Below are 139008 nucleotides of genomic sequence, written 5' to 3'. Positions count from 1 at the left end.
TGTGCCAGTCCTGGGGCTCGAACTTAGGGCCTGGGCGCTGTCCCTGAGCTTCTTTTGCTCAAGGCGAGCGCTCTGCCACTGAGCCACCTTCCCAGCCCCATTTCCAGCTTTTTGTGGTTCCCTGGAGATGAGAGCCTCGTGGATTTTCCCACCTGGGCTGGCTTTGAGCCGAGATCACAGATTTCAGCCTCCTGAGCCGCTGGGGTGACAGGCGTGAGCCGCCGCGTCCGGCCCTCTGGTTTCTTTCTGGTTTTTCTTGCTGTGGTGCTGGGGCCGGAGCCTGGAGTCGGGTACATGACGGGGTTCTGTGTGCCCAGGCCTGGTTTGCAGGGAGGGAGGGGTGCACTGGGGCTGGGGACGCCAGGCCTGGGGGTCTTTAGGCCACGCAGCCTCCAGACTGAGGGATGAGAACCCAGGGCCTGAAACAATGGGCATCCGCTGCCGCCGGCCGCCGTCTGCCACACGGGCAAGCCGCTTCCTATGTCCTGGTAACGGGCAGGACCGCGGCCGGGGCCCCGAGGCCACTATCCCCAGGGGCAGGAAGCCGCCAAGCCCGGACAAGTGCTTCCTCACCGAATCCACCCCACCTGAGGAAGAAGGTGGATGAGGAAGTAGAGGCCAGAGAGGGCAAGCCACCTGCCAGAGCTCACACAGCAGTAGGCCATAGAGCAGATAGGAATCTGGCAGGAAGGCTCGGTACCATCTTGCCTGAGGCTCCTTGGGAATGATTCCAGACTATCGGTGTGGTCCTGAAACGCTGAGGATTGCCACATCCTCTGCCTGGCTGAATCTTTCTGGAATTTACTTGCTGAAAAGCGCAGCCCCGGCCTCTCCCTCTGCGTGGCCTCCGTGTGCGAAGCGGCCATTTCCAGCCCTGCACCGGGCCTGGCCCGGCCACCTTGCTCATGGGTACCTGGCACCTGCTCACCCCTGACCCCAGGACTGCACCAGCTGCACCCAGAAGAAACGCAAGCCAGGTCCGGCTCACCCCAAAGCTCCTCCAGGGGGACTCCCCAGGCCTCCCCTGGGCTCAGGAGCCGGCGATAGAGGCTCGCGATCTCCACGGCCCTGGTAAACCTGCCGAACTCGGCTGCGGCCACCAGCAGTCAACCAGATCCAGCTCCTCAAAAAGACGTGTGGGCCGGCACTACTCAGGAGGCTGAGACCTTAGGATCGAGGTTCAAAGCCAGCCTGGGTAGGGAAGTCTGAGACTCTTAACTCCAATGAACCACCAGAAAACCGGAAGTGGCGCTGTGGCTCAAGAGGTAGAGTGCTCGCCTTGAGTACAAAAGCACAAAGAAAAGGAAGGGAAAGGAAAGAGAGGGGAGGGGAGGGGAGGGAGGGGGAGAGAGAGAGGGGAGGGGAGGGGAGGGGAGGGGAGGGGAGGGGAGGGGAGGGGAGGGGAGGGGAGGACCTCAAGCTCCATCCGGGAAGTTGTGGAGTGGTTTGGTTTGGAGATGAAATCTTCATGGCTGATCGGCAGGGTGTGAAGGCATCATGGTGGCCCAGGGCTGGCCAGGGGCAAAGGAGGCCAGGGAAGGCTGGGGGGGGGGGGGAGGCCAGGGGGATGTGGGGGGGAGGCAGGGGGAGAGGCCGGGGGGAAGTTGGGGGGAGGCCAGGGAGGCCAGAGGGGAGGCTAGAGGGGGAGGCTGGGGAGGTGCGGGTGGGGGGCATGGGGAGGCCAGAGGGGAGTTGGGGGGGGAGGCCGGGGAAGAGGTGGGTGGAGGCTGGGGAGGAGGCGGGGGCGGGAGAGGCTGGGGGGGCAATGGGGAGGCCAGAGGGGAGGCGGGGAAGGCTGGGGAGGAGGTGGGGGGCTGGGGAGGCTGGGGAGGAGGTGGGGGCGGGGGCTGGGGAGGCGGGGATGGGGGGGAGGCTGGGGGGAGGCGGGGGACAGAGCCGGGAGCAGCGCAGCTCTTCCCAGGCTCCTTCCTCTGGCTGTAGGATAAAGCCATCCTGCATCCCGGGCGCTGCTTGCCTGTCATCAGCGCAGGCGGGGGTGGGGGGTGGGGGGTGGGGGGGAGCAGGAGGAGGGGAAGAGGGGGGAGACAGCGTGTCTCCCCCAAACCCCCACACGGTGAGCATCCCTGTGCCCCCCAGTGCCCCAGGCGGGGGCAGGGCTGGCACTGTGGGGTACACACACACACACACACATGCAGGCAAAGGGAAGTCTGGCAGGTAGTGGTCTGCCAGGGCTGCACGGAACCCCCCTACCAGGCTGGGCCCCCCTTTCCCACCACTCCGCTCACAGCCCTCACCTCACGCTGCCCAGGCCCAGGGCTGGGGAAACAGAGCAGCACATGCAGGAGGCCAGCAGCAGGGACAACAGACTCAGAAGGACCCAAGGTGCGTGGCGCGGTGTGATGCTGGCGGCACCCACCTCTCTGAGACACGTTGCTTTCCAAAGGGTGTGCGTGTGAGCATGCGAGCATGCGTACCGGCCCTGGGGCTTGAACTCAGGGCCCGGGCGCTGTCCCTGAGCTTTGTGTTCAAGGCTGGTGCTCTCTCACTTGAGCCACAACTCCACTTCTGGTTTTTGTTTTTCTTTTTGGTGGTTAACTAGAGAGTTTAATAATTAGAGTCTCATGGATTCTACTGCCCAGGCTGGCTTTGAACCCCAATCCTTGGGTCTCAGCCTCCTGAGTAGCTAGGACTCCAGGCATGAGCCACCGAGCCCGGCTTTCTTGAGCCCCAGCCCTGCCTTTTGTTAAGTCTGGGGCCAAGGTCCCGTGTCCCACCCAGGCTGGGCAGCTTGGGGGGGGGGCGGGATTACAGGCTCCTCAAGCTTCATAGTCTCATTTTTCCTTTTTTTGTTTTTAATGAACAAAAAACAGATTCCCATAACATGTCTAACATTGAGCGTCAGAAGCCCCGGAGAGCGAGGCCTGCCGCTCCCAGCCAAGCCGCCCACACCCCGCCCAGGGAACCCCTGAGAGCTGCCCGGGCCACTAATAGGCCCCAGATGTGCCCAGAGGTGGCCGGGCTGCGAGACAGCCCGCCTGGATGCTCACACGGACCCTTTACAGCCCTTGATTTCCTGGAGTCATTTTAGAGCAAATCGGGGGGCGGGGGGGGGATCTAATGTCCAGGCCAGACCCTGTGTCCCGCCGGCCGGGCCCCCACTGGGCCTCAGCGCCCAGCTGCCCAACACAGGGGCCAGCTCTTGGGGAGGAAGCCAATGGCCAAAGTGGACAGGGATGGAGGGGTCGCAGCTCTCCAGGGTCAAGGCCACCCAGGTGACAGCCCGTGTGGTGGCAATCAATGTAAGCTGATGCCCAGCCAGGGTGAGGGTTTGGGGGGATGCAGGAGCGGTTTGGACAAGGAGAACTGGCGCCACACCCCGACCCACAGCTGTGTCTCAGCACAGCAGCACCCGGGGACATAGGCGCAGCACCGGCCTGGTGAGGAACCGGCAACTCAGAACAGGCAAACGGAACAAGACGAGGACGTGGGGGCCCATCCCGGGTCAGAGCCCTCCCCAAATGCTGCTGCCATGCCGGGTCAGTCACCATGGATGACTGAGCCCAGGGTGGGTGGGAATGCACCCGTGAGGCCCCGAGTTCAATCCCAGGGTGCAGAAACCTGTGATCCCAGCACTCAGGAGGAGGATGTCAGAAGACCGAGAGTTTGAGGCCAGCCTGAGCCATGTAGTGACCCTGTCTCAAAAACTTGTCTGGTGGGGGCTGGGAAGGCGGCTCAGTGGTAGAGCGCTTGCCTTGCATGCATGAGGCGAGGCCCTGGGTTCCATTCCTTAGCACCATGTAAGCAGAAAAAGCCAGAAGTGCTGCTATGGCTCAAGTGGTAGAGCGCTAGCCTTGAGCTAAAGAGCTGAGGGACAGTGCTCAGGGTCTCCCCCCCCCAAAAAAAAAAAAGAAATTAAGAAATTGTCAGGTGGAATGAGGGAAGGGGTGACATTGTCCAAAAAGAAATGCACTCTTTTTGTTGTTGTTGTTGGTTGTGGGGCTTGAACTCTGGGCCTGGGCACTGTCTCTGAGCTCTTCAGCTCAAGGCCAGTGTTCTACCAATTTAGTCACTTCTAGTTTTCTGGTGGTCAGTTGGAGATAAGAGTCTCATTGACTTTCCTGCCCGGACTGGCTTTGAACCATGATCCTCAGATCTCAGCCTCCTGAGTAGCTAGGATGACAGGTGTAGCCACCAGCACCCAGCAGAGATGCACTCTGCCTGACTTATGCAACTATAACCCCCTTGTATATCACCTTTATAATAACAAGAACAAATTAAACTTAAAAACCTTATCAGGTACCAGGGGCTCACACCCATCATCCTAGCCTTACCTATTCAGGAAGCTGAGATCTAAGAATCACAGCCTCTTACCTCCAATGAACCATCAAAAAACCAGAAGTAGAGCTGTGGCTCAAGTAGTAGAGCTCAGCCTTGAGTAAAAAAAAGCTCAGGGAGGGGCTGGGAAGGTGGCTCAGTGGTAGAGTGCTTGCCTTACGTGCATGAGGCCCTGGGTTTGATTCCTCAACACCACATAAGCAGAAAAGCTGGGAGTGGTAGAGCGCTTGCCTTGAGCTGAAGAGCTGAGGGACAGCGCCCAGGCCCAGAGTTTACCCATGACCGACAAAAAAAGCTCAGGAAGCACTTAGGCCTGAGTTCAAGCCCCAGTAGCAGCACACATGTGCGTGCGCACACACACACACACACACACACCTCACTTTCCCCCCTGCCCCCATCACGCATTTCCCCCCCCCCATTCCTCCCCAGGGACCCACTTTCATTGGCTGTCTGGCTGAGCTGTGTCTGTGCTGCGGGCCGGGCAGTGGCATCCACTGGTCTCCCAGCCAGGAGCTCCACGGCTGGGGCACAAACCCAGACACAGCCGTGGGCCAGGGCACTGTCACCTGTCCCCACACACTTCCTCCTCCCTGACCCTAAACCCTGCCCCCTCCCCCAGATGAATAGCCTCAGCAAGAAAGGCCTGGGGCCGGCCTCCAAGCGGGGACAAATGGATCGCGGTTCAAAGCCAGCCCGGGCAAGAAAGACCATGAGACTCCTATCTCCAATAAACCACCAGAAAACCGGAAGTGGCGCTGTAGCTCAAGTGGTAGAGCGCTCGCCTTGAGCTGAAGAGCTGAGGGACAGCGCCCAGGCCCAGAGTTCAAGCCCCACGACCGACAAAAAAAAAAAAAAAAAAAAAAAATGCCACCTCCCAGCCCAGATGTCAGAGCAGAGCCGGGTCCTCCTGGGCCCCGCCCGGCCCCTGCCTTGCTCCTCGCAGCCTCCCCCAGCTCTCTTGGTCCCCGTCCAGGCCGTGGTGGAACGGCAGTCCTCCCAGGGCTCAGGAAGCCCGGGGGCTGCTCTCCAACCTCCCAGCCTCCACCAGCATGGTGGGGGAGAGACGCTGACTTAATCCCTCCCCCAGCACAGGGGCGGGGGGGGGGGCAGTTGTCCCCCAGGGCTGAGACCTGGGCCAATATGCCCAGTGCCACAGTGTGACACCGAGTGAGTGAACGAGCAAATGACACCTCATCTCGGTCTGGGCAGGAAGCAGGCTTTTCCCCATTCCAGAGGCAGAAGCTGGGGAGGGGTGGGGGGGGCTGCTTGCTCCGGTACTGGGAGCGTGAGCCAGCCCTACCTGAAGTCCAGCGTGACTGGGCTCAGGTAGCTCAGGCTGGGGTGACCTCAGGCCAGCCTCCCAGAGGCCGGTCCCGCGGGGCCTGTATGAGGTCATTCACTCCATAGCCTCAGCACCCACTGGGGGACCTTCTGACCCACAGGGGCCCACAGGGCCTGGGACACAGTCGGCCCTCAGCCCCCCCAACTTCCTTCTGGGACGCCAACCACAATTTGGTGATTGTCAGAGAACATTTTTCTCCCCCCTTTGGAGAGGAAAGCTGCAAGCCATTAAGGGCTGCTCCGGCCTGCGGGTCACCATTTCCTGTTTAGAAGAAAGACTCATCTCTCCCTTGGAGCCTGGAGCCCTCCCCCCTCCCCCGACCCTCCCACCCCCGCCGCCGCCGGTCCCGCCCCCATCCCGGCCTGACTGGGCTGAGCTGGGGCGCAGCCTGCCCGGGACGCCCCGCAGGAAACTGGCACCTTTGGCACCTTTTGTCCTCAGCAAGGACACTCATTTTCTGCTGGCCCCAGGAGGCCCCCCGAGGTGACATCAGCAGCAGCAGCGGCCAGCCGTGATTGCCCTAAGCCGGGCAGGCGGCCGGCCCCCCATCCGAGCAGGAAGTCCGGTGACCCCTACCCTCTGGCCCGGCTTCTCACCCTCCTGGCTCCAGCCGGCCAATTTCCTGGCATCAAAGGCCATTTGGTACCCAGCAGCCAGACGAGGTGTGGGCCTGCCTGACAGAGGCCCAGGGGGCAGGAAGGACGGCCGGAAGCCCGCCCAGGGGCGCACAGCCACGGCCAGCTGTGGCCCTGTGGCCTGTTTGGATCCAGTGTCTCCTTCCAGGCCGCGGCGGCCAGGGGCTGCCACTCCCCGCCAGGCAGGACCCAGCTCCACGGCCTCTGCCCTTCCATTAGTGCCCGCCCCGTAACCACCCCGCGGGGCCAGGGAACGCTGCTAACATATAAATTAACCACTTTATTGAACATCAATAAACTGTATATATAACTATACAAAATGTTTCCTCAATACAAAAAATGCTGCTTGTAATATAAATACCAGTGTACCTTTAAAAATGTAAACATCTTCCTCCCACACCTGTGGGTCCCAGAGCGGGTCTGGGGCCTTGGGGCCAGGCTGTGGCCCCTGGACAGGACAGGCTGAGGGCTGTCACTCAGTTCCTGAGAGTAAACCAGGTGTCACCGTGACACACAGGGGCCACCCCCAGGCTAGGCGGCCTCCTGCCCACTCCTGTCCCACGATCGCTGCATAGTTGCACCCAGGAAGGTGGCTTGAGGGTTCCTGGGGGGAGGGAAGGGGAGAGTGGGGTCCCCTGAGTGGAGTGGGAGTGTCCTGGTCCAGTCTGATGGCTTCTGTAGCTGGAAAGCGGCTGCAGCTGACAGCTCAGGATGTGCAAACCCAGCGGGCCTGGGCCTGCGTGAGTGGCTCCACAGTGGCGGGTGGGTGGGCAGCCACCCTCCAAGGCCAGGGCAGAGGTTGGAGCCAGAGTCCTGTGGGCCACACAGCAGCTCCAGAGCCTCGGGAGCCTCTGGCCCAGGCAGGGAGAGTCAGCGGGGGCCCGCGGTGCAGCCGGACGCCTGGTGCTTGTGGAGCAGGGACATGCGGGAGAAGGCGCGGCCGCAGGCAGGGCACTGGTACTTCTTCACGTCCGAGTGCGTCTGCAGGTGCGCGCGCAGGTTGGAGCGGTCGGCGAAGGCCCGGCTGCAGTGTGAGCAGGAGAAGGGCTTCTCGCCTGGGGAGAGGGCAGAGCGCAGGGGTGGGGGGTGAGGCGCCGGGAGAGTCCCACGGCCCAGGGAAGCGGCCGTGTCCGGGGCCTCTCTTCTCGCCTTGGGGAGTCAGGACCGTGACTAAGCGCAGGCCATGCATCCTCACACCCCGCAGGTGCAGAGGGGCCCCACAAACAGACTACTGACTCACTCCACAGGCACGCGATCCTCCTGCACGCCTCGCAGTAGGGAGGGGGAAACTGAGGCACAGAAGCCCAGTGGCATCTCCAGGACCCCCCAGCAGGTCCCAGGCCTTGAGCAAGGCAAGGCCCTTGTGGCCATTACTTTATTGTCTTTGGGGCCCAAGTTAGAGGGGCAGACTTCCAGGGTCCCCCCTCCCCACCTCAGCACTGGCTGGGCTGCGCCTCAGACAAACCCGTCCGGCAGGAGCCCCAGGCACAGGCCTGAGCCTCAGCTTGGGACCCCAAAGTCTGTGGCCCTGGACAAGGTGTGTGAAGTCTCCCAGGTGCGAACCATGCAGAAAGTGTTCCGTAAGCACTCACAAGACATCCCCATGAGCCAGCACAAAACCAGAACTGGAAGTGTGGCTCACGTGGTGGCGCTCCAGCCAGCTACTGAGCACTAAGAACACAGGCCGCAGCGTTGAGCTCAAGCCTCAGCACAGGCACCACACAGAACAGCCCAAAAGACTGCCAAGGACCCTGGAGCCAGCCCCTGCCCCAGCCAGGAGTAATCAAAACTCATCAGAGAAACATCTACTGAGCTCCTACGGGGCCAAGCACCGCTCTAACATTCAACATCCTTCCAGGCCAGTGCTGGAATGCAGGACCAGCTGGCAAAGAATCGCCAAGGCCTAGCGGGTGTGGCCAGGCGGGACCGTCCCAGGGGACCGCAGGGTGGGAGGCCGCCACCTTAGGGTGGGAGCCCTGGTGGGGGGGGGGGGCCGCTGCAGGCCTCCCACCCAGTCATTAGTTGACAGTCAACTAAAGGCTTGTGGAGCACATGGCACCCTGTCGCGACCCCCCCATTCCCTCCGCCCCTCAGCCGCCTTTCTGGTGCTCCTGGCAAGTGTGAAATCGGCACCAGGCCGGCGGGGACAAAGGGGGGCACCGTACATGCGATACCCCCGGATTAAAAGGGCCTGTCACACCATGGGCAGCAGCTGCGGCGGGAACAGGTGCGGGCACCACTGCCCGGTGCACCTGCTCCTCTCCCCCCACTGTGCCTAACCATTAAGCACACAATGGGGTCCAGGAGGATGGGCGCATGTCAATGGGGGCTGAGGGAGCCGTGCCTTTGCATTCAAATAATGTCTGTGTGGGAGGGCAGGACTGGGGCCCCCAGAGCACCCCAAGGGCTTGACTCCCTCTCCAAATGGAGTCCCCTTTGTTGGACCTTTACAGGTTGCGCTATGTGTGCATTCAGTAGAAGAACGCACGGGGGGGGGGGCTTCGTCCACGGGGTGCCAGGCCCGAAGACTGCTCAGGTCAGCCACCTGAGCCAACTGTGGCCCTCGGGCGCCTGACTCAGGACGGAGCTGTGACCCTGGGCCTTCTTCCTCCACAGGCTCTCTCTAAACGCCCCCCCCCCAACATTCTCCACCATTCAGGTTCTGAAGGGGCAGCTGCCAGGCCTCAGCACAAAGTTCCGCATTGTTTTTGAACCACTCCATGTGGCATGGGCCTGGGCCGGGTGGGAAGGGATCCTGGCAACAGGGGCTGTGCGGGGATTCCCCACCTTCAGCTCTGCCATCCCTCAGGCCTGAACAGGCCCACCCAGGGCTACCGGCACTTTCTGGAAGCCCTGTGCCTGGGTTCTGGGCATGCACTCTTCCTGGGTGCCTGCTCTATACCCCCCCCAGCCCCAGGGTGTTGGCCAGGCAGGAGCGGGGCACAGGTGGGGAAGGTGGGCGCATCCTGTGCGGCAGGAAACAACAAGGTGTCACGGGCTCCTTCTCGGATCTGCAGGGCAGGGTGGAAAGGCACCGACCCTACACCCTGCTCTCTGACACCCTGCCCCTGCCCTCCGCCAGGCCTACTTCTGACCAAACCCCCCTCCTTGGGCTGGAAGGGAGCTGGAGCCCCAGGCACGGCCAGGGGGGGGGGCGGGGGGGGAGAGGGGGGAGGCACAGGGACACTCACCGGTGTGGGTGCGGACGTGGCCCTGCAGCAACCAGGGCCTGGAAAAGGCCTTCCCACAGGTCCCGCACACGCAGGGCAGCGTGTGGCTGCGAATGTGCATCTTGAGGGCGCCCAGGCTGAGGTATTCCTTGTTGCAGTATTTGCAGTTGAAGGCCTTCCGGGCCTGGGGGTCCCTGGCCCCGGAGAGCCGGGGGTGGAGGGCCAGCTGCTTGGGCAGTTGGCCTAAGGCAGGGAAGGCGGCGTAGGCCTCGGCCTCCAGGGAAGAGGCGGAGGTGGAGGAGAAGGTGGACGCGGCCGGCGAGGGCGGGCTGGGCGGCTGCGAGCTCTTCCCGCTGTCCTCATCCGACAGGGAGGTCAGCTCCCGGGCCTTGGGGCTCTCTTGGGGCTCTGGGGTGCCCCAGTCCAGGGGCCGGGCCTGGGGTACCAGCAAGGAGTCCCAGATAAGCGTGGGCAGGGAGGCCGTGGGGTTGAGCACCTCGGGCGGCGGGATGGCGGCCAGCAGGTGAGCCTGGTCGTAGGGCTGCTGGAAGGTGAGCTCTGCGGGGAGAGAAGACAGGGCAGGGTCAGCTCGCAGTCCACCTCCGCCCCCCCGGGCCCGGGGCGAGGGGCGCAGGGGCGAGGGGCGCAGGGCGGCACCCCCGGGCCCGGGCCCCCCGCCCGCCCCACCGGCCCGGCCTCCACCCCGCCCCCACCCGGACTCCGGACTTCCCGGCCTCCCCTCGGCCGGGCCGGGCCGGGCCGGACCACCGCCGCCGCCGCCGCCGCCGCGACGCCGGCCTCCCCCCTCCCGTCGACCCCCGTCCACCTGCCCGCGCCCGCGGGCCCGGCCCGGCCTCCCCGGGACGCCCCGCCGCGACCGGCCCCCCCCCGGGCGCCCCCGCGCGCCCCCCGCGTCCGCTCACCCGGGGCCGAGTCCTGCAGCTCGCTGTAGTTGGGCTTCCGGCGGGGGTCGGAAGGCTTCCTGACCAGGAAGGAGCGCGGCATCGTGGCCGAGGGCGCCGGGGGTCCGCAGAGCTGCTCTCGCTGGGCCGGCTGCGGCGCGGTGCGCGCGGACGCGCGGCCAACCCCCTTAAGTACTCCACTGCGGGCGGGCGGGGCGGGCGGGGCGCGGCCACGCCCCTTTGTCAATAGCGCGCCAATCAAAGGCGCGCCTCGCGGGAGGCCACGCCCCAAGCAGGTGCGCCTGGGCGGGTGGGGCTCGCGCCGCGTGGCGCTGGGAGCCGGCTCGGGGTTCCTCGGCCGCCGGCTGCGCGGGCGGCGCCGGTCTCCCCGCGGCGGGCGGGCGGGCAGGCCGGCCGGCCGGGACGCGGGCGCAGCGGGTCTCCGCGGGGAGGGACCGCCGTGGCCGGCTGGACGGCCCCCTCCGGCCCGGGCCCGCGTCCCGGCGCCCCTGGCGCCCCCTGGCGGCGGCGCGGACGCCCACACCTGCGGAAATGGCTGGGCGGCGGCGCGGGCGCGGAGCGGCGTCCCGGGGCGGGGCGCGGGGGTCCACGCGGCTCCGGGGCCCGGCCCGTGCGTCTGGCTCACCGGGCACCGGGCTGACCGCCGCGGCGGGAGCCCACACGCCTGCGCTCTCCTCTCCCAGCCGGGCCTTGCCCACCCCAGGACCCCGGCACCTGCCGGCCGCCAGCCTCTCCCCGCTCGGCCTCGCCGGTGCTGAGACGCGGTGCAGGCCGCCTCGCGCGCCCCCTCCCCAAGGTCGCCGCCGCGGGGCCCGGTCCTCTCCCCGCAGGGCGCACCCCGCCCGCCGGCGCGGGGTCCCAGGCCAGCCTGGCCCGCTTGCCAAGATCCTCGTCTCCTGAACGAACGAACGGACGAATGAATGGATGAATCTCCAAAGGTCAAAGACAAAGGTTAAGGAACGGAGGCGGGAGCACGGGGGAGGCGGCAAGCTCGACGTGAGTGCTGGGCCGGGCCCGGCCGGGCCGGGGCTGCACCCCAGCGCGCCTCCTAAGGAGGGGACAGCTTTAAACTGGAGCCCTTTTCTTTTTCTTTTTTGGTTGGGCCTTGAACTCGGGGCCTGGGCGCCGTCCCTCAGCTCTTCCATTTGAGCCACAGCACCACTTCTGGTTTTCTGAGTGGTTTATTGGAGATAAGAGTCTCACCGACTCTCCTGCCTGGGCTGACTTTGAACTGTGATCCTCAGATCTCAGCCTCTGAGTAGCTAGGATTAGGCGTGAGCCACCAGCGCCAGGCTTCAATCCCTTTTCATATGAAGGATATTTTTTTTCTGTTTGAAAAAAATTATCTGTTATTACAAAGGTGATGTGGTATAACAGGGGTCACCGTTACGTAAGTCGGATATGAATGATATATTTCGAGCACGTGCGTTGATAGTTAACCTACAGAAGGTTCTGGGCCAATCTCCAGCACCACACACCAAAAGAAAAGGCTTTCTTTTGGAAATGAAGTCACTTTCTCAAGCAGGACCTCAGCCACCAAAGTCAAACCAAAGTCACCTGGTTCACTGATGCCGGACCCAACCCCACCCACAGCACTGCTGTTGTTTTGTGAAGCCCAGGTAGGCCTGGAACTCGATCCTCTCGCTTCAGGGCTGGATTACAGGTGGTGCCACCAGACTCAGCTGTCAGTACCTACTGTCTGGTCAAAGCAGGTAGTAGGAACTAAATCCATTGCTTGTTGGGGGGCTGCCAGCTGGAGTTTGCAAACCTCTCTGACCTCAGTTTCCCTAGGTAAGGAACAGGTGGCTTCTGTCTCCTGGAGAAGTAAGGACAAGGAAAGGAACACCTACTGTGGGGGCCTTACTAGCCAGCTTCCTTCAAAGGCTTGCAAGCACCTGCGAGGGGGAGGGGAGGGGAGGGGGAGGGGAGGCTGCCTTCCTCCCAGCCCCCTGCTTAGATCTGATTAACTTATCCGGCTGGGAGGCCTGGGTGGCAGCCGGGCCTTCCCAAGGTACCGCCATGGAAGGCATCGTCGGTCCTCTAGCCGGGAAACTCACAGGAAATCTCACTCCTTAGCAAGGCTGGCCTCAAACTCAAAAGTGCCTCTGAGGCTGCGGGTGGTGGCCCTGTGGAGGCTGCGGTGTCACGCCCTCCCACCACGCGGCCTCCTGGCCCTGAGCCTTCCTAGCCCGAGGCCTCCTGCCCTGGGTGCACAGGCCCCAGGCGTGGTCCTCCGGCGCCCTCTTCTGGCCGCCGCTTCCCCCTCGATGTCTGGGGTCTGGGTGAAACTGGCACAGGGGCTTCTGGCCTTCTGAGCTCATCTGACATGTCCAAAACCTCATGCATGCCTGCATTTTCTGTGGGTGCCTGTCCCTCGCTACAAGCAAAAAAGGTGACAAACAGACAAAGAAAGTACCCGTCCCAGGCCTCCAGCGCCTTTCCCTAAAGCCGATACTTCCCTCAGTGTCTTGTACCGCCCTGCAGATGGCCTTTAGTATCCACAGATACAGCTGGGAAGGCTGGTGAGTGTGTCCCTCTAATACCACGCAGAGACCACCACACTCACCAACACAGCTAAGAGTTACAGTGATTTGAGAATCATTTCCCTCATGTACACCAAGTTCCCTTAATAGTCTGGGCCATTATGGTTTGTTTGTCAGCCATGGGGCTTGAACTCAGGGCCTAGGCGTTGTCCCTGAGCTCTTTTGCCCAAGGCAAGAGCTCTACCCATTGTGCCACTTCTGGTTTTCTGGTGCTTAATTGGAGATAAGCGTCTCACAGGCTGGGCTGGCGTTAAAGGGTCATCTCAGATCTCAGCCTCCCGAGTAGCTAGGATTATTGAGCCACCTTCCCCTGCTTAGCCTGCTTTGTTTTTGAGGCAGAGTCTGTGCATTCCAGCTGGCCTCAAACTCCCTCTGGAGGTGTGAGCCACCACACTTAGATCATTTTGCACCCAGCTGGTTCTGTTTTTGTTTTTAAGACCTTGCTATTAACAGGCCACATGCTGAGTTGCACCTGCAAGTCTCCAATATTTTGCAGGACCGAAGACTTTGTTTGAAGATTTGTTGTTGCTAGCATACATTAGGTGTACAGGACCGTTTCATTGTGACATTTCCATGCTGCATACAATGTAACCCAATCAAACAGCCCTTTGCCCACTCTCCCTGCCCTGAAAAGGCGGTCTCAGGGCTCACTGTTGTTTTCATAAAGCCTGTGACCTATTCCCCCTCACACACCTTCCTCTGAAGACTCTTTTTTGCCTGTCCCGGGCCTTGAAATCAGGGCCTGGTCATTGAAGACTTTTTTTTTGCCAGTCATGGGGCCTGAACTCTGGGCCTAGGCACTGTCCCTGAGCTCTTCAGCCACTTGAGCCACAGCGCCACTTCCGGCTTTTTCTGCTTTATGTGTGCTGAGGAATCAAACCCAGAGCCTCATGCATGCAAGGCAAGCGCTCTACCACTGAGCCACCTTCCCAGCCCCTTAATTGAATTTTGTCATAATCCTATCATCTACCCAGCAAGGGGGCCTGAGGATGGCCACTGAGGTTCGATTATCATAAGTTTCAAGGCAATGTCAATAAATAGCCTACACACAGTCATTGTTTTTATTTTTGTCTTTAGCAATACTGGGGTAGAACCCAGACCTGGTGCTCACTAGGCTAGTGCTCTACCACAGAACCACTCCTCTGGTCTCATCAAACCATCTTTGCATCCCAGGTCAGAAGATATGTTATACAGAAAATAATGAGCCAGTGGCTCACGCCTGTAATCCTAGCTACTCAGGAGACTGAGATCTGAGGATCATAATTCAAAGCCAGCCATGGCAGTAAAGTCCATGAGATTTTTTTTTTTTTTGGTCCAGTCGTGGGGCCTGAAATCTGGGCCTGGGCGCTATCCCTCAGCTCTTCAGCTCAAGGCTAACGCTCTACCACTTGAGCCACAGTGCCACATCTGGCTTTTTTATTTTTGCTTATGTGGTGCTGAGGAATTGAACCCAGGGCCTCATGCATGCAAGACAAGCGCTCTGCCACTGAGCCACCTTCCCAGGCCTCCCCTCCCCCCCCTTCCCATGAGAGTCTTATCTCCAATAAACCACCAGAAAATTAGAAGTAGCGCTGTGGCTCAAGTGGTAGAGCACTAGCCTTGAGCTGAAGAACTGAGGGACAACGCCCAGGCCCAGAGTTCAAGCCCCACGACCACCACCAACAACAACAAAAATGTTGATAGGCTTGTCTAAATGTCCTCAGAAAAGGTTAAATTATAGCCTCACCAGCAAGGAGTTGAGGGCTCCTTCTCCAGAGTTGGCTAATAGAGGCTATTGTCTAACTTTTTATCTTTGCCTGACTGATAAGAGAAATCCACATCTCCTGCTTGGCAATCTAGGTTCTCGAGTTCAGGTTTTTGTTGCCTTCCCCCCCCCCCCCCCCAACTCATCTTGAGCAATTTTTTCCATACCCCAGAGCCATTTCCATTTCTCCATGTTCCAAACTAGTTTTCTAGTCCTTTGGGCTCAGGTTGAGCAACTTTGGATTTCTAAGCACCGGCTTTCTCAGGTTAACAGGTTGATTAGATCATGACTCAGGCATCACCTGAGCCCACCCTGGCTCAGAGTTTATCTTGACTTCGAGGAAAGGAGATTTTGTTCAGGGAGGTTCCATGGAGAATGGAGGCCCTACCTCTGCTTTCCTCCTTAATCTAGAAAACCTGTCCCAACGTCTCACCCTTGCCTGAAAACAGGCAGTGATGTAGCCTTGTGCCCCAGATGTAAGCTGTTTGCTGGCCAGCTTCAGAATCAGGGTCCAAGTGAGCTGGGTGGGGCCCAGAGCAGGTAGCCCGGAGCGAAGATGAGCCGGCCTTCCTCCTTCCCTGAGCACCGCCCGGCCACCACGTCCCCGGTGTAACCACCCTCGGCTCTGGAGCTCCCTCGGGGCCTGTCAATGCAGGGCCTGGCCATCCTGCCTAGCCAGGGAGAAAGCTCTGCATACAACAGACTGGAGCCACCTGGGTTCCAAAGGCTGCCAGATGAGGCTGGGAGTGGCCCTGAAGAGACTGGGGACTGGTCGCGCAGGCCATGCGGCAGCGGGATGGGCTCTTGCTCCATGCCCTTCTCACATGGCAATTTCCTTTCCTTCTTTAGCATCTGCAAGTGTTTCTCCTGCCTCCCACTCTCCAAGAAAAGCCACCGTTTTCCCTGGCACACAGGGGCCCTGTGGGATCTGGGCCCTTTAGCCCAGCAGAGGCCCCTGGCAGCCATCATGGACTGCACTACAAATGGCCCAGCCACCTGGCTCTGGCCTCCTAACTTTCCCCTCTCCAGGTCCCTCTCTTCCCTGTCCGGCCTGGGTCTCTCTTTTTTGGGTCTGTGATCACTTTTTTTTTTTCTCGGTCACGGGGCTTGAACTCTGGGCCTGGGCGCTGTCCCTCAGCTCTTCAGCTCAAGGTGAGTGCTCTGCCTCTTGAGCCACAGAGCCACTTCCGGTTTTCTAGTGGTTCATTGGAGGTAAGAGTCTCATGGACTTTCCTGCCCGGGCTGGCTTTGAACCTCAATCCTCAGATCTCAGCCTCCTGAGTAGCTAGGATGACAGGCCTGAGCCACTGGCACCTGGCTTTTTTTTTTTTTTTTTTTTTTAAATGTTGGTACTAGGGCTTGAACTCGGGGTCTGGGCACTGTCCTTCTGAGCTTATTCTGCTCAAGACTATTACTTGAGCCACAGCTCCATTGCTGGCTTTTTGGTGGTTACTTGGAGGTAGGACTCATGGCCAGGCTCCCTTCAGACCCTGAGCCTCACTCCGACCTCAGCCGCCTAAGGAGTAGGTTGACAGGTGTGAGCCGCCGGCGCCCAGCAGGATTCTAGTATAACAGGAAAAAAGCAGGGAGAAATGGACAAGGGAGGAAACATTTCCTGCTCGCAATACAAGAAACGAGGTAAAAACTAAAAGAAGGAAAAGAAAGCTGGAAGTGCCGGAGAACTGGGTCAGCTGGGTGGAGGACTCAGTCCCCAAGCAGAAGAGGAAGTTGTCTGAGACCTGGGCTGGCTGTGCAGAACTGGGCGGGGCGGTGGGCGGGGCTCTACCTGCGGGGCGGGCCCGCCGAGCGTCGCCACGCCCAGGGGGCGTGGCCTGGAGTTGTAGGCCGGGAGGGGCCCTCGGCCCGCGGCCTCTCCGTTCACCTCGCTGGGGCGGTGGGTGGGCCAAGGGGCCAGCGAGCCGCCCGTTCGCTGGGCGCGGCCCGCTTCCCACCTCCAAATACTCGCTGGTCTCCGAGCCGGTTCGCTTCAGTCCGTGGATTGTCATTGTGAGGTGATGGAGGCTGACAAGGCCCGAGCCGTGGGAGTGCGGCCTCCCTGCCGCGTCTTCCGCCCCTCCTCTCCCCCTCCGCCCCTTCCGTCCCCCCTCCGTCCATCCCGCCCCTGCCGCGTCTTCCATCCCCCCTCCATCCATCCCTCCCCCTCCGCCCCTTCCGTCCCCCCTCCGTCCATCCCGCCCCTGCAGCGTCTTCCGTCCCCCCTCCTCTCTCCGGCCCCCGCCGCATCTTCTGTCCCCCCTCCTCTCCCGCCCCCGCCGCATCTTCTGTCCCCCCTCCTCTCTCTCCCGCCCCTGCAGCGTCTTCCGTCCCCCCTCCGTCCATCCCTCCCCTGCAGCGTCTTCCGTCCCCCCTCCGTCCATCCCTCCCCTGCAGCGTCTTCCGTCCCCCCTCCTCTCCCGCCCCCGCCGCATCTTCTGTCCCCCCTCCTCTCTCCCGCCCCTGCAGCGTCTTCCGTCCCCCCTCCTCTCTCCCGCCCCTGCAGCGTCTTCCATCCCCCTCCTCTCTCCCACCCCTGCAGCGTCTTCTGTCCCCCCACTTCTCTTTCTCCCTCCTTGCAGCATCTTCCATCCCCCCTCCGTCCATCCCTCCCCTGCAGCGTCTTCTGTCCCCCCTCCTCTCTCCCTCCCCTGCAGTGTCTTCTGTCCCCCCTCTGTCCATCCCGCCCCTGCAGCGTCTTCCATCCCCCCTCCTCTCTCTCCCTCCTTGCAGCGTCTTCTGTCCCCCCTCCATCCATCCCGCCCCTGCAGCATCTTCTGTCCCCCCTCCTCTCCCTCCCTGCAGCGTCTTCCATCCCCCCTCCGTCCATCCCTCCCCTGCAGCGTCTTCCATCCCCCCTCCGTCGATCCCTCCCCTGCAGCGTCTTCCATCCCCCCTCCGTCCATCCCTCCCCTGCAGTGTCTTCCATCCCTCGCTCTCTGCTCTCTCCGTCCTTCCCAGCTCCACCACGAGTTGTTCAGTTCACTTTCCCCCACGTGCAGTGCACTCCACTGCTGCACTTTTTCACACTTCCCCCTCGTGCCCTGTGCCTTCTCCACCTCCTCCCAAAGATACACATGAGTGCACCACACATAAGGTAGAATCATCAAAAAAGAAAAGAGTTTCGGGACTGGGAAGGTGGCTCAGTGGTAGAGCGCTTGCCTTGCATGCCTGACACCCTGGGTTCCATTCCTCAGCACCACATAAGCAGAAAAAGCCAGAAGTGGCACTGTGGCTCAAGTGGTAGAGCGCTAGCCTTGAGCTGAAGAGCTGAGGGACAGCGCCCAGGCCCAGAGTTCAGGCCCCACAACTGACCGAAAAAAAAAGATTTTTTCTTTTCCTGTCTTGGGGTTTACTTCGATGCATATTGTATCATGTAAACACGAAGAGGTGTGTAGATGCCACGCCTGTGTGATTCTGAGTATCCTCTTTTGGTCTCACTGTGTGCACATCTAGAATCCTGTGTAATTGCTGACATCGATTTAAATGGGGGGGGGGGGGAGAGCCAATCCTTTTTCTTCTTTTCCTTTTCTCTTTTGAGTGGCAGGTGACCTGTGGCCCAGGGAGGCTGTGGCTGTCTCGGAATGTCTGGAATTGCTTCTCGGTGCCATGAGCCCTGGAGGCTGTGAGCAACACGGCCAGCGCTCAACTGTAAGGTTCGTCCAAAACGGCGCATCGGCGTTGCGCACGGGACGGACCTGCAGCCGGGGACAGGCACAGACGCGTCCCTGCATCCTCACCACGGTTACCACGCCGCGCAGCACCGGCCCTCACACGCAGCAACCCTGCGAGGGGTGTTTCTTGTCAACACAGGGGTCCTAGTGGCCTCTTTGGGCGTCTTGAAGTCTAGACCCACGTTCTTGGAGTATGAGGGGGGAGTCCTGTCCTCCTGGCCTCTGCCTCCCAACAGAACTGACTCCCCACCCCCACCCCCATATATAATTTTAAATTTATTTTTATTTTTGGTTACAGCTCTTCAGCTCAAGGCGAGTGCTCTACCACTTGTGCCACAGTGCCATTTTCCATTTTCTGAGTGGTTTATTGGAATCATGGACTTCCTGCCCAGGCTGGCTTTGAACTGTGATCCTCAGATCTCAGTCTCCTGAGTGCTAGGATTACAGGTATAAGCCACCGATGCCTGGCTTGTGAGTCTTTTTTTTTTTTTTGGGGGGGGGGGTCCAGTCGTGGGGCCTGAACTCTGGGCCTGGGCGCTGTCCCTCAGCTCTTCAGCTCAAGGCTAGCATTCTACCATTGAGCCACAGCGCCACTTGCGGCGTTTTTCTTTTTGCTTGTGTGGTGCTGAGGAATCGAACCCAGGGCCTCAGGCATGCAAGGCAAGCGCTCTACCACTGAGCCACCTTCCCAGCACTGGCTTGTGAGTCTTAAATGCAGGGCCTGGGCACAATCCCTGACCTGTTTCCACTCAAGGCTCAAGGCTAGCTCTACCACTGAGCCACAGCTCCACTTGTTTTTTTGGTAGTTAATTTGAGATAAGAGTCTCGAGGACTTTCCTGCCTGGGCTGGCTTTGTACCACAATCTTCAGATCTCAGCTTTCTCAGTAGCTAGGATTACAGGTGTGAGCCACCAGTGCCTAGCTCCTTTTCATACTTTGAAAGATGGTCAGCTACTTTGAGCCACAACTCCACTTCAGGTTTTGTGTGTGTGTGATTAATTGGTAGAGTCCCACGCTTTCCTTCCTTGACTGGTTTTGAACCATGATTCTCAGATCTCAGTCACCTGAGTAGTTGGTATTACAGGTGTGAGCCACTAGTGCCTGGCTATTTTCCTATTTAACATATTTACTTTAATAGAATTTTGGGGGTGTAGAATAGGGTTTGAAACCAGGGTCTCACACTTGCTAATCAAATGCTCTCATTTGAGCCACGTCATCAGTCCTAATTTTATTTCTTCTTCTGAGACTATGTAGTCAGGCTGGCCTTGAACTCAGGAGCCAATGGGTCAAATCTGGTTCTTAGCCAGTCACTGGTGGCTCATGTCTGTAATCCTAAACTACTCAGAAGACTGAAATCTGAAGATCACAGTTCAAAGCCAGCCTTGGCAGGAAAGTCCCTAACCTTTTCTTTTCTTTCTGTCAGTCCTGGAGCTTGAATCCAGGGCCTGGGCACTGTCCCTGAGCTTCTTTTGCTCAAGGCTAGCACTCTACCACTTGAGCCACAGTACTACTTCTGGCTTTTTCTGTGTATGTGGTACTGAATAATTGAACCCTGCTGGGGGCAGGTGCCCGGGGGCAGGGAGAGGGTTTGAGGAAGCAAAGGTGACAGGGCCGCGAGCCCCAAGCCTCTGAGTTTCAGCCAGTGTTCTTTGAGACTGAGGTCTGGCTAAGCAGCTCCGCTAGCCTGAAGCTTGAGATCCACTGGCCTCCTGAGGGCTAGGCTCTAGGTATATACCTCCACACCCGGCTTGCCGACAGAAGGGGCTTGAACTCTGGGCTGAGGGCTGTCCCTGAGCAACATTTTGCCTCGGGGTAGCCCTCTACCAAAAGAGCTCCAGCTGCACTTCCGCCTTTTCGGTGATTAACTGCAGATAAGAGTCTCTGGAACTTTGCTTCTGGGGCTAGTTCAAGCCGAGTCCACCAGAGTTAATTTGGCTTGTACCCAGCTGAGAGATTTTTTTTTTTTAGTCGGTTGTGGGGCTTGAACTCAGGGCCTGGGTGCTGTCCCTGAGCCTCTTTGTGCTCAGGGCTAGCACTCTACCACGTGAGCCACAGTGACACTTCCAGTTTTTGAGTGGTTTATTGGAGATAAGAGTCTCAACAGGGACTTTTCTGCTGGGTCTAACTTCAAACCACAATCCTCAGACGTCAGCCTCCTGAGTAACTAGGATTAATCCTCAGACGTCAGCCTCCTGAGTAACTAGGATTACAGGTGTGAGCCATCAGTGACCAGATAGGATATTTTTTTTAAGTCTATTCTTTTTAAAATTCATTTTATTTTTTGTTTATGTGGTACCTTGGAATCAAACCCAGGGCCTCATGCATGCTAGGCAAGCACTCTACCACTAAGCCACATTCTTCCTAACCCTGACAGCATTTTGTGTGTCTGTCAGTTGTAGGGCTTGAACTCTGGGCCTGGGCGCTGTCCCTGAGCTCTTCAGCTCAAGGTGAGTGCTCTATCACTTGAGCCACAGCACCACTTCTGGTTTCTGGCTAAATGGAGGTAAGAGTCTCGCAGACTTTCCTGCCCAGGCTGGCTTCAAACCATGATCCTCAGATCTCAGCCTCCTGAATAGCTAGGATTACAGGTGTGAGCCACCAGTGCCCGCTTGGTAGAGCACTAGCCTTGAGTAAAAAGAGTCCTGAGACAGTGCCCAGGCCCTGAGTTTAAGCCCTAAAACTGACCAAAAAATTCAAATGGGAGACCAGAGGCATGGCTCAAATAGTAGAGAACCAAACAGCTGTGAGAAAGCCAAATGATTCATGGAAATGGGATTTAGACAACTCTAAGCTATCCTATTTTAGAGCTGCTTTTTTTTTTTTTTTTTTTGCCAGTCCTGGGCCTTGAACTCAGTCCCTGAGCCTCTCTGTGCTCAAGGCTAGCGCTTTACCACTTGAGCCACTTCCTTTCTGCTTATGTGGTACTCAGGACTCTAAGCCAGGCTTCATGCATGCTGAACAGGCACTCTACCACTAAGCCACATTCCCAGCCTGTTCTTCCTATTCTTGATTTTATTTTTTTTGTCAGTCATGGGGCCCTGGGCCTGGGCGCTGTCCCTCAGCTCTTCAGCTCAAGGCTAGTGCTCTACCACTGAGCCACGGCGCCACTTCCTTCCTATTCTTATTGAATGCAAGAACACGTTTAGCATGGGTAAGGAGCCGCAGCAGAGTGAGAGCCTGAGGTAGAGTCTTGCCTACTGAGGTCCATGTCATTTGATGCTGCTGTCATCCATTCCCAAGGGGGAAGCAGAGCACGCAGGCCACACCTGCGGTCACCGCGGTCCAGCTTCCTCTCACTTATCTTGGAGATAGGGTGCCAGATAAAAGAGGTCAATTAAATGTGAATTTCGCAGGAGCAGCACTAGGACTTTAGCATAAAGTTGCATAGAACATTACTTTACCTGAAATTCGGATTTCACTGGCCCCTACCCAGAAACTGGATCTGACCTGCTATCACACAATCTCCAGCCAGTCAGCCACCTGCTACCTACAGGCAGTATCCAGAACCTTCCAGAAAGCTCTTCCTTCCTATGACGACCCTTGTAGGAAGGACATCCCACCTACAGCCAGGCTTGTGAGTTCCTGAAAGTGGACAGTCAAGCTCACGCCTCCATTCCCATGACCAGGAACCCCCCCCCCCCCCCGTGCAGTTCCGCCCCCTCCCCGCCCCTCCCTCCCCCATCTCGATGGTGTGGCCCCGCTCGCTCTATCTGTGGGGTTTGCTTTCCTTCACCTTTCTCTGATGCAGCCGTCAGGCACTGGCGGAGATGTGTTTATAAAAACGTTCACCCCTGCGCTGTGGAAACTCACTGGAAACAAAAGTTGCTCTGTCCTTACCGGAAGCACCACGCAGAGCCTGAGAGCATGTTAACTGGCCAAGAGGCTGGTGGGTGCCGAGGAGTTTTCTGGTGCAAGGAGTAGACTGGAAGAGCAGCTTGAAATGTTAGGTTTCAACCAAAAACACGGTTTAATGGTTTGTGGTGATGGTCTGTCTCTGAGGCTGGGGGCTGGGCTTCACTTTCATTTCTGTTTTTTTGCCAGTTCTGGGACTTGAACTCAGGGCCTGGGCACTGTCCCTGAGCTGCTTTTGCTCAAGGCTAGCACTCTACCACTTGAGCCACAGCGCCACTTCTGGCTTTTTCTGTGTCTGTGGTACTGAGGAATTGAACCCAGGCTTCATGCATGCCAGGCGAGCGCTCCACCGCTGAGCCACCTTCCCAGGCCCAGGCTTTCCTTTCTTCTTAGTCCTCTCCTCGTAGGTTATTTTTCCTTTGGGGAGTGGGGGCTGCAGGCACTGGGGGTTGAACTCAAGCCTGTCTCCTTCCTGCTTGGCTTTTTGACTCAAGTCTCTGTACCACATGAACTTCTGGCTTTTCACTCATTAATTGGAGATAGGAGGCCGATGGACTTTCCTGCCCCAACTGGCTTTGAACCAGGATCCTCGCATCTGAGAATTCTGAGCAGCGAGGCTGACAGAGGAGAGAGCTAGGTGGGTGATGGGAACAGCTCCCGCTAAAACAGCCACTTTGCCCAATAAGGAATGTGTAGGTTTGGCCACAATGAAGGCAAGTCATTTTGCCACTGCAGATAACATGCTCTGTGGCTTGTTCTTAGTTACAGGTCACTGCCAGTTATGGAGAGATTTAAAACAAATGACCCAAGCTGTTTGGGTGTCAAGCCCTGGAGTCACTCTCTGCACTGGCTTCAGTGTTCCCGGGGAAACCTGTGCCAACTGGCGGGCTAACACCCCAGTGCACACGGCACTGAGGCTAGGCGGGGACCCCGTCTGCTGGGCACCCCCTCCGCCGGGCCTCCCGCCTGGCTCTGGGAACCCCCCACGGCCGCCTCGGCGAGAGGCCTCCAGTGAGCTGCGGGCTTCAGCCTGAGCCCGGCTCTTCCCTTCCTGACCTAGAATGCTTCCGCCTGGCGAGGGCCGCACTTAATGTGTACAAGAGGCACAAACTGCAACATTTGGACTTGTAACCAGAGTCCAGGACTCCAGTGACAGACACTGGAATACAAAGAGGGAGGGGCCGGGCGCTGCTGGCTCACGCCTGTCATCCCAGCTACTCAGGAGGCTGAGATCTGAGGATCAAGGTTCAAAGCCAGCCCTGGCAGGAAAGTCCCTGAGATTTTTTTTGTTTTTTTTGGGTCCAGTTGTGGGGCCTGAACTCTGGGCCTGGGCACTGTCCCTCAGCTCTTCAGCTCAAGGCTAGCGCTCTACCACTTGAGCCACAGCACCACTTCTGGCTTTTTTCTTTTTGCTTATGTGGTGCTGAGGAATCGAACCCAGGGCCTCAGGCATGCAAGGCAAGTGCTCTACCACTGAGCCACCTTCCCAGCCCAGTCCCTGAGATTCTTATCTCCAGTAAACCACCAGAAAACCGGACGTGGCACTGTGGCTAAAGTGGCAGAGGCTGGCCTTGAGCTGAAGAGCTGCGGGACAGCGCCCAGGCCCCGAGTTCAAGCCCCCAGGGAGGGTGTGGTGGAGACTGGAGGGGCCAGGCTCAGTCCTGGCCCATTTGGCCCCGGCCAGGTGGTGGAGACAGCTGGGCAGCACTGTCCTCTGGCACCATCCTTGAGAGGTGGACCCAGCCATCTGCCTGGCTCCAAGGTGGGGGAGGGGGAGGAGGAGCTGGGGGGGGAGGGGCTGAAGCACACCAGCACTGGGGGTGGGGGAAGGGGGGCTGGGCCTGTTTTCCAGGAGGCCTAGCTGGCCAAGCGGCCAATGCTGTGGCCAGAAGCCGGGCTGTGGGACAGACGGGAACTCCCACTCAGTAACTACCTCTGGAGCCGGCCACCGGACCCCAACTTGAGCAAATGGTATTTAATGAAAACACGCATTATAGCCTCCCAGTTGGATAAATTATGAAATTTATTTATACTTCACCTTTTAAAGGCCAGAACAAATTTCGCTTTCTGGAAAATCACCTTATTAGAAATACATGAAGTGCACTTATACAAGGAGGAAGTTTCTGGACCACTGGGGAGGCAGCTGTGCTCTTCTGGGCCCTCGGATGGAGGCCCCGCCAGAGATTACAGTGACACCATCTTTCTGGTACTAAGTGTAGGAGCAGCAGGCTCTCCCCTAGTGAGAGGGAGAGCAGCCCCCCTCCCCGCCCCCCGCCCACGGCCCTGGCCCCAGCCAGCTCCTACTCCCAACCCCAGCCACGGGCCACACCTTCCATATTCAGCCTAGAGATGTGAGACATGCAAGAAGGAACCCAACCCGCTGCCCCCTGTCCGGTGCAGGATCTTCGCCTGCCTGCAGATGGACACCAGCACTTGCTAAGCTGGTGCAAGCGTCTGGAGTGCAATGAAGCACGCTCGGGGGAAAGCTGCTCTTCTTCCCTGTGCTGCCCGGCGGTGCGGGCAGCGGTCCCCCATCAGAGGGCCCCCTGCAGGCTTGGGGACAAGAATGTGAGTGCCCTTCCCTCACCTGACCTGGCACCTGACCACCTCCCCACTTAGAGACGGCGCACTCCAACCTGCCTGACCTGCCACCCGGCCCTCACATACATGCTTCTGCTAGCCTAACCTAAAAAGGCGCCATGCAGACATTTAAGATGGAACCTGCACATTCTAAGGGTGTGCAAAAAGCACAGGAAAGCTGGGCACTGGTGGCTCACACCTGTAATCCTAGCTATTCTGGAGACTGAGGTCTGAGGATCACAGTTTGAAGCCAGCCCAGGCAGGAAAGTCCATGAGACTTATCTCCAATAAACTACTCAGAAAAATCCCGCAGTGGAGCTGTGGCTCAAATGGTAGAGCACCAGCCTTGAGCAAAAAGAAACTCAGGACCAGCGTCCAAGCCCAGAGTTCAAGCCCCAGGACCAGCAAAAAAAAGCAGCAGTACAGGCCAATTAATCAAAGCTTCCAGCATCAGACTGCAAGAAACCCAGAAATGTCCATCCCCAGAGGGCTGTTCACAAGCTTTCTGGGGGCTCCCAAAGACCCCCCTGGGAAGTTCCAGCCCGTCTGCCGTGCTGCGCCACGGCCAGGTTCACACACCCAGGGATGATACAGGGGACACTTGTTTTGTTGTGCTATTCACGGCCAAGAGAAGGTCCTGGCTGGCTCGGAGGACCTAAGAGATGAACATCGGGTGAACACACGGGAAACAAGAACATATGGAGGTAAAAGCTGGATTATTCTACAGAACAGGAGGCACAAGTTCCAGGAAGCAGCTGAGGACCAGTAAGATGAGGCCATGTGACAAAGGGGCTCACTGTGGGAAGACGGCCTGGCAAGAGCCCCCGAGGACAGGGGCTCCAACCTGGGGACCCCCTTCCCGCCAGCAACGCCCTGTCCCTCGGCCCGGCTTGTCCCAGGTGTGTCATAGGGAAGGGGTAGGATTCAGAGGTCTACACTCAGCACGCAGTGGAAGCTCTACACCACGAGACAGATGGCAAGGACCTGCTACTGATCCACGAGGGAGCGCTGCAAGACCTGGTTTATCATGTCCTCTTCATCCACATCATAATCCTGGGGAAAACAGACATGGGGCCTCTGAGAAGAGTCTCACTGAGTAGGACCTTGGGGCCACCAGGCCCGACCACACCTGCAGTACAGCAGAGAACTGGCAAATCACTTCATTCTTAGCAAGATGACGGAGGCAGGGACGGCAAGCGCTGGTGCACACCAAGCACCAAACATGCCTCCCTTAGCTCGTGGGAGCCAGACACACCCAGTTCTGTGCTGCTCCCAAGTGCTGGCCTCGGTGTCCAGTAGGGAACAGGGCCACACTGTACAGCAGACGCTGTACCAAAGCCAATCTTCAACCACACCGAATTACAGATGCATGACAGTCAGCACGCCTGTCTGCAGCATGGACGGAAAGTGCAGTTATCCCGCATCTGCGCTTCAGACAGCATCAGACTCACGACGAATATGCTTTATGACAATGTGGGAAAGAACTTTCTTCCCACATTCTGAAACACCGCCGTCAAGAACAAACATTTAAGCCAGACACCGGCAGCTAACGCCTGTCATCTTAACTACTCCGAGATCTAAGGATCACAGTTCAAAGCCAGCTCAAGCAGGAAAGTTTGTGAGACTCTTATCTCCATTAACCACCAAAAGGCGAGCAGTGGAGCTGTGTCTCAAGTTGCAGAGTGAGCAAAAAACAGTGCTCAGGCCAAGTTCAAGCCTCAGGACCAACAGAAAAAACAACAAAACAAAACAAATACTGGGAGTGAAAGCCAAAGTGGGGGCTTCATAAATACCTCATTTTCCTAAGGGTAGAAGGAAGAGGGACGATGAGGGAGCTCAAGTCCTGGGACCAGCATGAGCAGCCACGCAGGCGCACACACGCACACGCACACATACACGCGCACACGCACACGCACACACACACACACACACACACACACACACACACACACACACACACACACACACACACACACACACACACACACACACGGAGACCAAGGAGCACGCCTCACCGTGTCTGCCTAGATGACTACACATCCCACCCGACGCCTCAGCACGTCGCTCACAGCACTGCCGCGCCCCTCCCATAGCCACAACCGGACTGGCGTGTCACCACGCTGGGGAGGGCCAGACTTACCACAAACGTGTCGTAAGAAAACTGGTGCCGGCGCTGGATGTGCTGAATGAAGTTGGCGCTGCGGTAGCTGGGGTCCCCCCAGGGCATGGAGGCACAGATGGGACAGACCTGTCCGTGAGGAAGAGGCATCTGAGACAACGCACTGACCTCGGCCTCCAGGGCCAGCGCCTGGCCCCTACCTCCCAGGACACACTTCCTGACACCGCAGCCCAGGGTCTGGTCACTCATGGGGGTGAGCATTCCAAACCACTGCACAGCCGGACGACAGTGGCTCATGCCTATAATCCTAGCTTCTCAGGAGGCCAGGATCCAAGCATGGCGGTTCCTAGCAGCCTGGCAGGAAAAGTGCATGAAACTCTTCTCTCGAATCCATCACAGAGAAAGCCCCAAGTGGCTCTGTGGCTCCAGTCATAGAGCGCTTAGCTTTGAGCAAAAGGGCCCAGGCCCAAAGATCAAACCCCAGGGCTAGCAAAAAACAAAAACAAAAACAACGGCATTGTGAGGCTCCAGCTCTAGGTAATGGGTGGAGTAAGAAGGCGTGACCCCGCCCTTGCTGAAGCCCTGCTGTAGTCAGAGGCCAGCCCTGCGGAAGGCCAAAAACACAGTCTTCTAACCTAGCACAAAGATGGGCTAAAGGCACCCCGAAACCAAGGAACAGATGAGCGAGGCCAGGGAAGTGAAAGCAGCCTGCTTGCCATGTGTCCTGATGCACAAGTGCGCACATGGAGCGAGCAGGCTGCCCGTTCTCTGGGCTGCCCCCTGGGCCTGCTTTCCTCTGCACCCCTGCACGGCAGCCCCGTGACCCTGTGCCCTGAGCACAGGCAGCAAGGGCACTTTCTCTCATGCCAGGCAGCGCAACCCCCCAATTCTCCTCCCACCCCCCGCCCCCCAGGTCTGGTGCAGACTTCTCTGAGGCCGTGGCAGAGATCTAGGCAGCTAGCTGACAGGACAGGCATCATGGCTGGGCACTGGCCCCTCCCACTTCCTGAACCCAGGCTCTGCTCCCAACTCCTGACTTCAGGCAGCACTTGGAGCCTAAGTTCAGATTGCTCATCTGTGCTAGAACAGTGGACGCTGGCCCGGGACACAAATGCTCAGTGTTCCTCGACTCATCAACTGCCTCCCCGAACCCAGGGCAAGTCACTTGATTCCAGTTTTCAAGTCCACAGAATCTTTGCCTTCCTAAACTCAGGGGGGCCCAACATCCAGGCCTGCCAGGGCACCCCTCCCAATTGCAGGAGGAGGAAGGAGTCTGAACAAGACCCCTTCCAATGATCTCCCATCTTCTTTTTTGGATTGGTCAAAGGGCTTGAACCCAGGGCCCGGGCACTGTTGCTGAGCTCTTTTGCTCAAGGCTAGTACGCTACCACTTTGAGCCACAGTGCTACTTCTAGGTTCTGTGGTTAACTAGAGATAAGAGTCTCATTGACTCTTCTGTCTAGGCCAGCTTTGAACCATGATCCTCAGACTTCAGCTTCCAGAGTGGCTAGGCTGGCTGGCATGAGCCTCCAGCTTCTGACAGCCTACTTCTTATACAAGGACCTAGCTACACACAAAAAAAGCAAGTAAATTTTACCCAGGAAAAATAGCAGGGGCTGGGAAGGTGGCTCAGCACCACGTAAGAAAAAAGAAAAAAGCCGGAAGTGGTGCTGTGGCTCAAGTGGTAGAGTGCTAGCCTTAAGCTGAAGAGCTGAGGGACAGCGCCCAGGCCCAGAGTTCAAGCCCCATGACCAACAATAAGAAAAGAAAGGAAAATCTAAAGCAGAAAGATTGAGTCCAAGAGTTAGAAACCAGCTTGGGAAATATAGCAAAGGCTGTTTCAAAAAAAAAAAGGAAAATGCTTACAAAGTCCTAGATATAATGGAAAACAAGGACCCCAAGACTAGCATCCCATTTCAGCAGATACAGAAGGGAAAATAGCCAAAACCAGAGCTGGAAGGCAGAGCTATGGAACGCTCTCCCCCATCTGCTATCTCTCCCTTCTTCCCTCCAACTCATTTTTTCTTTTTTTTGGTCGGTCCTAGGGCTTGAACTCTGGGCCTGGGCGCTGTCCCTCAGCTCTTCAGCTCAAGGCTAGCACTCTACCACTTGAGCCACAGCGCCACTTCCGGCTTGCATGCAAGGCAAGCGCTCTACCACTGAGCCACCTTCCCAGACCTGTACTTGAGCTTTTTTGCTCAAGGCTGGTGCTCTATCACTTGAACCACAGCTCCACTTCTGGCTTTTTGCTGGTTAACTGGAGGTAAGTCTCATGAAATGTCTTGCCTGGGCTGGCTTCGATCTACAATCCTCAGATCTCAGTCTCCTGAGTAGCTAGGATGACAGGCGCGAGCCACCAATACCCCAAAGTAAAATGTTATTTTCTAGCTGAAGAACCATCAGAGTTCATTGTACTAATTATGCCAACTTTTTTTTTTTTGTAAGTTTGAGGTTTTTCCCTTTCTATTAAAAAAAAAAAAAGTCCCCTTACCACAGGTTTGGTGTCCGTGCTATGGGACAACCTGCAGTGCTCCACCAGCCCTTCCTGGTCAAAGTTCTTCTCGGGGCAGTAAGGACAGGGAAAGGTGTATCGGTTTGGGATGCTCCTGAAAGATGAAAAATGCAACCTCATGTCTGAACTGAACATGAGTGCCCGCTGCCCCCAATACTTGCATTCTTGATTATACTTCCCTCCATTTCCCAAATCCACACACTTGCCGAACATCACCCACTGAGGGAGGCCCCGTCACTCACCTGGGCTGAAGGGATGCATCCTTAGTGGTGGCCTTCACACCTTCCATGATGTAATTCTGGTATTTGGAACAGGTAGCCACATGGGCCCGGATTTTAGACAGGAAGAACTTGATGAGAATCAGAGCCCACAGTTAGTGAGGACCTTATACCAGGCATAGTCCCAAAGCAGGTTGATAAAAACTAGACCTCACCCCCCAGTGTACAGTCTCAGCACCCTCCTATGCTAGCGGACAGAAGCCCTGTCAAGTGTAGGTTTTCCACTCCTGTCCAGGCTCAGATTTCACCAAATCACAATTTCCATTCTGAAGTAATTCTACGGCAAGTTTGCTTTGCTTACAAACATGCTTTCTGCTTACAGTTGGGCTCCAAACCCAGGTATGTGTTAAATATTTTCTACCCTGCACTAAACTCGATCCTCTTCTAGCAGCCAAGAGCCATATTCCACGCTTCTTACAGCACAGAAAAGTGCGCACTGAAGCATAAGAGATAAAGGCTAGTAACCTTGAAAGTATCAATCAGATTGTGATCAATGATCTTAAAAAAAAATTGAAGCTGTGTAATAGTAAGATGAAAAATAAGAAAATAAAACAGAAAACTTCAGGAGTGTTTCTGGGTTTGAGGCCTCATACATGCAAACCATGCGCTCTGCCACTACCCTGTGTATGTGTGCACGGGTGCAGTACTGGGAGCACTGAGGAAGGAACTCAGGGCCATGTGCTCACCTGAGCGGCTCTACCACTCAGCTTCACCTCCAGATGTTTTGTTCTTTTCACCTCTGAGATGAGGTCTTGCTATTATGCCTCAAACTTAAAAAAAAAATTCTTTTAATAATTTTATTATTGCTTATGTGGTGCTGAGGAACTGAACCCAGAGCCTCATGCATGCTAGGCAAGCTCTCTACCACTGAGCCACCTTGCCACCCTCAAACTTCTATACTGGGCAATCCGGTGATAGGTTCATACTACCACATCTGGCCTTTTTTTTTTTTTTTTTTTTTTTGAGGGGAGGGGATGTTCACCTTTGTACACCTTTGCTTACTTGGCTGGCACTCTACCAAAGGAGCCACACCTCCAGCCTTGCTTTTTGCTGGCATTTTGTAGATGGAATTCAGAAGGTTTTCTGCCCAGGCTGGCTATGAAATCTCCATTCTCTGAACTCAGCATCCCGAATAGCTAGGATTACAGATGTGAGTGATGGGTTTCTGGCAACCTTGCATGTTACTAAAGAAAAACTTTAAGAGCCGGGCGCTGGTGGCTCACGCCTGTAATCCTAGCTACTCAGGAGGCTGAGATCTGAGGATCGCGGTTCAAAGCCAGCCCAGGCAGGAAAGACTGTGAGACTCCTATCTCCAATAAACCACCAGAAAACCGGAAGTGGCGCTGTAGCTCAAGTGGTAGAGCGCTCGCCTTGAGCTGAAGAGCTGAGGGATAGCGCCCAGGCCCAGAGTTCAAGCCCCACGACCGACCAAAAAAAAAAAAAGAAAAACTTTAAGGAATGAAGAAACCTATGGAGAAGAAGTTTTTGAAGCAGATACCTGTAATCCTAGCTACTTAGGAGACTGAGACTTAATGATCAAAGTCTGAAGCCAGCTGGGACAGGAAAGTCCGTGAGACTTTTGTGTACAGTTAACCACCAGAAAACTGGAAGTAGAGCTGTGGGTTAAAGTGGTAGAGCACTAGCCTTGAGCAAAAAAAAAAAAAAAAAAAAAAAAAAAAAAAAAAAAAGCTCGGGGACCTCACTCAGGTCCTGAGTTCAAGCCCCAGGACCAGCACAAGAAAATAAGTAAAAATAAAATGGAGAAAGTCAAAAGCATGAAGGAAGGGTAAGTTCTTAGGACATTTTTATTTTAGAATCTTGAGTTTCTAAATTAAAGGAAACCATAAAAAAAAAATCTCCACTCTGGTTCACCAGCTCAAACACTTTCTGACTTCAAGCTGCCAACCAAGGAGTCCCAATTAGAGAGATGGAGCCAGAGACACACAGCCTGGAATAGTGGCCCATAAGCCACACAGTCACCCCACAGAAAGGAATGCTAAGCCACACCCACAGTTAGGCCACTCACTGTAGTGCTGGCTCATGGTAGAGATCTTAGTTATGTGAAGGCCTTGAGCTACATCCCCAGCCCAAGAAAAAAACTGCCACATAAGCTGTCCAACGAATAATTATAAATAATTCACAGTTTCAAAAGTAAAAGCTAGCCGGGCACCTGTGGCTCACACCTGTAATCCTAGCTACTCAGGAGGCTGAGATATGAGGATCACGGTTCAAAGCCAGCCCGGGCAAGGAAAGTCCGTGAGACTCTTATCTCCAATAAACCACTAGAAAACCCGAAGTGGCACTGTGGCTCAAGCAGTTGAGCGCTCGCCTTGAGCTGAAGAACTGAGGGACAGCACCCAAGCCGAGAGCTCAAGCCCCACGACCGACAAAAGGAAAAAAAAAAAGTAAAAGCTGACGAAAAGTATATGATCCCATTGTGTAAAAACAAAACCAATCTACTCGGTGTGTAAATCTTTATATCTACATTTGTCAATAAAAAATTCTCATAATGGGGGCTGGGAAGGTGGCTCAGTGGTAGAGTGCTTGCCTTGCATGCTTGAGGCCCTGGGTTCGATTCCTCAGCATCACATAAGCAGAAGAAAAAAAAAGCCGGAAGTGCCACTTTGGCTCAAGTGGTAGAGTGCTAGCCTTGAGCTGAAGAGCTGAGGGACAGTGCCCAAGCCCAGAGCTCAAGTGCCACAACCAAAAAAAAAAAAAAAAAAAAATGTCATAAGGCTAGGAATATGGCCGGGCGCTGGTAACTTACACCTGTAATCCTAGCTACTCAGGAGGCTGATATCTGAGAATTGAGGTTCAATGCCAACCTGGTCAGGAAAGTCCATGACTCTTAGCTACAATTAACCGCCAGAAAACCAGCCGGAAGTAGTGGGACAGTGCCCACGCCCAGAGTTCCAGCCCCATAACCAACAACAACAAAAAAAAAAAGGCTAGGAATGTGGCTTAGTGGTAGAGTGCTTGCCTGGCAGGCATGAAACTCTGGGTTCGATTCCTCAGTACCATATAAACAGAAAAAGCCGGAAGTGATGCTGTGACTGAAGTGATACAGTGCTAGCCTTGAGCAAAAGAAGCTTGGGGACAGTGCTCAGGCCCTGAGTCCAAGCCCCAGGACTGGAAAAAATAAATTGTCATGAGCCAGGCTCATGGTGGCTCACACCTGTAATCCTAACTACTCAGGAGGCTAAGATCTGAGGATCACGGTTCAAAGCCAGCCCAGGAAGGAAAGGCCTTGGGACTCTTTATCTCCAACTAATTATTCAAAAACTGGAAGTAGAGCTGTGGCTCAAAAGTGGTACAGTGCTAGCTAACCTTGAGCAAAAAGAGCTCTGGGACAGCACCTATGTTCTGAGTTCAGAACCACAACCACACCCCCTTCTCCCCCCCGCCCCCAAACAGTCATGACTTTAAAACCAATGTCATCACTGGAAAATAAGACAATCAGATCTCTCTCTTTCCACAGCAGTTAAAGTGAGCTTGGACACAGTCTTAGTGTCACATGACTGCACACTGACCTTTGCTTCCCACTTCCTTTGGTAAACAGCTGAGTAAGCTGAACCATTAGTTTATCTCTAGTGCTACAGAAAAAGGGTCTCTCCTTCAAATTCACTATAGTAGTTAACTTTTTTGACTAATTTCACTGTATGTTTTTTTAAATATCATGAAATGTCACAGTCTAATTAAAATTGTGCATGTTTGGAAAATGAGTCTTATGGGCAAAAAACTGGGACAATTGATTTCTATGGCTTTCCAAACTAAATCAACTGATGGAAAAAGAAAATGCAGTAAGGTTACAACTCAAACAGCACAGCCATCACCGTCAGGAGGGCGTGCTGTCACCTAGGCACAGTCTGGAGAAGGGACATGGGCAGAGCTCAGGGTACCCCATCTCAGCACGGAAAGACATCGACTCTTCCATGTTCTCCCACATACATTCTTACGGCAGCCATGGCAAGAAGTCTCTGTGCTCTCGATCTGCCGCTCGAGCTCCACAGCTCGGACGCCAGGTGCCAGAGCGCTGCGACACACACCACAGAGAGGTTTCTTCGGCTTCAGACATTCCTGCAGGCATGCAGAGCAAAAGCTAGAACAAGACATACAGAGAACCTCTGTCATGCATTGTGGAGACAAAAAGACAAATGTGGCTCAACTCTTAACAGACACCAATGAAAAATGGACTAAAACCAACTTGTTCCCTGTGCCCAACTCAACACCAAGTCCTTCTAGGACAGACACGCTGCAGTGGGGTCTACCAACACAAACCAAGTGCCATGCTGGCCAGAGGTGTGGCCGAGGTTTAAAAATCTCAACACCTACACCAGAAGAGAAGACTAAGGGTTCTCTCCTGTGGAACAAAGGCGTAGTTCCTACCACCAGGGCTGCTGCAGGGACGTGCGGTGAGCACACATGGAACACACAGTCAATGGGAAATGGTATCAGAGAGGTGAGAGCAAAGCAGCATGGGAACACAAGGGCAGTGGCAGCTAACGGCAGCTGGTTGTAACCCAGGCTGGGGCTGGCAGCCCTCCAGAGGCGGCCCCCATGACCAGCCTTCAGAGGCTGCAGTTGGTGGAACAAGAAAACAATCCCAGGCCCGAAGGCTTAAGACACACAGGCACTTGAGGAAATGATTTTTCCTCAAAAGCCAACTATCCACGCTTCAGAAAAATAACTGGTGCTTTGTGAAGAGAGCTTTTAGTGTGTTTTAAGGCGAGGAAAGATGAGAGGAGACCAAGTGCAAACCCAGCCGGATGACTAAAGCAGGGCTGTGAAGGCCTGACCGCAACACCAAGAAGGATCCAGGAAATGATTCAGGCACGGAGGCAGCGTGACCTGTGACTTACTGAATTTGTTAAAGAAGTCAAAGATGACAGACCTTCCGCCCTGAAGCCAGGCAGGTGGTGACACTGAGATCGGGTAGGAGGAATGGACAGCAAAGCATGAAGCTGCACTGGGCAAGCTGCCCAAGCTAATAGACTTTTACAGCAGCTTTAGCAAATCTGCCAGGAGGGCTAAGATGAGGGAGTGGGAGGCTTCAAGCTCAATTCTTGCTACCAGCAAAGGGAAAAAACAGGTCATCTGCAACTTGATGTTTTACTTTCTCATTTCTCATTTTCTTTCCTCTCAACAACCTTCCTCTATCATTAAGCTATACATCCATGCTGCTAGGCAAAACTTCAGGCCAGGCTGGGTGGGTGGGTGGGGTGTAAAAGGATCTGTTCATTCACCCCTGCGGACAGGGTGGAGGCGAGACCCAAGCCTCTGCTAAGTTCTAAGTGGAGGAAGGTGCTCCCGTTCATTTCATTGATTACACACAGGAAGGGAGTAAGTCAAGGCAGAGCTGCCGGGGGCCCTGGACAGCAGCACGTCACAGAGACCTGACTGTGAAGGCAGATGTGGATATGGATGCAGAGTGCCAGACAGCTGACACCACATGCCAAGCTGTGTGTGGAGGGCAGAGAGCAAGGGCTGTGGGGCTGTGATGTGTGACTACTTGGAGAAAAGACAAAAGCATAAGCAATGGGCAGGTAGGAAAGGCAGACAAGGGCACCCAAGAGGGTACTGAAAAGCCAACCCCAGCTACTGAGGGCAGCCCAGTGTACCCTAGGCATAGCATGGCACAGCTCACCAAATGGTCACAAGCCCCTTTATGACCAAACGATACCCACACAAGCCTGTTTCTAGACTGTGTGTCTTGGGCCAGCTTTCAGTTTCTACTTCCTATTAACACCCTTTCCAGTTCAGCCTTCTCGATGCCCTACCCTTTCTGCCACAGGGCTATTTCGAAATTCCCTTTTCTTGGGCACCTCGCCACCTTCCCTACTCCAGACTGAGGAGGATGGAGGCGTTTGGGGCTGCTACACGCTGCCACAGACGCAGGGCCACCAAACTCCCGACTCCAGTGGGGAGAGCGGGGAGAGCAGAAAGCACGGGGGTAGATCTCAGGGAGGGCTTCCGGTGTGGTCACCTGTCTTCAAGCAGCGCTGGGCTGCGGGAGGTGAGAGCGGTAACCGGTGCTGGGAGCGGGCGGGCTCGAATCTCATCCTGCCCTTTGCCTCCCGCCCCGGGACGGGTTCAGCCGGCTCAAAGAAATCTGGAAGAGTGCTTTTTGATTGGGTCAAGAGTTTCCTAACCGTGAATGCCCACCCGCCCCGGGGCGCACTGCATCTGCCCCGGGGCAGAGCCACCAGCCCCGGACCCCAGCGGCCGCGCAGTGGGCACCGGGGTGGGGCCGGGGCAGGACGCGAAGGGGTGCGCCCCGCGAGGAACGGGCCAGGGGAAGGGGTGGTGGCGGAAGCGCACGGAGGCTGGAGGGGCCGTGGGCAGCGGAACTGGCAAGAGGCCGCCTCCCGCTGGACAGCGCCCGGTGGGCGGCGGGCGGGGAGCCCGGCCGCGCCTCCGGCCCGCGGGCAGCAGGCCCGGGGAGCCCCAGCCCGGGGGTCTCCGCCCCGGGTGGCCCCGCCGCCCGTTTCCCGTTAGAACGGCCGGCAGAGCCGCGGCCCGGACGCCGCCGTGCGCTCGGGGACGGCCTCCCTGCCCCGGGGGGTCCCCGGCCCGCCGTTCCCGCAACTCCAGGGCGCGGTGCAGCCCCGGCGGGGCGCCCCGGGGGGCCGCGAGACCCCCGCTGGGCCGCCGGGGACCCCGCCGCCGCCGCCCTCGCACCCGCCCGTCGGGGGCCCCGCTCCCCGCCCGGCCGCGCTCGCCGCTCACACGTGTCCGCAGGGCACCTGCACCGGCTTGTCGTACACCTCCAGGCACACGGGACACGTGAAGCGGCCCAGGGGGTCCGCCTCCGCCGCCGGCCGCGCCAACGGCGTAACGCCCTCCCGACACTGCTGTTGCGCCGCCATCTTGCCGCCGCTGAGCGCCCCGCGACGCGGAGGAGCCGAGGGGGCGGGCCGGGGGCGGGGCCTGCGCATGCGCGCGAGGGCTGGGGCGGGCGCGGGGCTATGTGATAGGACGGGCGGGGCCGTGGGCGGGGCCAAGCCGGGGGTGGGGCTTTCCCGGCCCAGCCGCAGGATGTTGGGTGACCCCAGCTGGTAAGACCTAAAAAAAGAACCCAGTACCTGGTGCATGCGTACGTGCACAGTACAGGGTGCACACCCCACGCTCCTCACCCACAAAAAGCGTGACTAAATGAACGTGTACCGTTTACATCGTTAAGTTTGGGGGTAATTTGTTACCCAGGAACAGACTAATAGGACTTTCTTATTGGGTATTAAGTGTTCTGCAGTCCTTTGTTCTGGTTTTTACTTTTCCTATTTTTGGTTCTGGGGTGTGAACTCAAGGCCTTCCCATCTGCTCACCTCCTCACACAGCTGGGTGAGCCTGCCACTAGCCCAGCGTTTTTCTGCTATTTTGGAGCTGGAGTCTTGAAGACTCGTTCTGTCCTTCTGAACTGTGTGGGCGCCGCCCTGACCTACCTTTTCTGTTTCCAAGATTTTATTCTGTAGAGCTGTGATGTCCAATACTTGTAGCTGTGTAAGTCCAGTTTATTAATTTTTTTGGCAGACCCAAGTCCTTGTATACATTAACAAGTGCTCTACCACTGAGCTACACTCCTTACGCCTAAGCTGAAATAGATTTAAGCTGGCAAATTAAAAGTTCAATTATTCGAGCACTGGTGGCTCAAGCCTGTGATCCTAGCTACTCAGGAGGCTGAGATCTGAGGCTTGTGTTTTGAAGACAGCCCAAGCAGGAAAATCTATGAGACTCTGATCTCCACAAAAGTACCAAGAATTGGGGCTGGGAAGGTGGCTCAGTGGTAGAGCGCTTGCCTTGCATGCATGAGGTCCTGGGTTCGATTCCCCAGCACCACATAAGCAAAAAGAAAAAAAGCCAGAAGTGGCGCTGTGGCTCAAGTGGTAGAGTGCTAGCCTTGAGCTGAAAGCTGAGGGACAGCACCCAGGCCCAGAGTTCGGGCCCCACGACCGGACCCAAAAACAGTGGACATACAATGATCGAGTCTATATGTCTATTTACATATAGCATTCCGCTGGCCATCACTTAAGATACGATCATTGTATGTCCACTCCTGGAACACAGGGTGTTCATTGTGCCTGTTTGTTTACTACTGTATCTTCAGCTTCTAAAACAGAAGTAAATTCTTACTCTTAAATATTTGCTAACTCAATACAGAGCTATTGTAGAATGATTTGCAAAACCTCTCATTTGTTGATGTTGGGTTTTTTTGGTCAGCCATGGGGCTTGAACTCAGGGCCTAGGCACACTGTACCTGAGCTTCTTTTGCTCAAGGCTAGTACTACACCACTTGAGCCACAGCGCCACTTCTGGCTTTTTCTGTGTATGTGGTGCTGAGGAATTGAACCCAGGGCTTCATGCATTGCTAGGCAAGCACTCTACCACTAAGCCACCTTCTCAATCCAACTTCTGTTTTGAGTAGTTAATGGGAGATGAGTCCCACAGGGACTTCTCTGCCTGGGCTGGCTTTGAACCACAATCCACAGCCTCTTGTGTAGCTAGGATTACAGGTGTGAGACACGGGGGCCTGGCTGTTTTCTTTTTGTGCCGGTTCAGGGGCTTGATTGAAATCAGGGCCTGGGCACTGTGCCTGAGCCTTTGTATTTAAGGCTTAAGGTCCACTACTTGAGCCACTTCTGGCTTTTTGGTGGTTTGTTGGAGATAAAGAATCTCAGACTGTATTGCCAAGGCTTGGCTTCAAGCTACTATCCTCGGATCTCCTGAGTAGCTAGGATTACAGGCGTGAGCCACTGGCGCCTGGGCTGCAAAACCTATTTTAATGAAAGTTTCATTTGGATACTGAGTAAATGGATACTGACTGATATGGTGTGTGCCTTTTGAAAGGCAGGCCGATCAAACTCAGATTTGCACTGCACTATTGTCTCCCAGCATGTGAGACTTTCAAGGCTCAAACTGCTCAAACTGAGAAGGTCCCCAGACAAACCAGGATGGACTGACCACCTGTGGGATGGATTCCCATTAGGAAGGGACACAGGGACCTGGGTTCTAACCTGAAAGGCAACTTGTTCTGCATCCTCTTATGTCCCTCAGCTCTCCACCAACTTCTCATATCACCTTTTGGTTTTGTCTTGGTTTCGTTTACATATTGAGATAGGCTCTCCCTGTGTGGCCTCAAATTCATGATCCTCCAGCCTCGGTCTCCTGAGTTGTGGTCTTACAGGTGTACACTACCACACCTCGACTCATGCATCACATAAGTAAAATTAAATGGTACATTAGGGATAGTTGAGATTAAGTAGAAATGAACTCAATCTCCAGATCATGAAACCCTCAAACTTCAGGGGTTTTTCAACCTCAGGACGCATGTAAAGACTTATATGAGTTAGGCAGAATTCACCTCATTATGAATGACTACATCGTAAACCTTAGGAGCAGATCAGTTCATCTTGATTTCAGCAGACTCTCCAAGCAGGGACAAAACCGTGGGAGTCAGGTAGAAGAGACTTCCACTTACACCACTAGGCGGCACACGAGTACCTTAGGCTCCCCTGGCCCGCAGAGTGAGCGTGGCTTCCTTCCCTTATTTCCAGTTCTCCCAGAAGTGTCCACTGCTCAGCTGATGGCTTACTGTGCTCAGCCAGCAAATAAAATCAAACATCATCTCAGCTTGTTACAACTTTGAAGACACTGGCTAGGTGTCTCCACGATGCACTGGCAACACAACCAAGAAGACTGGGCATGGTGGTACATGCCTGTAATCACAACACTCAGGAGACACAGGCAGGAGGATCATGAGTTAGAGGCCAGCCTGGCTACATAGAGAGGCCCTGTCTGTCTCGCACTAAAATGCTTTCTAGGCTGTGTCTCGGCACATGTAAAGCCCTGGGCTTGAGCCCAGCACTGAAAAAACAAATGAATAAAAGGAATCATGGCCAGCTTGTGTTGAATGCTCACTTTCTACTGGGTGCCATGTTGCACATCACTGAGTGCAGCACTGCACTCATTTTACTGGTAAGGAGAAAGAGGCTAAACAGACAGGCAGTTCACCCTACTTCACATTCAAGACAGCGTGTCTGGGAACTGAACTCTGGCCCTTTGGCTAGGAGTCTCCAGCTCCCTCCCACTTAGAGAACATGTTGCTAAGAGACATCTTGGGTGTGGCTTTCCTAAATCCAAGGTGGCTGGGCTCCAGTGGCTGAGCCTGTCATCCTAGCTACTCAGGAGGCTGAGATCTGAGGATTGTGATTCAAAGCCAGCCTGGGCAGGAAAGTCTGTGAGACTCACCTCCAATTAACTACCAGAAACCAGAAGTGGTGCTGTGGCTCAAAGTGGTAAAGCTCTTGCTTTGAAATGAAGAGCTCAGGGACAGCAAGCACCCAGGCACAGAGTTCAAGCCCCACACTGACAAAAAAATAAATAAAATGAAAATTCTAGTCTTTCCCAACTCCCTAGCTGAGACTATGCCTTGCCCATCTCTCTACTACTATTTCCAGTGCCATGTGGAACAATCCAGTCCAACCCTATGAGCTGAATCTCAGCTACAAGAGTTACCTTTAGCCTCAAAGTGGTTTGAAGATTTTGAAGCCATTAGCAGTTGAGTTTACATTTAGGGACAGAAAGCTTTGTTGTTGATTGTGGGGCTTGAACTCCGGGCCTGGGCGCTTTCCCTGAGCGCTTTTGCTCAAGGCTAATGCTCTACCACTTAAGCCACAACGCCACTTCCAGTTTTCTGGTGGTTAACTGGAGATAAGAATCTCACATATTTTCCTGCTCGGGCTGGCTTTGAACCGCAATCCTCAGATCTCAGCCTCCTGAGTAGCTAGGATTACGGGCGTGAGCCACCACTGAACAGTCAGAAAGCTTTTCTTATGAACGTGCAATGAAGTCTTCTTGGGATTCCAGGGCTCCCCCGACCCATCCCTCCCTGTGGAAAGCCACAAGGAGGCTTTAGCCTCCAGCAAGTTCAAGTTGCAGTAAGGAGCCATTGGCTCATGCCTATAATCCTAGCTATTCAGGAGGCTGAGATCTGAGGATTACAATGGATCAGAGCAAGCCTATTTGGGGAGAGTTCAAAAGATTGGTGGGGAAAGTCCAAAAGACTGATTGCCAATTAACCACTAATAAGCAGGAAGCAGAACTAAAGCTCAAATAGTAGGCTGTAGAGTGTCAGCCTGGAGCACAAAAGCTAGGGAACAGTGCCCAGGCCCTGAGTTCAAGCCTCAGTACTAGCATACACACACACACACAAAGTTATGCTCACAGATTAGAGGGAACAAGCATCCTGGAAGAAATTGCTATCCCTCCACTTCACTCAAGAAGAAATCAAGAGAAATGTACCTAAAGATGGGGGAGGGGGGAGTGGCTCAGTGGTAGAGTGCTTGCCTTGCATGCACAAGGCCCTGAGTTTAATTCTTCAGCTCCACATAAGCAGAAAAAGCCGGAAGTGGCACTGTGGCTCAAGTGGTAGAGTGCTAAGCTGAGGGACAGTGCCCAGGCCCAGAGTTCAGGCCCCACGACCAACAAAAAAATAAAACAAAAAAGATGACAGTGGGAATGTAAAAAAGCTGACTGCTCAGCCAGGTGCTCACTGGGCCAGCTCATGGGAGCTATATTCAGCGGCTACTGGTGTCCCATCTCACAGAAGGGGAAACTGAAGTATGGAGAAGATTCAATACTTTTTCATTGTAGTGTTTATTAGATGTTTAATGTGAGACTGCATTCCTGCTGATGTCCTAGTACCACACAGTACCAGGCTCCAGCTTGTATTTAGTACCTAGTACCCACGGTATATGCTTGCAGGCAGTTGAGTTTCCAATTTCTGGTTCTTGCCTTCAATTGCTTCCTTCCTCCCTCTGGAAGAAGAGTGGGGCCTGCTCAGGCTCAAATCACTCAAAGCTGGGGTCATAGGCCACCTCCTCCAGGATCCTCAGCCTGCTCAGTAAGAGATTAAGTCCCTGCTGTAAGCTCCACCCTCTCTATTCTAAATTTTTTTGTGCTGTTCTGGGGGTTGAACTCAGGATGTAGGCACTGTCCCTGAGCTTTTGTGCTTAAGGCTAGCACTCTACCACTTGAGCTCCACGTCTAGCTATTTTAGGTAATATTTTGGAGTCAGACTCTGAACCATGGCTTTGAACCATGATCCTCAGATCTCAGCCCCCTGAGCAGCTAGGATTATAGGCGTGAGTCCCCAGTGCCTGGTGAATGTCTTTACAAGGAGACTGGACATCCTTGAGAGCCAAGGCTGCATCTGTCTTGCTCCCAGTTCTGGCTTTGTGGTGTGGGGTTTGAACTGAGGGCCACAGCTTGACAGGCCAGTGCTCTTGAGGCCCAGGAGTTCGGCCTCCTGCTCCCCAGCACACTGCAGGCATTGGGGAAAATCTGTTGAGTAAAACTGCAGAGAGCACCGCTGCATGCTGAGAGTGTGCCTGGAACAGTGACACAGTTGTGTGAAACAGACACGGTTCTGTTTGGTGGAGGGAGACAGCCGTTTCTGGAAAAATCACACAAAGACATATTTTTGGAATAATTACACTGTAGTCCTGTCCTCAGTTGACTTTAGATATTTACATGTATCCCTGGAAACTAGATAGCATTGGTTGATATTTCTTTCTTTTTTTTCCATGGGTGCTGTCTATGAGCTCTTTTGCTCAAGGCTAGACTCTACCACTTGGAGCCACAGCTCTACTTCCTTTTTTGGTGGTTAATTGGAGATAAGAGTCTCATGGGCTTCCCTGTCTGGGCTGGCTTCAAACCTTGATCCTCAGATCTCATCCTCCTGAATAGCTATGATTACAGATGTGCACCTTTAGCTCCCAGCTCAAATCTCTCTCTCTCTCTCTGTCATGGGGCTTGAATACTGGGCCTGGGCACTGTGCTCTTTAGCTCAAAGCAAGTACTCTACCACTGGAGCCATAGCACCAGCACCTTTTCCAGTTTTCTGGAGGTTAATTGGAGATAAGAGACCTACGGATTTTCCTGCCTGGGCTAGCTTTGATCTGCGATTCTCAGATCTCAGTCTCCTGAGTAGCTAAGATTTACAGGTGTGAGCCATCAGTGCCCAGCTCTCTCTTTTTTAATGTTGATGTTATGAATGCAGAGCCCTGGACTCTTGCTTGTTTTTGTTTGTTTTTTGGTCAGTTGTGGGCTTGAACTCTGGGCTTGGGCACCATCCCTCAGCTCTTCAGCTCAAGGTGAGGGCTCTACCACTTGAGCTACAGTGCCACTTTCGGTTTTCTGGTGGTTTATTGGAGGTAAGAGTTTCACGGACTTTCCTGCCCGGGCTGGCTTTGAACCGCGATCCTCAGATCTCAGCTTCCTGAGTAGCTAGGATTACAGGCGTGAGCCACCAGCGTCTGGCTTCTTTTCTTTTTTTTTTTTTAACCACTCATAACCAGCATCTAACATGTACGCAGTCCATCATTTCACTGGTTAACTCGAGTCTTGCAGACTTCTTCAACCTTCCAATTTCCAGGTCTTAGTCTCATGAGTAGCTTGGATTATAGACATGAGCCACCAATGCCTGGCTTGTTTTTCTGCTGCTTAGTGCCCAGGAGATCTTGCATAGTTTTGTAGAACAAGTGATATGTATCCATTAGCCTGGGCATGGACACACCATCTCCGACTGTGTTTAATCAAGCTCTCATTAAGAGTGTTTCTTCTGGGCTGGGAAGGTGGCTCAGTGGTAGAGTGCTTGCCTTGCATGCATGAGGCCCTGGGTTTGATTCCTCAGCACCACATAAGCAGAAAAAGCTGGAAGTAGTGCTGTGGCTCAAGTAGTAGAGCGCTAGCCTTGAGCTGAAGAGCTGAGGGACAGCGCTCAGACCCAGAGTTCAGGCCCCACAACCAACAACAACAACAAAAGAATGCTTCTAAGCCAGGCACCGGTGGCTCACACCTGTAATCCTAGCGACTCAGGAGGCTGAGATCTGAGGATTATGGCTCAAAACCAACCTGGGAAGGAAAGTCTGTGAGATTCTGATCTCCAACTAACTACCAAAAAACAGAACAAAACAAAACAAAAAAAAGTTGAGCTGTGGCTCAAGTGGTAGAGTACTAGCTAACTTTGAACAACAGAAGCTTAGGAACAGTGCCCAGGCCCTTAATTCAAGCCCAAGGACTGGTACAGGAAAAACGAATGCTCCTAGTCTTTGTTTTTGCCTTACAAAGTGGAACAGGTGGCTGTCTTTTTGCACGTGTTTGTTTCTCTGGCAGCTGCCAGGAAATCCAATGGCTAAGTCATGGGGTAGCTTTTCTTGTTCACTTTTTGTTTAACACACTTCTCTACTGGACTCATGTGCTACTTTCATGATTTAAAAAAAAATCCTAAAAAACAGAAAGAGGTAGGTAGGTTGTCCTGTTGGCTCCTGAGGAGAGGCGCCTGATCAGTCACTGCTGGTTACGTAAGCTGCTGGTCCTTATGTAAGGAAACCGAAAAAGATATTTCCACCGTGTTCATGCACCAGCCAGCAGCTGGGTTTAAAAGATGGGAATGGGGCTGTGTCCAGACAGGGCCTGTCACTTTAATAGGAAATGTCACTGAGTTCCCAGGACCAGGGTTACCTACTGGGAAAGCCCTTATTAAATTAAGGCCTACTTCCCTCTGGGCTGTCCAAGAACTGCAGAGCTGGAAGGGACTTTTCCAGCAGTCTCATGTGGAAACACATGCTTGCAAGGCCTGCCAAAGGGCAAGCGTGTGACCTTGTAAGGACAAAATTCAATGTCCAGGTAGGAGGGTTTTTGTTTTATTTTGGTCCAGGTCCTGGGGCTTGAACTCAGGGCCTGGGCACCGTCCCTAAACTTCTTTTGCTCAAGGTTGACACTCTATCACTTAAGCCACAGCTCCATTTCTGGCTTTTTGGTGGTTAATTGGAGACAAAGACTCTCACAGGGGCTGGGAAGATGGCTCATGGTAGGTAGAGTGCTTGCCTTGCATGCATGAAGCCCTGGGATCAATTCCTCAGCACCACATAAGCAGAAAAAGCCTGAAGTGGAGTTGTGGCTCAACTGGTAGGATGCTAGCCCTGAACTGAAGAGCTGAGGGTCAGTGCCCAGGCCCAGAGTTCAGGTCCCATGACCGACCAAAAATAAATAAATGACTCTTACAGACCTCCCTGCCTGGGCTGGCTTCAAACTGTGATCCTCAGATCTTAGCCTACTGAGTAGCAGCTCAGATTACAGGAATGAGCCACTGGCCCCTGGCTCTGAGAGGGAGTTTTTCAGTTTTCATTTTAAACATTTCCTGAAATTCCAATTCACCTTTTTTTTTTTTTGGTCAGTTGTGGGTCTTGATCTCTGGGCCTGGGACTGTCCCTCAGCAATTCAGCTCAAGGCTAGTGCTCTACCACTTGAGCCATGTGCCACTTCCGGCTTCTGCTTATATGGTGCTGAGGAATGGAACTCAGGGCCTCATGCATGCAAGGCAAGCACTCTACCACTGAGCCACCTTCCCAGCCCAAGAGAGGGAGTTTTTCTCAGCTGGAAAATCTTTGCAGGTGAAGAGGTGCTTAAACAAAAGCTGTTAAGTACACAGACCTTCAGGAGTGCTGAGGCACAGGCACAGAGTGGAACTGCGAGTGTCTGAACCACTAATTGCCTCTTCTCCAAAAGGTCCCTTAGAATCAACCCACTGCCCAGTGGTGGGACATCTGCTGGGCACCTCCCGATCAACATACGCAGAAATCAGGATCTAGAAATGAGGGAGGAATGTGGGAGCTGATGTAGGGCTGTCGGGTTAATACGTGTGTGCAATCTGCTGTGCATAATAAAATGCCAGAGCTGTGGGCACTGTGGAGAAATCAAGTCTTCGGAAAAGAAGCGAGGGTTGAGCTGGGCAGGAAGCCAGGACAGCAAGGGAAGGAAAGAGGTGCAGAAACAGACATCCACACCAGAGGGCAAAGGAGCCAGGTAGGGGCAGGGAGCCAGGAGCTCCAGGGAGAAAGCGAAGCTGGGTGGGGAGTGGGCGGGAGTCTCCTGTAACTGCACGTGCTAACGCCAGAGATAGAACACACTACGGTGCAACCAATGGAAATGATGCTCCAGGCGGGGAGTGGGTGCCAGGCACGCTTCAAGCCCAGGGATTCGGGGGAGATCCGGCCGGAGCCCAGCGCCAGGGCACTCACCTCCACGGCGGCCTGGTGGGCGGGAGTGCGGCAGACAGGGGTGCAGGGCAGGGACGGGGTACTCATCCGCAGAGGGAGGCGGTGGTGGTGGTGTCCGCATACAGCATGCGAGCACTGGGGGGTGCTGCTACCCAGAGCAACGCGTGGGGGAGGGGCTCACTTCTCCGCACCTATGGCTTCCATATTTAGGGAAACTGAGGACAGGATTCATTTTCTTTGATTTGCCCAGAATGAAAAAATCTATTTAGATCTTTAGTTTGTACATTACTGTACTACGAGGTTCTGTCTATTAACTGTGACATCTCTTGAGGCGTTACTATTATTTTTATTATTAGTGGTACCAGGGTTTGAACTCAGGTGCTCTACCACCTGAGCCTCGTCTTAGCCTAATGACTCCATTTTGCGGCGGTGTAGAAGAGGCTCAGAGGGATCGAGCGCCAGGCCGGGCTCTGGGCCGGATTCCCCCCCCCCCCCCCCCGCCGCGCTCCCAGCCGCGCTCCAGGCCCGGCTCTGGGCCGGATCCCCCCGCGCTCCCAGCCGCGCTCCAGGCCCGGCTCTGGGCCGGATCCCCCCGCGCTCCCAGCCGCGCTCCAGGCCCGGCTCTGGGCCGGATCCCCCCGCGCTCCAGGCCCGGCTCTGGGCCGGATCCCCCCGCGCTCCAGGCCCGGCTCTGGGCCGGATCCCCCCGCGCTCCCAGCCGCGCTCCAGGCCCGGCTCTGGGCCGGATCACCTCCCCCCGGCCCCCCGCGCTCTGGGCCGCGGCCTGTCCGTCTGCGAGGCGGGGTGGAGCGCGGCAGTCCCGCGGTGGGGAACCCCGCTTCACCGCTCCGGACCAGTTTCCATGACAACCCGGCTAACCAGCGTCCCGCGGCGGGTGGGTGCGCCACTTCCGGCTCGTTTATTTCCGGGTCCCTGTCCAAACTACAACAGACTACAACAGCGCGTCCTTGGGCCCGAGGCGGCCTCCGACTCCCGCCGCCTCCTCGGCCGCCAGCGAGACCTCGGCGCGAGGCGGGCGTCGCCCCTCTCCCAGGCCCGGCGCGCAGCCGCCGCCCGGCTCTCCATGGACCCGCCCATGGTGTGCGTCACTTCCGGAACGAGTGCTTCCGGGGCGCTGCCGACCCCGGGTACTGGTCTCCGTGCCCTGCAGCCGGCCGGGCTCCGGCGGCGGCCGCGCCTCCTGCTCGCTTCCCTCGGCCGGGCGCCGGCACCAGGGGTGAGTGGGGCCGCGGCGCGGCGGGGCGGGGCCGTCCTCAGCTGCCCCGGGCAGGGGCCTCCCGGCGCGGCGGGGCGCGGCGGGGCCGTCGGGAGCGGGGCCGCTCCCGCCCGCGGTTGGGACCCCCGTCCCGCCGGGGGCCGCCTCGCAGGCTCCCGGGCCCGGCCGACGGCGGCTCGGGCCGCTCTGGAGGACGCCCCGTCTTCGGCCGGGCGGGGTCGGGGACCCTCGGGGGGGGGCCCGCGGGGCCGGGCTGGTGCGCGCGCCGCGACCTTGCGCGGGGCCCTGCGGTTGCGGCCGCGCGCCGGGGACGCAGCCCGCGGGCCCGGCCGGTGCGGGGAGAAGGGGCCGTGCGGGTGTGCACCGCACCTGCCCCGCAGCGGGCGTCGCCGGGCCCGCCGGCCGCGGGGGGATGGGCGGGGCCCGGTGATCCCGCGCCGGCCCCGGCGTGAGGCCCGGAGCCCAGCGAACCTGAGCGCCAGCCCGTGGGAACGGCTCCACTTGGGGCGGGGGGCGCTTTTCCCAGCGGATGGGACCCCCCCCCCCCCGACGGCAGGCGTTACCGAGCCGGAAATCGCCGCCGCTAGCCCTGGTCCCCGCGGGGAGGGAGACCCCGCTTCCCCCGGGGAGCGTCGCCTTTGGGTCCCAGCCGGGCCGTGGGTGGAGGTGGGGAGGGCCTCTGTGGGCGTCTCTGGAGGCTGGTTAGGGGCGTGGGGCCTGTGGCACCCCAGGATGCCGCGCCAGGGTCGGGAGCCTCCTGCTTGGGGGGGCGTGGGGGGGTGAGCCGGGACTGCCCCTCACCCACCCCCGTTCGGAGGCTGAAGCTGGACCCAGGATGTTGAGACCTGTGGATTGAGGCACTGGCACCAAAATAGCTTCTGCCTGAGCGGGGCGGGGGCGCCTTGCAGTGCTGCCGGGGATGTTTCTGCTTGAATGGAGCAGCGGAGCAGCCCAGGTAAGCCAATCCGGGCCTTGCCGCCCCGGGCCCACCCCAGTTCCTTCAGATGTTCTAAAACCGGACCCCAAGAAAACCTAGCAACTCCCCTCCGCCCGTGCAGAATCTCCATCTCCAGGGATGTGCTTTGCAGAGGGGCCCAATTGAGGGTGCCACTCGAGAGCCCGTGGCCCTGGGCATTTGCCTGTTTTTAGCGCTCAGGATATTCACAGAGCGGTGTTGTTGTCCCCCCCCCCCCCAACCTGGCACGGCTTGTCACTCCAATGTTTGGGTTGCTTAGAGAAATTAACAGCTTCTGTGGCAGTGCTGTCTTGCTCCCCTGTAACCAGGCCGTGTGGTGTGGCCAGCGTGTTTTCTTGTGCATGCAGAGTACGGGGAATAAAATGCTGGCTCTGTGCTTGGGAAAGACACCAGCTCCGGCCAGCCACAAGGCAGCCTGTATTCTCAGAAAATGTATGCAGGAAGGATGATGTAACTGCCTCCCCACTGGCCAGGCTCTGGCCAGCCTCTTCCCCATGGCCCTGGAGCTTACATCATAGGGGGCTGCTCTGTGTGGGAAGATGAGAATTTTGCCACCACAAGAAGTTTCAGAAGTCAGCCCCGCCACCTGGCCGCCTCATGTGCTGTCGCTGATGAGCCTTTCAGGTAGCAGCGCTCACAGGCAAAGCGTCTCGGCCCCGCTAAAAGGCAGCATTTTGGTGTCAGGCTCAGGTCTTGCCCCAGCCTCACCCCCTGTGGCCCTGTGACGTGGGGCAAGCTGGTTCTGTGAACCGAGTCTCCTCCTTGATGTTGGGGTGTCATGTGGACTTCTTGGTTTTTGAAGAGGACTTTGCAGAGGCCTGTGAGTGGCTCTCATGGATGAGGCCAGACCTGTGTGCCTGAGTTCACAGCTGAGCCTTCCTGGCCCTGCAGGGTGACTCTTAGTGGCCTGGCCTTGATTTCCTCTTCTATGAGAAGTGTAGTTGCCTGGGAAGCCTAAGAATTGCTTGGTGCTCAGTAGGGCTCATTGTTGGTCTCCTTCTCTTTCCTTTGCTTGACTGTCTTTTAGCATTTGCCTTTTTGCCTTTTCCCTCTCTCCAAGGTCAGTTCAAGGTTCCTCCTGAGTGGGCTCTGCAGCCTTGGCGGTTGGCTGTGAGCACCCGCTGGACCCAGGTGGCCTGCTGGCGCACCGCAGAGCAGTGGCCCCTGAGCAGGACAAGGCAGCCCTCCTGGGCTCATGGCAGCCCTCCTGGGCTCATGGCTGACTCCCAGAGACAAGTCACCGCAGTGTTCAGGAGGCAGTGGTGTCTTTTTTTTTTTTTTTTTTTTTTTAATAAAATGTATTTTTGCAGTGTTGGGTGGAGCTCAGGGCTAAGAAAGTTCTTTACCCCAGAGCTGCATCCCAGCCCCTGGATGTCCTTTTGAAATGGTTTTCACATGAACCAAAAAGTAGTCCCTGGAACCAGATGCAGGATAGAAGGTTCTGGTAGATAAAGAACAGCCGAAGAGCCAAGGCGTGACTGGTGCATCTGACTGTTGTGGGAGTGGACGGCGTGCTTTGGTGGCAGCTGCTTGGCCCTTCGGTGTTGTCCCACACTGTGTCTCCTCTGCTTTACCTTGGCCCCACCCTGGTGCTAGCCAGGCCTGGGCCCAGGTGGTACCTGTTGTACCAGGGTCGGAGGCCAGCTAGGAATCTTGACCCACCTTCAGCTGACCTTAGCTCCTGGGAGCGTAGCCCACCAGGCTCCCCAGCCACTTGTTCCTCTTTAGCTATCTCCCGGGGTTCTGGGGACACCCAGAGCAGCTGAAGGGAGCCCACATCTACTGGGCCAGCCATGTTAGACACCATGGGAGACAAAACAGACAGGCTCCTTGCCTTTGTGAGTTCACCATTGCCAGGTAGTGGGGAGACAGAGGGAAGAAGGAACAGCATGGAATTGGTGATGGTGATTGTGGTTTCCCTAAATAGGGTGACAGTGAGGGACTGGGAAGCTAGGACTGACTACCCAAGGTAAGAATTCACAGGTGGCCCCTAAGGGCTGGCCCTGGAGCCAAGGCCTAAATGGGGGTAAATGAGAACATGCAGGGGGACACGTGCAAAGGGCCTGAGGTAGAAGCGTGGCTGCCCTGCTTGCCGGTGGAGACCAGAGGATGAGGCATTGCTGTTGGCTGGGCAGGAGCCCGGCCAAGGTGCCTCCCCCTCCAGCAGGGGGTGAAATGTCCACCCAAGTGGTGCTGTGCCCTCTGGAGCCCCCAGGAATCTCCCCCAAACCGAGGCCAGCCAGGCCACTGGCTCCTTGGGGCAAAGATGATTTTATTGCCTTTGAGCTGAGCAAAGATCTGCACTTGGACCCGACAAGCCGCACCCGGTCCCTTGCCCCGCCCGCTCAGGCAGTTACAGGGCACGGCAGAGGTGGCCTTAGTCCTGAGCAGGGCGGCCCCACCCAAGGCAAGGACAGCAGTGTGGGCTGGGCAGCCCACGGCTGGAGGGGCCTGTGGAGAGCCCTCAGAGGGCCCTCACCCGCAGGGAACCCTCGCAAACTCACCTTAGTAAGGTCACTGCCCCAAGAGGTTGAGGTTGGCTCAGGTGACCTGAGGAGCCCCCGGGTTCCGGGTCACGCTCGGTGGCAGGGAGAACGCCACCGTGGCTCAGCAGATGAGGGGCACAGAGCCTGGGCCCTGCTCTGGAGGCTCTGTCCCTGGCCAGCTGCAGAACGCACCCACAGGGGACACTGGTTGCATCCCTCTCCCTTGCTTTACTTCTACAATGGCGCCTTCTGGTTCTTTGGCTAAATAAAATACAAAATTGTAGCCAGATGCTATTCACGCCTGTCATCCTAGCTACCCGGGAGGATGGGCTCCGAGACTCAAAGTTCAAAGTCAGCCCAGGCAGAAAAGTCCCTGAGATTCTCATCACCAATTAATCACTTGAGCTGTGGCTCAAGTGGTGGAGCGCCAGCCAGCCTTGAGCACACTGAGCTCAGGGACAGCGCCCAGGCCCTGAGTTCAAACTCCAGGACTGGACTCCCTCCCTTCCCCTCTCCCCCCAAAAAAGTAAATGGCAGAGATTGTGGAGGTGGAACCCAGGGCCTGTATTTCTGACCCTGCCCACCATCCCCACTAGAACTTTCTGGTTATACCCTTAGAGGCCCTGGGGTCAGACCCCGCTGTGCCACAGCTGTGTGTCCTGCCAGCCCCTCCGTGTTCACGGCGGCGCCCACCGCTGCTCCTTCCTGCCCCTGGGAAGCAGGGTGTGGCGGGAAGGACGTGGACTTAGGGACTCTGGAGCCCGCCTGTGGAGCCCAGGCCTGTGCTGGGCTGGGCTTTGCCTCCTTCAGTGGTAACGCGTCTCTGTGCCTCCCCTTGCAGGGCCTCCTCGGGTCCCGGCCGGCGCCATGTCGCTGAGTTCAGCCCGGGCCCTGCCTGCAGCCCTGCAGGCATGGAGGAGGTGAGGTAGCCCCGTCGGGGAGCCCAGCTCCATGGAGACGAAGTACAAGGATGAATTGTTTCGGAAGTACGTGCAGTTCCACGAGGGCCACGTGGACGCCGGGCCCAGCCAGCAGCGGCCGGGCAGCGATGAGTTCCTGCGCGTGGCCGCCTCTACCCTGCTCAGCCTCTACAAGGTGGATCCCTTTTATCGATTCCGGCTGATCCAGTTCTATGAGGTGGTGGAGAGCGCGCTGCGCTCTCTGAGCGGCTCCAGCCTGCGGGCTCTGCACTGCGCCTTCAGTGTGCTGGAGACGGTGGGCGTCAACCTCTTCCTGTACCCCTGGAAGAAGGAGTTCCGAAGCATCAAGGTGAGGCGGGCTGCCATGCCCACGGCTCTCCCTTCTCTCTTCTCGTCCCTTCCCGGCCCTAGGAGGCACGGCGGCGAGCCCGTGGGTCACCTATTGGCTGAGCCCCGCTTCAGTCGTGGTAGCAGGAGGAAGGGAGTTTGGGGGAGGTTCTGAGCGTCACAGTGGAGGGCCGGGGTGCGCCGTGGTGTGCTCCCTCCATCCCAGAGTCTGAAGAGCCCCGGGGCCGGGGCTGTGCACTCCCTAGCCTCCGCCTTCTTCAGCTAGCCAGCCTCGGCCTTTCCCTGCACCACGCCTCCTGGGTTTGGCTGAGGCCATGCTAACCTTTTTTTTATTCATTTTCTTTTCTGTGTGCCAGTTTTGTGGTTTGAACTTAGGGCCTTGGGCAGTGACCCTGAGCTTTTGGGCTCAAGGCTGGCACTCTACCACCTGGAGCTGCAGTGTCATTTCTGGCTCTTCGGTGGTTATTTGAAGGTTAAGAGTGTCACAGACTTTCCTGCCCAGCTTTTAAGCCTCAGTCCTCAGGTCTCAGCCTTGTGAGTGGCTGGGATTTTATGTGGGAGCCACTGTGCCCAGCAACCTCTCTCCTTTTTTTTTTTTAAACCAGTCCTGGGATTTAAACTTGGGGCCTGGGCGCTGTCTCTGAGTTGCTTTTGCTCAAGGCTAGCACTCTACCACTTGAGCCACAGCGCCACTTCTGGCTTTTTCTGTGTATGTGGTGCTGAGGAATTGAACCCAGGGCTTCATGCATGCTCGGCGAGTACTCTACCGCTGAGCCACGTTCCGAGCCCTCAACCTCTTTTCTGACCCCTCTCCTAGACGTACACGGGCCCTTTTGTTTACTACGTCAAGTCTGCTCTGCTGGATGAGGACGTGCGGACCATCCTGAGTTACATGGGCTACGTGCCCGAGCTGGGGAGCGCGTACAAGCTCCGGGAGCTCGTGGAGAGCCTGCAGGTGAAGATGGTCTCCTTCGAGCTCTTTCTGGCCAAGGTTGAGTGCGAGCAGATGCTGGAGATCCACTCGCAGGTAAAGGACAAGGGCTATTCTGAGCTGGACGTGGTGGGCGAGCGCAAAAGCAGCGGGGAAGACGCGCGCAGCTGCTCGGAGGCCCTGCGGCGGCGGGCGGAGGGCAGGGAGCAGCTGACCGCCTCCATGGCGCGGGTGGCGCTCCAGAAGTCAGCCAGCGAGCGCGCGGCCAAGGACTACTATAAGCCCCGCGTGACCAAGGCCTCCCGGTCGGTGGACGCCTACGACAGCTGCTGGGAGAGCAGGCGGCCGCCCCTCAAGGCCTCGCTGAGCCTGCGCAAGGAGCCCGTGGCCACGGATGTGGGGGACGACCCGAAGGACGAGTTCACCCGCCCATCCCCCTCACCCCTGGCCATGTCCAGCTCCCCCCACGGCAGCCCGGGTGCCGTGCCCCCCGCCTCGCCCAGCAACGGCCTCGGCCTGCTGCGCGGCCCCTACTTCTCCACCCAGGAGGATGTCGATCTGTACACAGACTTGGAGCCCAGGGCCGCCTACCGGAGGCAGGATGCCCTGCGGCCCGATGTATGGCTGGTCAGGAGTGACGGCCCGGCCCTCTACCACAAGCGCTCGCCCCCCACCAAAGAGTCCGTCCTGTCCAAGTGCCAGAACTGCGGCCTGCCCTGCAGCTCGTCCCTCTGCCCGCGCTGCGACAGCCTGCTCGCCTGTCCCCCGGCTGCCAAGCCCGGCGCCTTCCCCGGGAAGGCCTCTGCCCATGACGGCCTGGCCCTCGGGGCCCCGCTGCGGGAGAAGTACGCCGGCCAGACCCAGGCCCCACACGCCAAGCCCAAGCCCGCCGCCGCCGCCACCTCGCGCTGTGGGTTCTGCAACCGCCCCGGTGCTGCCAACACCTGCACCCAGTGCTCCAAAGTGGCCTGCGAGGGCTGCCTCAGCGCCTACCACTACGACCCCTGCTGCAAGAAGGGGGAGCTGCACAAGTTCCTGCCCAACAGCCAGCTGAGCTACAAGACCGCTCCCGTCTCACACCTGGTCTACAGGTAGACCCGCGCCGCGCCGCGCCACGCCGCGCCTCCCCAAGGGCTACGCCACCCGCGGCAGCATCCCCACCGCAGACCACGCCCGGCCACAGCCACGCGGGCGCCACGGCCACCGGCCGCCCACCTGCCACTTCACGGCCACTCTCATCTCGCCCAGTGGCTGCTTTGTCGTTTGGCAAGGGAGTGGGTGGCACTTCCGTTGAGTTTTGCTAATCTCTCCACTTCCTGTTGCGCTGGTTTGGTTTGTCTCCTGGAGGGGGTCTCTATCTGCGGGACACCGCCCTCTTCCCTGGAGCCCCCTCCCCCCCAAACACACATACACAGTGGTGAGCTAGAGCCCTGTCGGCTTGCGAAATGAGCCCTCCGGCCACACGGGCCCATGGCTCCTCTCTGGCCATCCTGTTCCAGGTGCAGGGGTCCCCATGCAGACCCCGCCTCTCCAGGGGTCGAAGGTGAGCCAGGCTCCGACACTGCAGAGGGGACCCCCAGCACCGACCCCATTCTGTTTGCACACGCCCCTCTTCCTGTTCTGTAAATAGATATTTTTTGAGATTTATTTTTAAATAAATATTCAACTTGCTGTGTTCAAAGTGGTTAAACGTGAATGATGTAGCTGTTTATAAACACACTGGGTTCTTCCGTCTTCCAAGGCCGGCCTCTGCCCTCCGCTGCCGCCTGTGCGGGCCGGGGCAGGGAGAAGCTGGCCGCACCTCTCCCTCCGGTGGAGCTCTGTCTTCCGCGCTACACCTACCTCCGGGGTGCAGCGTCTTGCAGACTGACCCCGCAGTGGGGGCTCGCGGGCCCTGGCCCCTTTCCCTGGGCTCTGGCGCCTGCCGAGCGTGAAGCCGGCTCTCCAGACTTTTCTCCTGGCTCCCGCAGAAGGAAGATGAGGTGGGGCGCCCGCCTGTCCCGGGCCTCCTGCTTCCTGACACTCGAGACTCATGGGCACCAGCACTTGCCGTCATTTTGCACTAGGAGTGGGCAGAGCAGCATGTGTGTCAGACAGACACACCCGCCCTGCACTGAGCCTCGCACTTGCACACCCGAAGCTCCTCATGTGAACGACCGACCTCTGGGTTTTCCTTTTGGGGGTGCAGAGCAAGAGTGGGGCAAGAAGTTGGAAATGGATCACTCCTGCACTGAGGGCGTGCGTGCGCCGTGCACACGGGAGTCGGAGCCCGCAGAGGCGCGGGCTCCCAGCTTCAACCCGGCCGCATCTTGAGACCACTGTGAATTTGCTGCCGCTCTTCCAGCTCAGCCGAGTGGTTTTAAGGTTTTCCGGCTCTTCCACGGCTCTTTTTATATCTGTCTGGTAGATCCTGTGTCGATGTATATAAAGTTGAATTGCAGCCACCAGCCTGTGAGGCATTCGTGGTTCGTTTTCCCATTTCACACCTGGCGAGGTCCAGCCCACTCCAGAGCGCTCTGGTTTTCTAGTTTTCCATTGGCAGATAGCTCCGGCATCGCAGTGGCTCCCAGCAGGCGGAGCTGTGGCCCTGCTGAGTCCCGAGAGCTTCCCGGGCCACGGCCACGCCTTGCTGTGGTCTTTGTAGACGGTGATGGGACAGTTGAGTAAATGCTAGTGAAACATGCACATGTTTTGCATTTGATTTCTACTAAGTATTGAAATGTTGAGAGATGATTTTAAAAAATAATAAAGTGTCTTCCATTGTTAAATGAAGTGTTGGGGTTTTGTGTCCCGTCCCTCCGCATTTCTCAGAAGTGGGGTTGCTCTGGTTTGCAAGTCATCTTTAGTTCATGACATGACTCTTGTCCTCTGAGACTGACAGCAGCAGTCCCCGCGGGCTCTCAGCAGGTGCCACACAGGTGTGACCACTGGCCTCCCGGATGTCACGGCAGGGCTGCAGCCCGCTGGATGGTAGCCCAGAGGCCTGACATCAGAACTTTAATTCCGTAACTCCCTCCAGGAGGACGCGTTACTGGCCCCGGGATGGAGCACCGCTCAGCCCCACCCAGCCCTAGCCCTGCTGCTGTAGGCGCCTAGGAGTGCGCTTAGCTTCTAAAGCAGGCCACACCGCGTTTCCATGCGCAGCTGTGAGATTACCTTTAAACCAGCCGTCAGAGTGCTAAGCATGGGTTCGATCCCTATTTTATTATTTTTTTTTTGTCGGTTGTGGGGCCTGAACTCAGGGCCTGGTGCTGTCCCTCAGCTCTTTAGCTCAAGGCGAATGCTCGACCACTTGAGCCACAGCACCACTGTTGGGTCTTCGTCCGTCTTTGGACGAGGAGAGGTAAGTGCGAAGTGAAGTGTGGCCACCCGTTCCCCAGCCTCCCTTAGCCCAGGAGACAATCAGATGCAGCCAAGTGTCAAACCAAGAAGGAACCCGTTTATTAACAGGGAGCATCCCCTTTTTAAAGCAAAAGACTGTGTGGGAGGAGAGGAAATGGGATCAACCAATCACTGAAAGGCCGTACCTTATCATGCACCTAGGCGTCCATGAGTTGTTTACACACTGAACCTGAACAAATCAGCTCTGCCCACTCAACTTCCTCTCAGGGCCATCTTTGCCACCTGTGTTCCCCACAGATTTCTCCACACACCACTTCTAGTTTTCTGGTGGTTTATGGGAGATGAGTCTCCTGGATTTTCCATCCTGGGCTGCCTGAACTAGGGTCCTCAGATCTGAGCCTCCTGAGTAGCTAGGATTACAGATGTGAGCCACCAGTGCCTGGCTTTTATTATTTTTTAATCCCTATTTTAAAATGATAAAAAAATTAGCTGGGCGCTGGTGGCTCATTCCTGTAATCGGGAGGCTCAGATCTGAGGTTCACAGTTCAGAGTCAGCCCAGGTTGAAAGGTCCCTGGACTTATTTCTAGTGAATCACCTGAAAACCAGAAACGGCACTGTGCCTCAAACTCGTAGAGCACTAGCCGTGAGCAAAAAAAAAACCTCAGGTACAGTGCCCAGGCTCTGAGTTCAAGCCCCACAATCCACCAAAAATAAAAACACAACAAAAAAGCCATAAAAATCTATTCAAGGCCAGGCACCTATAATTCTGCTCAGGAGGATGAGCTCTTATGAGTATGGTTTAGAGCCAGTCTGGGCAGGAAAGTCTCAGAAACAGAAGTGGGCCTGTGGCTCAAGTGGTAGAGTGCTAGCCTTGAGCAAAAGCTGCTCAGGGACAGCTCCTAAGTCCTGAGTTCAAGCCCCAGTATCACACAAGAAAAAGCAAAACTCAAGGCAGGTGTTGAGAGTGAGGAAGGTGCTGGGGTTCTAGCAGACCTGGCTTTCTGCACCAGCCCCACCAAACATTGCTGGACAGGCCCTGAGGCAGGCCACGCAGCCACAGGGAGGAGATGGTGTTTCTGCATCACACACTGGCCCAAGCAAGAACCCAGGCCTCCATGCTGGCATTGCTGTCAGCTGCCATGAGCTGACAGGAAGTGGGTGCCTAGAGGTTCCTCAGCCTGGAAAATTGGAAGATGCCAGCCCAGCCATCTAGAGGGGGCGGTGAGGGGAGCAGATCTCTTCCTTTGTATATGTAAATGATAAACACTTAACCATCACCAGGTTCACCAGCTGTACAGGATTAGCTTTGATGCCAGCTCCAAGTGCCAGGCTGTGGTACCACACTGATTGCCTGCCGTGGAGGGATGGAAGCTGTGGCACACTGAATTGTACCCCAGTCTCCAGTTGCCTTTTCCCCTTGGTAATGGAATCCTGTTTGTTTGTTTGTTTGTTTTTGCCAGTCCTGAGTCTAACTCAGACCCTGGGTGCTGTCCCTGAGCCTCTCTGCTCAAGGTTAGTGCTCTACTACCTTTGAGCCACAGCACCACTTCTGGTTTTTGAGTGATTGGAGATTAGTCTCCCAGCGACTTCTCTGCCCAGGCTGGCTTTGAACTGTGATCCTCAGATCTCAGCCTTCTGAGTAGCTAGGATTACAGGAGTGAGCCACTGGCGCCCAGCTACATCTTAAATTTTGTATGTGGCATAAGGTGGGGGTCTAACGCCACCCTTTTACATGTAGATGTTCAGTTTTCCCAGCCCTGTTTGCTGGGGGGACTGCCTGCTTTCTCCCCATTAAACAGTCTAGGTGGCCTTTTTGATGTTTATTTGGCCATGATCACAAGGGTGTATTTCTGGTTATTCTATTCCACTGAGCTGTCTATCAATACCACACTATATTGAAAACTGTAACTGTTTTTGTTTTGTTTTGCCAGTCCTGGGGCTTGAACTAAGGGCCTAGGCACTATCCCTGAGATTCTTTTTGGCTCAAGGCTAGCACTCTACCACTTGAGCCACAGTGCCACTCACTTCCTGCTTTTTCTGTGTATGTGGTACTGAGGAACCCAGGGCTTCATGCGTGCTAGGCAAGCGCTCTACCACTGAGCACATTCCCAGCCCTGGAAAATTTTTTTTTCATTGCCAGTATCAGGGCTTGAGCTCAGTGCCTTAAGCTCTTTCATGGCTGGGGATGGCACTACTTGAGAGTCTTGCCTCCAATCGAGCATTTTCTGGCTAATTGGTGATGGACTTCACTGCCTGGGCTAGCTCTGAAGCGTGATGCTTCACATCTCAGCTGTCTCAGGACCTTGTATTGTAGACAGGTGCTCTACCACTGTGTCCAGTCCCCTTTTATTCTTGTTCAGATGAGTCATGTTTTTCCCTGGGCCAGCCTTGGACTTCTATTGTCCTACCTTCACCTCTCAAGTAACTAGATTATAGGTGTGTGTCACCAGAGCCTGGTGTGTGTGTGTGCGCGCGTGCGTGCTTGTGCTCAGGGCCTGGGCACTGTCCCTGAGCTGTTTTGCTCAAGGTTAGCATTCTACCACTTGAGCCACAGTGCCACTTCTGGCTTTTTGCTTTGGTGGTTAACTGAAGATAGGCTTTGACTAGATTTGGACTACAATCCTTAGACCTCAGCCTCCTAAGTAACTAGGATTACAGGCGTGAGTCACCAGCACCCGCCCCTTTTACTCATTCTTGCTTGCTCATTCAGCTGTCTGTCTGTACCAGATCTGTTCTCGGCTGCCCTGCTGGGCCAAACCAGCATCCCCTGCGTCCCCTGGACATGCCATGGGTAGAGCACAGGAATGCCTCGAGGGGAGGGTGGACAAACTTTTGTAGATAGTCAGTAGCAAATATTTTAAGCTTTGCAACTCATCAAGGATACGCAGATGCTGGGCTGGGAAGGTGGCTCAGTGGCAGAGTGCTTGCCTTGCACCACATAAGCAAAAAGAAAAAAGCCGAAGTGGCGCTGTGGCTCAAGTGGTAGAGCACTAGCCTTGAGCTGAAGAGCCCAGAGTTCAGGCCCCACAACCGGACCCCGCCCCCCCAAAAAAATACGCAGATGCTTTTCAAAAGAGAGAGAGCACATTCCTACTTTAGGGACAAAATCCAAAACCTCGAGCCTGTGCAATAAGTGGGGTATAGGCTCCTGGACTTCTGTGACCCGTCTGGCCTTCCATCAGCTTTTGGCCTCGAAAGTGATTTCTTCTCATGCCTGCTCCTCTCATTCCCCAGAGGGCCTGGCAGTCGAATGTGAATGGATGTCCCACGGGGCGGTGTCCTGGGCCAGCAGACCAGCCCCATCTGAACCGAGTCCCTTCCCAGCCCCCAGGGCCGGCTCTGCTAGGTGCCAGGGCCTGTGGCTTATGTCTCCCCAGTGCTGTGGTCCGGTCAGCCCCCACATGTCCCACACCTGCAGGTTCCGTTATGGTGGTGGCTGCCTCTGGCCAGCAGGCTGGGGACATCCAGGTCCAGTTGGCTAGTTCTGCCCCTCCTGCCTGGGCTGTGGTGGGTGGGCAACAGGAGACCCAGCTCTTGCCTCCTGGGTTCCTTTGGGGCCTTATACACGGCCCGATGCCTAGCAGGTCCACAAGGGTACAAACAAACTCCTGGCCCTGTCTCCCTCCCTCCTACCTGAAGACAGCTGTGGACACAGAAACGGCCCCTGTTGGACAGTGGGCTCGGAGTGCCAAGGAAAAGGCGCCGGCCCCACTGGCCTCTGAGCAGTCCCAGGCCCAACTCCTAGGCACTGTGCCGGAGCCTGCCGCTGCTGGCCGAGGAAGGCAGCAGGCAGGCCCGAGGACTCAAGTGGCATCTAGGAGGGAGAAACCCCGTGTCTGCCAAACCACTCGACATGGCGGAGACCAGCTCTGATTGAGCAGCATCTTTATTTCTAAATAAATATCCAGTGATGTGACTTCTCCAACCACTTCTAAGTGTGTAAGACAAGACAAGCAGGGGCAAAAAGGAGGCCCGGCCCCCCTTGGCCTCCCCTCCCTCAGCCCCCTCCCAAAGGAGCAGCAAGAGGCCTGCAGGGGCACAGGCCCAGCCCCAGAGCTCCAGAAACCCCAGGGGAAAGCTGCCCGCCTTCAGCACTCCATGTGCACAGGAGAGGCCGGAGGAGCTTGAGAATGCAGGGGCCCCTGGCCGTGCGGGTCTGAGCTCCGGTGGAGGCCGGGTGCACCATCCTCCCTCATGCACACCTGTGGTGGCCTCCAGGGCACACAGTCCCCCCCCCCCCAATCTCCACCCAGGCCAGGCTGGCTGCACAGCGGGGATGAGCCCTCACTGAGGCCGGGGTACACGACGGCACTTTTGCCCCCTGGGGCCGGGAAGGGGCAGCAGAGCAGCGAGGAGCTGGGGGAGAAACGCTCTGGTCCTTCCCTAGCACCGAGGTATGCCCGCACTTGGGAATTGGCAAGAGCCCAGAAGGAGGGAGCCTTGTGTGTCACAGAGCAGCTGTCAGCTCCAAGGCCGGGCTCCGGACGCTGGGCTCTGTCCAGCACGGAGCCATGCCCACTGCAGGCTCCGGCAGAGAAGGGGCAGCAGCCAGCAGGCCGGACTGCGGCTGGCTTCCGCTCTCCACCTCAGGTTCTTCATCGGGGCAGATAAAGATCTGCATGGCACCGAGGGCAGCTCCAGGCCCAGGCAGCCCAGCCACCATGCCTGGGGCTCCTTCGGCCAGGGTGCAGCCCATGGGAACAGGGACCCATGCGCTCAGAAGGCCACATCCGTCTGCTGGCCTGGAAACACAGTTAAACCCTTCCCCATACACAGGGATCTGTGGGTCACTGGGGTCTGGGGACTCGGGTGGACACTTCCACAGGCAGGGCCATTGGCCCAGCCAGCACTGCCCTGCAAGATGCACTGGTGGCTTCTCTGCCCTGCACTGAGCCCACGTGTGTGTGTGTGTGTGTGTGTGTGTGTGTGATTTGAGGCCACTTGTGTCCCAGGTGTGATTGTAGAATCCCTGCTCTGGAAACGTGTGTGTGTGTAAGCGTGTGTGTGTGTAAGCGTGTGTGTGTGATTTGAGACCACTTGTGTCCCAGGTGTGACTGTAGAATCCCTGCTCTGGAAGCCTGGCTCAGAGGGCCGATGGAACCCAAGATGGCGGGGAATGGGAGAGAGAAGGGGCAGAGCCCTGAACAGCAGTGAGGGTGGTGGCAGGTAAACAGTAGCCTGGGAGACGGGCAGAGGAGCGCCGGGGACAGGGAGCAGACGGTGGGTGGTTACGACGCTCGCGCTTTGTCACTGCGCTGTCCACAGGACCCCATACTTCCCACTCCTCTCACTAGAGGGCGCTGCGATGCCACAGGAAGGCCCGGGAAGGGCTCAGGCTGGAGAATGGTCCTTCAGTGTTTCTCAGGGAGTGGGGACGCTGCGGTCTCTAGGTCTTGCCACTGGGTCAGAATGGCTGCTGTTCCTCACAGAGGCACAGATGCCACCCAGCCTGCAGGCTGCCCCTGCTGGCAGAGGAGAGCATTTACCTGGGACTGTGGTCAGCCACTCGGGCCGGGAGCATTTACCTGGGACTGTGGTCAGCCACTCGGGCCGGGAGCATTTACCTGGGACTGTGGTCAGCCACTCGGGCCGGGAGCATTTACCTGGGACTGTGGTCAGCCACTCGGGCCGGCTCAGCAGGGAGTGTGGGGCTGACAGACATTTCTGAACCAGCTAGCTCCAAAGGCCTAGAAACTTCCACAAGGGGAGCAGCCACCTTCCACTGGCCGGTCTTACATCCTGGAGAAGCTGCCGAAAGCAAGCTGGCGCCTCTGAGTCCCGGGCCCAGAAGCTTCGCCCTCGCGCCGTCAGAACAGCTCCTGCTCGTCGTCCTCGGAGCCGGACGGGCCCTGGCGCACCTCCTCGTACCACTTGTTGGTGAGGCTCTTCATCTGGATGCGCCCGCGGTGCAGGTCCTGGGCATGGACACAGGAGCCGGTCAGCGGGAGGAGGGGCGGGGCAGGGCCACAGAGAGCAAACAGAAAGCACCACTGGGCACCTGGGAGGGGCGGGGGAGCTAGACAGCCCACAGCCTCGGGAATAGACGTGTGGCCTCAATTCTCCCCCAAAACCTCAGTTTCCCCCGCTGTCAAGTGAGCTAGCGCTGGGTCTCCTGCATGGCCGGAGAGCACACGGCGCAGTGCCCAGATCCTGAGACATCCCCCGACAAGCTCATGCCGGCCAGGCAGCCGAGACGGGGTCCAGAGGGATGGGGACGGCTGCAGGGACACCCCTGGCCTCACCTCTCACCTCCCGAGGGACCCAGCAGCACCCATGCACTCCTGGGTACTGCCCAAGGCCACAGAATGCCTGAACTCCTCAGCCCGGCTTGGGGAGGACATTGGGAAGGAAAAGCAGGGGCGGCTGAGCTCTGCTCCCCCAGCCCGCAGGGAGTGGGGTACATGGGTGGCTCACACAGGCCTCCCGCAGCCCGCCCCCGGCCCAGGGCCACTAAGGAAGCCCTGGGCCTGTCCCACCTCCTGGGTCAGCCGCCGTGTGAAGAAGGGGTTGAGGTACTTGGCGTCCAGCCACATGAAGCCCTTGAGGTCCTGCCGCCTGATGTAGTGCGCTTCGTACTCCTCCTCCGTGAGCTCCGACAGGTGCTCCGACTCCACTGTGTTGCCCTGGGTGACAGGGAGCCCCCAGCTGTCAGCCACTGCTCCCCGGGACCTCCTACCACCCAGCCCTAACTACTCACTGTACCCTCAGTGCAGGGCAACCAAGGGCACAGCAGCCCCCGGCCCTCGGCTGGCACAGCTGAGTCAGAAGCTCTGGGAGCTGGGTGGGCAGGCAGGGGAGGGGAGGGCAGGGAGAGGGAGGGGGAAGACAAGCCTGGAGATGAGGACTGAGGCTCTTCTGCTCCACCCCAGCAGAGAGGCCCCAAGCCAGCAGAAACCTGATGAAGCCACCAGCACCACCACTGTCGCCACCATCGTCACCAGACATCGCCACCAATGACAGCCCTCCCATCCCAGGCCCGGCCTGTGGGACAGATAGGGGGGCAGGCATCCTGATCTATGCTACAGAGATGCTAAAGCTCTGCTCCCACAGAAGCAACAGGACATACAGGGCACTCTCCCACCTGCAGTCTCTGCCTCAGTAGGTCAGGCCAGGAAGCTGAATCTATCAAGTTCCGGGGCTGCCACTGGCAGTCGACCTGCGGCCCCCCTGCAGTGTGCAGTGAGGCCTGGGCTCTGACTAGGCCGCGGTGTGCTCACCTGCAGGCCAGGGCCATACAAGCACCTTCTGCAGGCAGTGTTGCGGCGCCTGACCACAGCGCATGTGCATGCTGAAGGAGCCCGGCCTCTCACCTCCACAAGAGGGGCTGCAGTCCCTGCAGTGCTTGTTACAAAGGCCCCTTCTGCTGGGTGATGCCCAGCAGCCTACGCCCACTCTTTAAAACCAGCAAGTATGCCTGTCATCCTAACTTCTCAGGAGGCTGAGATCTAAAGATTGGGGTTCAAAGCCAATCCAGGCAGGAAAGTTCTTGAGACCCGAATTAATTACCAAAAAGCAGGAAATGGAGCTAGAGCATTATTAGCCTTGAGCACAAAAGCTCAGGGACAGCACCCAGACCCTGAGTTCAAGGCCCAGGACTGGCCCCTAACAACAAAACCCAGCAAGAAAGGTGGTAGACAGGGCAAGGAGAAAGGCCTGCACACGGGAGCCCACAGAGTTCAGCCCAATGTCACCTAAAGGCCCCCCACCTTCAGCCCCACAGTAGCCCCCTATGCTGGTGCCAACTAAGTGGCTGAGGGGCCGGGAGGCCCAGTCTTCCAGACCTGTCTCCAATCACAGGCAGCCTGTGAGGATTCCTGCTACCTGCAAAGGAGCACTAGAAAGGGGCAGGGCAGCACCAGAGGTGGGCAATGGGTATAGGAAAGGGAGTTTCCACTGAAGCCACCCTGAACCCCTCCAGCCCTAGCCTGTGCCCTCCACGTCCTGAGGGAGGCCACCTCCTTGACGGCCCAAGCAGCCACTGCAAGCTGCCCTGCCCTCTGTAGGTCCCAACAGGTGTTTGAGTGAGCACTGGGGACACTGATCTGGACCTTTCCAGGCCAGGTCTCTGGCAGGGGCAGGGCTGCCTGGTTCTACCAAGCACCCTTTGCCGCAGATGGACTATGGGGCTGGTGGACATGCTACCACACAGACCCAGGCTTTCGAATCTATGCTGCACACACCAAGCATCCCAGGATCCCACACCCGCCCTTCCCACAGGCACGGCCCCCAGCAGGCACGGCACTGACCATCTTCTCGGTCTTGCTGAGGTTGACGTCCTTCTTGCTCCTGCGGCGAGTCCTGGCATCCTCAATGTCCATGAGGCGGATGAGGGGCATGGTGCTGCCACCCAGCAGCAGGATGGTGAAGAGCACAATGATGATCGTAGTGGTGCCAATGAGCTGCCGCTTCTCCATGGGCTCCAGGTCCAGGTGCAGACTCAGGGCGTAGGGGATGGCCCCCCGTAGGCCTGAGGGGACAGCAGCGGGTCAGGAGCCCAGGAGGCGAGGATGCTGTCACAGACCGCGCAGTGCTTCCTGGTATGAGAGGCTGTACAGTGGCTCTGTACAGTGGCTGCCCTTGCACTGGCTGGCAATCCTGCTTCAGGCACAGGAGTGCTGGGATTACAGTTGTGCATCAGTGCAGCCAGTTGACACACACATTGTGGTATTTTTGGTGCTATTGGGATTTGAACTCAGGCTGTCTCATTTTTTTATTTTGTTTTGTCGGTCATGGGGCTAGAACTCTGGCCCTGGGTGCTAACTGGAGATAAAGAATCAGGGATTTTTCTGGCTTTGAATCTCAATCATCACATCTCAGTTTCCTAAGCAGCTGTTATTATAAGCCTGAGCCACCAGCGCCACACCAGGTCTTTTGAAAGTAATTTTTTTTTTTATTGGTCGGTCATGGGTCTTGAACTCTGGGCCTGGGCACTATCCCTCAGCTCTTCAACTCAAGGCTAGCGCTCTACCACTTGAGCCACAGCGCCACTTCTGGTTTTCTGTTTTTTTGGGTCCGGTCATGGGGCCTGAACTCTGGGCCTGGGCGCTGTCCCTCAGCTCTTCAGCTCAAGGCTAGCACTCTACCACTTGAGCCACAGCGCCACTTCTGGCTTTTTTCTTTTTGCTTATGTGGTGCTGAGGAATTGAACCCAGGGCCTCATGCATGCAAGGCAAGCGCTCTACCACTGAGCCACCTTCCCAGCCCCTTCTGAGTGGTTTATTGGAAATAATAGTCTCACACACTTTCTGCCCAGGCTGGCTTTGAACCACAATCCTCAGATCTCAGCCTGCTGAGTAGGTAGGATGACAGACGTGAGTCACTGGTGCCTGGCCTTGAGAGCAATCTTAAGACAAATTTAAAGCTTGCTATAAATGCAAGAACATTATGAAATATGTTGCTATATTCTAACTCATATGGAAATGCTTCAATCGTAACACTTAAACAAGGAAGCACAAAGAACTCTATGTATTTCCCCAAAATGGAAAGATGTGTAAGGATCTGGTTTTTTAGGAGTCAAAGCTTTATAAAATCATTTTCATGCTTGAAAATGTGGAGAAATGACTGAACGGCAGCTGAAATATTCCAAGAAACTGCTAGAACTCTGGCTGAAGGAAAAAATAGGCACCCCGAGTATGTCAGGGCTAGGAGGGCTGAGGTAGGGCATCTGCCTTCTAGCATGAAGTCCTGGGTCACCTGCCCAGTACTGCCAAAAGCAAAGGCACAGCAGACACCTCCTGTCCCCATGAGCCCTAAGAAGGGGACAGGGCAAGGCTGGTCCTGGCTGCCTGCTGACAGTCAGGGGTCCTGAGCCGGTCCTCTGCCCCCTCCATGGAGCACAGGGGGCACCCTGAGGCAGGCAGTAACCCGGTATCTGGGCATGTCTTTATCACCGCTCTCCCCTCTGTTGACTCTCTTACCACTAAACCACATGATGAACATCATCTTCGGAGTGATTTTATGGTCACGGAAGAAATTCAGCAGATAGGAAAGAGGGAAAATGTTGACCGCTCTGCCAAACAGGACGAGCACCTGTGAGCACAAATTGAGTCAGCTCTGCTGCTTCTCGCTGGATCTCGTGGCTGCTGCCACAGGGGGGTGCACCCACGCCAGAGTCCATGTGTGGGGAACAAGCTCTGTGTCTCACGTTTCCACAGTGGGAGGAGAGCCAGGGAGCAACAGGGCCAATGGCCAGAACCCAGGCAGAAACCATCCATCAGGTCAAGGGCACCTGACTGAGAAGACCTCACCATGAGACAGGCTGCTGCTGTCTTCCCCACGGGGTGAGCTCTGGAGGGCAAAGGGCTTCTGCCTCCTTGTGGGGCCCCACTCCCCACGGCAAGGTGGCAGACTGATGTCGACCTGGAAATGGAACCTGCAAGTACCTGCCATGGCTTTTGGCTTCCAGCATCTCCAAAGGACTTAGTCCTAATGACACACAGTCTATGGGGTTGGGCTGGGGCTTCCTAGCATGCACAGGGCCTCTGGGTTAGGCACCCAGCACTGGGGAAAGGAAAGACAAAAGCAACCAGGAGTTGGTGGCTTATGCCTGTAATTCTAGCTACTCAGGAGGCTGAGATCTGAGGATAGAGGTTTGAAGCAAGCTGAGCAGATAAGTCTGAGACTCCAAATAAGGAGCATTTATCTAAAGTGGAGCTATGGTTCAAGTGGTAGAGTGCTAGCCTTGAGCAAAAAAGCCCAGTGAGAGTTCAAAGCCCTGAGTTCAAGCCCCAGTACTGGCACACAAAAAATAAAAGGAAATAGCAAAATAAAGCTCTATTATGCACTGGACTCTCACAAGTATTTATTCATTCATTTGCATTTGGGACACATGTACATTTTTCAGGCTTTAAGTTTATTTATTTATTTTTTTTGGTCGGTTGTAGGGCTTGAACTCTGGGCCTGGGCGATGTCCCTGTGCTCTTCAGCTCAAGGTGAGTGCTCTACCGCTGGAGCCACAACACCACTTCCGGTTTTGTAGTGGTTTATTGGAGATAAGAGTCTCACGAACTTTCTTGCCCGGGCTGGCTTTGAACCGTGATCCTCAGATCTCAGCCTCCTGAGTAGCTAGGATTACAGGCGTGAGCCACCAGTGCCCGGCAGTCAAAACACTTTTATGTCAGATAATGTACTAAGGATTTTGTCTGACATGCGTTATAACTGGCTACGAAGACCCAGCTCACTTGCTTCAGTTATTTTCCAGACAGGGTCTGTAAGTTTTGCCTCAGACCTGCCCCTAGCATAAGTGAGCTCACAGGTGTGCCACACGATACCCACTTATTGATCAAACTGGGTCTCACTAACTTTTTGCTGGGGCTAGTGTCAAACCCCAATGCTCCCAATCTCTAAATCTGCACTCTGATTTTTGTGCTGGTCCTGGGCTTGAACTCAGTGCCTAGGCCTTGCCCCTGAGCTTTTTTGCTCTTTTCCCCACTCTTTTGTTCTGATGTCTTTTATTTTCTTCAGTTGTGGGCCTTGAACTAACTCTGTCCCTTGCTATTTTGTGCAAAGCTAGCACTCTACCAGTGAACTCCACTTCTGGTTTTTGAGAGATTAATTGGAGATAAGAATCTCATGGATTTTCCTGCTGGGCTGGCTCAGAACTGCAGTCCTCAAATCTGTCTCCTGAGTAGCTAGAATTACAGATATGAGCCCAGCTTTGTTTCCATTTTTAAAGGAGACATAGTATTCAAGGCCACTGAAAATTAAAGAGTAATTAATGAGACTTACTCATTAATTCCACTCCTTGCCCTTCTGGCACGCCTGGCAGTTTTTGTGGCATGTGGTCTGACATCAGGGTCAAGCTTTAGACCAGTGCTCTGCCACTTAAACTGCATGTTTGTGATTTTTTTTTTTTTTTGGGTCCGGTCATGGGGCCTGAACTCTGGGCCTGGACGCTGTCCCCCAGCAATTCAGCTCAAGGCTAGCGCTCTACCACTTGAGCCACAGCGCCACTTCTGGCTTTTTTCTTTTTGCTTATATGGTACTGAGGAATCGAACTCAGGGCCTCATGCATGCAAGGCAAGCGTTCTACCACTGAGCCACCTTCCCAGCCCCATGTTTGTGACTTTTTAACCAAAAGAAACTTAAACAGAAGAGTCTATGTAGCTGTTGAACTGTTAACAGTTACATAAATGAATCTAGAATATGTGGCTATTGATCTAAAAATAAGCATTTAAATAAAAACAAGGGATGTACTTACTATGCACCAGATGACAAAGGAAATTTCAAACTTGTGAGGGAAACTAAAAATGGACAGGCCAAGAAATGCAAACACACATGTTTCTGAAACAAATCAAAGAATGCGTTATTCATCCCAACCATTTTCTCCAGCAGTACGACACTGTTCAGTAGCACAACCCATTATATTTTATTTTCTAGAAAATCCTACAACTAATATGTATATGTATATTATATACATATGCATATATGTGTGTATATATGTGTGTGTGTATATATATATATATATATATATATTTTTTTTTTTTTTTTTTTCCTTTCCAGTTGTGAGGCTTGAACTCAGGGCCTGATCACTATCCCTGAGCTCTTCTGCTCAAGGCTAGTGCTCTACCACTTTGAGCCACAGCACCACTTCCAGTTTTCTGGTGGCTAATTGGAAATAAAAGTCTTACAGACTTTCCTACCCGGCCTGCTTTGAACTGCGACCCTGAGATCTCAGCCTCCTGAGTAGCTAGGATTACTGGCGTGAGCCACCAGCTCCCAGCTCCACAACTGATATTTTGGTCATGTAGGCACTGTTTCCCTGCACCTCAGAATTCCCCATGCAATGGGTCACACTGTCCCAGCCAGAAATGACAAACTAGGAAACTGCCCATTGTCTGAACACTGTTTTGGGCATAGATGCCCACAGCAAGGAGAGCCTACTGTCAACTTCCTCCCTGTGCAGAGGAAGTCAAGTGACTGCCCTCAACTGGCCTCGAGGTACTGAGGCCTCAGTGTTTAGAGCCCATCTTCTGCCCAGCAGGACTGGCAGGGAGAGACGCAGCTCTAGCTCCTGGCTCCCCCTGCGCCCCAGGAGGGCCCAACATGGACTCTCAGTGAACTGTGTATTTTAAGACAAAACACCTTATAAATTTTAGGTACTCTGCTTAAACTGTGACGCTGGTTGCTCAGAATAGCCTCATAGCTGGGGAGACAGAGACTAGATTTTGAAAATTAAACATCATAAAACAAGCAAGGCTACTTTACAACATGACAGCTGTGTTTGTTCAGCAGTCACACACCCTGTAAAATAAGCCCACAGCTGGACATTGCTCTCTGTTCTCTCCTTGGCAGGCCTTCTTATCTAGTAACAATTCTGTGGCCTTTCCAAATAAGCAGTTACAGCGTGGGCATGGCCACCTCTGCCTCTGGCTGGCAGCGTGAACGGCAGCATATGACTGGACTCTGGCTGAATCAGCCCACCCTCACATGACTGGAGCCTGGCTGAGCTGACCACTCTGGCACATGGCACTTCCCTTCAGCTTTCTAATCTATAAGCTGTAGCATCATCCTGACACATAGCCAAATCTCTGCGCTTGGATGCTGGGTCCAGGAGCATGTGCCTCTTGAGTCAGACAGATGCTGCAAATGACTCTGAAAGGGATGGCCCAGTAAACTCAGCTGGTATCTTCATGCCCAGGCCAGAGCGCAGTACCACCCAACGGGAAATCTGCCTCGGATGGGGACAAAAGAGGAGCTGACACGTTTTGCCTAGGATCCTTTGACTGTGAGGGTGTTCCGAGACAGGTGTCTGGGACTAAATACCCAGAAGCGGAGGCCTGGCCTCTACTCTCACTTTATGGCAAGAAGTCTCCGGCCTCTCCTCCCCTGAGCTGTTTACCTCTGCACAGCCAGCTCTGCCCCCCTCTCCCCCCTCCCCGGCTCGTCAAAGAGAGACAAGTCCCTGGCAGCACCAGGCAGTGCTGCTGTTGGAGTGGCTGAGAGGATGCGCTCCTCTCAGGTACAAGAAGTACAGGAGGAGGAGGAGGTGGAGGAGGAGGAGGAGGAGGAGGAGGAGGAGAAGGAAGAGGAGGAGGAGGAGAAGGAGGAGGAGGAGGAGGAGGAGGAGGAGGAGGAGGAGGAGGCGGAGGAAGAGGAGGAGGAGGCGGAGGAGGAGGCAGAGGAGGAGGAGGAGGCGGAGGAAGAGGAGGAGGAGGAAGAGACAGAGCTGGAGGAGTGGGACCCTCAGCAGGGGCTCATGGGCACTGTGGAAATGCAGGGACTGCATTCCACGTGCCAAGCCAGGGTTTCCCATGTTCTCTTTACCATGCGGTCTTCTCACCCAATCCCCAGCATCAGAAACTTTCCCAGGAGACAGTTTTGGAAAAGCTGGTCTCAAATGTCTTAGATGAGCAGATCTTAAAATGGCCACTGGTTGGAGGAAGAGCACGGGCAGGGAGTGTAGTACTTGCTGCCAGGCAGGGCCACAACTGATGCCCAGCACAGAGGACTCACCGCACAGGAAGGCCACAGTCCGGAGGGTTTGCTGCATGAGGATCTGGGTGACCGGGGAGAGGTTATGGTGGGTGTAGTGGGACATCACAATGCCCGAGAACAGGATGGCCATGATGCCTGGAGGGGGTGAGAGGCAAAGCACAGAGGCGTGAGCAGACACAAGCCCGCCATGTGACACCCAGATGGACAGGAGGCCTCCCCCAGTGCGAGGAACTGTAGTAGGGTTTTAAGAGGAAAGGGAGCTAGGCGCTGGCTCTCGCCTGTAATCCCAGTTACTCAGGAGGCTGAGATCTGAGAATTGCAGTTTGAAGCCAGCCTGAGATTCTTTTTTTTTGTTGTTGTTGGTCATGGGGCCTGAACTCTGGGCCTGGGTACTGTCTCTCAGCTCTTCAGCTCAAGGCTAGCGCTCTACCACTTGAGCCACAGCGCCATTTCCAGTTTTTTCTGCTTATGTGGTGCTGAGGAATTGATCCCAGGGCCTCATGCATGCAAGGCAAGTGCTCTACCACTGAGCCACCTTCCCAGCCCTCCCTGAGATTCTTTTTTTTTTTATGGTCAGTTGTGGGGCTTGAACTCTGGACTTGGGCACTGTCCCTCAGCTCTTCAGCTCAAGGAGAGCACTCTACCCGCTTGAGCCACAATACCACTTCCGTTTTGTAGTGGTTTATTGGAGATAAGATTCTCAGACTTTCCTGCCTGGGCTGGCTTTGAACTGTGATCCTCAGATTTCAGTCTCCTGAGTACTAGGATTATAGGCATGAGCCACCAGCGCCCAGCCTTCCCTGAGATTCTTATCTCCAATAAACTACTCAGAAAAAGCTGAAAATGCTGCTGTGGGTTAAGTGGTAGAGTATCAGCTTTCTGCAAAAGAAGGTCAGGGATAGCAAACACCCAGGCCCTGAGTTCAAGACCAAAGATTGGCCATAAAAAATATAAATTAGGGGGCTGGGAAGGTGGCTCAGTAGTAGAGTGCTTGCCTTGCATGCCTGAGGCCCTGGGTTCGATTCCTTAGCACCACATAAGCAAAAAGAAAAAAGCCGGAAGTGGCGCTGTGGCTCAATTGGTAGAGCGCTAGCCTTGAGCTGAAGAGCTGAAGGACAGTGCCCAGGCCCAGAGTTCAGGCCCCACGACCGGACCCCCCCCCAAAAAAAAAATATATATATATATAAAAATTAGGAGACTGGGAAAATCATGGTTCATGGTCACTCCAAGCAAAAAGACCTCTTGTCAACAAATAAGCCAGTCATGGGGGCATACATCTGTAATCCCAGATTATGTGGGACACATAAATAGGAGGATCTCAGTCCAAGACTGGCACTGGGCAAAAAAAAGAGCAAGAGCTTTTTTGTTTGTTTCTGTGTTTTGTTTTTCTGATCCTGGGGTGTGAAGTCAGGTCCTGGGTACTGTCTGTGATGTCTGTGAGGATAGAACCATGCCCTGCACCGGGACAGGAGTCTCTGTGTCATATAGGAAACCAAGATATTTTTTCAAAAATCAAACAGGATATCCAAATATACAAACTGAAAGTCAAATTGTATAAGCCATGTTTTACCTCACTTCTCTCATTTTAGGGAAATAGTCTAACTGGCTAACTTGGCATAAATCACAGAATGACTCAGACACCGGCTGTCAGCTGTCTGTATATGCCAAGGCTTATGAAACAAGGAGAGCTGCAGGTGTCTGTCACCTGTGTGCCGGAGGACTCACAGGCCCAGCAAAGAGCAAATTCCTTTGCTCATTCATCCCCAGAGACTCTGCACATGACCAGATGGGCAAAGGGACACAGGGAGGAGACAGTTCACCTGCTCTTAGAGCACCAAGCAGGTCTCAGAGGGCACAGGTTCCTTGTGGAAACCCCTGCTGGAGTGATCTGCGCTGTCAGGTTCCTCTGCTCCTCTCCATAGGTACAGGTGACCTCCAGGAGAGCAGCACCATGAAGGCTCTGCCACCAAAAGGCAACACCAGGGCAGGGACACAACTCAGGTAAAGCCTGAGCATATGGGAGCGTGAGGCCTTAGATCTGAACCCCAGCACTGCTGAACACACACACACACACACACACACACACACACACACACACACACACACACACACACACACACACACACACACACACACACACACACACACACACACACACACACACACACACACACACACACACACACACACACACACACACACACACACACACACACACACACCCCTGGCCTGGAAGCCAACCTCTACCAGCCAGCACTCATGGGCCCTGGCTTCCTGGCCTTCACCAGCCTGTTACCCTTACCCTGCTGTAAAGTCAGCCCAAGAGGAACCAGGTGGTTCTTGTAAGAAATATGTGCCCGGAAATGGAACTGTAGCTCAAAGAGGTAGAGCACTAGCCTTGAATGAAAAAGCTCAGGGTCAGCACCCAGGCAGAGTTCAAACCGTATGACTGATAAAAAAGAACAACACAAAACATATGTAAGAACTTTGGGCCCAACCCTCACTCTTTCCACAGAGGAGGCTGCCATGCCTTGCAAGCCCCTGGGAGGGGCTGAAGGTGGAGTGTCCCTGCCCACAGGCCCTCACTCAGCCTGGGTGCTGGTCAGCAGGGGGCAGTGTGGCAAAGGGGGAGTTTGGCAAAATGAGTCCAGTGTACTGCACAGTCCCACAGTAAGGGATATAGAGAAAGCATAGACATGACAGGAGACCCCAAAGGAGATCCTGTGAGTAAAATACTGGTAATAAGAACAGAGATGTGGCCAGGCACTGGTGGCTCACGCCTGTAATCCTAGCTACTCAGGAAGCCGAAATCTGAAGATCATAGTTCAAAGCCAGCCCAGGCAGGAAAGTCCATGAGACTGTGATCTCCAATTAACCACTGGAGAACTGGAGGTGGCGATGTGGCTGAAAGTGGCAGAGCACCTGGAGTAAAAGAGCTCAGGGATAGTGCCCAGGCCCCAATTTCAAGCCTCAGGAATGACACAAAATGGAAGAAAAAAAGTAAAATCAGGAATACTGTGTCCAATACGCCCCACCCTGCTAACATGGTGGGAGGGGCACATGCTGGCCCCTCTACTGGCCTTGGCCTGTTTGGAGGGAAATGTCTCAGGGAAGGTGATGAGCACCAGATCTTGAGTGGAGATGACCAATACTCTGCAAACTCCAGATGACCTTGGGCAGTGTAATCTAGTGCAACGGAGGTCTTCTTATGAGTACAGGAGGGACCTTCCTAGTGCCTCTGCCTCTGGGGACTCGTTAAAACAACCGCCTCCTCTTTAAGCAGGCAGGCCAGGCCACAGCCAGGCCACCCGGCCCCCAGTCGCCTACCTGACAGCGAGGTCCCCTCCGCCAGGCCGTAGGGCAGGTAGGCAAAGATGATCATCATGCCGAACTCCAGGGAGGGCGTTTTCCTCAGATCGATGTGCTTCAGCACGTGAAGGCCGTCAAGGAAAAGGGACCAAGGGGTGCTGGATGGGACACACAGGCGACCACAGCAGCTGCCTTCCAGTGAACAAGTACAGAAGACGCAGAACTGACCAGGGCTGTGATGAACTTGTCATTATAGACTTTCTTCCCTGTGAACACTGGTTGTCACAAAAACGGGATGTGCTAAAACACTAAGAATTGAGAATGGTGGAGACAAATGCTGGGGGAATTAAAATCAGCCAAGTGAATTTCTTGAAAAATGCAGATGGGGCCACTGTGACAGCTGCCCGAGGACGGCGCGCCCTGGCCACCGCCTGCCCCTACCCATGGGCTCTCTGGGCCTCTGGCCCTGTGGAAGACCTATCTTTCCAGCAAGTTCACCCCCCTGAGATGAGTCTGCGCACACGGGGACCCCATCCACAGACTACACCCAGGCTTCAAGTCCCCAAACACTGGACTGCTCTAAAGAAAAAACTAAATATGGAGGGAAAGCTGAGTACTAGTGGCTCACGCCTATAATCCTAGTTACTTAGGAGGATGTGATCTGAGGATCATGGTTCAAAGCCAGCCCAGCCAGGAAAGTCCATGAGACTCTTATCTACAATTAACCACCAGAAAACTAGAAGTGGTGCTGAGGTTCAAAGTGGTAGAGTGCTAACCTTGAGCTAAAGAGCTCAGGGACAGTGCCCAGGCCCAGACTTCAAGCCCCACGACTGACAAAAAAAAAAAAAGGACGGAAATACTCAAGTGGGAAAAGCCGTCTCCTTGCCATGCTGTTTACTGGTATAACAGGAGAAGCTGTCAGCCGACTACTGAGTCAGATTTAAACAAGAGGATAGATGGGAAAATGTAACAGGATGGCAGAGAAACAGGCCTGGAGCCAGTGGGAGTCTTCTGGTATTCTGAGAGCAGATGGCTCTAGAAGGAAGACCAGGGCTACTCACTCCTGGGAACGCAGCTCAGGCACCTGCACACACCATCTAGAGCCTCTCCTATTCCATCCTGGTCAATTTTCCCCGGCAATCAAGGTGTCAGGGCTCAGCAGGCCTCTTTCCTTCTCTGGCCAGAAAAACTACAAAATCCGTGTAAATAACTTCACAGAGGTTACGCCCCAAGTCCTTTTGTAATCCTTCCACATAAACATATGATCAAGATAGTTTTAATTTCATATTTCCAAAGAAAACTAGCTTTCAGTTTTGTGAATATGGCAGCAGGAAGGACAGTCGTGAGTCAGTGTCCTCTGGGAAGCAAGGAGCCCTGACAAGTCCCAAAGTCATTCCTGATGCAGGAGTGGTCCCATGTTAAAATTAAAAAGTCCCCGAGTTCAGTTTCTACAGCTAAAACTCAGCATGAAAATCTGCCTTTAGGGCTGGGAAGGTGGCTCAGTGGTAGAGTGCTCGACTTGCATGCCTGAGGCCCTGGGTTCGATTCCTCAGCACCATATAAGCAAAAAGAAAAAAGCCGGAAGTGGCGCTGTGGCTCAAGTGGTAGAGCGCTAGCCTTGAGCTGAAGAGCTGAGGGACAGCGCCCAGGCCCAGAGTTCAGGCCCCACGACCGGACCAAAAAAAAAAAAAAAGAAAAAGAAAATCTGCCTTTAAGCTTGGCTCCTAAGGCACGGAGGAAATAGCAAGGGAAGTGGGTATAAAGATGACTCATCCCACCCCACCCTGCCCTGCAGGCCCACAGGCCCGCAGGCAAAAAGGATATTAATGCAGAGATTAGGCCAGTGAGGGTGCCTAGGGCTGCGGAGCCGAAGAACATTTTGAGGAAGTAGCCGAGGGCTTGTAGAAAGGTTTGCCACCCACTGACATCCGACATGTTTTTCCTTGTTAAGCCTTCAGCTGTGCTAGGAAATAAAATACAAGTTAAAATGTTTTACACCCCTTGCTCTTCAGTCAGTCAGTCACACATTTATTTGTTCACCTTCTTTGTCCCACATTTTCTGTGGCTCAGAGGTGAGGGCAAAGTCCCTGCCAAGTGGAGGGGCAGGACAGGGAGGCAAGGGCCAGAAGGATCTTGAGGCGATGCCGCTTTACTTAGGGTCAAGAAGAGTTCACAGGTTGAAGGACAGGCAGTAGGAGGCGGAGGGAGGAAGGAGGCAGGGAGCCAGCCCGGCCTGTACAGCACAGTGGGGGAGTGTTTGGGTGCAGGAGGGGGATCTGGTAGGGGAGGGGGACAGTGGCAAGCGAGAGCAGGTGGGGCAGGCCTACCCAGAGGACCAGGGGTGTCAATGTGAAGTGTGGTAGGGCTGAAATCTGCAATAAAACCTGAAACAAAGGCTTTGGCAAGAATTCAGGCTGGAATGGAGCGGCTGGGCGATGAGCTAAGGCAGGACTGAGGAGGAAGAACGCCCCTTCCCTGCAACAGAGCGATGCCATGCGGGGAGTCAATGCAGCTGCTGGTTTTACAGGGTCCAGCAGGTGCATAAACTGCAGCTATCTGCGCTATGGCAGTCCTCCCTCCCCTACCCCCTCCATTCCTCTCCCGCCCGACCCCCTCCTCCTCCCAGGCCCACGTTTCGGATCTCTCCACCACAGCCTGCCTTCCTACAGACCACAGCCATTATGATCTCCTTCCTTACAGCTTTCCTGAGGCTTCCAGAAGAAGCTGTCTTAGTATGACCATGTCCCTGGCACTTCCTGGTGGGTCATCCTCCATCTTCCTGGCCCTAGCCAATATCCTGCTATGTTCCCCCAAGACATTGTGCCGCTTGCTCGGGACCCCTGCCCTGCCCATTCACAAGGACAGGCCACTAGTAGGATCTCACAGGACCAACTTCCTTCATAGAAAAACCCTGCTAAGTCCCACAAGGGCCATCTCTGTCCACCCTCTGTCCAGCCTGTTCCTTGCCCCACGTGCAGAGGCTAGAGTGCAGCCACACACTTTCTGTTAACACCAAGGGCTGCCAACGGCACCATTCTGCCTTAGTCACCGGCACTTGGTGGAGGACAGTCCCTGAGTCAGTGCAGCTGGGGCGATGTGCAGGAAGCCATGGTGGGGCTGTAGTGTCCTGAGCAGTGTGTGGCAGACAGGCCTGGCCTGCTCTGCTTCTCCAGAACAGCACAATAATGGCTGTGCCTAACCTTGACTGCTCATTTCATGAAGTGACAATTTCCTTCTAGTCTACTGCATGCAGTAGACTTTGGGCGACACTAGGGTTGAACTCCTGAGGTCCTTGACCCACCAGGCAGGCGCTCCGCTACTCAAGCCACTCACTTCCCAGCCCCTACCTACTCCATGTAAGTACAAGGGCTGAAACAGAATGGCTACATTTTCCTTATATACTTAACCACCATGTGCTGACACACAAGGACGCACACACTGATAAGAACTTACTTTTTGTAATAAACAATTACATCCACAACTATATCAGATCATATCAGATAAGCTCTTGCTTATCTGATGATAAACCTCTTCCCTCAGGCTCAAGACAGAGAGGTGGCAGACACACTGAGGAGGTCATCAGATCACTTGTCCAGGTTAACTGGCCAAAGCAAAGTCCCCAAACTCTGCTCCAGCGGTTTCTCCATCAGTGAGCCAGACTTTCCCTGCCTCTGGGCCGGCTCTCTACCCATAACTTGCACACAGTGCTCTGAACTCTGCAGATGCCTTAGCCATTCTGTAACCTAGACGTTGCTATTGTGTGACTATAACGTGAGACCTGACAGTTAATACTAGCAACTAAGGAGCTATGGCTCAAATGGGAGAGCACTAGTCTTGAGCAAAAAAGCTCAGGGGCAGCGTCTGGACCCTGAGTTCAAGTCCCAGGACCAGCACAAAAGGAAAAGAAAAATGAAGAATCTGTACTGTTCATGGCTCATGGCTCTCGAATGAATTCAATAATACTTGGCAAATTAATGCTAATGACATGTATACAGCTTGTGGATTAGTTGTTCAATACATTCTAGTGTAAAAAGACATTAATGTCTCCAACATAGCTTGCTCACATATTGCAAAAAACATGTCTGCCTTCATACAACTTCTCTAGACTCTCCTGAATATGTATCCCACCATGGCTGTCTTTGGGAAAGGCTGTGGAAGGTTATGGCTGCCCAGTTCCCAGCACAGACTGCCAACTACATGTATGTACACGCAGTGTCCCTCCCAACCCTCTTCACTGCTAGCGACAGGCAGGCTCACGCTGCTGCTTTCTTGCCACACAGAGGTGGCTGAGACTTTCCTACGCTTCTGAACTCCACACAAACAAAAGCTGACTTCAGACTCTTGCTGGCCTGGCCATTTTCAGCATGATATTTTTCAAATGTGTTTGTTTTTGAACTCAGAGCCTTGCACTCGTTAAGCAAGCATCTACCACTTGAGCCAGGCCTCCAACATTCTGCAGGCTACGTCTCCTGCTCAGGCTTCTCATTCCGCAAAGTTTACCACCATGCTGCTTGTGCATATAGCATCTATAGCAAATAACACAAGAATAAATTGTCATAGTAACAAATTAAAGCTAAAAGTAGTTTAAAGCTAAGGAAACCAGGGGCTGGGAAGGTGGCTCAGTGGTAGAGCGCTTGTCTTGCATGCATGAGGCCCTGGGTTTGATTCCTCAGCACCACATAAACAAAAAGAAAAAAACTGGAAGTGGCACTGTGGCTCAAGTGGTAGAGCGCTAGCCTTGAGCTGAAGAGCTGAGGGACAGTGCCCAGGCCCAGAGTTAAGGCCCATGACCAGACCCCCCCCCCCAAAAAAAAAAAAAAAAAAAAAAAAAGCTAAGGAAAACATATCAGCTTTCAAAAGGAATTTTTTTTTTTTTTTTTGGGTCCGGTCGTGGGGCCTGAACTCTGGGCCTGGGCGCTGTCCCTCAGCTCTTCAGCTCAAGGCTAGCGCTCTACCACTTGAGCCACAGCGCCACTTCTGGCTTTTTTCTTTTTGCTTATGTGGTGCTGAGGAATCAAACCCAGGGCCTCATGCATGCAAGGCAAGCCCTCTACCACTGAGCCACTTTCCCAGCCCTCAAAAGGAATTTTTTTTAGCTTTTGAAAAATTTTGTGGTTTTTTTTTGGCAGTACTGAAGTTTGAACTTAAGGCCTTGTAGTTGCTAAGCTGCTGCAATACCACTGAGCCACCTCCTGCCCTGTTCTTTACTGGTTACTTTTGGGCTAAGGTCTTGCTTCCTGCCCTGCCTACGTTGCCAGGATCATAAGAGTGCACCACCACATCCCGCTTTCCCTGAACCCTGACACAGTCTTATGGCACAGATGGCTTGCCAGGGCAGAGATGGAGAAAGGCAGCAGTGAGCCTGTCCCACAGAGGCTAAGCCACCAACTACGTAGGCCACTGGGGGAAACCTGAGTCTCTGCTCCCACACTTACTTGGTTAGAACAATGGAGACTGCATCATTGAGAATGCTTTCTCCAAACACCAGCATGTTGAGCACAGGGTCCACGTGCAGTGCATTGAAAATCGCAATGGTGGCCACTGGGTCCACAGCAGATATCAGGGAGCCAAATGCAAAGCTGGAGGCAGAGAAAAGGCAGGATGGGTCTGTAAGGTGTACTGCTCAGTACACATGGTAAAGCATGCAGTCAACAACTCTTGTCACCACGTAGGTATACACTGTAGCCAACCCCAAAGTAAGATGGTGTATGCGCCCACTAACAGCAAAGGCTGACTATAGGAGCTGCTGAACAGCCTGGTTTTCCACCAGCAGCACTGAGACTTGACTTTGACTAGTGATGGATACAAGACTTCGGCTTAAGTATCACACACTGCCCAGACTTCTTAGAGCGGACTAATGACCTACAACCTGCTAGTCTTTTTTTTTTTTTTTTGGGTCCGGTCGTGGGGCCTGAACTCAGGGCCTGGGCGCTGTCCCTCCGCTCTTCAGCTCAAGGCTAGCTAGCGCTATACCACTTGAGCCACAGCGCCACTTCCAGCTTTTTTTGTTTTTGCTTATGTGGTGCTGGGGAATCGAACCCAGGGCTTCAGGCATGCAAGGCAAGTGCTCTACCACTGAGCCACTTTCCCAGCCCCTGGTTTTTTTTTTTTTTTGTTGGTCATGGGGCTTGAACTCTGGGCCTGGGCGCTGTCCCTCAGCTCTTCAGCACAAGGCGAGTGCTCTACTGCTTGAGCCACAGCGTCTCTTCCGGTTTTCTGGTGGTTAAGTGGAGATAAGAATCTCATGGACTTGGCCTGCTTTGAACTATGATCCTCAGATCTCAGCCTCCTGAGTAGCCAGGATTACAGGCATGAGTCACCAGCACTTGGCACGACCTGCTGGTTTTGACCTCTGCTCTGCCACCTGCCACAGGCTACACAGTGTCACCTGTGAACAACCCCAGCCTCCATTCAACCTCTAAGATAAAGTACCAAAGCCAACAGCAGCTCCAGCAGCTCCAGGCATGCAAAGCCCTCAGCCCCCTGCTGGCACAAGCCTGCAAGTTCACCGTGCAAGAGTAGTCACCCCAATCCCTCTGTCACCCATGAGGTCCATGAGCAATCAGGCCTCCATCTCAGAGAAAGGTTAGGCATGGCCCTTCTATCACATGGGGCAAACACACAGCTTCAAGGCCGGCACTGTACTGGAGTCACCAGCCAGGGGCAGGAAGTGAGTCTTGCCACACTGAGCAGCTCAGGAGAGGAGAGCTGCCGGCAGGAAGCATCTACTGCCTGGCCAGCCACACTGCTCTCATGGATCGGTAATGGGCTTCCGGCTTCCACAGAGGCTCCCTCGGAATGATTAACATGAGCCTGCAGATGCCAGGCTGAGGACCTTCGGGCCCACCCTGAGGTAACCACATGCATCTGAGCTCCAAGGGGTTTTCTGCTATGGGTGTCTCCCCAGGACCTGCAAAACACAGGCCAATAAATACACTTGCAGGAGGGGGGGGGAAGTCTGGCAGAAAAGGGAAGATCCCCACCCCCACCCCCAGCAGTAGGAGGTCCTGTTGGGTTGCTGCAGTCCTTAGGCCTTCTGCACTGCCACCTAGACCCAGAGCTGGCCTCTCCTTCCCTTTATCCTCACACACAGCACCCAGAACAACATCACGAGGGACTATGAGGGAGGAGGACATGGCAGTAGGGTGAAGGCTGGGGCGGTTGTGCTACAGGCCAGCGGGGAGCTGTGAGGAGCCTCCAGCCCTCCTCTACTCTCCCAGGCAGCACCCCATCTCTGGTCTTGGGAGCATCATGCTGATTCTCCTCTGGGGGCTATACTCCCACACTTTGTATCACTGATGTCACACTGGGTTCCAGATGTGAGCCTGGGGCCCAAGCTTGGACTGTGAAGACCATCAGCAATATTGGGCCAGGTCATTAGTGACAGGTGGTCCTCAGTCAGGGAAGGCTGGGTGGGGTGAGGAGAACTGCTTCATGGAGTGAGAGCTGGGCTGAGACCAGCAAACGGAAGGGGAAAGGTGCTCAACACTGGGCCCTGAAGGCACCCTGCCAAGCCCCCGCCCTGGGGACACTTCATCCTACATACTATGAAACCATCTTCTACTTAAACCGGCTTGTGTAGGTGTGAGCACAGAAAGCAGTGACGTACTTTGGCACAGAGGCTGTGGTATCCTGGGCCGGAATCAAGATCAGGAACCACAAGCACTGGAGCTGACGCTGGGGTGAGGGGTGGGCAGGGGAAGGTGTGTGGGAACAGACAGCAGGACAGGGACGGCTGAGGCAGCGGGCAGTGTGGCCCTCTACAGAGCCGCTCACCTCATCTTGTTGCCTGAAACTTCCCCTCAGTGTAAATCACATTAGCTCTCGCTAGGAATCTATATTGGGGGAGTATTTCTGATTTTGGACAGGAGGAACCTGATCAATCAGCTTCCTGAGTCCTCAATAGGCCTGTGTCTCAGGGTCACTTAGCTTGGCCAGCCGTGGTGCCATTTCCCACCTTCCTTATTTTAAAAAGCCAAAAGTCTCTGGGCACTAGTGGCTCACGCCTGTTATCCTAACTACTCAGGAGACTGGAATCTGAATATCTTGATTCAAAGCCAGCTCAGGTAAAAAAGTTTAACTCCAACAAATCAGCAAAACACTGAAAGTGGAGGTGTGGCTCAAGTGGTAGAATACCAGCCTTAAGTGAAAAGCCAAGCAAGAATACAAGGCCAAGTTCAAGCCCCAGTACTGGTGCACGCATGCATGCACGGAAACACACACACGCACGCACGCACGCACGCACGCACGCACGCACGCACGCACGCACGCACGCACGCACGCACAGAAACTATAGGTTCAAATTAAAAATCTTCCTTTCCCTTTCCTCCTTTTTTTTCATTGTTAGTACTGGGGCTTGGATTTGAGCCACACTTCTGGCTTTTTGCTGGTTCTCAAACATTTATCTGCCCAAGTTATCTCTAAATTTCAGTCCTCTTATTTCAACTTCCTGAGAAGCTAGGATTATAGATGTGAGCCATAGGAGCTTGGTTCATTTTTTTTCTGATTTTATTTTTGTTACTTCAGCAGTACTAAGGCTGAATTCAGGGCTTTGAGCCTCCTAGGCTGGTATCATACCACTGACCCATACCTTAAGTCCTGTTTTTGCTGTATGTTGTTTTCTTTCTTTTTCTTTCCTTTCTTCCTCCCTTCCTCCTTTCTCTCTCTTTCTTCCTCCCTCCCTACCCGCCCCTCTTTTTTTCCAGATAGAGTCAGGCTTCCTGGTACCTGGTCTATGATCACCTAACTTTAGGCTGCTGAGATGCTGCTGCCAAATCCAGCTTCTTTCTGTTGAGACAGAGTCTCTCTCTCTCTCTCTCTCTCTCTCTCTCAGATCTTTCTGCCCAGGTTGGACTGGAACTACTCCTCCTAGTCTCAGCCTCCCACATGGCTTACGATGGCAGAGAGACACACCACTGTGTCCAGCTACAGGTTGAGAAGGAGTCTTGAGAACTCTTCTGCCTGAGCTGACCTAGAACTTCAGTCTTCCTGATTCTAGCCTCCCAAGTGGCAAGTATCACAGGGAAAGGCTCTGATGTCCAGCTTCTAGTTGAATTGTTTTGTTTTTAAAATATTTTTTATTGTAAAGATACTGTACAATTACATGAGTAAGGTAATGAGTACATTTCCTATTGAGCACTGTTACCCCCTTCCTTTGTTTTTCTCCTACCCTGAACTGGTTTTTCGTTTTGTTTTGTTTTTGTGCTGATACTAAGGGGCTTGAACTCAGGGCCCAGGCACTCTGTCCCCTACCTTTTTTGCTCAAGGCTGGTGCTCTACCACTTGAGCAAGATCTCCACTTCTAGCTTTTTGGTGGCTAATTGGAGATAAAGAATCTTGTAGAATTTTTTGCCCAACCTGTTTTCAAACCTTGATCCTCAGATCTCAGCCTCCTGAGTAGCTAGGATTACAAGCGTGAGCCACCAACATCTGGCCCACGTTTTTAGTTTTTTAAACACTTAGTAATGCTAGGCCACAAGTCCATGTGGCAAGTAGGGAGAGGAGCATAGTCACCCTTCAGCAGCAGCAGAGGCCTGTGGTCATGTCCTCCTCCCGCCTCTATTGACAACTCTGCCATCCTGAGGATGTGGATGTGTAGTCTAGAGCGGTCCCTGCCCACAGGACAGTCTCCTTCCAGAAGGAAAGGGGAGTCTGTCTGCACAAGGCCAGAGAAACACTGCCTAGCTCTGTCCTGCTTGTCTAAGCACAACTTCACAAAAACATATCCAGCACCATCTGCATCTCTTGCCCATTGTCCCCAAACAGTTGCAGTATGAATGCTGTAACACTTTCCTGTACTTTTGATGGGTTGCAGACATTTCTATTTACAGAATATCTAGAAATACCAGACACCAATTCTGCTTTGTCTCTAGCTCCATGGGACAGTAATGCCACATTGGCTACTTGTTTTGTTTTTTTTGTCAGTTGTGGGCCTGGGTGCTGTCCCTCAGCTCTTCAGCTCAAGGCTAGCACTCTACCACTTGAGCCACAGCACCACTTCTGGCTTTTTCTGTGTATGTGGTGCTGAGGAATTGAACCCAGGGCCTCATACATGGGAGGCAAGCACCCTACCACTAAGCCTCCTTCCCAGCCCTGCTACTTTTTTTTTTTGTCGGTCGTGGGGCTTGAACTCTGGTCTTCGGTGCTATCCCTGCACTCTTCAGCTCAAGGCGAGCGCTCTACGGCTTGAGCCTCAGTACCATTCCTAGTTTACTAGTGGCTAATTGGAGATAAGAGTCTCACGGACTTTTCTGCCCAAGGCTGGCTTTGAACCTCGATCCTCAGATCTCAGCCTCCTGAGTAGCTAGGATTACAGGCATGAGCCACTGGCACCTGGGGCTTGAACTCTGGGCTTGGGAGCTGTCCCTGCGCACTTTAGCTCAAGGCGAGCGCTCTACCGCTTGAGTCACAGCACCACTTCCAGTTTTCTAGTGGTTTATTGGAGATAAGAGTCTCATGGACTATCCTGCCCAGGCTGGCTTTGGACCTCCATCCCAGATCTCAGCCTCCAGAATAGCCGGGGGGGGGGGGGGGGTAACTTGTTTTTATGTCAGAACTTCCTTATAAAAACAGGCAGAGGGTGTGTCTCAGGCAGAGGATGTGGACTAGTATGGTTTGAGTGGGATCAGACGTTATCAGAAGAACATTTCCGAGGGAGGGGATGGGAAGGGGAAACAAAAGAGGAGGCAACAAAGCTTGATAAGAAATGTACTCATTATCTTGCCCATGTAATTGTAACCTCTCTGTATGTATGTTATTTTCACAATTAAAAAAAAAAGAAGAACATTTCCCAGGATGCAGCTAAAGACTGAAGCTCTTGGCAGGGCATGGTGGTACATGTTGTAATCGAAGTGCTGGGGATAGAGTTCAGAGGAAGGAGGACAGAGTTAAAGGTCACCCTGGGCTACACAGGGTGACCTTGTCATGCCTATGGTTCATGTCTGTAATCTTAGCCATTCAGGAGGCTGAGATCCAGAAGATTGTAGTTGGAAAGAAATGTCCCTGAGATTCGATCTCCAAAATTACCAGCAAAAAGCCTGTTCAGGTGGTAGAGTACCAGCCAAGCAAGCAAGCGGAGCAAGCAAGAGGCCCTAAGTTCAAACCCAAGAACCAGACAAGAGAAACAAAAAAAGACTAAAGCTCTGGCTACCCCACATGTAGGACTGAGACAGAACACCCAGCCATACCACAAGATCACAGCAGGCAATGATGGTAGACACAGGAACACACAGCGAGGTGGTATGTGTTCAGGGAGGGCACACTTGGTCTGGGGCCTTTTTCAGACCTAGAGCTGGTATCTAGACCCACAGCTGCCTAGGATGCTTCTTGTTAAGCCAATTAAGAAAATTTCTGGACTAAATCCTGTAGAGAGCAGCTGCCTGCCCGTACTCATAGAGGCCCTGAAGGTCTAAAGGCCATCTACTACAACAGCCCTCCTCCCACAAGTGAATACCCTCTCATCCTTCAACTCCACCAACAAGAAGCCCACCTTCCATGGTGGTTATAGAGGTTGAGGCTGACTCGCAGCATTAACCAGAGGACTATGGTGCAGTGTGTGTGGTGTGTGTACATGGGGGAGGAGTTGCCAAACAACATGCTCTGACTAGGGGCTTCCAACTCCCCATCAAATCTGATTCACTTCAGTGACAAATTAATTCAAGAATGGACTGTACATCAGAACGTGGCAAGCAAAGGGACAAAGGAAGGGCCACACCCGGGAAGCAATGTAAGGAAAACGTCCCAGTCTAAACAGCAGTTGCAAGGGTTACAGTGTGAAGGATTTACCTGTCTGTCATGTTGAGTTTAGAGATTACATCAGCCTGTAAAATAAAACACACAAACACACAGACACAAAAAACCCCTTGGAGAACAGCCAAGAAGATTGAAATGCCATTAGTGCTTTATTAACAACTAATAAGGACATTCATCTTCACTCCCCAAATTGGAAAACTAAAGAAAACTCACATGTTCTAGTGAGAAGTGCATGGCACCATGTGGCCCAGGTATGGGACAGAAGGCTGAAGCTGCAGCCTCCTTCTCTACGGTACATTCTCTTTGATGCTAGAAGCGGAGCAATGAAGAAAGTCGCACGACAGATCTGTCCTGGAGCCGTGGAGGCAGCAGGGAGGCAAATGCCAGCTGGAATGGCTCTGGCCATCAAAAGAACATGGCTGCCAAACTAAGAGCTATCTGCTCATCACTGGGTGACCGACTTCAACCTGGCCTCAACTTTCTGCCACTGAACTAACAGGAAAAGAAGTGGGCTGTGCAGGGACATGCAGAATGCGAATCTAGACAATACCTTCCTAGTGTTTAGCCCAAGCTAAAGCAAATTAACTCACAGTAGAATGTACAGCACCCAACGTGCCACTGCAAAATCGTTTCCAAAGGTGGAAAATCCACAGCTATGAATTCTACAGTGGACGGCTGAGAATTGAGTGATCAGATTCAGAATCGTTGTCCACTGAAAACACTCACTTTATTAAAGAGCAACTTTCAAATCCTGATTCAGTCTGCCCAACATCAGAGGTGGTGCTATTATTTGGAAACTCTGACTTGTTTTTAGGTGTTCCAATTTAAGAAAGTATTGGTTTGCAGATAGAATCATATATTTGGGAAAATAAAGAGAAAAAGAATCACTCAATTCCAGATGGCACAGTTCTTGGGACACCTAGAACAACCTCAGTTGCTTCTGCCATGCAGTAGTAGTTAAGGCTGAGAAGAGCTTTCTTCCCAGGAAGGCGCCTACACCCACCACAAGCCCCACCCACCAGCTTGCACTATAGAATTTCAGTGACTTTCAAAAAGGTTTTCCTTACCTGACCCAGAAAATAAATTCCTCCACCTACTACAAAAGCAGAGATCGCCGTACCAAAAACAGCAAACAGGGTGATGGAACCAATATTTTGAAAGAAGTTACCCTGTTTGAAAGAGCAGACAGCAAAGAAACAGTTAAAGAAGCTATCCTAGTCAGCAAAGGCATGGCAGATTCTCACAAAAGGGCAAAGGCACCATGACCTCCCAGTGCTGTGGGCTGGACACCTGAGTGCTCCTCTACCCACCCCACTGTAGTGTCGCAGCGCCTGTTACTCCACTCCCTGCTTCCCTCCCATTTTTGTCTCCCACACCCCCCCCCCCCAAGTGTTTCCAGCCCTTTCCCTCCTTTCGCTAATGCTTCCAATATTCCCACTTATATTCAGACTGTAGATAAATCCTAACCCTGGTCAGGTGCTGTAATCCTAGCCACTCAGGAGGCTGAGATCTGAGGATCACAGTTTAAAGCCAGCCTGGGCAGGAACCTCCATGAGACTCTTATCTCCAATAAACCACCAGAAAACCGGAAGTGGCGCTGTGGCTCAAGTGGTAGAGCATTCACCTTGAGCTGAAGAGATGAGGGACAGCACCCAGGCCCAGAGTTCAAGCCCCACAACAACAACATTAACAACAGAAAGAAAGAAAGAAAGAAAGAAAGAAAGAAAGAAAGAAAGAAAGAAAGAAAGAAAATAAGAAAGAAAATAAGAAAGGAAGAAAGAAAATAAGAAGGAAAAAGAAAGAAAGAAAGGAAGAAAGAAAGGAAGAAAGAAAGAAAGAAAGAAATTGTGAAAGCAAGAGAAGAGAAGAGAAAAGAAAAGAAAGAGAAAATCCAAATCCTGGCTGGACCCAGGAGGCCTCTGAGCTCCTCTGCAGCTGGCTGTCCTGTCTTCCCTGAGTTCCAGTCACGTAGGCACGGAGAGTTTACAGGCATGGAGAGTTTCCATCACTCCTCCTGAGAAAAGCCTTCCTTGGTCCTGGTCCCTGAGCAGCCAAGTTCTGCTCTGCTCTCAATGCCCAGCTGCATTTCTCCATTTACCTCTGGAACTAGTTAACCAACCCTGTCTCTCCAATGAGGGAAAGGCTCAGCTTTGTACAGCAGTCACTGATACAATGTCCAATGGAAGATGCCCAATACACAGATACTGCAGGAATCCACCTGTGCTTCACAGCTGATCAAAGTCCAAAAATTGTACAATTACACTCTCTTCTTCCTGCTGTCCAGGTCTCTAAAGTACTCCTATCTTTTTAAATCACTATCATCATCAAAAATATCCTATACAAATAGCACAGAGACACCATCCAAGCTTCCCCAGGATTAGGACATAGGCTCATTAGAATCTCGATGGGCTCCACTCAGGAACCACCATCAAAGGGCCTGGATAACCCTGGATTGGTGGTGTGGAAGAGAATGAGTCTTTTGCTCAGAAACATCAGGCCTGTGTGCAAGCTCACTTCCAAGGAGAGAGCGTCCTGACACCCCCAGGCAGCCTGCTGAGTCACTGCCTGTGGGAGACTGCATGTACTAGGGCCAGCTGGCCAAGACTGACCCGGCTGCCCTTGGGTCTTCAGCTGATGCCTATGCTGGCACATCAATCTCCAGGGCACAGAGAATTTTAAAACCTCTTAAGGCAAACATAGTGACTTGTCTTAGTTCTTTCTACATAAAGTACTTTCATCTATGAGTTTTTCTTGGCAGATAGCAGCCTTTTTTTTTTTTTTTTTGCCAGTCGTGGGGCCTGGGCCTTGGCGAGGTCCCTCAGCTCTTCAGCTCAAGGCTAGCACTCTACCACTTTGAGCCACAATGCCACTTCCAGCTTTTTCTGCTTATGTGGTGCTGAGGAATCGAACCTAGGGCCTCATGCATGCAAGGCAAGTGCTCTACCACTGAGCCATTTTCCCAGTCCCAGCAGCCTTATTTTTTAAGTTTAAAAATAGACTTGATCACTCAGTTTTGATCTGTTTATAGGGATCTAACTGTGGTAGAGTTTTACAGCTAGTTAATCTGGATGCAGAAATCTACACAAATTCTAGCCATCCCATTAACAAATTGTCCCACAAAGCCAAGTGTTTCCCTCTGACATGATTAGCACCCAGTTCCTTACAGGACATTTTTTGAGAATGGATAACTGCCTGCTTAGTGTATATCTGCTGAAGGTAATTTCACTGAAGCGTATTCCAAGTGCAGATTCCCATTGGCAAACTGTCATTTTATCCAGGTACTGAAGGCTCACAACTGTAATCCTACCTACTCAGGCAGTCAAGATCTAAGGATCATAGTTTAAAGCTAGCCTGGGCAGGAAAGACCATGAGACTCTTATTTCCAATTAACCATCAAAAAGCTGGAAGTGGGGCTGGGAAGGTGGCTCAGTGGTAGAGTGCTTGCCTCATATGCATGAAGCCTTGGGTTTGATTCTTCAGCACCACATTAAGCAGAAAAAACTGGAAGTGGGGCTGTGGCTCAAGTGGTAGAGCACTAGCCTTGAGCTGAAGAGCTGAAGGACAGTGGCCAGGCCCAGAGTTCAAGCCCCACAACCAACAACAACAGGGGCTGGGAAGGTGGCTCAGTGGTAGAGTGCGTGCCTTGCATGCATAACGCCCTGGGTTCTATTCCTCAGCACCATGTAAGCAGAAAAAACCGGAAGTGGCACTGTGGCTCAAATGGCAGAGGGCCAGCCTTGAGCTGAGGAGCTGAGGGACAGTGCCCAGGCCCAGAGATCAGGCCCCAGGACTGGCAAAAACCCCCAAACAAACCAAAAAACAAAAAACCCAACAACAAAAAGAGCTAGAAGTAAAGGAGTGGCTTATGTGGTAGAGCACCACTCATGAGAGGAAAACGGTAAGAACATGAGGCCCTGAATTCAAATCCCAACACACACACACACACACACACACACACACACACACACGTGTACACACACAAACAAAATCTACCTTTTGACCCTTTCCTTGGATGGATACAACTTATTGGGAAGCTAGGTGCCTGTGATGCCTGTATTCTACCTACTCAGGAGCCTGAGATCTGAGGATCACAGTTCCAAGCCAGCTCAAGCACAAAAGTCTGTGAGACTCTTATCTCCAATTAACTACTCAGAAAAAGCCAAAAGTGGCATTATGGCTCAAGTAGCACCAAGAGACTCAGGGATAGTGGCCAGGCCCTGAGTTCAAGCTCCAGAACTGTCCAAAATAAATAATAAAAATTAGAATGAGAGGGCTGGGAAGGTGGCTCAGTGGTAGAGCGCTTGCCTTGCATGCATGAGGCCCTGGGTTCTATTCCTCAGTACCACATAAGCAGAAAAAGTCAGAAGTGGTACTGTGGCTCAAGTGGCAGAGCACCAGCCTTGAGCTGAAGAGCTGAAGGACAGCGCCCAGGCCCAGAGTTCAGGCCTGACCAAAAAAAAAAAAAAAAATTTAGATTGAATATCTAAATTATCTTATGATATTTTAGGTAGAAAATTAACAATCTAGCTAGGCATTGGTGGCTCATGCCTGTAATCTCAGCTATTCATGAGGCTGAGATCTGAGGATCACGTTTTGAAGCCAGCCCAAATAGGAATTTCTGTGATACTCTTATTTCCAGTTCACCACCAGAAAACTGGAAGTGGAGCTGTGGCTCAAAGTGGTAAAATACGATCCTTGAGCAAATGAAGCTAAAGACAGTGTCCAGGCCCCAAGTTCAAACCCCAGGACCAGCAAAAAAAAAAAAGAAAGAAAGAAAAAGGAAAAATGAAGAGTAATAATCTGATCTGTGTTTTTACCAAAACTTGGTAAGTTTAACTTTTAAATTTATTAAGATGTTATCTATCATTACTCCTAGTAATATGTACTAGTTAATAACAACATTCCATTTATTCAGTGTGGCACGTAGTACTCTGCTTGCATTCTTTTCATCTAGGGTAAATCTCAAAGCAACATTGGAGCTGGGCCCTGGTGGCTCACGCCTGTAATCCTAGCTACTCAGAAGGCTGAGATGTGAGGATTGCCGTTCAAAGCCAGCCCATGCAGAAACGTCCATGAGACTTATCTCCAATTAACCACAAAGAAAAAAACCGGAAGTGGTGCTGTGATGGCTCAACTGGTAGAGTGCTAGCCTTCAGCTAAAGAGCTCAGGGACAGCACCGAGGCCCAGAGTTCAAGACCCATGACCAACAACAAAAAAAAAGCAACACTGGAAAAAGGTTTTGGACTTTCTTCTTTTGTGTTCGTGCTGGGGCTTGAACTAAAGGCCTGAGTGCTGTCCCTCAGCTCTTTTGCTGAAGGCTAGGACTCGACCACTTTGGGCCACAGCTCCACTTCTAGTGGACACCAGTAGCTCACACCTGTAACCCTAGCTTCTCAGGAGGCTGAGATCTGAGGATCACTATTCAAAGTCAGCCTGTAGGAAAGTCTGTGAGACTCTTTTTTTTTTTTTTTTTTTTTTTTGCTGGTCGTGGGACCTGAACTCTGGGCCTGGGCACTGTCCCTCAGCTCTTCAGCTCAAGGCCAGTGCCCTACCACTTGAGCCACAGCACCACTTCCAGCTTTTTCTGCTTATGTGGTGTTAAGGAGTTGAACCCAGGGTCTCATGCATGCAAGGCAAGCACTCTACCACTGAGCCACCTTCCCAGCCCCTGTGAGACTCTTTTTTTTTTTTTGTCGGTCGTGGGGCTTGAACTCTGGGCCTGAGCGTTGTCCCTTAGCTCTTCAGCTCAAGGCGAGCGCTCTACCACTTGAGCTACAGCGCCACTTCCGGTTTTCTGGTGGTTTTATTGGAGATAGGAGTCTCACGGTCTCTCCTGCCCGGGCTGGCTTTGAACCGCGATCCTTAGATCTCAGCCTCCTGAGTAGCTAGGATTACAGGCGTGAGCCACCAGCGCCCGGCCCCTGTGAGACTCTTATCTCCAATTAACCACCAGAAAACTGGAAGTGGCACTATGGCTCAAGTGGTAGAGCACTTACCTTGAACTGAAGAGCTGAGGGACAGCACCCAGGCCCAAAGTTCAAGCCCTACAACTGACCAAAAAATAAAAAACAAAGAACAACCACCCTACCTCTTATCCCTGCCCCCCCCCCCCCCCCCTCCCGCCCAATCCTCAGATCTCAGACTTCTGAGTAGCTAGGATTACAGGTGTGATCCACTGGCACTTTTTAATTTTGTATACTAACAAGGAGCCTGCAGGGGGCAGCACTTGATCAGAATCACATTTCCTGGGCTCCAAAAGTGCATGCTCTTCCTCTCCAATGGTTGCTCTTTTTAGTCCTTCCAACATCACATTAAAAATCACATTCACAAAATACTTGCCCCATTACTACTGTAAACTGAACCTATTTATTTTACTTTGTTTTATTTTATTTGCTGATCCTAGAGCTTGAACTCTGTGCCTAGGTGCTGTCCCTGAGCTCCTCTGGCTCAAGGCTAGCACTATCCCACTTGAGCCACAACACCAATTCTGGCTTTTTCTGTGATTAATTGGGGATAAGTGTCTCTCAGACTTTCCTGCCTGAGCTGGCTTTGAACCATGATCTTTAGTAGCTGATCTGAGTAGCTAGGATCTGAGTAGCTAGGATTACAGGAGTGAGAAAATGTCACCTGACTGAAATTAGTTTATTTAAAAAATGATTATTCTCTTTAAGTGCCTTTAAAGAAAATTCACACAAAGCTGGGCACCCATGGCTCACGCCTGTAATCCTAGCTACTCAGGAGGCTGAGATCTAAAGATCACGGTTCAAAGCCAGCCAGGGCAGGAAAGTATGTGAGACTCTTATTTCCAATAAACCACCAGAAAACTGGAAGTGGCGCTGTAGCTCAAGTGGTAGAGTGCTTGCCTTGAGCTGAAGAGCTGAAGGACAGTGCCCAGGCCCAGAGTTCGGGCCCCACGACCAACAAAAACGAAAAAAGAAAAGAAAAGAAAATTCACACAGAGGCTGAGAATGTGGCTTGGTGGAGTGCTTTCTTAGCATACATGAAGCCCTGGGTTAAATTTCTCAGTACCACATAAACAGAAAAAGCTGGAAGTGGCCCTATGACTTAAGTAGTAAGAGTGCTAGCCTTGAACAAAAGAAGTTCAGGGACAAAGCCCAGGCCTTGAGTTCAAGCCCCAGGAGAAGGAAGGAAGGGAGGGAGGGAGGGAGGGAAGGAGGCAGGGAGGGAGGGAGGGAGGCAGTTAGGACGGAAGGAAGGGAGGAAGGGAAAGGAAAGAAGGAAGGAAGGAAGGAAGGAAGGAAGGAAGGGAGGGAGGGAGGGAGGGAGGGAGGGAGGGAGGGGGGAGGGAGGAAGGGAGGGAGGGAGGGATGCAGGAAGGACAGAAGGAAGGGAGGAAAGGAAAGGAAAGAAGGAAGGAAGGAAGGAAGGGAGGGAGGGAGGGGGAGGGGGGAGGGAGGGAGGGAGGGAGGAAGGGAGGAAGGGAAGAAAAGAAAGAAAAGAAAGAAAATTCACGCAGAAGGGTAAACCAGGCACATAAGCAAATTTAAAAGCAGCAGCTCTAGCCTGGTAGGAAGTGTGATGTGGGACTGGAGGTCAGAAGACAGCAAGCAGCAGGGCCAGGACAAAGCAGAGCCTAAGCAGAGCCTATGATGTTATTGGCCAGCCTTCCATCCAGGAGGCAGAAACAGGGCAGACCAACTGTGGAATGAGGTGTACAGGCCAGAAGAGCTGGAAGCCTAGGGAAGGATGGGACCCAGCCTGGTAAAGCCAGTGCCAGAGAGAGAGAGAGACTAGGGATAATGGGGGCTATCAGGACAGTGCCCAGGACAGGGCACTGAGAAGAGAGACAAGGAAGGGAGGAAGGGTCCAGGAAGGCAGAGAGCCTGTCAGGGTAAACTGAGAGGCGGTGCCTCAGGAACATTGTATGTGTCCCTCTGGCTGCAAGCCCAATCTGTTCCTTAATATGTTTGGCCCACTTTGGCCATCTTTCCTGGTGTAGTGCCCTTCAATGGACATGCAAGCTCAATAGGTCAAACCACCTGACACCATGGGAGCAGACCATCAACCCAGCATATCTGTGCTCTCCAAAAGCTCGAAGGCACAAAGCCATCAGTGCTAAATGAACACCCTAATTCTTAAGGTTCATGCCTCGAAGACAGGTGATGAGAAGCCACTCAGACCTGCATCTTACCTTGTGTAAGGAGTACCCAGACTCAAAGATGATAGGCGGAAGCAAAAGGAGAAAAAACATGTTTGGACGGAACATTTCTTCCTCCTATAAATACAAGGTGCATATTTTTAGAAGCATGGATTTTGTTGTTGTTGCTGTTCTTGTCATGCTGGTCCTGAGGCTTGAACTCAAGGCTTGGGCACTATCCCTGAACATTTTTTTTATTCAAAGCTAGCGCTCTTCTACTTGAGCCACAGCATCACTTCTGACTTTTTCTGAGTAGTTAATTGGAGATAGAGAGTCTCACAGACTTTTCTGCTAGGGCTTGCTGCAAACCCCGATCCTCAGATCTCAGCCTCCTGAGTAGGTATGATAACAGGTATTAGCCCATAGTACCCAGCATTAAGCATAGGATTTTTACAACTAAGAAATCAATTCACCAGTAAAGAGCTGAAACAATTTTTCTCTTGAGGCCTGACTCAGCACAAATGACTGATAATAAAACCAAGCAGACACACCCTCTGCCCCCCAAATTAAACTGCATCTAAAATGCAGGCCAAGTGATTCCAAAGGGTGACCAGCATGAGGGTGGCATGGCCTGTGTGTATACACCCCCAAGTGAGTGTACTTAGTGAGCAACTCATTCCAACATAGAAAATTTCAATCCATGAACTACAGTTGAGAAACCAAATCTACAAGCTGGAGCCTTCTAGGAAAAATGGTTTGTTCTTCCCAGCAATCAGGAAGCAGAGACAGGATTCTGAATTTGAGGCCAGCCTGAGCTACACAGCAAGACTCTTTAAAAACAGAAAACAGCCTGCCTACCAAGTAGCTCAGCCAGAAACAAGCAGCTCAGCCACACTCTTATGACAGACTGTGCTGTGACTGGGGAAGTGGCCAGGCGACTCCCTGGCCAGGCTTTCAGACTTGACCGTGAAGTAACATTAGGCTAGGCAATCTAGAATACAGTTGTCATTGGGGAAGAAACAGTCAAAATTTCATTTTCTACACCTAAGGTCCTCAAGCCTACATGTAGGCAATCTGTCATACTAGGCTATGTAATACTGCAGTCAAACCCTCTTTCCTGTATTTCCTGTCACATCCTGATAGCCAGATTTCTGATCAGAATCTATCCATAACATATTCTTACTAATGTTCATCTGTTATCATAAAGACTGAGATAGTATTCAAAAAAAGGTGTCAAAGTTGGGTCCCGGTGGCACACACCTGTAATCCTAGCTACTCAGGCTGCGATCTGAGGATAGCGGTTCAAAGCCAGCCCAGGCAGGAAAGTCTGTGAAATTCATCTCTGATAAACCACTAGAAAACAGGAAGTGGCGCTGTAACTCAAGTGGTAGAGCGCTCACCTTGAGCTGAAGAGCTGAGGGACAGCGCCCAGGCCCAGAGTTCAAGCCCCACAACCGACCAAAAAAAAAAGAAGAAGGGGGTCATGCCCACTACCACAATCTAAAGGAAGCAGAGAATGATGCCTTTCTGACATTTTGATATCCAACCTTGCCCTTAAAACTAGTTTTTTTTTTTTGCCTTTTAATACTTTTTTTAATTTTAAGAATGCTGTACAGAGGGGTTGCAGTTCCATGAGTGAGGAAATGAGTGCGTGTCCCGTCGAGGACTGTTACCGCCTCCTCTGTTTCCCTCTACCATCCCTTCTCCCCCCACCTCCCCAACTCTTCCCTCCTTCCCCGCAAAAAGGTGTATAGTTTGTTTTCCACATAGTGTTTCTTTCTTTTTTTTTTTAAATTTTATTGTCACACTGATGTACAGAGGGGTTACAGTTACAGAGAAGTTTTTTTTGTTTTTGTTTTGTTTTTGAGCCTGTCCTGGGGCTTGAACTCAGGGCCTAGGTGCTGTTCCTGTTTTTGTGCTCAAGGATAGTGCTCTACCACTTCCACAACAGCTTCACTTCCAGGGTTTTTTGGTGCTTAAATGGAGATAAGGGTCTCATGAACTTTCTTGCCTGGGCCAGCTTTGAGCCATCCTCAGATCTGAGTAGCTAGGGTTACCAACATGAGCTACCTGTGCCTTCTACATTTTTTTTTTCTGTCTGTCGTGGGGTTTGAACTCTGGGCCTGGGCACTGTCCCTCAGCTCTTCAGCTCAAGGCAAGTGCTCTACCACTTGAGCCACAGTGCCACTTCAGGTTTCCTAGTGGTTTATTGGAGATAGGAGTCTCACAGTCTTTCCTGCCCAGGCTGGCTTTGAACTGAGATCCTCAGATCTCAGCCTCCTGAGTAGCTAGGATGACAGGTATGAGCTACCGGCACCCAGCTACATTTTTTTTTTTTTTTTTTTTTTTGGGTTGTGGAACCTGAACTCTGGGCCTGGGCACTGTCCCTCAGCTCTTCAGCTCAAGGCTAGCTCTCTTCCACTGGCTTTTTCTGCTTACATGGTGCTGAGGAATCAAACCCAGGGCCTCATGCATGCAAGGTAAGCCCTCTACCACTGAGCCACCTTCCCAGTCCCCACAATTTTTTTTGTGCTAGTCTTGGGGCTTGAACTCAGGGCTTGGGTACTGTCCCTGACTTTTTGTGCTTAAGGATAATGCTCTACCATTTGAGACATAGCTCCACTTCTAGGGTGTTTTGTGGGATTTTTTTGTTTGTTGTTTTTTGGCAGTTGTTTGGATGTAAAAATTTCATAGACTTTCCTGCCTGGGCTGGCTTCAAATCTCCATCCTCAGATCTCAGCTTCCTGAGTAGCTAGGATTATAGATGTGAGCTACTAGCTCCCAGCTATGAAGTATTTATTTAAAACTGAAGTGGAGCCGGGCGCCGGTGGCTCTCGCCTGTAATCCTAGCTACTCAGGAGACTGAGATCTGAGGATCGCGGTTCAAAGCCAGCCCGGGCAGGAGAGACTGTGAGACTCCTATCTCCAATAAACCACCAGAAAACTAGAAGTGGCACTGTGGCTCAAGTGGTAGAGCGCTCGCCTTAAGCTGAAGAGAGCTGAGGGACAGCGCCCAGGCCCAGAGTTCAAGCCCCACGACCGACAAAAAAAAAAAATAAATAAAATAAAATAAAACTGAAGTGGAGACCTGGGCACTGGTGGCTCATGCCTTAATCCTAGCTACTCAAGAGGCTGAGATCTGAGGATTGCTGTTCAAAGCCAGCTGGGCAGGAAAGTCCATGAAATTCCACTCCAATGAATCACCAGACCGGGCTGGGAAGATGGCTCAGTGGTAGAGCGCTTGCCTTACATGCATGAGGCCCTGGGTTCGATTCCTCAGCACCATATAAACAAAAATAAAAAAGCTGGAAGTGGCATTGTGGCTCAAGTGGTAGAGTGCTAGCCTTGAGCTGAAGAGCTGAGGGATAGCGCCCAGACCCAGAGTTCAGGCCCCATGACCGGACCCAAAAAAAAAAAAAAAAAATTGGGGGCTGGGAATGTGGCTCAGTGGTAGACTGCTTGCCTTGCATGCCTGAGGCCCTGGGTTTGATTCCTCAGCACCACATAAGCAAAAAGAAAAAAGCCGGAAGTGGCGCTGTGGCTCAAGTGGTAGCGTGCTAGCCTTAAGCTGAAGAGCTGAGGGACAGTGCCTGGGCCCAGAGTTCAGGCCCCACGACCGGACCCAAAAAAAAAAAAGAATCACCAGAAAACTGGAAGTGATGTTGTAGCTTAAATTGGTAGAGTGCTAGCATTGAACTGAAGAGCTGTGGGACAGCACCCGAGCCCAGAGTTCAAGCTCCATGACCAACAAAAAAAAACTGAAGTGGAGGTGTGGCTTACGTGGTACAGGGCTTGCATTAAGCAAAAGAAACTCAGGGAAAGCACCCAGCCCCTGGGTTCAAGCCCTAGGGTGGACATCCCCTCTCCCTCCGCCCACAAAACTGCTAAAAATAGCCAGGAACAGGGGCTCATATCCGGAATCCTAGCTGCTTGGAAGGATCAAGATGAATAGCCTGGGAAAAAGTTCATGAGTTCTATCTCAACCAGTAAAAGCTGGGTGTGGTGATATGCACCTGTCATCTCTGCAGGAAGTATGAATCAGAAGATGGTGGTCTAAACTATCCCAAATATAACTGTAAGACCCTATGTGAAAAATAACTAAAGCTAAAAAGGTCTGGGGGCATGGCTCAAGTTTTAGAACACCTACCTAACAAGCAGATGACAGTACAGGTGGGAAGTGGGCCAGAGAGGACAATCTTCACCGAAGGAAATACTTTACTGTTTCCCTGCAGGAAACACCCTGAACATGCAGTTTCTGGACTGGTATCCTGCTTCTGGCTCAACTCCACAGCTGCCTGCTCCCCAGGACACCACCCCCATCAGGCCTGGCCTGGCCTGAGGTCAGTGGCTGCTGCCAGAGCTCTTTAAGTATTTAATCCCTCTCCTTCACACAGCCCACTCAGCTGTCTATATTGACAAATGAACTATTGTTTTATCCTGGAAAGGAACACACACTGGGAAATAAATCTTCTCACCCTGAAGCAGGTGAAATGAAAAGACTGCCTCCTTTCCCTTCTCAGTACCTAGAGCAGAGGCACAAAGGCTGAGGTTTCCCATGGCACTGTCGTCGCCTAACCTGACCACTGCTGGGCTGTTGAGAGTTTCTGTTTTTTCCAAGAGAACCCAGAAGTCAGCTCTTATGTGAAACCTCTAGGATTTTATGGAAATTAATAATATCTTAAAACTAAAATAGCGCCGGGCGCCGGTGGCTCACGCCTGTAATCCTAGCTACTCAGGAGGCTGAGATCTGAGGATCACGGTTCAAAACAAAAAAACAACCAAAATAACCTTTTTTTTTTTTTCTTTTTTGGTCAGTCATGAGGCTTGAACTCTGGGCTTGGGCACTGTCCCTCAGCTCTTCAGCTCAAGGTGAGCGCTCTACCACTCGAGCCACAGCATCACTTCTGGTTTTCTGAGTGGTTTATTGGAGATAAGGTCTCACAGACTTTCTTGTCTGCGCTGGTTTTGAACCACATTCTCAGATCTCAGCCTCCTGAGTAGCTAGGATGACAGGTGTGAGCCACTGGCGCCCAGCTCCAAAATAACAATTTTAATGCTTTTTGCCTTTTTGTATATGTACCAGTACAGGGGCTTGAACTCAGGGTCTCACTATCTCACTTGGCTTTTTTATTCAGAGCTGGCATTCTACCACATGAGCCACAACGCCAATTTTAACTTTTAAATCAATTCAATAACATTATTTTTGGCCAGGTTCTGGTGGCTCATACCTGTAAGCCTAGCTACTCAGGAGTCTGAGATCTGAGGATCACAGTTTGAAGCCAGACCAGGCAGAAAAGTTCATGATACTCTTCTTTTTTTCTTTTTTTTGGGTCCGGTCCTGGGGCCTGAACTCTGGGCCTGGGCACTGCCCCTCAGCTCTTCAGCTCAAGGCTAGCGCTCTACCACTTGAGCCACAGTGCCACTTCTGGTTTTTTCTTTTTGCTTATGTGGTGCTGAGGAATCGAACCCAGGGCCTTGAGCATGCAAGGTAAGCGCTCTACCACTGAGCCACCTTCCCAGCCCCCTCATGATACTCTTGACTCCAATTAAACACCAAAAAGGAAAAAATGGTACTATGGTAGAGTGCTGGCCTTGAATGAAAAAGCTAAGGAACAAAACTGAGGTCCTAAGTTCAAGCCTCAGTACCAGAACAAAAAAAATTTACTTTGGCAATATTGAATTTGAACTCAGGTCCTTGGGCTTGCTAGGCAGGTGTTCTACTTCTGAGCCATGCCCCAGACTTTACCTCAAATTTTGATCATTTACTTTTAGTATTCATGAATTCCTTTAGTTTTTGCTGTGAAGTGTTTTAGTTTTGCAATCAGTTGTCAATATTAGTTTTTCCGGGTACACCAGTTTGGGTTGGAAATAGTTGTTCAGAACTTGAATGATCAATCAGGTATCAATTATTTTAAATAAAGTGGGCAGGTGGGTGACATAGACACAAGAGCCCAGTACTTACGGATTTGCAGCCTGCAGCCCCTCTCTAGTAAGAACCCTCGGGATGAGCTCCTTTAACAAGACAGACCAGTGAAAACACTGGGGACAAAGTGCTCTTCTGGTTCTTCCCTCAACCTCAGCCCAGAGAGAAGTTTAGAAATACTAGGAGTCCCACATACACCCTGGAATTCACTGATACAAGGATTATCTCCTGGGTACTAGTATTTGTTTCTTGGTATTATTTTATAACAGACTATGAGGCCCTGGGTTCGATTCCTCAGCACCACATAAGCAGAAAAAGCCAGAAGTGGTGCTGTGGCTCAAGTAATAGAGAGCTAGCCTTGAGCTGAAGAGCTGAGGGACAGCGCCCAGGTCCAGTGTTCAGGCCCCAAGACTGACAACAAACAAACAAAAAGAGAAGATTACCAGGCTGAAATTAAAATTTGGATTTCAAGCAGTTTTTGTACTCCCAGATGCTGTTTATGCCCTAATGGCCACCATGCAAACACAAGGACATGCACACCAGCAGTAAACTAAGGCAGCGCAGTGTAGTAGAGGAAACACTGACTATCCAGGCCAGAGGGTGTGAACACAGGACAGCTCAGCCAGGTCCTGGCTCTGACCTAGCCCTGACAAGGTGCATGTCCCAGGCTCCAGGAACTTCTTCCTTCACCTATAGTGACCAGGCCATTGAGAGATCAATAGTAGTTGAATCTATAAAGTGCTGAAGCTCTACACTGCTAGACAAACACCTCCTATTACTGTCACCAGTCTGAATGGAACCAGAGCAATAAATGTTTCTCATGTCCAGTGTTAGTCTTTTCTCCACAAGGTGAGTCCAGTGATATAAAAATGGAAGAAACAGTCAGAGGTCAGTGGCTCAGACCTGTAGTCCTAGGTACTCAGGAGGCTGAGATCTAAGAATTGCAGCTACAAGCTAGCCCCAGCAGGAAACTCCATGAGACTCTTACAAACAATTAACCACTCAAAAACTGGAAATGGAGTTGGGCTCAAAGTGGTAGAGTGCTAGCCTTGAGCAAAAAGAGCTCAGGGACAGCACCCAGGCCCTCAGTTCAAGCTCCAGGATTGGAAAAACAACCACCATGACATGAAACACAACACTAGGTGTTTCTGTGTTCACGTGGAACAGGGTGGGGGGTTGTGCTTTTTCAAAAAACCCAGATATTAAGATATCTACCCAAATATACTAGAATGTTTAAAAACTAGCAGGACAGGACAGAAGTGTGGCTCCAGAGGCAGAGCACCTGCCTGCCTGGCAGGTGAGAGGCCCTGACTTTAAACCCTAGTACCACATCCATATATACATATATTAGGTTATATATAAAAAACACTTGGGCTGAGAATGTAGCTTAGAGGAAGAGTGTTTGCCTAGCATGCATGAAGCCCTGGGTTCAATTCCTCAGTACCATATGAACAGAAAAAGCTGCAAGTGGTGCTGCGACTCAAATGGTAGAGTGCTAGCTTTGACCAAAAACAATTCAGGGACAGTGCCCAGGTCTTGAGTACAAGCCTCAGGACTGGCAAGAGTAAAAACCAAAACCAAAAAACAAATAAAAAACACCCAATAGCATGTGCTTGGTGGCTCACACCTGTAATTCTATCAATTTGGGAAAGTAAGATTCAGAGGATCACAGTTTGAAGGTAGTCCAGGCAGAAAAGTCTCCAATTAATCAACAAAAAGTTAAAGGTATAGCTCAAGGGTTAGAACTCCAGCCAAGCAAGCAGGCAAACAAGCAGAGTAAGTGCAAGGCTCTGAGTTTAAATGCCGGTATCAGCCAAACAAAATCCTCCAGATACCCTAAGGGGTTTGGCATTGACAATCAAGTAATGATAGCCAGCAAAAACATTGATGTTAAAGAAACTAACTACAACTACAAGTTGTGATTGCATTACAAAACAAAGAGGTTAATAAGCTTACCTTCCAATTTGCCAGTTTTTTAAACTCTATAATTTTTATCACTGCTCCCATGAGAATACCTAGAAGAAACAACAGAAAGCCCAACATAAGATATAACAAAGATTACTCCAGTTTATTCTACATTTTGTATCTTTCAATGGTCTTCATGGAGTTCTGTGAGTTTTATGATTAAAACAGAAGGGGAATTGGTGTGAAGTATTAGGTGTCATCTGAGTTTCTCAACTGCCTCTCAAACACACTCTGACAAAGTCTACAGAAATCTGTGAGGGTGGAGGCGGGGTGGGAGAGAAGGGGGTATAAGTTCTACAAGGAAATTTGGCCTAGATTGGAAGATGTGCCAGCTTCTGCCATTCTTCCTACTTCCACCCACTTTGAATGTTAAACGGTAGAAACTTACAAGTCAGATTTATCCTCTGCTGCTTATTGCTAGTTACAAAAAAAAAAAAAAAAAAAAAAGGCCAAAGCTTGGTAGCCCATGCTATAATCCCAGTCTAGCTTACAAAACAAAACAAAAAATTCCCAAAATACCCATGATCACTTTCTCAGGCTCTTTGTTGAATTTCTAGTTAGAGATAAAATCCAGGAGGATCAAGGTTCCAGACCAGCTCAAGCATACTGTAAGGCTACTTCTCAACCAATAGCTGGGCATAGTGATGTATGCCTGTCATCCCAGCTATGTGGGAAAATGAGGACAAGGGGCTCACAGAGTTCTGGACCAGTCTAATTTGGCTATTAGTTTGTCATATCCAGCTTTAATTAAGATATGTTTAGCTATGTTCCTTATACTCCTAGTCTCTCTCTCTCTCTTTTTTTTTTTTTTTTTTTGTCGGTCTGGGGGCTGAACTCTGGGCCTAGGCACTGTCCCTCAGCTCTTCAGCTCAAGCCTAGCACCTTACCACTTGAGCCACAGTGTCACTTCCGGCTTTTTTTCTGCTTATGTGGTGCTGAGGAATCAAACTCATGCTTTCACATGCATGAGGCCCTGAGTTTAATTCCTCAGCACCACATGCATGCGAAGCAAGCACTCTACCACGGACTCAACTTCCCAGCCCTTCCTTCCTTCCTTCTTTCTTTCCTTCCTCTCTCTCTCTCTCTCTCTCTCTCTCTCTCTCTCTCTCTCTCTCTCTCTCTCTCTCTCTCTTTCTTTCTTGTTGGTCGTGGGGCTTGAACTCTGGGCCTAGGTGCTATCCCTCAGCTCTTCAGCTCAAGGTAAGCACTCTACCACTTGAGCCACATTGCCACTTCCAGTTTTCTGGTAGTTAATTGGAGATGAGAGTCTCATGGACTTTCCTGACCAAGTTGGCTTTGAATCATGATCCTCAGATCTCAGCCTCTTGAGTAGCTAGGATTATAGGTGTGAGCCACCAGTGCCCCACTATTCTTAGTCTCTTAAGAGCATTTATCATAAACAGACATTGAATTTTGTCAAAAGCTTTTCTATATCAATTGTAATGACCATGTGATATCTGTTCTTGGTCCTGTTTATGTAGTGCATTATATTTATTAGTTTATGTAGGTTGAACCCTCCTTACATCTCTGGGATGAAACCAATTTGATCATAGCATATGATTTTTTGTTTTGTGTGTGCTAACATTGGGGTTTGAACTGGACCTCACAACCTTGCTTGACTTCTTCACTCGAAGCTGGTACTCTATGTTCATCAAAGAGACTGGTTATAATTTGCTTTTTTATTGTATCTCTAGTTTGGGGATAAATGTAATACTTGCTTTATACAGTGAGTTTGGGAGTGTTCCTTCTATTTCTATTTCATGGAAGAGCTGGAAGAGTATCGGTGTTATCTCTTCTTTAAAGGGTTAATAGAATTTCACAGTGACTCCATCTAGTCCTGGGCTTGTCTTCTTCAATTATTGTTACTTAAAATTCATTGCTTACTATAGATCTGTGGGTCACATGGCAGCTCTACAACAGCACAGGTCCCTCTAAACCAGGGAAGAAGAACTCACTGGCCTCAGCAGCTGAGGCCAGATGTTGGGGGGGGGTGGGTCAGGCCAGGGTCAGTCACATATGGCCACTGTCAATTATTCTCCAGGTAATGCTTTCCCTTGGTTTCTGGGACCCTGTGAACAACTCACAAGATCAGAACTCATGGCAGTTTGGGACCAGTCAAATAAAAGCTCTGATTTCTCACTGGCCCACAAGTTAACTAAAAGCAAGAGAAAACCCTGACACTACTGGCTCTGCCTTGTACCTGTGTCCTTCCTCTGTGCCTCTCTCTTCTGCAGTTCCTGGACACCAGTAATGACAGAGCTGATCGTAACGTCAGCAAAACCAGAACTGAGCTAGAGATCAACCAGGCCACACTCTGTCGGGACTGCCTGATTATGTACACCTCACTCATCCACTGAGTTTAGTCAAAGCACCGTCTAAGCACTCAGTCACTCCCTCCCTTGCTGGCTGACCAGGTCCACGCTGCCTGGTATAAGGCTGTTAGGAACACCTGCTGCTACACCACCTCATTTTTCTTTTTTCTTCAGCTACTTTTACCCACACCAAAAAGCATTGTAATACATAACTGCTGCCATTCAAAGGACAATACTCAATATTTTTAAAATTTAATTAATTAATTTATTTATTTTTGTCAGTCTTGGGGCTTGAACTCAGGGTCTGGGTACTGTCTCTGAGTTTTTCTGCTCAAGGCTAGCACTCTACCACTTTGAGCCACACCACTACTTCCACTTTTCTGGTGGTTCATTGGAATGGACTCTCATGGACTTCCTGCCCAGCTGGCTTTGAACCATGATCCTCAGATCTCAGCCTCCTGAGTAGCTAGGATTACAGGTGTGAGCCACTGGCACCCAGCAAGACACAATTTTAATGGACTCAAATAGGTGGGTATGGGACTGCATACCTGTTGGCTCAAGTAAACCTAAAGCTCAACAATGACATCAAGAATCTGAGCTGGGCCAGGCGCTGGTGGCTCACGCCTGTAATCCTAGCTACTCAGGGGGCTGAGATTTGAGGATCTCAGTTCAAAGCCAGCCCGGCAGGAAAGACTGTGAGACTCCTATCTCCAATAAACCACCAGAAAACTGGAAGTGGCGCTGTAGCTCAAGTGGTAGATCAAGTGGTAGAGCACTCGCCTTGAGCTTAAGAGCTGAGGGCAGCACCTAGGCCCAGAGTTCAAGCCTCATGATCGACAAAAAAAAAAAAAGAATCAGCTGGGGCTGGGAAGGTGGCTCACTGGTAAAGCGCTTGCCTTGCATGCATGAGGCCCTGGGTTCAATTCCTCAGCAACATATAAGCAGGAAAAGTCTGAAGTGGTGCTGTGACTCAAGTGGTAGAGCACTAGGCTTCTGAAGAGCTGAGGGACAGTGCCCAGGCCAAGTCCAGGCCTCACCAAAAAAAAAAAAAAGAAGAATCTGGGCTCCAATTTTGCCCATGGCAGTATCTGGCATGCATCTTTGAGCCATACTGATTCGAAGGTGGTTACTGGTACTCCAGATTCTCAAATGGCTAGCATCAATAGAAGGAAGGAGAATTTTCCTCTTGTTTCTATCAGCTCCCCATCACCAGGAGACACCTGCCCTTGGCGTCCCTAGTTAAAATGGCTTTTTCTTCTGCCTCTACCTCTCTAAATCAATCACGAGAAAAGAAGTGAAATTCCCCCAATGGCAGGGACAAGAGTTGACTGAGTGGGGCCCTTCTGTGAGTGCTCTGTGCTACAACACTTGACCAGCTGGGATTCTACCTCCAGGAAGAAGGGGGCCATGACTCTGGCAGCCAATGTTATCTACTGCCAGCCCCAGTATAAATGAGCAGTGGTGTCATGAGTCACAGATACCTAAACATTCAAGACAGAGTAGGATATTCCTAACCAGATTATAAGTAATACCATTTTAATTTCCACGTGCACTATAGCTAAATAAACACCAGCTATAACTGCTCTAGGGGTGGTGGCTAATTCTTGTAATCCGAGCTGCTCAAAGCAGAGATCAGGAGGTTCATGGTTTGTGAGGCCCCATCTCCACCAATAAAGAGCTGGGTGTGGTGGTGCATGTGTCATTTCAGTTTGCAGGAAGTTTACATAGGAGGATTCAAGCCAGCCTGGGCATAAAAATCCCACTTCAAAAAAATAACTAAAGCCAAAAGGACTAGAGGTGTACCTCAAGTTGGGGAATGTGTTCGAACCCTAGCACACACACACACACACACACACACACACACACACACACACACACACACACACACACACACACCACCCATGCACACACACACACACACACACACACACACACACACACACACACACACACACACACACACACACACACACACACACACACACACACACACACACACACACACGGAATCTGATCATAAAAACTAAATCCCCTAAAGCAGTTTTTAAAGCCTTTATTGTGCATCCCAGAACAATGGGTCTTATTAGCTAAGGCTGTTAGAATCTGAAGAACCAGCCAAATGAAGAACAAGAACTGATTTCCAACCCTGTACTCACATAGTACTTGCATGCTGGTTCCTTTACATACAATAGCACCTGGAGGTACACAAGATAGCAGTGTGAAAGCTTACAAACCCAAACCACACAGCTGTGAGGTCCAGGGGAAACACAAGGGTCTGTGGCAGGATGGCAAGGCTGATGATGGGGAGGGCAAGGCTGGTCAATAGATTATGAATGTTCACTTCTAAGACCCACCTAAAGCACAGCTGTACTCTGAAAGAATTCCTCCATAAACCAAGACTATGAGGGGAAGCAAACTAACTGATGAAGCATCAGTGTTGAAAATTAAATACCAGTAGGCCAGTGGAATCTAGTACAAGTAACTAAGATATGAGAAATTGACAGAAGCCTTGGAAGACCTTAGTAACAGTGTTACATTTTAACTTTAATATACCTTAAAGTCCCTGCTTTAGCTAGGTGCTGGTGGCTCACACCTGTAATCCCAGTTACTCAGGAGGCTGGGATCTGAGGATTATGGTTTGAAGCCAGCCTGGGCAGGAAAGTCCATTAGACATCTCCAATTAATCACCAGAAAACCAGAAATGACACTATGGCTTAAAGTGGTAGAGTGCTAGCCTTGGGGGGGAAAAACTCAGGGACAGAGCTCAGGCCCTAAGTTCAAGCCTGTGACCAAAAAAAAAAAAAAAAGTCCCTGCTTTGAACTAGGGATGTAGTTCAGTGGTAGAGTACTTGCCTAGCATGTGCTATGCCCGGGATTCCATATTCAGCATTACCACCACCAACTTCTCCCCCCAAAAGTATCAATCTTTTTTCTTCAGTTAAATAGTGGCTCACAGCTGTAATCCCACCTCAGGAGACTGAAGTAGGAGGATCTCCAGCTCCAGGCCAGCCTGGGGTACAGAGTGAGGCCCTGTCTCAAAAAGAAAAAAAAGAAAGGCTGGAGGCATGGCTCAAGAGCTAGCAGAGCCCTTCTCCAAACCTCAGGGTCCTAACTTCTGCACATGGCAGCATCTGCACACGGTAAGCTGCAGCTGGGATGAATGGCATCAGGGTGACCATATGTACCATATGTGTGTGGTTCCTGTGTCAAAGCAGCACTCACCCACGGGCTGGCACAGCACTTACCTAGAGAAACAACAGCGACGCTCTCAGGCAAGAAGTGCAGCCTGTACCGGATCAGCAAGTGCACCAAGGTGATGCAGATGGCTGTGGGGAAACATAAGATGCAGCTTCAATGCTGATTCTGAACAATACCTAGCGAGGCGGTGGTGTTGTGCAGCTAGGCCATCGGGATAGGTCAGTGCCAGCAACACAATGAAGGCCAGCTTTTCTCTACTGTCTCACTTCTTGACCTGGAGACATGCATACCTAGCTGCAAAAAGAGGTTTATGGGCCTGGGAATGTGGCTTAGTGGTAGAATGCTTGCCTAGCATGCATGAAGTCCTGGGTTCAATTACTCTGTTACCACATACACAGAAAAAAACAAAAGAGGCGCTGTGGCTCAAGTGTTAGAGTGCTAGCCTTGAACAAAGAGAAGTTCAGGGACATGCCCATGCCCTAAGTTGAAGCCCCAGAACTGGCAAATGAATTTTAAAACAGCCAGGCACCAGTGGCTCATGCCTGTAATCCTAGCTACTCAGGAAGCTGTGAAACTCTTATCTCCACCAGAAAACTGGAAGTGGCGCCCCATGACCAACAACAACAAAAAAATTAAACAAAAATGGGTTTATTACATTTTTTCTATATTTCTTTTTCTTTCTTTTTTTTTTTTTTTGGGGGGGGGGTCCGGTCGTGGGGCCGGAACTCTGGGCCTGGGCGCTGTCCCTCAGCTCTTCAGCTCAAGGCTAGCGCTCTACCAAGCGCTCTACCACTTGAGCCACAGCACCACTTCTGGCTTTTTTCTTTTTGTTGATGTGGTGCTGAGGAATTGAACCCAGGGCCTCAGGCATGCAAGGCAAGCGCTCTACCACTGAGCTACCTTCCCAGCCCCTTTCTCTATATTTCTGTGTACCCCATCTACTTTGTTTTTCAGTAATTTTTTGTTGTTGTTGTTTTTTGGGGGGTCCAGTCTTGGGGCCTGAACTCTCGGCCTGGACGTTGTCCCTCAGCTCTTCAGCTCACGGCTAGCACTCTACCACTTGAGCCACAGCGCCACTTCTGGCTTTTTTCTTTTTGCTTATGTGGTGCTGAGGAATCGAACCCAGGGCCTCATGCATGCAAGGCAAGCGCTCTACCACTGAGCCACCTTCCCAGCCCCGTAATTAAGTTTTTATGAAGCTGACAAACCTTGTACAATCATGTAAAATTAATCACGTTTTCCTACTCTGAGATATGGTCCTACCTTTTAGCAATAATTATGGGAATGAAAGCCTAGTAATGAAGAGGAAGTAAGTGAAATCACTTAATAAATATGACTACAACAGATTATGTAGACATAACTTTGCCACAAGGTGACTGACTCTCTTTTAACATAGAAGGAAGTGAGAGTGTTTCACAAACTGGAAGAAGTAAATACATTGCTGACAAGAATACCAAAGAGATTTATAGATGAGCCACTCCTGTCTCTGGGCTGCCTACAGCTAACACCGAGTGCCCTCCTTCCCACTGCTGCCATCCTTGGAGGTCAGCTGTGCCCTGCCCTGCACTAGTACTGAACCCCCACAGGGCACATCCCTACCTGGTGGGGGTTGATCCTCAGCTTCCAGGCAGGAATGATGTCTGACTCTCCACAAGACCCAGGAGTTCAATCACAGAAGCATTTGAAAGAAAGAAGTATTTCTGGACCAAAAGTGTACTTTCACCTAAATAGTTGCAAGGGTAGTCTTGTGGCACTAAGTTATTATATTTAATCCTCCTTCTCTCCTTGGGCACTGGGGGGGGGGGGTCTTGATTACACCTCATTAATCGTACTACTACTTTAAGGGTACTGGAGATAGTTCTCTTTTTAAGGAACCACGTAAACACTCGGCACAGCTGTCAATGGGCCACCTTCAGAGCCCACACTGACCAACTGGCTTTCTCCAGTCCTACCAGACAGCACCAGGTGTGGAGGAACCACACTTGTCCCATTTTTGTTATGTGCTATAAATCACTTATCTGTCATGTTCTTCTAATATAAACACTTTAAAAAAAAAATATTTAACCTAGCTGGGTGCCAGTGGCTCACACTTGTAATCCTAGCTACTCAGGAGGCTGAAATCTGAGGATCGCGGTTCAAAGCCAGCCCGGACAAGAAAGTCCGTGAAACTCTTATCTCCAATAAACCACCAGAAAACTGGAAGTGGTGCTGTAGCTCAAGTGGTAAAGTGCTAGCTTTGAGCTGAAGGGTTAAGGGACAGCGCTCAGGCCCAGAGTTCAAGCCCCACAGATTAGATAGATAGATAGATAGATAAATAGACAGACAGACAGACAGACAGACAGATAGATCCTAGATAGAAAATCCCACATTAAACACTAGGAGCCTGAACGAAGTCCCAGAGCATTGGAAAACCCAGAGCTCATGACTAACGCACATACCCACTGTGTGGGGAGAATGAAGGCAGCTGCAGCAGCAGCAAAGAAGCATGCACACATGCCTGCACACACATGCACACATGAGCACTCAACACAGGCAGACCAGACTTAAGGAAGGAGGCCCATTCTGCTCTTTGTATCAACTGGACTAAAAATAATTAATTTGTCTGGCACCAGTGACTCACACCTGTAATCTTAGCTACTCAGGAGGCTGGATCTGAGGATCATGGTTCAAAGCCAATTAACCACCAGAAAACTGGAAGCGGCACTGTGGCTCAAAGTGGTAGAGCACTAGCTTTGAGCTGAAAAAGCTTGGGACAGAGAGTTCAAGTCCCATGACCAACCAAAAGAAGAAGAAAAAAAGATGAAAAAGCAAGTTTACGGGACACATTTGTTAAGCTCCAAACCACATTTACTTAACAAGTATTTCAGGGAAGAAATAGAACAAAAAAAGGTGAGCACACCTGTGAGATAAGGGAGGGCAAAGATGCTGTGAGATAATGAACTTTAATTATTCTGCCTGCAACTGCAAACATAGACATGTCAACTTTAATAACTCCATTAAGTTCAATGACTCATGAACTGTACATGCCAAAATGATGTTAATTGTTAACTCCAATTGAAATCCGTAACCATGACTCAAAGCTGTTTCTTGTGGAGTCAAAGATCATCAAGAGTTAAATGCAAATTGGCAGACTGCAAGCTCCTCAAAGTCCACAGTGACATGACAAAGGACAAGCTCAGCTGAGTTAACAAAACAAAGATGGCCAATGTGTTCCCGGTCAGGAGTTCCTGGGATTGGCGGCTTTAGCTCTTGTTTCCCGCTTGGGGAAGACCTGTTTCTCTCTCTTTTCCTACTTCTGCTTTTACCCCTGTGGCTCAAGTGGTAGAGCGCTTGCCTTGAGCTGAAGAGCTCAGGGACAGCGCCCAGACGCAGAGTTCAAGCCCCACAACCAACAAAAATAAAATAAAAAAGTAAATAGATAAAACAGCCTGGGCAGGAAAGTCTATATGACTCTTACCTCAATTAACCACCAAAAAGCCAGAAGTAGAGCTATGGCTCAAATGGTAGAGTGATTGAACAAAAAAAGCCAACCAAGAATGGAAGGCCAAGTTCAAGCCCTAAAAAATCCCCATCTAAAGTTATCGTGATTCTGGGCTAGGTGTATGCTCCCTCTGAAGACAAGACAACCCAAGAGAGGTACAGAGCACTGCTAAATTCTGTTTATCCCTTCCTGGCCTACATGAAGCACTGCCACTGGCAGGACTCTGCCAGAGTGGAAAAGCACATTATGATATCAACTCTCTAGGCTCTACCCCCTGAAAGTCTTTCGCTTTTCACCCTCCCTTACTAACCAGGGTTACTACAAAAGCTTCCAGGTATGCCTTTATAGTCCCCTAACAGGAAGTGGCGCTGTAGCTCAAGTGGTAGAGCACTCGCCTTGAGCTGAAGAGCAGAGGGACAGCGCCCAGGCCCAGAGTTCAAGCCCCACGACCGACAAAAAAAAAAAAAAAAAAAAAAAATTTTGGGCTGGGAAGGTGGCTCAGTGGTAGAGCGCTTGCCTTGCATGCTTAAGGCCCTGGGTTCGATTCCTCAGCACCACATAAGCAGAAAAAAAAAGCCGGAAGTGGCGCTGTGGCTCAAGTGGTAGAGCGCTAGCCTTGAGCTGAAGAGCTGAGGGACAGCGCCCAGGCCCAGAGTTCAGGCCCCATGACCGGACCCCCCCCCCCAAAAAAAAAAAGATTTTATAGTCCCCTAACAAGCTGACTACAGTGTAAACAGATTAAATACCCAATCTTGCAAGAGGGCTATAGGTTCTGAAGATTTCTTAACTAAGGTAAGAATTGCCTTTCTTTGTATTTGAAAGCAGAAAACAAAACACAACGCAGACCTTGACTGCTGAAATAATCTAACTAGAAATATAATCCAACCACATTTACATGAAAAAAATCATCACACTCTATTAAATATACTTGGGACATTGTATACTTCTGGTTTCTATATTTTCTCAGTATTCAATTTAACAGTTTAAAAAACCCAGGCTGGGTATGGTGACACACATCTGTAATCCTCACATCTGGAAGCCCAAGTAGGAGGATTGAGAGTTTGAACTACATAGCAAGACCTTGTCTCAAAAAAAAAAAAAAAAAAAAAATAGCCTGTAATCCTAGTACTCAGGAGGCTGAGATCTCATGGTTTGAAATGAGCCAGAAAAGTCCTTGAGACTCTTATCTCCAACTAACCACCAAAAAAGCTGGAAGGAGAGCTGTGGCTCAAGTGGTACAGCACCACTGGAGACAGAGCCTAGGTCTCAAGTCCAAGACCCAAAACTGGCACAATAAAACAATATAAACTTCTGCTAGGCACCAGTGGCTCACACTTAGCATCCTTTCTCAGAAGGCTCTGATCTAAGGACCACAGTTTGAAGCCAGCCCTGGCAGCAGTCTGTGAGACTCTTTTTTTGTTTTGTTTTGTTTTTGTCAGTCGTGGGGCCTGAACTCTGGGTCTGGGCGCCATCCCTGAGCTCTTCAGCTCAAGGTTAGCGTTCTACCACTTGAGACACAGAGCCACTTCCGGCTTTTTCTGTTTATGTGGTGCTGAGGAATCGAACCCAGGGCCTCATGCATGCAAGGCAAGCATTCTTACCACCGAGCCACCTTCCCAGCCCCGTCTGTGAGACTCTTATCTCCACTATACATTAAGAAAAAAAAAGCTGAAAGTATAGCTGTGTCTAACATGGTAGAGTGCTAGTCTTGAGCAAAAAGAAGCCCAGGGACAGAGCACAGGCCCTGAGTTCAAGCCCCAAGACTGACACAATAGTAATAAATACACTCTTACTGGGAGCTGGTTGTTCACACCTGTAATCCTAGCTATTCAAGAGGCTAAGATTTGAGGATCGCAGTTTGAAGCCAGTCCAGGCAAGAATGTCTATGAGACACCAATTAAGCACCAGAAAACTGGAAGTGGTGCTGTGGCTCAAAGTGGTAGAGCGTTGTCCTTGCGCAAAAAAAAAAAAAGCTCAGGGACAGTGCCCAGACCCTGAGTTCAAGCCCCATGACCAACTAACTAACTAAAAATTAACTCTTGAGAATTCTATGAGGAAAAGAAAATAAAAACTATATGAGACAAAGATTTCAAATAAAATGACAATATTGTTAAAATTCTTTGACCATTTAATACCATCCTAAATATAAATGTGAAAGAAGTTTAACTTTTTCTTAAAAATCAGCCCTAATAGACAACAAAGAAATATTCAAAACCCAGTCTATCTTTCACTCGTCTGAAAAGACATAATTTTGGTATCACCAAAAAAAGCACTGTACCAGCCACCAATGGTTCATGTCTGTAACTCTAGCTACTCAGGAGGTTGAGATCTACAGATCGTAGTTCAAAGCCAGCCCAGGCAGAAAAGTCCCCATGAGACTCCTATCTCCAATTAACCACTCAAAAACCAGAAGTGGTACTATAGCTCAAGTGCTAGAGCACTAGCTTTAAGCATAGAACCTCAGAGACAATGCCCAGACCCTGAACTCAAGCCCTACAACCAACAAAAACAAAAAAAAGCACTGAAAATAGAAACATTTCCAAGAGTTTGGACTTCAGTCAAACTGTTAACTTTCTAGGTCAGATAATCCAAAGTAGTTATGTAGTTTCAACTTCATTCCTTCTGTTCAAAACAGTTGTGTCCTGCCTGTCTTCTATCTGCAAAGGCAGAGGTTTTGCCTCTTATCTAAAGCCCTTAACTAATGTCTAACATCAAAGGTGTTAGCCTCTTGTCTCCCACAAAACAGCCATGCCAGCCACTTGACTTCTCTGGCCCTAAATTTCTTCACTCATTCGAGGAAGAGGGCAGACAACATGAGGTTCCAACTTTGAGACAGTGACTCCATTTAAACAAAAATATTGCATATGAAAATAAAGGTATAGGCAGTATAGATATAGGATGAAGGGGTAATGGATATGACAGAGATGAATGCTGGGCAATACAAGGCTTTTGATCTTGCACTTAGCAGAAGGTCTTTTTTTTCTCTAAACTAAATGGAAAATGGACTAATAAACAGAATAGACAAAATTCTGCTCCAATTGAAGCCAGGGTCTGGAGTTTGAAAGCATTCCTGTTTGATTTCCTTACCTTCTGTCCCATCAATCCCTACCCCAACCCAATCCTAGGAGAAGAATTCAAGACCCATTAAATAAGATATACTAGAGCTTTCTTGGACAAAAAAATTCTTTCTCTTTTTCAAAGGCTGAGCTTTGGCCCCAAAGGATCTATGGCTGCATAAAGCTCAGGAATGTCCTGCTAACATGGGAGAAGACTTGACAAAGTCAGCAACAGTCTAGGTTAACCATGGGGACATTCCGGCCTGGACTCACCCAGGACAAGGAGGCTGAAGAAGATGGTCATGCCACTTGACTGCTCCTCCTGCTGAGCCTGCTCCCCAGTCTGCACTGGAAGAATGGGCTTGGCAGGGGTTGGCAGCACGAGTTTTGTTGTGACACCCAGGGTGGTGTGGAGGGTGACATTGAAGCCCTCATGAGTGGCATTGGAGAACCTGTTGGAGGACATAAAAAGCAGAATTAGGTAAAGGAAAGGGGCTCTAAATATTGGTACACACACCTAGCACAGCTTTATGTGATTCGCCACCAGCAAAAACCAGGCCAGGCTGAGATGTTGGTAACACAGGGATGAGTGGCTTAGGTGCTTTGAAAGACAACCACCTAGAGGACCAGAGTCAGGGCTGCTGCAGAAAGGAAATACAGCTGGACAGACACAAACTTGTCTCATCATACCCCCAGGTACCACACTATTTATTTAACACCTTTAGTTCCTGGTTCCTTCTTTTCTTTGTATTATTTCTGCCACCTGAATCTCCTAGTTGATCCCATCAGAATGCCCTACTGTACAAAATCCTGATTCCCAAAGGCTTGGGATGCCTACTTTATAATACCCCACCCCACAGCTGATATGACTACATTCTCTTTTCTTACAGTGTGTTGGTTGTGGGTTGTGAACTAGTGCAATATTGACATCATTCATAATTACTGTTAACTGTAAGCCAGTAACTGGTGGCTCACACCTGTAATCCCAGCTACTCAAGAGACTGAGATCTAAGGATCACTGTTGGAAGACAGTGAAGTCCATGAGATTCTAATCCCTAAATGACCAGCAAAAAGCTGTGTTGCTCAAGTAGCAGAACACTAGACTTAAGTGAAAAAACTAAGGGACAGAGTTCAGGCCCTGAATTCAAGTCCTAGCAATGGTACAAAAAAAAAATGTACCTTTGATTACAATAATTGTTCATAGATATTCACATATATATATGCATATATATATGTTACACTGTGGTAATTTTAAGTTACAATAATAATTGTAACTTATTCACACACACACACACATTTTTAAACTTTTTTTTAAATTTTTGGGTGCTAGTCCTGGGGCTTGAATTCAGGACCTGGGCACTGTCCCTGAGGTTCTTTTTGCTCAAGGTTAGTGCTCTACCACTGAGCTCCACTTCCAGATTTTCAAGTAGTTGATCAGAGCTAAGACTTTTCTGCTGGGTTGGATTCAACCCACCATCCTCAGATCTCAGCCTCCTGATTAGCTTGGATTACAGGTGTGAGCTACCGGTGCCTGGTTCCACTTCCACCTGTTTTTTGTTTTTTGGTAGATTGTTGGGGATAAAGAGCCTCATAGACTTTCCTGCCCAGGCTGACTTCGAACCATGATCCTGAGATTTCAGCCTCCTGAGTAGCTAGGATTTCAGGCATGTGCCACTGGTTTCCAGAGTTTATATTTATGGAGAATGCTTCATTCCAAGAAAACAGGTTAACACATCACCTAGTCAAGGTTCCATAGCTTGGCCAATGTTTGTCTATGGCAGAACCAAGCTTCAGGCACTTGTTTGGCTTTGTGGAACGGATGAGATGCCCAATAAATACGGTGTGCAGATGACTTGGCATCCACTTGGTCAAGAGACATCTTAAGTGTTACCAGGACAGACCCAGGGGCCCCTGTCTTCACCCGCTCGGTCCACACAGACGGGGCCTCTGGGGCTCGCAGTAAGTAGATGGTGCCCTGCCTACAGGAGACGGGCTGGGCGAGACCCCGTGGGGCGCCTGCCCACGACACCCAGCCACAGCCTTCCTTTCGGTTCCGGGGAGGAACTGGAGGTCGCCCTCCCGCCCCTCCCCTGTTCATTCAAGTTTCAGCTCGGGGTCACCGGCCCGTGCGGGCCCCACCCCACTCGACTCCGTTTCCGGCAGCGCGAGCAGCTCCGCGCTAGACAGGAGGCCCCGGGGGCGAGGCGAGGCGAGGGCGGGCCCGGCCCGGACGCCGGCGGAGGGGACGCGGGCGGGCGGCAGGCGCTTCCTCCCCGGAGGCGTGGGCCCGCGCCGACCCCCTCGCGGGCCCAGAGCCGGAAAGGGACCTCGGGGCGGCGGTTTGCCGGCCCTGCCCTTCGGCCGCGCCGCGCCGGCTCCGGCTGGAGGCTCAACCGCGGGCCCGGGCCCCTCCCTCCCTCGGCCCTGCCCACTGGCACCGGGAGCTCCGCCTCCGGGGCCGCCGCTCGCTGTCACCCGCCGGGGCCCGGCCCTGCCGCCTCCGCCGCCCGGCAAAAGCCCACTCACTCCTCCTCCGCCATCTTGTCCCCCTTCCGGCGGAGCCTCCAAGACCACCGAGTTCGGAGCCGTAGGGCTAGCGGGACCCGCGTTGCTTCCGGCTTCCGCCGGAGGCGCGACTGGGCGGGCCGCCAGGTAGGGGCGTGGCTTTGGCCGCGCGGCGACTCTCTAGCCTTTCGTCTCGGTGGCCTGAGGGCGGGAGGAGCGTGTGGGAGGACTGTCCCCGGGCCTGTCTGTCAGGCTGGAGCGCGTGTCTTCCTCCCGCGGGGGATCGGGTGTTTTGGGCTTGGTTTTTCAGTCCCTTGGACAGAGACGATTTGGAGGTCACAGCGACTCACCCCCCTACATATACACACACACAGGGTTTCCACCCTGTCAGCAACGCTAAGTGCTGGAAACACCTCGGGCAGTTCTGCCTTTGCACCTGCTGAGGCCTAGGTAATCGGGGGCCACTGTTCTCATTTTGAAGCTTTTGCTTCACCTTTACCTGTATGCTGGGACTCCCTTGCCACCCTGTTTAACACCTAAGGCCCAAATCACACCTTAGATCTGAACCATCATTTTTCCTGATATTTCTCTCCCTCGGTGAAATTGGACCTTTCTTTTAGCTGCAGTGACAAACTGCCCCGCACGCAGTAGACACGCACTTAAGTTCATTGTCTGTACAGGTGCTCCGCTGAAGGCTTCCTGTAGTTAGCAGAACAACAGGGCCTTTGCGGTTCTGGAGAGCTGACCTGTGGAGAGCCAGAAGGTTCCCCCTCCCACCAACACCACCAGGAACGTTTTGCGGGAATCTAGAAGAGAGCCCATGCACACTGCGGGTGGAAGGCTGGGTTTGTTCACGGAGGGAGGCAGGCAGGAATCAGGGAAGAAGTCAGGATATTTTGCTGAGAGGCCAGGGTGGGAAGAGATCTAGCTGACTGAGACCCTGTGATCTCTGCCCTGGAACTGTGGTCAAAACTAAGAGATAAGCCAGGCGCCAGTGGCTTTATGCCTGAACACCTAACTACTCAAAGGGCTGAGATTTTGAGGCTGGAGGTTTGACACCAGACTGGGCAGCAGAGTCTGTGAGACTCTTGTTTTTTGTTTTTGGGTCCGGTCATGGGGCCTGAACTCTGGGCCTGGGCGCTGTCCCTCAGCTCTTCAGCTCAAGGCGAGCGCTCTACCACTTGAGCCACAGTGCCACCTCCGGCTTTTTTCTTTTTGCTTATGTGGTGCTGAGGAATCGAACCCAGGGCCTCTGGCATGCAAGGCATGCGCTCTACCATTGAGCCACCTTCTCAGCCTCTCTGTGAGACTCTTATCCGCAATTAATCACCAAAAAGCTGGAAGTGGATCTGTGGCTCCAGTGGTAGAGCCCCAGCCTGGAGCAAAAAAGCTCAGGGAACTCAGTGCCCAGGTACTGAGTTCAAACCCCAGGACCAGCACAAAAAACAGCTAAGAGAAAGCTGCCCACCTGACAGCAGAGTGCAGAAGGCTGGTGGTCCTACTCTGACCCTCCTGTTCCGCCCTCCCCCCACCCCCTCCTCTATGATGTTACCATCTTCACTCCTGTTCCACTCTCCCTGGCAGAATCAGCTTGAAGTTACTACAGCTTTTCTCCTTGTTGGAATTTTCAGTTGGGGTTAGATGGACTTAACAGGGCTTGGAGTAATAGTACATGCCTGTAACCCCAGCACTCAGGAGGTTTAAATGGATCTCGTATTCAAGGCTAAAGACCCTGTTTCAAAACCAAGCCAAACCCTAACAGAGAATGCGGTTAGGATCTGCTGGTGTTTATGGGGCCCTTGCTACTAGGTGTGTTATGAGGTCACTGCTTGCTGGATTCCTTACATATCTTTGCAACAGATAATATCATAAACTGAAGCACAGAGAAGTCAAGCCATCTGTCTGCAGTCACATAGCTAGCCAATGTTGAGGCTGGGACTCAGGTACAGGGAAGGCTTGAACCAGTAGCCCTGTTGCTCAGCAAGACTAGTTTCTGGGGCCCTAGACTAGAACTAACAGCTATACTCCCTCCTTTGCCCAAACCTAGTAAGAATGCACCTGACAGCTAGGATGGAGATTTGGGCTCCCTGTGGCCACACCTGTCAGCTGATGGCTTAAGGCTGGAATTGGCCCAGGGCTGTCCCTCTCTGCTCACTCCCAACCCTCACCATAGAACCATCAGTCAAGCCCAGGCCAGCGTTGTGATAGCCCTGGGCTCCCAGACTGGGCCTCCTCTGGGCCTGCTGCCACCACTCCGCCTGCAGAGCACCTGCCCTCAGGCCTCTGGGCCGGCTCCAGGCCTTTCTCACCAACTCCTGGGAATAAATCAGCAATCCAGATCATTACCCTGGGAAGACAAAGCCATTCCGTTCACAGGTCCTGGGCACCTGTGCCGTGCCAGGCAGAGAAGTGGCCAGCACAAGGTGCAGCAAGCAGGGCGCCAGGCAGTCCTGTTCTCTAGCCAGGGAGGCCACTGTCACCTTAGACCTTCGGGGTCCTATGGCAGCACCCCTCCTCAGAAGGCTGTGAGGGAATTAAGAGAGTCCACCTGGCAGCTCCTCCACTCTAGGTCCAGTCTCCACATACAGCTTCTTGTTATCTTAACATAAAAATCAAATAAGAGGACTGGGCTGGGCACCGGTTTCTCACGCCTGTCATCCTAGCTACTCATGAGGCTGAGATCTGAGGGATCATGGTTCAAAGCCAGCCTGGGCAGGAAAGTCCATGAGACTCTTTTCTCCAATAAAAACCCACTAGAAAACCAGAAGTGGTGCTCTGGCTCAAGCAGTAGAGAGCTAGCCTTGAGCTGAAGAGCTGAGGGACAGCGCCCAGGCCGAGTTCAAGCCCAACAACTGACCAAAAAAAAAAAATTAGGGCTGGGAAGGTGGCTCAGTGGTAGAGTGCTTGCCTTGCATGCATGAGGCCCTGGGTTCGATTCCTCAACACCACAAAAGCAGAAAAAGCCAGAAGTAGTGCTGTGGCTCAAGTGGTACAGTGCTAGTCTTGAGCTGAATTGCTGAGGGACAGCGCCCAGGCCCAGTGTTAAATCCCCATGACCACCACCAACAACAAAAAAGAGAGTTAAGAGTAATGAGCTTATAATTTGTGGAGGGGAAGGGAAAAAACAAATCGTTTAAATAGGGATACAGGTGGACCCATTGAGATGTACAAATCATCACATCGAAAACAAACTTTACAACTTTGGTGGGGGGGGCAGAGAGGGGGAGGAGGTTTGGGTGGGAGGGCAGGGGGAGGATGGGAGGGGATGGGAAGGGGAAAGAAAGGAGGAGGCTACAATGCTTGATAAGAAATGTACTCATTAGGGCTGGGAAGGTGGCTCAGTGGTAGAGCGCTTTCCTTGCATGCCTGAGGTCCTGGGTTCAATTCCTCATGCACCACATAAGCAAAAAGAAAAAAGCCGCAAGTGGCGCTGTGGCTCAAGTGGTAGAGTGCTAGCCTTGAGCTGAAGAGCTGAGGGACAGCACCCAGAGTTCAGGCCCCATGACTGGACCAAAAAAAAAAAAAAAAAAAAGAAATGTACTCATTAGGCCGGGTACCAGTGGCTCATATCAGTAATCCTAGCTACTCAGGAGGCTGAGACCTGAGGATCCAGGTTTGAAGCCAGCCTGGGCAGGAAAGTCCGTGAGACTCTTATCTCCAATAAACCACTATAAAACCGGAAGTGGCACTGTAGCTCAAGTGGTAGAGCGCTCGCCTTGAGCTGAAGAGCACAGGTACAGGGCCCAAGCCCAGAGTTCAAGCCCCACGACTGACAAAAAAGAAAAAAAAGAAATATACTCATTATTTTGTCTATGTAATTGTAACCCCTCTGTACAGTATTTTCACAATAAAAAAAAAAAAGAGTAATGAGCTTTGCAGGCCCAGGTGGCATTGACACAATTAGAAGGATATTGAGGTTTGAGCATCATATATATTATGTATATATATATATATATTATATTATATTTTTTTCCTTGTCAGTCATGGGGCCTGAACTCTGGGCCTGGGCATTGCCCCTCAGCTCTTAAGCTCAAGGCTAGTGCTCTACCACTTGAGCCACAGCGCCACTTCTGGCTTTTTCTGCTTATGTGGTGCTGAGGAATTGAACCCAGGGCCTCATGCATACAAGGCAAGCACTCTACCACTGAGCCACCTTCCCAGCCCCTCATATTGTTTTTATATGCCATGAAATGCTATTCTTCCTTTGGATTTTTTAACCATTTAATAAAGTAAAAACAAACCTGGGAGTAGTGGCTCCTTCCTGCCTGTAATCCTAGCTACTCAGGAGACTGGTATCTGAGGATGGCTGTTCAAAGCCAGCCTGGGTAGAAAAGTTCATGAGACTTTTATCTCCTATTAACCCTCAGAAAGCCAGAAGTGGAGGTGTGGCTCAAGGAACAGAGCACCATCCTTGAGTGAAAGAGCTCAGAGACAGTATCCAGTCCCTGAGTTGAAGCCCCAATATCATGGGGCTTCAACACTAGCATTGATTCCACTGTCCCCAGCCCCAGCTGGAGCTCACTGCAGGCCTGGGGATCTGAATTCCCCCCGACAGGGCTCCCAGAGCTGACTGCTTAGTGCAGCCCCTTTACAAGCACCTGCGACACTACAGAGGGCCTGCTAGAAGTTTTATTTTTTTATTTTTTATTTTTTGGTCATTTGAACTCTGGGCCTGGGCACTGTCTCTCAGCTCTTCAGTTCAAGGCGAGCGCTCTACCACTTGAGCCACAGTGCCACTTCTGGTTTTCTGGTGGTCATTGGAGATGAGTCTCACAGACTTTCCTGCCTGGGCTGGCTTTGAACTGGGATCCCCAGGTCTCAGCCTCTTGAGTAGCTGGGATTACAGGTGTGAGGCACCAGTGCCCAGCTCGCTAGAATTGTTTTGAGTCTTTTGCAGTCCTGGGGCTCCAACCCAGGTCCTCACACACCAGGCCGGCAAGCATTGCATCACTGAGCCACACCCCACTCAGTTCCTAGAGTTTTGATACGAAAACTTAATCCCAGCCCTATGGTGGGACTAGGTGGTTAAGGCCCTCATCCATCGTTATTGGGAGTGGCTCTGTTGCCACCAGACAAGTGGTTGTTACAAAAAGGTTTGGCCTATTTTTTCTCATTGGGTCCTCTGTCCTTCTGCCTTGGGACAAAACAACTGCTCAAGTGTCAGACTTCCCAGCCTCCAGAACAGTGAGAAATGAGTGGCCTTTCTTTATGAAAGGCCCAGTCTCAGGCATGGTGTGCTAGATGCAGAAATGGGCTGAGAAGAAAGCTTTCTCCCAATGTGGCACAACCAGCTCAACACGGAGGGCAGAGGGACCCCCTGGATCAACGCCCTGGGCTCATCATCTGACTTGTTGAACTGAAAACCCTTTGTACAACTACTTAAATTTTTAAAAGTCCAGGGGCTGGGAAGGTGGCTCAGTGGTAGAACGCTTGCCTTGCATGCCTGAGGTCCTAGGTTCGATTCCTCAGCACCACATAAGCAAAGAAGAAAAAAAGCCGGAAGTGGTGTTGTGACTCAAGTGGTAGAGCGCTAGCCTTGAGCTGAAGAGCTGAGCGACAGCGCCAAGGCCCAGAGTTCAGGCCCCATGACCGGACCCCCCCCCCAAAAAAAAAAAGTCCAAATCAGGCACCAGTGACTCACGCCTATCATCCTAACTACTCAGGAGGCTGAGATCTGAGGATCATGGTTCAAAGCCAGCCCGGACAGGAAAATCTGTGAGACTCTTATCTCCAATAAACCACCAGAAAACCAGAAGTGGCACTGTGGCTCAAGTGGTAGAGTGCTCACCTTGAGCTGAAGAGCTCAGGGACAGCGTCCAGGCCCGAGTTCAAGCTCCATGACTGACAAAAAAAAAAATGTTCAAAAAGCAGGGCAGAAGCTGGAGGATGAAGACCCCCCTACTCTAGACACCGGGGCCAGTGGCTGTGCACATGCTGATCTCTTCCCTTGCCAGTCTTAGCTCTCCGCTCCTGCATTCTTTGGGGCAGTGCCAGCCTGCATGCTCCCCTCCAGGACTGCTCAGGGCATTCACACTTGGGAACACACCAGATCTTGATTGATCATGTTCACAAATCTCAAGTTTACCCAGTGGCCAGCCCTCTCGCTGGCCTTATTGTCCACGGTCAACCCCCTGGTTAGCAGGGAATGAAAGAGGAGTCTCATTTTTCCCTTTGAAGAAGACAGGGATGTCAATGATGGAGAAAGACTATAGACAGTGAGACTTTTGGGGAAAGACACACATAAGCTTCTCCTTTGCTGCCTGTGCCTCTAAGCACCAGAGTTTTTCAAGGTGTCTGCTGAGATCATTTTGGAGAATTGAAAGCAGGTGGAGTTAATAAGGCAACACTTGCAGAACCTGGGAAAGCAAGGCTGTCCTGACCGCTGAGGACCTTCCCCAGGCCTCGGGGTTTGGGCACCAGATATAAAATTCAGGGAGGAGCGTGGGGAGTTCTGAGGGGAGGGAGTCAAGTAATGAGTGACCAGCAGTTCTTTTTGTTTTGTTTCTTTGTGCCAGCCCTGGGGTTTGAACTCAGGGCCTGGGCGCTCACTGTTCCTGAGCTTTTTCACTCAAGGCAGGCACTCTACCACTTGAGCCACAGCTCCACGTCCAGCATTTTGGTGGTTCTTTGGAGATCAAAGTCTCACGGACTTTCCTGTCCAGACTAGCTTTGAAGTGCTATCCTCAGACCTCAGCCTCCTGAGTACCTAGGATTACAGGTATGAGCCACTGGTCACTGGTCCTGGCAGGAAAAAAACATTTTTAAATGGGAGAAGGAGGAGAGATGAGCGCAGGGCAGCCTGGGAGGCAGTGTGTCCTGCTACCAAGGACATAAAAGTGACCCATGGGGAGGAAGGAGGAAGCTTGGTGACTCATGGGGCAGGGAGCGGGTGTGTAACAAATAAGACAGCCCATGCTTGAGTAAACAGGACAGCTGCATCTCGCTAGGTGACAAGGAACTGGCAGGGGACAAGGCCAACTCTGTGAGAACCTCTGAGTGTGTGTGTGTGTGTGGTGTGTGTGTGCAGGGGACAAGGTCAACTCTGTGAGAACCTATGAGTGGTGTGTGTGTGTGTGGTGTGTGTGTGTGTACATGCGCGCACCCAGGCCTTGGGTTCTGAGGTCATGATGTTCTCACAAAGTAAGCATACATGGACGTATAGGCCAGGAAGGTTTATTAATAGAGGACGTGTCAGGGGCTGGGAAGGTGGCTCAGTGGTAGAGCGCTTGCCTTGCATGCCTGAGGCCCTGGGTTCGATTCCTCAGCACCACATAAGCAGAAAGAAAAAAGCCGGAAGTGGCGCTGTGGCTCAAGTGGTAGAGTGCTAGCCTTGAGCTGAAGAGCTGAGGGACAGCGCCCAGGCCCAGAGTTCAGGCCCCATGATCGGATCAAAAAAACAAAACAAAACAAATAGAGGACATGTCAAAGTAGAGGCCAGAAAAGTGTTTTGTTTTTAATTTTTTTTAATGTTTACTTTTTGTGTGTGTATGTGGGGCTGGGCAGGTGGCTCAGTGGTAGAGTGTTTGCCTTGCATGCATGAGGTCCTGGGTTCGATTCCTCAGCACTACATAAGCAAAAAAAAAAAAAAAAAAACCAAAACGAAGTGGTGCTGTGGCTCATGTGATAGGGAGCTAGCCTTGAGCTGAATTGCTGAGGGACAGCACCCAGGCCCAGAGTTCAGGCCCTACTACTGGAAAAAAAAAAATGTTGTATGCAGGTCCTGGGGTTTAAATTCAGGGCCTGGGTGCTGTCCTTGAGCTCTTTTGCTCAAGGCTAGCACTTTATCATTTGAGTCACAGCTCTACTGCTGGCTTTTTGCTTGCTCATTGAAGATGAGTCTCATAGACTTTCCTGCCCAGGCCGGCTTCAAACCATGATCCTCGGATCTCAGCCTCCTGGGTAGTGAAGTTCACAGGCACGAACCAAGAAGGGTTATTAGTAGAGCCAAAACAAGGGCAATTATTATATTAGTTATGCAGAGGATTTCATTGCTACATTTCCACACTGGCCCCATCCATCTATTTTCTATGTCATGGATTTCACTTATTTAGAAATTTCACATAAATAGAATTTTTAAAAATACAGCATGCTGTATCTGGCTTCTTTCACTTAGAATAACAAACTGTTTCTTTTTAAAACTTTCGTAGTCTCTCTTTCCCATTAGGCTGTGGAGACACGGGGCCCCCCGACAGTGCTTGGTAGAGGTCATCAGCTGTGGGTTGGCATCTACTGAGTGCCTTGGGCTCAGAAGTCAGTCTTATTAACCCCATTGTGCAGATGAGACCCATCTGTGCAGGAGAGGAGGCTGTGAGGAGCTGGCTAACACGTCTAGGTCATCTTAAACAGAGCCCTCAGATTTCCCATGGGATGGACAGGATAGGGCAGATGGGGAATGAATGAATGAGTGAATGAATGAATGAATGGTGGCCTGTTTGGAGCCTTTCTGTCCCCAGTGCTTTTATCCACTAAAAGCCACTTTTCAGTCTGAATCTGCATCACAGGCCTGGGCGGATGGGTTCTCGCAAAGGTCAGGGACAGGAAAATGACACAGAGTCTCCTTATCACTGCCGGACCAAAGGAGGCAGATGAAAGAATGGAGGGAGGCCAGCCTTGAGCTTCAGGAGGAACAGTCTAGAAAGGGGAAGGGCTCGGCTGGTGAGAGAGAGGAAGCTGCCTGGCTGGGCAGTGCCAGGCTGTCCCGGCGGATTTCCAGCTGCCTCCCTGTCCCCTGAGCCCCAGGGTTGCCCTTCCCAGCACAGGCCCTGCTTTCTCTGAAATGAAGGTTGAAAAAATACAGCGAAGCCAGGAGACTGGTGGCTCACGCCTGTAATCCTAGCTACTCTGGAGGCTGAGATCTGAGGATCATGGGTCAAAGACAGTCTGGGCAAGCAAGCAAGACTCATCTCCAATTAACTAGCAAAAAAGCCAGAAGTGAAGCTGTTACTCCAATGGTAGAGCATCACCCTTGATCACGAAAGCTCAGAGACAGTGTCCAGCCCCTGAGTTCAAGCCCCAGGACTGGAACTAAAATAAAATTACAGTTAACAGGGACACACACACACACACACACAGGGACACACAGGGACACACACACACACACACACACACAGGGACACACAGGGACACACAGGGACACACACACACACACACACACAGGGACACACAGGGACACACACACACACACACACACACACACACACACACACGGTGAACTTGGAGATCAGACACACCTGGGTTCAAGCCTTTCCACTGCCTGGCTGGGTGGATAATTTAACCTTTCTGTGCTTAGCCCACTGTGCAGTGGGGACTTGAAGCAATGACTGATGTGCTGGACCGAGTTGAACAAGGTGGGTTATTATTCAGCTCCTTCCCCTCCTGAGCCTCATGAAGGAAGAGACAGGGACAGAGGCTGCTATTTCAAGAACAGCAAGCTTGTAGCCGAGAGTTGACACAGAATAATACTCTGTGATGCTATTAGATAAGTCCAAAACAGGCTAAATGCTGCTGCTGTGACCGGAGGAGCGCAGAGACGGGCAGGAAGCTTGGGGAGGGGTCTCAGGGGCTTCACCCGGGGGCTGCCTTTGTGGAAGTGCATGGATCCAGCGGTTCAGTGTGCACCTTTACTAACGTTATTGCACTTCAATAAAAGAGTTTCCTTCCTGAGTGTCTGTGGTCTGTCAGAAACTGGCAGTGGCCAAGGCCGAGGGGCACGGGTGGAGCATGCTCCTTCCCCAGCCGCCTCTGTGTCTGTGCCCGTTCAGCACAGGCTTCAGCAGCCCCTCCTGAGGCTCTGCCATGTGACCATGCCCCCCCCCACACACACACACCCCACCAGGAGTATGGGAGGGACTTGCTCAGGGGGATTACAGGAAGTGACCTTGAGCTGTTATTGACCTTGAGCAGTAATCTCAGACCAGTCTCTGACAGAAATCCCAAAATGGCTGGCACAGTTCTGTTCTTAATCACTTACTTAGGCCACACTTATCAGGTATATAATGTGTAACTGGTTATGTGTGTGTGTGTGTGAGAGAGAGAGAGAGAGAAAGAGAGAGAGACAGAGACAGAGACAGAGACAAGAGAGAGAGAGGGAGAGATGCACTGCATTGAACCTAGGGCCTTGGCCCAGGCTCACTCCAGGCCATGCCTGGCTCAGTCCCAAGCAGCTAGCTTGGGCTGCCACATCCATGGACCATGAGCCTTGAGGTGAATCTGGCCCCTGCCTTTGAGCTCTGCTACCCAGATAGCTCAGAACAGAGACAATGCTTCCACACCAAGCCCTTTTTGCCTTATTGCCCCACTGGAATCTGGTGTCGGTTGTTACACCAGTCCCCAAAGAGGAATATTCTATGAAATAACTGCTCTGAATTCTTGAGAAATTCCAATGTCATAACAGTCCAAGTAGACAAGGTGCAGTGGTGCATGCTTGTAATCCCAGCATGAGAAAGGTAGAAGCAGGAAGATTCTGAGTTTGAGCCCAGCCTTGGCGACATTTAAACCCATCACTCCTCAAATGCAACAAAACAAAAGAGAAAAGCCAAGGACTCCTACTAGAAAAGGGGACACAAAAATGAAGCCCGAAGTGTGGTCCTGAGCTGGATTCTGTGCCAAATGGAAAAACTGTGATGGTCTCGTGACACACACACAGCAGTAGAAGGTAGAGAGCGTGTTGAAGTAAGTGTGCCACACACCCCGGACAGACCATGTGTGTGGTCTCAAAGATTCTGTCTTCACAAAATGATGGAACCATCTAGCACACATTTCTCAGGGCTACAACCTAATCCCGAAGTCTAATGCGACGTGGGAGATCATGTGTTGTGGAGATAACTTTCCCAAATTTGGTAACGGTGCTGTGCTCACAGAAAATAATCTCCTGTCCTAAGGAAATGGTGCTGAAATAGAAGGATAACTGGGTGTGATTTTTGCAAATAGTATTGATTACACATAAAGCTTTGCGCCAGAGGCTCACACCTATCATCCTAGCTTTTCAGGAGACTGAGATCTGAGGACCATGGTTTTAAGCCAGCTTAATAAACTTCCAAGAAAGCTGGAAGTGAAGCTATGGCTCAAGTGGTTTAGCACTAGCCTTGAACAAAAGAAGCCCAGCACCTAGCCCTGAGTTCACACTCGAGGACCAGCTTACACACCACACATACAGAGAGAAAAAGGAAGGAAGGGAGGCTAATAAAAGAAATATACAAAATATTTAAAATGAGTGGCCTTCTGGGGAAAGGGTACTCTAGAATTCTCTGACTCATTCTTGCAACACTTCTAAAAATCAAAATGGTTTCATAACCCGTACTCATTGGTAGTTGTGGTCATGGAAGGGAAGTAGGTAGAGTAAGGAACCCGAGAACAGCTGGAGAAAGTAAGGGAGGCTTCTTGTTATCTTTACTTTTTTTCTTTTTTCGTGTGTGTGTGTGTGTGTGTGTGTGTGTGTGTGTGTGTGTGTGTGTGTGTGTGTGTGTGTGTGTGTGTGTGTGTGTGTGTGTGTGTGTGTGTGTGTCATGGGCCCTGAACTCTAGGCCTGGGTGCTGCCCCTCAGCTCTTCAGTTCAAGGCTAGCACTCTACCATTTGAACTACAGTGCCACTTCCATTTTTTTTCTGCTTCTGTGGTGCTGAGGAATTGAAACCAGGGCCTCATGCATGCAAAGCAAGCACTCTACCATTGAGCCACCTTCCCAGCCCTCTTTTTCTTCTTTTTTGTTTGCCAGTGGGGCTTGAACTCTGGGCCTGGGCGCTGTCCCTAAGCTCTTTGCTCAAGGCTAGTGCTCTATCACTTTGAGCCACAGCTCCACTTCCAGTTTTCTAGTGGTTAATTGGGAATAAGAGTTTCAGGGACTTTCCTGCCCAGGCTAGTGAACCATGATCTTCAGATCTCAGCTTTCTGAATAGGATTACAGGTGCAAGCCATACCAGTGCCTGGATTTCTTTACTTGTGTGTTTACATGCATGCATGTGCACTCGTGTACACCAATCCTAAAGCTTAAGCTCAGGACCTGGGTGCTGCTTGGAGCTGGCTCTCTTGACCCACAGCTCTACTTCTGGCTTTTCAATGGTTAACTGGAGATAAAAGTCTCTTAGACTTTCTGAGTAGCTAGGGTTTTAGGCGTGTGCCACCAGAGCAGGGCCTGAAAGGATTTTTTTTTACTTCTGTCATTCTGTGCCTTGTGTGAGGAGGTGTGGAGACTGGAGACCAGAGGGGATTCCCAGGGTGTTAACACTTGGCCTCCACTCAGATACAAAACTCAGCTGGGCAGGATCTTGGACTTGAAGGAGGAGAGATTTCAAGAAGCCTTCTCCATTGTTTAAAGAACAAAACAAGACAAAACGTTTGACTGTGGCTTTTGGGTGTGGGTACCAATGGTTACTGGGAGGCAAAACTGGGTTTAGATTGGAATCGCCCTATAACCGATACTTAGAAGTTGTTTATTGAACCTCAAGACAGCATAAAGGTGAGTGACCCTCACGGAGCAGCTGGGAGTTACTGAGTGTTCAGGGGCGTGGGGAGGGTGGGGTGGGAGTTTCAGCACTCACTTCTGGTACATTGTGGAAAGTGACCTCAGAAGGGAGCGTCTCTCCTTTCCAAGTGTCTGAAAACTTAACGCAATCATGTTTCTTTGCAATACATTCTTACATTTCCCTCCCATGTGGATGGTTTTGTATGCCTTTCTAAAACCTACCCACAAGCCAGCAGGGCCTCCTTGGCCCAGCTAGGCTTTCTATGGGAATACTTTGACTAAAAGAAGGAACTTGAAGCCGGGTGCCAGTGGCTCACGTCTGTCAACCTAGCTACTCAGGAGGCTGAGATCTGAGGATCATGGTTCAAAGCCAGCCCAGGCAGGAAAGTCCATGAGACTCTTTTCTGCAATGAACCACCAGAAAACCAGAAGTGGTGCTGTAGCTGAAGAGCGGAGGGACAGCGCCCAGGCCCAGGAGTTCAAGCCCCACAACCACAAAAAAAAAAGAAAAGAAAAGAAAAAAGAAGGAGCTGGAGGGGGCTGTGCTGGAACAACACAGAGGTGCTGTGGGCAGCCCTGGCCTCAGGGAGTCCCAGGGGACCATTCTCTATTACCCGCCCCCCCCCCCCCCCATCCCTTTATGAATCTCAGCCGAAAGAAACAGAATGAACTTGGTTGGATGGTGGCTGTTGAACCCATTAAAACATGGCTGTTCTTGCACTAAACACCTGGCCAAGTTATGCACTGATAGCTCACACCTGTAATCCCAACAATTTAGGAAGCTGAGATCTGAAGATTATGGTTTGAAGTTGGCCTGGGCACAAAACTCCTTGAGACTCTTATCTCCAATTAACTGCCAAAAAAGCCAGAAATAGAGCTGTGGTTCAAGTGGTAGAGTGCCAACCTTGAGCACCAAAGCCAAACAAGAGCATGAGACCCTGAGTTCAAGCCCAGTATTGGCACACACACAAATGCACACGCACCCCCATCCCTACCCCCACACAAATGAAAAAATCCTGGCCAGATGGCTGTCATTAATGGTCCTTGATTTTCAAGTTAGGAGCCCTCCACCTTGGGAAAATCTGGGAGATTCTGGATCAATCTTTGGGACCACAGTGTGGATCCAAGGGTGATGTAATCTGTGGATAAACGTAGGCTACGTTGGCTGGCATCCAGAATCAGTGCCTAGCTTAAAGCAGGAGAATGTGGAGACCCGATGAATGAGTCTTGGGTACCGCTGTGGGCGGGGGAGGCTGGTGGAGTCTGATCCCCCCATCCTTCTCCCACTGTCCAGAACAAGACAAGCCCAGGGTGAGAGGCATGCTTTCTGGACCTTTTCCTCTGTCATCCAGCAGAGCTCAGCTCACCTCTGAGCTTTCAACTTAAAGGTCAGTTCTTCCAAGAGGCTTTCCGCCCTTGGGGATGAAGAATAGGATTTCAGTCTTCCTTTGGAGTTCAGGTATGAGCCATTCAGAAGAGTCTATTTCCTGGCCTTGATGATTGGTTCCTGGCTGGGGGTGGGACCCCAGCTGGACCTATGGGCTGACTTTCCTGGCACTTTTGCAGGAATGTTGAGGAAGGTGAACTCTCTTTCAGTTGAAGTTGCCAGCCTTGAGTTCCTGCCTGGCCATGTTCATCATTGGAAAAAAGCTTGTCTGAAAGTAAATCCAAAACAAAAGAAAGCTGAGTTGAAACTTGGAGAGAGAGAAACGAGATGGAGAGATTTTGTTTTTGACATTAATGGAGTCCTGGATTCAGCTGTGTTCGAAGCTGTGGGCTTATTTTATGATTTCTCAAGAGACTGAGATCCTGAGGATCACAGCTGAAAAGTTTGTAAGATTCCATCTCCAATTACCCAGAAAAAAGCTAGATTGGAGGTAGGGCTCAAGAACACCAGCTTGGCAGGAAAGCCAAGCAAGATCAGGAAACCTGTGTTTAAGCCCCAGCATGGACACAAAACAAACGAACAACCACCACAAAAGATACCAGCAACCTATAAATCCTTTACTTCTGGAATTTTCTATTTAATATTTTGGGGCCACATTTAACCACAGGCAACTATAACTACAGAGAGTAAACCCTCAAATGAGGAAGAAAACTGCAGTTAAAAGTGAGGGTTACCTTGGTCCCCTAATAAATATTTGTTAGGTGAATGGGTAAATGTCACGCCTATAAATAGTTGATGAATGAATGGCTGAATAAGAAAACAGTTTGGTACAGAGAGACTTAGCTGAAGTGACCCCCTCCCTCCAGAAGGCCAGCTGGTTTCCCTGAAAGCCTGGGCCTTGGGCCAAGCTTTTATTCCTCTCTGGGATGGGCCATTTATCTGGAAGTCCTTTCCCCACAAACCTTGCACGGTGACTCACCCAGCTCCTCACGGGCAGAGTCCCTAGTGACCATGTCCCTCCTGCTGCTCTGGGGACCATGTTCAGTGGACTCCGGTGGCAGTTGCCTGAGGACTGGGGCTCTGTGTGGCCAGGCATGCCCAGGGAAACAGCCCCTAAGCAGGCCGTCAGCCTCAATTGTAGCAGGTGGTGGGAAGAGGCTGCTGGCCCGAGCATGAGTTCAGGATCTAATCCTGCCAGTGAACTTGCTGGGGTGTCCTATTGTGAAGTCCACTGGGGGCCCACCCATGGTGCTGGGGAACTCCCAAGGAAGAACTGTCCTGCTCTTTTTTTTTTTTGGTTGGCTGTGGGGCTTGAACTCTGGGTCTGGGGGCTGTTCTTCAGCTCTTCAGCTTAAGGTTCTACCGCTTGATCCACAGCACCACTTCCAGTTTTCTGGTGGTTTATTGGAGATAAGAGTCTCACGGACTTTCCTGCCCAGGCTGGCTTTGAACCAGGATGCTGAGCTCTTAGCCTTGAGTAGCTAGGATGACAGGCGTGAGCCACCAGCGCCCAGTTGTATTCTCTTTGTTCTTTTTTTTTTTTTTTGGAATTTGGGAGGCTTTTTTTAAATTTTTTATTCTATTTATTAATTTATTTTTTGTGTGCAGAGTCTGAGGCTGGTTCACTAAGCCAGATGCTCTCATTTGTTGGGGGGTGTATGAAGTTGGTGGTAGAAGCTGGTGTTGTTAGGCAAGCAAAGTGGTAGGGAGCACGTAGGGCAGTAAGGATGTTGGCTGTAGCTGCTGGGACTTCCTAGTCATCCACAAAGCCATCCTGGGCCTCTTTCCCAAAAGGCCTGGGAAGAGGCCCTGCCTGTGTTTAGTCAGGACCCCTCCTTGGGATAGTGAATCTCAGACGTCTAATTCTAATACACTTGGACAAGTCATTCAACCTTTTTTTTTTTTAATATATTTTTATTGTGAAAATACTGTACAGAGGGGTTATAATTACGTGGGTAAGATAATGAGCACATTTCTTATCAAGCATTGTAGCCTCCTGCTTTGTTTCCCCTTCCCGTCCCTTCTTATCCTCCTCCCCCTGCCCCCCCATCCTCCCCCACCAAAGTTGTAAAGTTTGTTTTTCGACATAACGACTTGTACATCTCATTATTGCAATGGGTCCTCCTGTATCCTTGTTTTTACAAATTGTTTTTTCCCTTTCCCTCCACGTATACCAACATCATATATAGTGAAAACAGGGGTTGTACCATGGGGGAGGGACATACAAGGCAACAAAGACATAATGTTATAAATATTCAACCTTTTTTTTTTTGGTTGGTTGTGGAGCCTGAACTCTGGGCCTGGGCGCTGTCCCTCAGCTCTTCAAGACTAGCTCTTGGGGCTAGGAAGGTGGCTCAGTGGTAGAGTGCTTGCCTTGCATGCCTGAGGCCCTGGGTTCAATTCCTCAGCACCACATAAGCAAAAAGCTGGAAATGGCGCTGTGGCTCAAGTGGTAGAGCACTAGCCTTCAGCTGAAGAGCTGAGGGACAGTGCCCAGGCCCAGAGTTCAGGACCCACGACCGGACCCAAAAAAAAAAAAGACTAGCTCTTTACCACTTGAACCACAGCACCACTTCCAGCTTTTTCTGCTTATGTGGTGCTGAGGAATCAAACCCAGGGCCTCATGCATTCAAGGCAAGCACTCTACCATTGAGTCACCTGCCTAGCCAAGCCTCAGTTTCTCTCTGGGTAAAATGGGGTTAAGATGGCTAGCTTTGAAGCTGATACCAGTGGTTTACACCTGCTCAGGAAGATGAGGTATCAGGATCATAGTTCAAAGCCAGCCCAGGCAGAAAAGCCTGTGAGACTCCAATAAACTACTTTAAAAAACAAAGCCAGAAAAAAGATGGCGCTGGGCGCTGGTGGCTCACGCCTGTAATCCTAGCTACTCAGGAGACTGAGATCTGAGGATCGCAGTTCAAAGCCAGCCCGGGCAGGAGAGACCGTAAAACTCCTATCTCCAATAAACCACCAGAAAACCGGAAGTGGCGCTGTAGCTCAAGTGGTAGGGCGCTCGCCTTGAGCTGAAGAACTGAGGGACAGCGCCCAGGCCCAGAGTTCAAGCCCCACGACCGACCAAAAAAAAAAAAGAAAGAAAAGAAAAAAGATGGCTACCTTGGAGATGAATGATAAAGCAGCTGAATGGTAGCTAGGGGGAGGAGGTGGTTTGCTCCTAGGGGACATTTGGCAACTCCTGGAAACACTGGCTTTCATAACAAGGGGATGTTGCTGCTGGCATCCAGTGGGTGGAAGTCCTTGTATTGCTTAACCTCTGAGTGTGCAAGGCAGCCTCTGCTTCAAAGGGTTTTATGGCTCCAGAGCTTGCAGTGCCAGGTTTGGCAGATCCTAGGTTATAGAAGTCAGTCGCCTGTGCTCAGCTCCTGCCAAGGCCAGGGAGCCTTCTCTACCGACTTGGCACACAGTTGCCCACCTCATAAAGGCTTTGCTCCGGCTGGGGAGGGGATGTTGGGGGGTGGATAGAGCTACGCTCTCCTGCTCCTGGAAGGCAGGAGGTCTCCTGGTTGTGGGCACAGGGACAGAGGGATGGGAGCATGCTGCCAGTTTCTCTGGGACACACTGGGAGAAGCCAGCTGGCTGGCAGGACTGCAGGGCCTTCTTTTTCACGGGACACTTGGCCGGGGAGCTTGAGGTATCACACAGATGGCCAGCAGCAGCCACTGTGTTTTCCAGAATGGCTTCTTATCACACGTTCTAGAATAGAGAGAGAATCAGTTCTCTCTTTGTGGTCCCAGGGCAATGGGGTTATTCAGAGCACACGTGGAAATGTCCGGAGACTTTGTCACAAAGGATGCGTCTTGCCACCTAATGGGCTCCCAGCCCTGCCTTTTGGGTTTATCTCCCAAATAGGTCCTTGTTTCAGGGCCTGCTTCTAGGGACCCCAAGCCAAGGCTTGGCCCTGGCTGTCACGTTGCCCATTCTCAGTCTCTATGGCCCAAATGGGACAGAAGCCCACCCAGGACCATTGACCAGGCCAGAGCCAGAATTCATCCATCACCAGAGTCAGCTTCCCCCTCCATCCCCCAGCTTTCTCCCACCAGCCAAGGTGCAGGTGCAGCTATACCATCCTGGCTGGCTAATGACAGTTCTTCTGAGATTTCCCCTAGCACAATTGAGGAAGAAGATGGTTCTCTGCTGGTGGTTTGGGGGGACCCCCAGGTCCCTGAGGGTGCAGCCACATTAGAGGATGGTCAACTCTCACGAGTTACACCAGGCCCTTGGGTGTCATCACTACATAAGTAATGTGCGCCTTCCTTTCTGAGGTGGGGATACAAGCTCTCCGGCTCCCCACAACTGGGACTGTTCCCCCAGGTCTCCCACCCCCAAGCCACAGGGTTTGAGTTTGGTTGGGAAGCAGTTCTTGTCTTATTTCCAGTTGCTTTAGCAATCCTGAGCAGCCAAAAGTGTTCTGGAAAGTGTAGTGGCCAATGTAGCCTGATGGAGAAATCACCTGCCCCAAACTTACTCAATCCCCAGTCATGAGGAAAGAATGTGAAGTATTTCCTTCTACTGGGCCCCCAGAGGCTTAGGATAAAAAAGGTCTGTTTCTCTCACGCCCCTCACCTCCACTCCTTGCAGAATTAAAATACGACCTTCCCCTAGGCTCAAGGCAGAGAGCTTCTAGGACTCTTAGGTAGGCCCACATGGGGGTACAAACTTAAGGGTGAGGACCAGAATTTGTCCCTCCTCCCTCTCCTCTTCTGCCTCCTTCTCTCAGGTTTCCCCCTCTACTCTCTTACCCTTCCCCTTCCACTTCCCCCCCCCCCCCCCCGCCCAGTTGTGGGGCTTGAACTTAGAGCTTGGGTGCTGTCCTTGAACTTTTTTTTTTTTGTCAATTGTAGAGCTTGAACTCTGGGCCTGGGCGCTGTCCCTGTGCTCTTCAGCTCAAGGCAAGTGCTCTACCACTTAAGCCAAAGTGTCACTTCCAGTTTTCTGGTGGTTAATTGGAGATAAGTCTCACAGACTTTCTGGCCTTGGCTGGTTTTGAACTGCGATCCTCAGATCTCAGCCTCCTGAGTAGCTAGGATTACAGGTGTGAGCAACTGGCACCCGGCTGTCCTTTAACTTTTGTGTTCAAGGCTAGCACTCTACCACTTGGAGCCACAGCTCCACTTCTAGTTTTCTGGATGGAGAAGAGAGTCTCAAGGACTTTCTGCTCAGGCCGGCTTCAAACCTGGATCCTCAGATCTTAGCCTCCCGAGTAGCTAGACTTACAGACGTGAACCACCAGTGCCCAGCTCCTCTTCTCTTTAAGTGTGCCCTGTGTAGTCCTGGCTGGCTTGGAACTTGGGTCCTCCTGCCTCCACCTCTTGAGTACCAGGATCTCTGGGGTTCACACCTGGCTTGAGAATTTGCCCTTCAAATGCCATTCCAAAGTTGAAAGGATTCTTTTATTTGCAAATGATAGGAAAGAGGGCTGGAAATTTGTTTATTCAAAGAGGCACTGGTTGACTGCGGGCCCTGAGCAGGACTGGCTCCAGCCCTGGCTGTTCCGCAGGTTTCCTACACAGTCGGTCTCTTCCCATGGCTGACAGTCTCCACCTGCCAGGCTGCCACTGTAGTCCAAGTTCAAGGCTGCGCCCTGCCAGGCCTTACTGGGAAAGAAGGTCAAGTCCCAAGAGCTCCCTGGGCATCTGAGCCTGGGTGGGATGGGGTGAATGAGTCAGGCATGGTCTATGAAGCAAGCACTGTCCTCCAAGAGGGTGATGGTCAGATGGCAGCCAAGGGCCTGGGCTAGCTCCACCTGAACTGCAGGGAGGCTGGAAGGGAAACTCCCCCAAAACAATAGGGGTGCTGAGGCAGACAGTGAGGGAGTGAATGCTGGGCAGACTAGGACAATAGGAGTCCAGCATGCACTGCTGGTCTAGATCTTAAGTCTCCCCACAGGGAAGGCACTGGGTTTCTGGCACCCCTAAGAGCCTAAGTTGTTCTTGGGTCCAGATCATAAAAGAAAAACTCAAAGTGCCCATTCAGGACACCCTGAAATAATTTCCTGGGAGCTCTTTTTCCCTACTTACTTTGTTGGGGGTGAGGAACATTGTTAGGAAAGACCAGTGAACAAAAGGGAAGAAAGGGAAAGGAGATCTCACAGATCAGATCCAGATCTAATTGTAAGGTCCATTCCTGGACGGTGAACAGACCTTGCCCAGTACCTGTGTTACATAGGCAACTGGGACACCTGGAAGAGGTCACATCCGCATCCGCTGAGGTCACATCTTAACCTGATGTGGCCACACCTTTCTCCCACCTGATCCCACTTCCCTTTACCTGGACACACCTTTCTCCCCACCCCCTACCCTATATAAGGCCTAACCCGGGGCCAGATGCCCTCTTTTGCCAGCTGCATGGAATGCCAACCTTGCCTGGTCCCAGCAGGTCTACTGAATAAACCTACCCCTTACCTGAATACCACGTGCGTGGTGCAGTTCTTACTCGACTACCTCTTTTTAAAAACCTAACACTAATCATCACTGGAGAGCCCTCTCCCCTCTCCCATGACCACCAGAGATACAAAGAGTGTGGAAAGTGGGAGTCCAGGTTTTAAGTACAGTCAAATAAGGAAGTCAAAGCAAGCAATTGAGGCAAAACTTTTGGACAGGTAAGGATTCCAGGAATTGCTCCAAGGCAGGTAGTGGGCTGTGGGGGTGGGGAGTATCAAGTGGCCACGAACACAACACTGGGATATGAGAACACTGCAGATTTTCATCATTTGAGACCCTGGAGGAATATAAAAGGTTCAGGGGCATCCTGTTCTTTTTTTTTTTTTTTTTTTTTTTTTTTTTTTTTTTGTGGGGCCTGAACTCTGGGCCTGGGCGCTGTCCCTCAGCTCTTCAGCTCAAGGCTAGTGCTCTACCACTTGAGCCACAGCGCCACTTCCGGCTTTTTTTTTTTTTTTTTTTTGCTTATGTGGTGCTGGGGAATCGAACCCAGGGCCTCGAGCATGCAAGGCAAGCGCTCTACCACTGAGCCACCTTCCCAGCCCAGGGGCATCCTGTTCTTTTCTGTCTACTTTCTGCAGAAGTCATTATGGGGTGGGAGAGGAAAGAAAAGGGAAGGAGGTTTGGTGGTTCTCAGGTTGCCAGTGGGAGGGGAATGTTCCAGATTCCTGCTCTCGCTCCACCAAATGTCCACTTGGAGATATTGCTAAGATGAGGGCACAACTTTGTCACTTCCAGTGGCAGTGAGAGGCCCCCTCTCCTCTAAGACTGTAGAAGGAACATTTGTCTTAACCCGGTCTTGGGATGTCATATGAGAAATGGCAGTCATTCCATTAGCCAGCAATCTCTGAAGGAGATCAGCAAAACGTGGAAGAAATAATAGCATTAGTAGGAGGCTGACCATAGGCGTGAGTATGGGTAACAGTCAGGTGGGGATAGCTATACCCAGCCATCCCCATGTTGATTGATATTTTGTTTTTATTATATTTTTTTCAAGCAAATTTGTTTTGTTTTGTTTTGTTTTTCCGGGGGAAGGCTGTGAAGTTACAGGGATGAGAGGAGAAATGGTGGAGGGGCAGCATGAACTAGACGAGCAGAGAGGAGGCTTCTCCCGAAAATCTTGCCTTGTTTCACTGTCAGGGAGGTGGGTTTCTAAGATGCCACCTGGCTTGCAAGACCTGCACACACACACACACACACACACACACACACACCCCATCACCCATGCACACACATACACACACACACACCACCCATGCACACACACACACACACACACACACCCCATCACCCATGCACACACATACACACACACACACCACCCATGCACACACACACACACACACACACACACACACACCCCATCACCCATGCACACACATACACACACACCACCCATGCACACACACACACACACACACACACACACACACACACACACACACCACCCATGCACACACACACACACACACACACACACACACACACACACACACACACACACCACCCATGCACTGGATCAGATTCCCAGGATCTTGATTGATTTCCAGCTGGCTTTGGCTGAGTGCTTCAGGCATCTCTACCTGGTTGGGCCGTTGGGCAGTCCCTGGGGGGAGGGGTTGGGAGATAAAGAGATGTTAGGAGAAGCCTTTCAGAATTCTTTTTTTTTAACTTTTGTTTGTTTTTTTGGGTCCGGTCATGGGGCCTGAACTCTAGGCCTGGGTTCTGTCCCTCAGCTCTTCAGCTCAAGGCTAGCGCTCTACCACTTGAGCCACAGCGCCACTTCCGGCTTTTTTCTTTTTGCTTATGTGTTGCTGAGGAATCGAACCCAGGGACTCTGGCATGCAAAGCAAGCGCTCTACCACTGAGCCATCTTCCCAGCCCCTTTTTTTTTTTTTTAACTTTTGCATGAAAATACCAGCTTGCCAAGGAGCCATCTCAGCTCAGGAAAGTACAAAGCTGTCTGGAGGTTGAATGTAGTAGTCACAGGATGCACAAACACATCTCCTTGAAATGTGGAATTTTATTTTTAAGGCTAAAGAAACAGTAGTGTTCTTGTAATAGCACAAATATGCCTCCGTGGGCTGCTGTGAGAAGATTGAGCCCCCATTAGACAGTCCTATCTTTTTTTTTTTTTTTTTTGTCGGTCGTGGGGCTTGAACTCTGGGCCTGGGCGCTGTCCCTCAGCTCTTCAGCTCAAGGCGAGCGCTCTACCACTTGAGCTACAGTGCCACTTCCGGTTTTCTGGTGGTTTATTGGAGATAGGAGTTTTACGGTCTCTCCTGCCCGGGCTGGCTTTGAACAATGATCCTCATATCTCAGCCTCCTGAGTAGCTAGGATTACAGGCGTGAGCCACCAGCGATCAGCAGCCCTATCATTTCTTTAGACCCACTGTAAATAGAAATAGCAGGTGACAGGCAAGGGTGTAAGTTCCTGTCCAGTTACAAGGTAGACAGATATGGGCATTAGAAAGGCATGCTTATGAGCTATTTTCTCTTGACCTAGCTTTAGTTACTTTTGAAAGGGCAAGGACAAGTGACTCCATGCAGGATCTGACTCTATGCCCTCTTTCCAACTGCCTCTGGGTGGTCCCATGTCACCTGGATGAGATGAATTTTGTCCCTGTAGCTCTGGTAGATCCTTGCTGGGATAATTTCCCAGTAGGAAGAGGTGTGTGTGTGTGTGTGTGTGTGTGTGTGTGTGTGTGTGTGTG

The 139008-nt window shown here is 52.2% G+C and overlaps 5 protein-coding genes across 8 annotated transcripts; 1 reads left to right on the top strand and 4 right to left on the bottom strand.

Annotated features, from left to right (window-relative positions):
• Positions 1 to 6556: 6556 nt before the first annotated feature.
• On the bottom strand, positions 6557 to 10448 carry Snai1 (snail family transcriptional repressor 1). The gene is made up of 3 exons (XM_069989985.1): positions 10367 to 10448; positions 9465 to 10001; positions 6557 to 7328 (listed from the first exon to the last, which is right to left on the bottom strand). The coding sequence occupies exons 1-3, from the start codon at positions 10446 to 10448 to the stop codon at positions 7144 to 7146; spliced, it is 804 nt and encodes a 267-aa protein (XP_069846086.1). The 3' UTR covers positions 6557 to 7143.
• An 85-nt stretch (positions 10449 to 10533) lies between these two features.
• On the bottom strand, positions 10534 to 16659 carry LOC138805161 (basic salivary proline-rich protein 2-like). Its single transcript, XM_069989746.1, has 2 exons — positions 16440 to 16659; positions 10534 to 11414 (listed from the first exon to the last, which is right to left on the bottom strand). Exons 1-2 carry the CDS (start codon positions 16657 to 16659, stop codon positions 10534 to 10536), a joined length of 1101 nt encoding a protein of 366 aa, XP_069845847.1.
• A 7519-nt stretch (positions 16660 to 24178) lies between these two features.
• On the bottom strand, positions 24179 to 36562 carry Rnf114 (ring finger protein 114). Its single transcript, XM_069989986.1, has 6 exons — positions 36389 to 36562; positions 33611 to 33761; positions 29627 to 29733; positions 29364 to 29478; positions 26894 to 27001; positions 24179 to 25806 (listed from the first exon to the last, which is right to left on the bottom strand). Exons 1-6 carry the CDS (start codon positions 36526 to 36528, stop codon positions 25741 to 25743), a joined length of 687 nt encoding a protein of 228 aa, XP_069846087.1. The 5' UTR covers positions 36529 to 36562; the 3' UTR covers positions 24179 to 25740.
• A 10282-nt stretch (positions 36563 to 46844) lies between these two features.
• On the top strand, positions 46845 to 55383 carry Spata2 (spermatogenesis associated 2). Of its 2 annotated transcripts, none has more exons than XM_069989979.1 (3): positions 46845 to 46954; positions 51258 to 51685; positions 52502 to 55383. In XM_069989979.1, the coding sequence occupies exons 2-3, from the start codon at positions 51368 to 51370 to the stop codon at positions 53708 to 53710; spliced, it is 1527 nt and encodes a 508-aa protein (XP_069846080.1). In that variant the 5' UTR covers positions 46845 to 46954; positions 51258 to 51367; the 3' UTR covers positions 53711 to 55383. The 2 variants fall into 2 exon arrangements, with proteins under 2 accessions (XP_069846080.1, XP_069846081.1); XM_069989980.1 differs by lacking the exon at positions 46845 to 46954 and adding an exon at positions 47314 to 47909.
• Positions 55384 to 59830: 4447 nt separating this feature from the next.
• On the bottom strand, positions 59831 to 116116 carry Slc9a8 (solute carrier family 9 member A8). Of its 3 annotated transcripts, none has more exons than XM_069989978.1 (16): positions 116015 to 116116; positions 113762 to 113940; positions 106999 to 107079; positions 101433 to 101491; positions 93608 to 93691; positions 86522 to 86623; positions 85488 to 85522; positions 79139 to 79282; positions 75528 to 75666; positions 73722 to 73827; positions 70413 to 70529; positions 68158 to 68240; positions 65876 to 65987; positions 64205 to 64425; positions 62435 to 62581; positions 59831 to 61873 (listed from the first exon to the last, which is right to left on the bottom strand). In XM_069989978.1, the coding sequence occupies exons 1-16, from the start codon at positions 116026 to 116028 to the stop codon at positions 61766 to 61768; spliced, it is 1731 nt and encodes a 576-aa protein (XP_069846079.1). In that variant the 5' UTR covers positions 116029 to 116116; the 3' UTR covers positions 59831 to 61765. The 3 variants fall into 3 exon arrangements, with proteins under 3 accessions (XP_069846079.1, XP_069846077.1, XP_069846078.1); XM_069989976.1 differs by lacking the exon at positions 116015 to 116116 and adding an exon at positions 115227 to 115422; XM_069989977.1 differs by lacking the exons at positions 93608 to 93691; positions 116015 to 116116 and adding an exon at positions 115227 to 115423.
• Positions 116117 to 139008: the final 22892 nt, after the last annotated feature.

This window comes from Dipodomys merriami, unplaced genomic scaffold (genome assembly GCF_024711535.1).
Source record: "Dipodomys merriami isolate MVZ:Mamm:240054 unplaced genomic scaffold, mDipMer1.0.p SCAF_39, whole genome shotgun sequence".
NCBI lineage: Eukaryota > Metazoa > Chordata > Mammalia > Rodentia > Heteromyidae > Dipodomys > Dipodomys merriami.
Note: the sequence above shows the minus strand (reverse complement) of the source record. Positions and strands in the feature narration are given on the sequence as shown.

Coding starts and splice junctions, on each gene's coding strand:
- LOC138805161 (XM_069989746.1), bottom strand. CDS start 16,659: ATGACAATCCACGGACTGAAGCGAACCGGCTCGGAGACCAGCGAGTAT. Junction 11,415..16,439: donor TCGGCGGGCCCGCCCCGCAG/GTAGAGCCCCGC, acceptor TCCCCTCCTTAG/GAGGCGCGCTGGGGTGCAGC.
- Snai1 (XM_069989985.1), bottom strand. CDS start 10,448: ATGCCGCGCTCCTTCCTGGTCAGGAAGCCTTCCGACCCCCGCCGGAAG. Junction 10,002..10,366: donor GCTGCAGGACTCGGCCCCGG/GTGAGCGGACGC, acceptor CTCTCCCCGCAG/AGCTCACCTTCCAGCAGCCC. Junction 7,329..9,464: donor CCACGTCCGCACCCACACCG/GTGAGTGTCCCT, acceptor CCCTCTCCCCAG/GCGAGAAGCCCTTCTCCTGC.
- Spata2 (XM_069989979.1), top strand. CDS start 51,368: ATGGAGACGAAGTACAAGGATGAATTGTTTCGGAAGTACGTGCAGTTC. Junction 51,686..52,501: donor AGGAGTTCCGAAGCATCAAG/GTGAGGCGGGCT, acceptor CCCCTCTCCTAG/ACGTACACGGGCCCTTTTGT.
- Slc9a8 (XM_069989976.1), bottom strand. CDS start 115,348: ATGCCAAGTCATCTGCACACCGTATTTATTGGGCATCTCATCCGTTCC. Junction 107,080..113,761: donor CTTCAGCCTCCTTGTCCTGG/GTGAGTCCAGGC, acceptor GTTTCCCCACAG/CCATCTGCATCACCTTGGTG. Junction 61,874..62,434: donor CACGGCGGCTGACCCAGGAG/GTGGGACAGGCC, acceptor GTCCATGCCCAG/GACCTGCACCGCGGGCGCAT.
- Rnf114 (XM_069989986.1), bottom strand. CDS start 36,528: ATGGCGGCGCAACAGCAGTGTCGGGAGGGCGTTACGCCGTTGGCGCGG. Junction 29,734..33,610: donor GCCATGGCTGCCGTAAGAAT/GTATGTGGGAGA, acceptor ATTCTCATCAAG/TTCTTCCTGTCTAAAATCCG. Junction 25,807..26,893: donor TTTCTTACGACACGTTTGTG/GTAAGTCTGGCC, acceptor TGTTTTCCCCAG/GATTATGATGTGGATGAAGA.